We start from the raw sequence: 134,616 nt of genomic DNA, 5'->3' as shown, positions 1-134,616 counted from the left end.
GGGAAGTGTCTCACAGGAGATCCATGAAAGCAGCTCATCTGAGAGGAAAACATTGATGCTGCTGAGAGTTGAAGGAGAAGTATGTTTGGATTAATTTTCTATGGCACCCCCTAAAAGGAGAAGAAAAAGCAGCAGCATGGCATGGTTGCTGGAAGCTGAGGCCCTGTTAGTTGGCCATGAAGACTGTTCCAGCACAGAAGAGCTGGGAAGCTCTGGATGGTTAGAAGGTGATTGTTTGTGACAGGTGCCCAACCAGCCCTAGGAGCCTTTTCAAGTCTGACTTTTCTGACTGATACAACTGGCATCCCAGTATCGACCCCTCTGTCCCATCTGCAAGGTCAAGAGGTAATATTAAAAAACAGCCAACAATGTTTCCTTAAAAAAGGACACAAAAATCTCCCACAAGCCATACAAATTTAACTGAGAGGAAAGGCATTGGGGGGAAAAGAGACTGGGATCCTGCCTTTGCTGGCTGACCCAGGTGGTTCATGTCAGGGAGCCACAGAGAGCCTTAGCTTGGCACTGTCCATAATCACCTGACTGTCAAGGAAAAAGCAATCCTGTGTTTATTTAGGACCAAGTCCCTGGCAAAGGGAGGCACACAAATATGACTTTAGAATACAAGCTTGGAGAAAGCAAATCAATATCTAAGTGTTGAACTGTAACTCCAGGCACCCTACCTCCCTAGGTGTGTATATATATCCAGATGGCTCTTTAAGCACTGGTGAAAGGTGCTTTGCTGAACCATATTTGAAATTTAGAAAGCAGATCCATTGTTATTATCCACTATATTACAGAGAAGCTCCAGCTGTAGTACTCAGGACTCATCCATGTGCTGAGATCCTCCATGTTTTTCTATGCATTCTCAGATTTTTTTGTCTCCCAGTTCTAATGGAGAGTTGCCACTTGTGTTATCACATGGTACTTTAGCATGCTTCAGAGGCAGAAGTATTCCTTAATAAAGAGTTATTTCTATAGTTTAACTCAGACCTTTGTTTTGCTTTCAAGGCTGTAAATAACTGAACTGTGCGCCAAAATTTAAATGCTATGAAGAAGTCAGTCTCACATTGTAACATGGAACCACATTTTCCTTTCACTTAGCTAGGACCCACTCGCCAAGACCCTACTTGGAGTTTAACAACAAACAGTATTCAGGGATGCTACAAGCAGGAGTTTCTCATATCCTTCATGCCATGAACAACCTCACATAAGCACAGGAAGGAGGTCAAGCTGATGCTTATAATCTTCCTGCCATACAGTAAGTGTAAATGGTACCAACCAAATCTATACACTTGATGTGATCTTTAAAGTACAAGAAAATAAGATCAGTTGATTCTTTATCTCCCACATGTGCTTTTAACACATTTTAGTTTAGGTACGTCAGCTCTCTTCATTTCTCCAAGCCCACCAAAATGTCTTCTTGCAGGACAGAAGGAGAGGCATTATGCATATCAGTAGTATTCAATGTGTCCTTCTGCTCATAAGGTTTCAATCAACATCTAGCTAAAAGGGATTTTGTTAGGAAAACCTCAATATTTTCACCCTTAAATCAATATTATATAAGCCCTCCAAATTCATCACAGCATCTATGTTTAAAGCCCTCTAGATTTCTCAGGAATATAGGCATCTGATTAAATCCTTGCCAGATTTGAAGAACTCATGCACGTGCATAAAGCCATACTGAAATGGGGGTTAAATTGCAGAGACCGTTACAAAGCATATGCTCCCCACACACATACTGTCTTTCTCAGTTTCTCAAGTTTGCTGTCTGCAGTGAATTCCACTGTCAATTAACTTTACTATGTTTTCATTTTGCCCCTGGTTTTCTATTCCTCTCAGCTCTCACAGTCACTTTCTCTTCTGCCTATTTCTCTGCTTCCCTGACTCTTTCCTTGTTTGCTACATGACTTTGTTCCCCACTTCTTGATTTTCTAGGCCCAGTGCAAATTTTTCCTTTCTTCCTCTCTCTATAAACAGAAGTCTTTTCTCCTCTTCAAATCTCCACATGGGTTCAAGCTGAGTATTGATTCTAAGTCCTGCTGCCAGAGGACTGGGGAAGTTTGACTGTGCTTACCCTTAACTGTGAGGAATGAGGTTAGCTGGCATCATGATAAACACAAGGGACTGGGGCTAATCACAGCACTTTTTTTCCATCAGCACACAACACATTTATTTGCTCTTCATAATCTCATTTTACTCCCAGATAAAGAAACTAAATTCAGCTCCATAAAACGCTCTCCATTTCTTTTTCTTTTTGGAAAGTTTTATGTGTCTGAAATTAGTGAAATTCAAAACAGCTACTGAGGAGACATCTTCACACACCTCAGTGAAACGCACTTTTTTTCAGCTTTCATACCTGCTGGGAATTCTTTCCAAAACCCTTTGCTAGTCCCTCAGAATGAGAAGGATCATTAACTAAGCAAAAATGGATTCATTACAGTGAGAACAATTTTCAATAGCTATATGTTGTTAACCCAAACCACAGGCTGCTGTGATCTTATGAATACACAGGAGGAAGCTTCCTGTGTATTTGGAGAATTCTCTCACCAAGAAAAAATCCTCAGGTGGTGTCTGTGCTTGAAAGCTTGAAGCCCAAAGAGGTCCAGTGAAACTCCTTGGGAGAGATTTGACAGGGCAGCTCCTTTCCCTCATTAGATTAGAAAGAGAAGAGCAAGTATTCATCCTTAGTGACTATGGAGAAAAACAACTGCAAACCCCAAACGCTGAATACGAGTGCAGGGACATGTCCTGAAACTGATGTCCTTGAAACAACAACACTGGAAAGGTGAGAACTGTCTTTATTTGGTGACTTGTAAAGCACACTCTTGAAGGAACCTGGAAAGGTCATCTTGTTAATTCCCTTCTCCTAAGGCAGCACCAACTCTTCCTAATGTTGAGTGGGCTTGTTCTGAAACTTAATACCCATTTTTATACTGAAATTGCTGTTTGACTGCCTATCAAAACTTTTAAAATAAAATTATGGTGAAAAATGTTAAGAAAATTTACACCTCCTACTTTGGCTGGCATCTTTTTTTAACACTGCTAGTGAGCAGAGCTGGGTAGTTCTGGGAATTTTCCTCCTCATATGACCATAGATTTTCAAAAACAAAGGTTTATTCTATTAAAAACCTCTAATGTTAAAGCTAAAAGGAATTGTACCTGTCAATCAGAGAAGGGGAAGGATATTCTTACCATTTATTTCTGTAAAGTTAGTAGAAATCAGGTTCTTTTATAGGCAGTAGGAAGAAAACAACCTTGTCCTAGGAAAATAAATTCAGTGTATAATATCATGTAAAATGATAGTCTAGAGGGAATGGCAGTCAGAGAAATCAAGTGAATGGGAATAGTGCTCAATGGAGTGTTTTGTATGAGAAATTGAGGGCATTTATTTCATTGTTGTTTCATGCTTTCTCACGTGGAAAACATAAGAAAGGGGGGTTAATTTGCTCCCCATTATGTTTGGACAAGAGAGGAGAGAACTGAGAAGGCTGCTATGAAATTCAGGTTCAGAACAGCAAGGAGAAAGGTTTTTGTCTAAAAAGGCATTTAAGGGAGGGAAGGGAGAGCTTTGGTAGGCCAGAACAGGAGATGCTCTAAGCCAGTGGGCTGGGCACTGTCAGTGGTGGGAGCAGGCAGAGGGAACCTGAATCAAAGCGGCTCAGAAGGGTGAGTGAAACAAACTAGACTGGGGAAATGAGCACCGCTAGGTCTGCTTTGAAGATTCAGTCTTCAAATTTTGTGAATTTGAAAAGGGTTGGTGTAGCAGGAGAGAGACATCACTGTAGCTGCAGCACATTAAGAATCCTCCATAGAATTCCCTCAAAGTTCACAAAAATGGCCACATCTGCAGCATAGATAAAACCTCCATACCCAAAAAACTGATGTTTGTTACCATTAGTGAAAATGGTCAAAGCAAATGTTGGTGTATTTTCAAACATTGGCAGGGATGCTTTTTACAGTATTTCCGTGTTAGCTTCCTAACAGATTTTACGGTAAAATACCAAGAAAATTTGCAGCTATTGCCAATTTTAACAAGAAATGTTTATCACTGGCAAATAATAAATACAGCACTCCTGTAAACTAACTTTTTTGCCATTCCTGACTCCTTGCAGAGTTTAGCAGCAGCATCTTTTAGCCAGGCTTGGTCATAAGCATGCTCAGCTGCCTCTCAGCAGCAGGATAGCCCAGGTTCAGGACATCTCCTAAGAGCTGGCTGCTGTTTTCAACTTGTAGTAGGAGAACAATAAAGGTAGCACTACCCCATGGTCCAATTTAGGAGCAGATATTGCGGGTGTCACCTGCCTGTAATGTCTGACTCACTCCACCATTTTTCTGTTGTTTTCATTTAATATTTAAACCCTGAGATATTCCAGCCAGTTTACGTTTCATCTCCTCAGAAAGAAGCAATGTTTCAGAGGTGTTACCATGGAAACAATGGAGTGAGGAAGGAGCTAAACATAAAAGTAAGTCATCTATCAGTAAAACCAGAGACATGCTTTGGGGTAACTTGAAATTATAAAATGGATAATTAATTGGGCTGTTGCTGAGCATCTGTTTGTCCTTATTGCTTTCTTCTAAGTGAGAACAGTTCATCTTTTTGCAAGTGACAAGAAAATAAAACTTCCCCATACAAACTTTCCAGTAGCTGAAGTCCTTTCTGACACAAGGGATAATACCACCCTTTGGAGATGACCACTGGAGTTACTGTATCAGCAAGGTCAGGCAGCTGAAATGGAATTGCTAAGGGTCAGCAGCACCAGGTTCCTCAAACAAATCAAAACTCCCTCCTGATAGCAGGGTGAGCACTGGAGGGTTGTGATACAAGATGCTTTCAAAGTTTAATCAGACCATGGGAAAAACAAGATTAGTGTTACTGGAAGTGAAAATGCAGCTAGATATGTCAAGACCCTTCCAGTTATGCAAATGAATACACGGAGCAATTCTGCTCAGAAGTGGGTATTAAATTATACTTGTGGATAAATATAAAAGTGTACCTTTGTCCATCTGTCACTATATATTCTGAAACACCATAATTACCTCTCTCAAGCATGGGAAGGAACAACCCATGGCTTTTGCCTGTGCTCACATCATAAAACCTTTCCCTGTGACTTTACTCAGCCTTAGCACTACTGAACTATGTGTTGCCTGTAGTGAAGGTTGCAAAGGAAAATCCAATGTTTCAACTGTGTTCTGGGCAAGAAAACTCAAATAAACCTTTGTAATGAATATAATATTCACTTCAGGCATCAGCAAATTGACCACAGAAACACTTAATATGTTTAAATACTCCATCCAAAATGTTCTGTTCAGAACAGGTTCAGAAACAAAGCATTGGAGACTTGAGTTTTATTTGCTCTTTATAGCATTTTAAACCAGGTTTAAGACCATCAAATTTTCATTTGTGAGTGAAGGAATTGTCCTGGGAGATGTCTAAAACCTCTTCCTAGTGCTAGAAATTGTCTTGATGATTAAAAGAAGAATCATTCCTACCATCAGTGGCCACTAGAAAAATTTTATAATTGCAGACTGTAGAGTGGGATGCACCTCTAGCAAACCACCAGCTCTGGTTTGACTTGCACACTGAGCAGCTGTGTGGTGGTGCCCTAAAGGACCCACTCCAGAGCTGCCTTCCCCAGGAAGGGTGCCAAAACATGCTCAGAATGTCACCTTTGGTGTTGCCTGGGACCGACTGAGGTTTTTGCTGACTTTCAGCTCCTTCAAGGTCCTTCTCCTTGAAACAATGGTTTTCTTCTTCATAGGGGTCCACAAGGAGATAGAAGCATTACTGGTGGAGCTTCTTGCTCGAGATGTGTCAGTATTTTCTGTTCAGGTAAACAGCTGCCACTGCACATTAGGAAAACTTGAGGTGAAGGAAGGCAGAGCAGAACCTACAAGTCTGAAACACTGATTTGACCGTGGAGTATTGAGAGCACCTTTCTCCTGGAGGGTCAGATGGTAAATGAGATCTCCACACAGCCCACAGCCTCAGTCAGCTGTGAGTGGGCCATGGGGGAGCTGCTCTGCTGAGCTTGGAACACTGGTGGGACCTGGCTACCTGCAAACTCCAAGGAACAGATCCTACCCATACCCAGTTGGCTTGGAGGTACAGGGAAGGGAACAGCCAGGCCAATCCACAACTGGCTGGCACAGCACCATGGCATCATATGGCTTGTAATGATCATCATAAAATGATGATTTACACCACAGCTTTTGAAAAAAAATAATTTTATACATTATTTCTATGCACACACATCTTCAATAATAACATAAAAATACAGCTAAATAAATGTTTATCTGGAAAAAAGAGATCTGCTGTCCCTTTGCCAATGGTTTTAAAGAGTTGAATTTAGCCTTGGGACTGATGGAGTCTCACAGAATTGGTTATGCTGTTGGTATTGACTGTGAAAAGAAAAGAGAGGTGGGGTGGAGTTTTATGCAATATTTTGTTCTTGCTGTTGGAAACCTATTGTAATTTTCCTGCCCAAGCTATCAAGATGGTTGATAAGCTGGAAATAAATCAGATCATTGAGGTGAATGTTTCATAGCAAGCTATTGTGTAACTAAACTGTTTCCTATGTCAGACTTCCAAATTCTAATAAATTAAATTTTTTTTAAAAGGCAAGACTTCTGGAAGATTTAACTAACCTGAAAATTTGTTTTCAGTTTTTAAGTTAACCTTAATTAATGAATTTTTAATTATATGCACAGCAAACCCACAAAATCTCCAGAGGCTTAGCCAAGAAAACCAAGTGAAAGGGCGCAGCTTTGTTTTAGTTGTTTTTCCCCCCAGAAGAGATCAGAAACTTCAAGAGCCAGGCTGTCTCCCGCTTTCCTTTTGCTGCACGCCTGGCACAGCCAGCTCTGCCATGCGCCATGGCTGTGTGAGCTGCCATGGCAGACATCCTGCCATGGAGTGCTGCCCTGGAGCTGGGAATGCAGCAAGGAGCAGCTTTTGGGATTTGCTGCACTGCTTGTGGGGGTGAGGGAGCTCAGAAGCACAAACACCACTCTTCCCCTAGTGATGGACCCTGGGCTAAGGCCTAGGAAAAATAACTCTCACAGCTCATTGTCAAAACTCTGAGCAAGCCAGTCATCCAGGAAAAAAATGTGCTTAAAAGTCACACACACAAAATAAAAATCATGCTCAGGGCCTGGTAGTTTTTCCACATTTGAACAGGCAGGTGAACCAATTCATGTGAGCAGAGTTACATGAAACCCAGACCATTTTGCTCTCCCTGACACAGTGCCCCTGACTCAGAGCTTTGTGCAGGCGATCACACTGAGTTGCCTGCAGACACTGAGCATTTGCACGCTCACCAGTGATTTTCAAATGCTAACTTACAGCAGGTAAGTATCCTAACTGCTATTTTTCTTACTTACAACTTTTCTTACTTACAGGCTGTTGAAAATGCCTCAACCAGAAATCATTGTAACAGAATCCAAACCACTGAGAATCTTTTCCTTGCCTTGATAAAATATCTGGCTAGAATGAATAGTCATGATTCCTCTGTTGAACTCAAGGGTACTAAGGCATCCTCACACTTTTAAAAATTTAATGCTATTTAGCAAGTAAAATATTTTACAGTCTCAGACTTCACTGAGAAGCATACTTTGAGGGAGAGAAAATGTTTTAGATCTAACTCAGCAGTACTTTTAAACTTCTCAGTCATATCTCTTTTGCTACCTGGAGAATGTTAAAGAAGTGAAATCAAACGTCTGTCTGATTTTAGGTGATGTGCAATATTTATTCTGAAGGCTCAGGCAGCTTGTTTCACTCTTGAATTATTTACAACATGCACACAGTGTCATGTCTCAATAGATCACTCTATAACTTCATTAAGTAAAATGAGAGCAATTGCACATTTTATATCTGTATGTGTGTGTGTATGTAAAGGCTTAGTAAGAATCAGTATTAATGATCATCCATACACACAAAGGACTAAATAATTTATTGAAGATAGAGAGAGGCTTTGCTGATGAAAACAAATAAAAAAGCCAGCTAGTCCACCATGTATTTTGGGCATCAATTAGTACTGGAGGTTGGAAAACAAGGTTGAAGAGATTAAGTCTCAACAAGACTTGTTTTTAATGCCAGACAGCTGGCAACTAGTTTACTTGGAGGAGTTTGATCTGTCAGTACATTTTGTTTGTTTATGAAAAGAAAGTATGAAGAAACCATTTTACCTTTACTGTAATCTTTTTTCCTTTTGCTGGGCTAGGCCAGTTGTGCTAAAAAAAGGAAAACAAAGAATAGCCTCAAGGCAGATGTATTAGTCTCTGCATCAGTATGTTTCTCTGTTTCTCCAAAAGTGATTTCACAGTAGGAATTCCAGTAGGAATTAAAACACTTTCCTACAAAAGACAAATAGAGAATGAGAGCTATGTGCTGCAGAATGCAGATGGGACTCAGTCCCTAACAAGGCTGATAATTTTCTTTGTCCCATAACATTATGTATACACAACCATAAACCCATAAAAATCTCTCATTAACAGCAAAACATTGAAACTTTGAATAGCTCCCAACCTTATTGTACAAAATTTTTGAAGAACATAAAATCTGAGGATTCACTTGTCAGTTAGTGAACTTACAGCTCTCAGCATTCAAACTGGTTTTGTGTTGTCTAGTGCATTAATTGATGTAATCAGGACCCCAACAAGGTCATGACTAAAACAGGCCACAGCACCCGAATAAGAACCTAGTGAAATCAATGCAAATATTTTTTTCTTCTTTTTACAGGAATCAGATCTTTTCCTTACATCATAGTGAGCCATAGAAAATAGATGACCATGCAGAAAATAATAAGAATAATAAATGAATTCTGCCCAACCATCATTATTCAACTATTCCTTATAGTCATTCCAGCAACAGCTGCTTTGGATCAATTTGGAAACTGCTGTCTCAGGACAAGCTAAGAGAGATGAAAGGAAGGACTCAGCAAACCTCAGTTGATGTTAACTACTGTGATGGATCCAGGCTTCTGTATCACCATCTGATTAGATAAACTTGTGTGCAGAGCAACAGAAAAAATCAAAGATAATATGCCTCACTAAGCCTTCCCAGAGCATTTTTAGGCTTGTATAACAAGACTATTTCAGAGAAGTAGAAATTAAGGAAAATCTTTACGTAGAGCCCTGGGAATACACTTCTGGGCATGTTGGAAAATATGTACCCAGTATTGAAATTTGATTTTTTATTTGGACAAACCCCAGCAAAACCAATAGACTGTTCATGGAGAGAAATTGCAGAGTTTTGTTCTCTTTGTATATCTGAGGAGTTCCCAAAGAGTTTTTTCATGTCTTCATAAGAAGATACTGCTTGTTTATACAATAGGTTTCCCTATGCACCTCTGAAATGCTTGTTTCATACTTTATCTAAGAAAGCAAAAGTTTAATAAAGGTGATATTTCAGAAACAAAGAAACAGAAACCACATTGAGATAAGCTTAGATAAAAAGGAACCAGAACAACTGCTACAGAGCTTACACAGTAGGGATTGAAAGTCATATAATCCTGGCAAGGTTAAATGGAAAAGGTGCTTAAACCAGTGATATCACTGCAGCCACTATTGTGAATGATTTACAAAGTAAATTAAATTTTTTAATGCAAAAAAAAAAAAAAAAAAGAGTGTTAAAAAACAAGCTAGGACACTTGCAACATGAGTCTGTATGTTAGAAGGAGCCTCAAAGGGAATTTAGCAATTGCCCTGAGAACCACACCCCATTTATAGGATGTGCCACCAAGTCAGCAGCTGTGATGCATGAGGGGAACACGACTTTCCCAGTTGTGTATGTATAAGCAGTGAGAGAGAAGGAATTCTCTTTGGAAGGCACATCAGTTTCTGTTTCTCCATTCCAGAAAGAGTTATTAAAAGAGTAAGAGAAAGATATATTTTAAAAGCCTAGAAAATAATCGGCGCACGCCAGTGTGCTCAGCAGTGCAGAAAACACTTGACAATTCTCTAATTACCAGGGCACTCCTAACAGGTTAACCTTTTGTATTCACTTGCTGACTTATCAGGCAGTAGGTAGGTCCATGGAAATATGGGTTGTATGATTACAAAGTGAGAACAGTGTACCATCTGTCTCTCTAATACTATCCATGCAGCAAGCACATCCCTATTTTAAGCCACAAAATTCTCAGTACCGAGGAGGCAAAAGAGAAGTGTTGCCATTACATTGTAGTTATATTTATGATGTGTGTACATTTTGCCTGAGACTGAAAATCCAAGATTAACAACCAGAAATATTTGGAGAGTTATCACAGTACCGGTGCCTTTGACTTTTCACTACACCAGCTGATACTTCATTGTCCCAGAAAGAGCTAAATGGCTAAATTGTTACCTAAAGCTGGCATATTTACAAAATGTAAAATACAGAAAAATTCTTTTCTGTGTCTATGAAGACTGAGTTAAAGAAGGAACACATGTAAGAATAGCCCAGTGGCTAAATGTCCCCTGCATAAGAAGCCAGAAACAAACCCCTATCAGCTGTCCCCAAACCTTATGCTGGGTTGCTAAGAGTATCCAGCACTCAAAAGGTAGAGAAGGAACATCTCCCCATGCTAAAATCAAGAATGGCATTTACTAGAATGTAAACAGCAAAACTAAATCTGAGAATCGTGTCTATGAAAGGAGTTAATCAATTCACACAGCAATCATTCCATGAATGTGCATCATGAGGCATATTCTGTACTCATATATATGTGTATTGCTATGAAAAAAGTAGTGAGCTAACTAAGCCCTGACTTCCCTTAGCAACAGAGAATGTTTTCCTCTTAGTTTAGAACAGTAGCTCTTTCATGCTTTATTACCAGGTAGTTTTCCAGAGAAGTTACTTGTGGCATGAGTGCATGTCACAGGAAATGCAGGACATCCCTGGCAGCTGTTCCTGCCACTGCAGCTCAGGTTGGAGTGCTCCCTCCAACAGCTGTTATTAGATTTGTCTTTTCTAAGAATTGACGCTCAAATCTCAAGATTTGAATATTTCACCATCTTTCATCATTGTGATTTTGCCTCTTGTTTGTACTGACTATACATATTCATGTCCCCATGAAATAAAAGTCTGCCCCCTTTTCCCCCAAACAGTTAGATCCTTATATGACCTCACAGTACTCAGAGTTCTTGAGTTTGCTCATTGGCAAGTGTCTCTCTTCCATTTTTGTGAGCTGGAGTAGTGCTGGCACTGCAATCCCAGCCACAGTATCAGACATTGTTACAGGTTACCTTTACCATTAACTATTCCAAGTATTCTGTCTGGGAACAACTTACTGCCCAATTTCTTTGCTTTTTGCAGACCTCTTTTAAATTCTTAGCAAATTTATCTGTCTGTCAAGCTTTGCCCATTTTTGTAAGGTTTTTTTTTTTTTCTGATTCATCTTATGCAATTAAAGATGCCTTAATATTGTGTCTGATATCCAAAACTAGCTTGTTAGATCTCTGCATGGGTCTGTGATCATCTTATTTCAGTTAAGAACTGCCCTCTTTTTCCAGGTACCATTGTACCAATGTACCTGGAAAACTTATAATCTCATTTTCTAAGTATCAACGTTTGGATGATTTGCAGGTATTTGAAAGAATGACCTGAGTGTGAAGAGTCAGCTGTATTTGTACAGATGTTGTACTTGTCTCACTGGTTCATTGATGTTTCACAGGAAAGGGGGGTCTGTATTGTTTGCATAATTTATTTTCTGTTGTTGCCTTTTTATACTAGAAGTCTGTTTCTAGATTAGGCAACAGTTGTCTGTCTGCCCACCTGTCATCCTCTTTCTTGTAATGCAGAGCAGATTTGCAGTTTACCAAAACTATTTTGGGTTCCTCATAGCAACACTGAAGGGCTTTGAATTTCTCCCCATCCTCAGATTTTTGAATCTAAGTCCTTCCATATCCTTACTGTCCTTACATTATTGTGGGACACCCTCCATTGTGTCAAGGGTGCTTTTATTCTCTTGTCAATAGTGAACCTGGTGTCTACATCTTTCTGCTGAGATCACATGGGATTCTGAGCATTCCTAAGAGATTGCTTTTACTTTATTGTGATGTGAAACCTGCCCATCTTTATTGTGGTTCAAAATCTATCATACTTGGTTCTCTCTATTACATAACCCATTTTGCTGGCTGATCCAGTTTCTCCTCCTGATCATAAAGGAACTGTGCACTCTCTTTTGATGCTACACTACTTGTGTATCCCTATCTGACCTCTGCAGTTAAGTCAGATGTTTGAAAACTATTTAGCTTCTGTCATGTCATAAATATAACCAATCTCACATTTGAATTTTCTGCTTTTTGGTTTAGTATAGTGCTATTTATTTTTCATTTTATTTATTTGCAAACTCTGCAACAACTGTTGCATGTGACCAAAACCACAAAACATTTTCCATTCTCCATCTCTCACCATCATGTCTTCATGTTTTTGTTTATATTCAGTTTGTTGCTTCTGCCATTTGCATTTGCACAGGTATTGGTGTATTTTCTATGCTTTTCATGAGCAAACAAATTACATGAGTCTCTTCACCACTTACATCCTGCATTTTGCAGAAGAATGTGTTCACATGTGCATATCTATGGCTGTTAGTAGCTAATGTCACCTCCTTGAACAGGCTTAGTAAAGCACATTTGTTTTTTCCTATAATTTCTGACACTTCCACATCATTAGAAATGACAGTGTAGGAGCTGACTGTTTTGTGATATGCTGGTTTATAGTCTTTCCAGATCTTTTCTCATGAAGAAATCTTTTATTTATGACATCTTTTTAAAGATTAAATGATTTTTAAAGCATCACTGGGATTTTATGGTTTGTCTTGTTTCAATGCTCCTGCTAACACATGTAGCTGTTTTTACCAGTGCAGCTGATATGGCTGAGTTTACTCTGATTTGCATTCTGTCTATAGACAAGTGCTACTAAACTGATCCTCCCTTAAGTCCAGCATTGCAAGGATAGAAAATGAATACTGTTGCTATAAATATGTTTCTTTAATTTTATTTTTTTCTCCTTTTCCTGTATGCTATTTAGTATTATGAAAGACAAACATCCCACACCACACAACAGGCAAATTCTTTCTCCTGTTACTCTGTCCACTCATCTAGAACTTCCAGACAGTAGAATTACTTGAGCTTTGAGGTATCATCATTCAACAGCTTCCCCTGTATTGAGTAATATCTATTGAAAACCACTGGTCACTACCCTGCTCAGTTCTACACTTCCTGCATGACCTTTGAGGGTTCACTCATCTCGTCTGCCCAAGATGACTAACTATTTAATTGTTGCATTTATGTCAAAAAGGACTGGTCTATAGCAATACAAATGCACAGGGACCATTATGAGGTCAACAAAGTTTGCAGCAGAAAAGTCACCAGTATCTTGCCCCTCAAGCTGAAATAGATCCATTGCAGGACAGGAAAAAAATCTTCCCATTTTTTCCCCTTCTTCCTCCTCAAGGTTACACAGATATCAAGCCAGTTTTGCTCCCTATTATGTTAAAGATATTTTCAAAACAATCCTTTTAAAACTTCAGTCATGCTATGGTGCTATCCCCATGTGGACATACATAAGAATGTTCCATACATATGGGATTGTGTTGGCACATTGTGTGCTCTTACCTGGCTGAAGATGCCAATAGTAGCATTGCAGTCCTTCCCTTCCCCTTCACTAAAAACACTTCTTCCTTGAACTGTAGCCACTCTGAAATAATGACATGATAACAACCTCTCTGTAAACAAGGTATGGGCTCCTGTCATAGATCAATGAAGAATGACCAAGAGAGGTGGCATGTAAAGGTTTGGTCCAGCATCCAGGTTTACACATGAACTGCCTTCCCAAAAGAGAATCAAAAGGATAAAGGGTCACCTATAGCTCTAAGTATCAGACCAGGTTTTGTGGGATGAGCTGTTTATCTGTATTTTAGGCTTAGTTTCATATGAAAGAGCTTGATTTGCCACATTCAAAGAATTTTCCCCTGGCCAGTATTAATTTTCAGGGTTTAAGCCCAAGCAATGCACAAACATCTTGAGCAAAACCATGCACCAATTTGTCCTTGCCAGTCTTTTCAAGTACCAGCAGGGATAAGCAATGTACAAGAGTTTTCCAAGCAGCCAAATACACAAGGAGCTCTCTTTCTCCCAGCAGCCTTACAAATCTAAACTAACTTAAATCTAGTGGAAAATTGACAGGTTTTAGGCACTTGTGTGGGATTTGCAGCAATCTCAGAGAAATCACAACCTGATGGGATGAGGATCAACTCATACTCAGTCAGTCAGATAATCATTACCCACATGGAAAGTCATTTCATTAACCAGCCAAGTAGAAATCAGAATTGTTCTTTTTTTCTCAGAAGGGAAAGCAATTCTGTTTTATATAACATTTTCTTTAATATGCAGGAAAAATTGAAAGGCACTGAAAATGTAGTTTTGGATGACAACTAGCTTGTGGGTCACATTTCATTTTAAAGTGAGTAGCAAACACAATCCTGTCTGCAGATGATGTTAACAGTGTTAACCAGACCCACAATTCTCTATCCTGTTACCTTTAGATTGCCTAAATTCAATCAGAATTTGTGTTTTTATTCACACTCGTATCCAGTTGATTTACTAGATATGAGTTAAATTACCTCCAAGTTTGTATCCAGGGGTTTGCTGGCCCTCAGCCATTAGAGAGAGAAAGCTACCACCCAAATGAAAGGTCAGGTTAGCTCCACTCTGGCAGAAAAACATTGCACAGGTGAAGGATACATGACATTTGTTTGTTCAGTGACACAACAATGACACCAGTATTGCTTAAAGTGCTGGCCTCTGCATCTGGGTATTTGGCTTGGGGATCACATAAGACAGTTAAATTGGGCTGAGAAGAGATGAGGAGTTTTTAGACAGAAGAACAAGACTCAGGTGGCAGGAAAATGGGGCTGTCAGAGCTGCAGAGTGATGAGACCTTCAACTGTACAGACACTCACCAAGAAGCCAAATGAGTGCATCAGAGAGATTATGCACGTGGACAGTGGGGTCACTGTTAGAATAAGAGCTGCAAAATAAAGAGTATGTCACCTTTTCTGAAAGATTTATATTCATGTGGCTCTGTGTAATGGTAATTTGTTACTGACAATAGCTCTTTCATATGTTCCGGAGAGTTGTTTCACTGAGACCATCAGCAGTAAAGAATCTTTGTCCTTCATTAACTTCTCATGCAAGCATTAATTATCCCACAGATTCTAGTAATAATAGGCTTATGAAACTGATATTTGAATGTACCAATAACCTCTCCAGTGAGCTGTCCCATCCATCAGCCATTCCAGAAAAGTAACTGGGAAGGTAATATATTCTTAGAGACTTTCTACAAAGACCCCTTTTCCTCCTTTCAGGACAATTGGAAAATGGAATGAGGAAGCCTGTTTTCATTTTCCAGGTTCATCTTTTCATTCAGTGGCTTCTAATCACTATGAAACTTAGTTTTTTATGTCTCTGAAGTCAGACTCCAGATATTTGGTGTATATTGCTATGCAGTTCTTTTGAAACAGCACCAAGCACAGAAGGTGCTGCTCCCTCGTGCCTGTTTCTGTTATTTCTGTTAATCTGTTGGTAAGACTATGCTGGAACCTGTGGTGTTGGGCACTATTAAACACCAACCACCAAAGCTGCATGCCCCTAGGAGCTGGAGAGGCACACCCAGAGAGCAGAGAACGGTGACCACTGGAGCAGCAGGAGTTGGTATGACAAGCACTGATTGTAGCAGATGAGCAGACCCAACTCCTAGCCTGATTCCTGATGGCCCTGGTCCTTGGAAAGTGCCCTGTATGTGTGGATGCTGCATGTACAAGGTGGCTGCTGAGCCCTTGGGAGCCCTGTGCAGGCACTGTGGTTTTCCCCCAGGGAGCACCTGCCGAGGTCAAGTTGTGTGAATCAGAAAATCTCCCCAGTGTCCCCATGGCCTTTAAGTAGCACATTGTCATGGAGCTAAAGGAGATAGTTCCTTGGGTTGGGAGAGTGCTAAGGGTGCTTATTTTCTGTGATTGCAGCCTTGGGTAGGCCCTCAGGCCCCTGGCCATTCCCCCTGTACTTGGAACACCTCCCATCATGCATGTTCTAGAAAGCAAAGTCCAGCAGAGTGTTCAGCAAATCGTTCCTCCCCACATGTGGGTATTTATTACAGTGGCTGTCAGATGCCATAAGCTGGAAAAAGCAACACCTTACTCTGTGAACCATGGATTAATGCGCCTTTATGCCAGCTGTCCTGTTTCTAAAACTCTCATCACAACATGAGTTAAAAATACCTGAAGTACAGGGCCTGTCTAATTTTCTGTGTGAGAAGTGGGTTCTCTGTCAGCACCACACAACAGTGAAACCTGCATTGCACTTCAGTGTGCTCCTGGCCTTCTGTGCCACAGACAGTAATGAACTGTAACCTGGGAAACCACTGCAAGGCTCTTGGCTTAGTGCATGGCAGAGGTTTGGAGAGATTAAGGTGTCTTTCAGAATGGAAACTGAAGAGATTTTCAGACCCACAACTTTGTGGTCTTCAAAGCTGTTCCTTTAGAGTAGAAAAGTTTCTTGAAACTCCAGAACCCAGTTTTGGTGGGGTTTTTCTTCTACCTGCAATGAAGCAATAGCAGGTGTCTGGAAGTCACCAAAATAACTTGTGAAAGAAAGACTATTTTCTAGATTTATTGGGTAAATAACATTTTGCACTTTGATAACAGAATCATGCAGAGGTTTTTAAGTGCTGTACATGTATCAGTTAAATCTCTTATCATCCAATTAACACTACCCTTGTCTTATACAGGTAGCTGAATGACAGGGAGTGTAGAGGAGGGTAAGACATCTTCTCAAACTCACTATGAACTGGATTTGGACTAAAACTAAGAGTCCTCAACCTCTTCTGGCCCTCTGTCCATAAAAATGCTGCCCTCCCTCAACTGTGCCTGCCTTTCACTTTCATGCAAATCTGTCGGTCTGATAGCTGCTTATACACATGTGATATCTAACACAGAGTCAACAGGGCTACCATCTGTCCCATCATTTCTCCTTTTTTTTGTCCAGCTCCTTTGGGAAACACTGCTAGACTTTCACCCCTGCCATTCTGTGCCTTATCTTTTGTCTCCATGGCCAGGAGACATCTCAGTCTGATAGGTTGCTCTTACCCTGCTATCTATTTGTCTCATTCAAAATTCTTTTAGAAAATTATTTTCCTGTGATGCTATTTGGATCCTTCACTTTTTCCTCTCTTTGCATGGCATTAATGTATTTTCTTTCTCATCTTTTTGCTCCCAGCTCTTCAGATCTCTACCTCTGTCTCGTTCTTGTCTTCTAGTCATTCTCACAGGGATTAAAATATGCTTCTAAACAGACTGTGGCAGAACCCACTCATTTGGAGCCCTAAACTGTCTTCTTTCTTTATCTTCTTTACTTTTCATTACTTTCTTTTATTTTCCTTTACTTTCTTTTACTTTTGTTTACCTTTACTTTCTTTACCTTGCCTTCACACCCCATGAGCGGCCCGTGAAGTTCCATAGATGTGCTTATGTGTATCCTCAAACATTTCTTAAAATCTCTTTACCCATGATGCCACCAAAATGTTACCAGCTAGCCAGGCTGGAGCAACCTGCCTCTGACACTGAGAATAATGTCTCCACTGGATCCCACATATCCCTATTAAGCTGTCTGCACCTTGCTGGGCTGTATCTTATTCTTAGATGGCAGGCGTGGGGTTAGAGGCAGAAATTGCCTTTTGTTCTGTGTTTGCAGAGTACCTACCACACAGGGACCTGAGTCCATCATCCCTGATTCTTTGACATTAATGTGACAAATAAGAAATTACAGTCACAGAATTGTCACAGGCAGCACTGACAACAGAGCAGCAGCATCCTGTCTCCCCTTCTTGCTGTTCATGCCTCACTAATCATTGGAGTACCTCTGTGGTTTTGCACCTGCACATGTGCAGCCACTGCAGCAGTAGGATTTGTCACTATCTCGAAGTCTCCTGCGAATTAGATGAGTAAGATCACATGGCTTTCTGCCAACCAAATAGTTGTAAGCTCTTCATTTACAAGAAGCTTTCACTTGAACTTAGCCGCCACAATCCAATTTGCTCAATTTCAGTAAGGTTTAAATTGTTCTCCCTGCTCTTTCTACACCAGCAGCCCCAGAACAGCATGTAAGAAGATATAGATAACACGTCTGGGAGAGATTTCAATTACATGTGTTAAAGTCTTCCTTTTTTTGCCCCAAAAATGTCCTAGCAAGAGAAACTTACTAGTTGCAGACACGTGTTTCTGTCATATTTATCAGCAACCAAGCTAAGCTGATTTGCAGCCTTGGACACTAACCATCACTCTACTTTCAGGTTGCTGAGGACTTGATTTATAAACATGCCAAAAGCTAGCTTGCTTCCAAAATAGAATATGCTTGAGGATTCAGCATAGTTAAAGCAGAACATTAAGGTGAAAAAGCAAAGAGCTGATCATATTTGGAGTGGAGTGTAACAGCACACTCGAAAGAAAGTCGCCGAAATGTTGTATAAGAGGAGATCACTTGGATTTAGTGAAGATGAGGGGACAGAGGGAGAGGCAGAACAGAGAGTTAACTGGTTGTGTACGGGATAGGAAAAAGAAGTGCATTTTCCCAGCTTGAAGGATGTACCATAGTTGTTAAATGGCCTCTCAAGCCTAAGCAGACTTAACAGTTGATGAATATTTTCTTTTGATGTTTCTTCATGTAGGGCGCTGGCCATGATAAACCTCTTAAATTTCAAGTGCTATTTTTATGGCCTCTGTATGATTGGAGTAACCTCACTTAAAGGATTACAGGGGTTACTTCATGTCTTTGTAGCCAAATGCATTCTGGTAAAGATGAGATTGATCTGAAGTCAGCTGTTATCTTTAGCTTTGATTGTTAATCATTCCCAAGACCTTTGTTCTTTGATTGTCACTAGGGAATCCTAAGTGCAGGGTATGTTAATTAGTACCTGGCTTATCAGCAAATGTGCATCATCAAATACAAGACATATATCCCTGATATTCTTGGAAAAGTATCTGAAAGTAAATTTAAAATAATAGTATTCACCTTATGATTCCCACAATATTTTGCTGGCTTGACTTTAGTGTTTGCAACTGTTTTATAGCTGAGGTATTTAAAAGGGAAGGCAAGCAGTGTGCTCTGTTTTAAAAGGGATGAATGCTCTCTAAGTACAAGATTCACAGACTAGACTGAAACATTTAAACAAACTAAAGTCAAATTAACGGTTTTATTTATTTGTGAGATTATTCAGTGTCAGTCTGTAGTAGAAATTATGTACACACTGCTTTCATATTAAATAGCACATTCCAGCTGATCATCACGAACATCAGAAAACACTATGGTGATTGATTACAGTCTTAATCAATCACTATTGATTAATCTTAATAGAGTTTCTCAATGAAAAATACAACTATACAGAGTGTGCTTTGAAAAGCACAGTCCAAGTGCTGTGTGATGAGACCTTTCATAGTGTAAAGAACAGCTTGGTGTCTGTGTACAGCTCTGCTCTCTCTGAGAATGCCTCACAGCACCTTCTTGTACCTGGGCCTGCCTGCTCACCTGCTGCCTGAGAGTCACCTTTTGCTGAATTGCTTCACACTGTTTACTTTTGAAGAAGGATGCAAGTGCTGTTTTCATGTTGCCCAAACCAAAGGATGTATCCACAGTAAGTTGTGGGTGGCGAAGGAGGAACATGAATGATGTGAAATCTGGCACCCAGATACACTCAGGTTTACCTGCCACATCTATTTTTAGACATTCTTCCTGTGGGTCCTTCCTTTGATCCCAAAGGTCTCAGAGAAAGGATTCCTTTTAATACACTCTAGCTCAAGCTATTTGATTTCAGAAAAGAATTGCACCAAGAAATTGTTCTCATATATTACATTAGCTAGAGCAAAGAAATTCAGTATTAAATTTGAGCGACAAGGTCATCCCCTACATTACAGTCTGTAACAGGGAAAGATCACAGAATGATTGAGGTTGGAAGGCACCTCTGAAGGTCCTCTAGTCCAACCCTCTGCTCAAGGAGGGTCACCTAGGGCAAGTTGCCAAGGACTGAATCCAGAGAACTCTTTAGTATCTCCAAGGATGGTGACTCCACAGTATCTCTGGCCAACCTGTGCCACTATTCTGTCATCCTCACATGGAAAAGTATCTTCTGGTGTTCAGAAGGAACCTTCTGCATTTCAGTTTGTGCCCATCTGCCTTTGGTGGACTGGACACAGTGCTCCAGGTATGGGCTCATCAGTGCTGAGCAGAAGGCCAGGATCAACTTCCTCAACCTGCTGGGAAGGCTTTGCCTAATGGGTCCCAGGATACCATTAGCCCTTCTTTCCAAGGGCACATTGCTGGCTCCTCTTCAGCTTAGCAGATCCACCAGATTGCCCAGATCCTTTTCTTCCAAGTTGCTTTCCAGCTGGGGGATCCCCAGGGTGCAGGATTTTGCTTTTTTTGTTGAACTTGAAGATGTTCCTGTCAGCCTGTTTTTCCAGCCTGTCAAGGTCCCTTCAGATGACAGCATAACCCTCTGTTCTATCAGCCACTCTTCCCAGCTTGCTGAGGGTATACTCTGCTCCATCATCTAGTAATAAAAAGTCAGATGGGACTGGAGGAACGCTGCGTTCCATCTTGAGGATAATGTTAATGCCAGTGCCAGTCATTCCCTTCTTCCCTGGCATTCCAAGTCAGTGGCACAATTTGAAAAGTAAGTTAAGTTGTTAACACCAGGGGCTTTATGTTTTAAAGAGTAAGAGGAATTTCAGAAATGTAGCCCTGGTATGTGAAAGCTGTAGGAAGTAAATGGCCTGAGCATATGCACCAATTTACTGCTTCATTTTGGGCTGGACAGTGGTAAGTGAAAAAAGTAAGAAACTGGTGTGTTCCACACTGGATACCAAGAGCTGGGTAAGTTCTGCTTAAAAGTGAATAAAATTCTGCTTGCCTGCTGTTTATCCTCAGCTCAGGAAAGTCTCCAAGGTGTAATTATTCAAGCCTTTCTCATGTGAGCTGAACAGACTTAAAGCTGCTGGAGCTCCCAGAGTGGGAAAAGCAGGCGCATACCCACAAGACAATGAGACAGGACAGGGACTGGATGGGAGGCTGAGACACGAAGCACAGAGCAGTGCCAGCAACACAGGCTCATAGCCACAGAGATCTGGCTACACCCTCCCTCTTCATTTAGTCAAAGCACTTCCTCTGCTGCTTACTAAACTTGTTATTGATTGCTTTCTAACAAAGTTATTGCTTTGATCTTAGGCTCAATACAAAGGAAATAAAATAGCAAAACAGTTACTATGAGATTAAATAAAAGATTGGAGCATTATGAAAATGTAAAGGTTTCTTTCTCCTTGTGTTTACTTAGGAATTGTGTTTCAAACAGAGGTTCCTACACAAACAGTACATTGAGAGTCAATAAGATACTCATTGTATCTATTTAGATAATGAATTTAAATCATCCTAACTCTGCACTCTCCAGGTACTCAAGCTGTGTTTACAAGGTGTCACTGAAGAGCAGAGAGTGAGGGCTCCTGGTTTCCTGTTGTTACCGGTATGAGAACCAACAATCCCCAACCTCAATTCAAAACCATTAGCTCTGCTGGGTTAGACAGGACTTGGGCACAGCTCTGCTCCCTTTCTCTGCCTCTTATTCACCACACCTTTTCTAGGACAGCCACACTGGAGTTCTCTGCTGCAGGTTTACATCAGTTATTTGGGGTAAAAGCGTTTCCCCAAAATGTGTAATGAGAACTAAATCTCTGACATCCAAGAACATCATCTAAGAACTAATGCTTAAATCAGAAGAAGATTTAATACCCTCTTTTGAGATATAAGTAAAATTAGAAAGTTTATGTACACATATGTAAGGAGTACATGGTTAGATAAGGTGAATAGGATTGCACAGGCTTAATGTTTCAGAGGAAATTCCAATCTCTAGAGGCTCCACTCTGCCATTTGATATATAATTACCATCACAGCCTAAGGCAGTAAACAACATCCACAAGCTTCATGTGGATGTGCCAAAGAAATTTTCAATCTACTAAAGCTTTCAGACCAATAACAGAAGTTTTCAACCAAGCCAGAGATGGAGAGGATGAAAGAGAACTGTTACTATCACTTGAATCAAATTTGTGTTTCTACAAGATAGCTATAACTCTTACTTTTTCAGTATTAACTAAAAATGCAGCAGCTCTAAGTTGCCTTCAAGGAAGGTACAGCCAAACAAAATTCATATAAGCAAAGCATTTCAGCTGTGAAGTTTCAATTCCAGCTTATTTCTGTCTTTCAAGGTAATTCAACTTAAACAAAATTTTAATTCACCAAGTTAATGTCACAGAGGTTTTGGTTTTCTCTGAAATTAGAAGAGATCAGAACTTTGAGCTAACAGTCTGGAAGGGGGGCATTTGCTTATGCAGGAGCACGTGTGCCTGATCAGAGTCAAGGAAAAGAGCACAATGACCTCAGAACAGGCATACAAACCATCAGGACAGTTTAGGATGTAGGAAATATGACTAGATTCATTGGAAAAAAATGCTGAATTGTTCAATATTGTGCATTCCCAGTGAGACAGACTGAAGCCATACTCAAAACCCGAGAATAAAGTTTTCAATAAGATGTAGTACTGCTGAGAAAGAATGACAGCAGAGATGGACCAGCAGTTTGGGCCTATCTGATCTGTCACCAGTGACTGAAAAGTAATGCTGTATTTGCACTGGTTTTCACCCAATGTCTCCAAGTTTATAGGTACAGAGAGCCATTCCTACTGAACCTTTAAAATATATTCTATGACATTTTTTAGTATCTGAATAATTGATCATTTCTAAAATGACAATTTGAAAAATTAATCTGAAGAGGCCATAAGTAGCACCTGTGACTCTGATTATTTTTTTCCAAAAGCATTTCCAGCGGTGCTAGCCGCTTTTCTGTCCAGCTCTTCATGACTCAGAGGAAAGTGACAGAAAATAGACACTTATTACCCCACCTAATGGTCTACAATTAACAACTAAATCAGACTAAGGAACTTGGAACTAAGGCATGAAGGAGTTAAAAAAATCACCCAAAACCCCCAAACAACAAGTCTTCCAGGTAGAACATGAACATATCCTTGCCAGACTTGGCTTCACATCTGATCAAAGATAAAACTGGGATCTAAACAGCCCACACTGTAGAGCTTCACAGAAACTCATGATTTATACCTTCAAAGGGATACTGCTGGGCTTGTCTGTCTGGAGAGGAAAGCAGCCACATATGGGTACTGTGCAGGAAGGACTTGTCCAGTTTAACCCTTCCACACACAATGCAGCCTTTTCCCAGACAAAAAGGGGGAAAGGAAACAGCATATGCTTCTCTATATGCTGTTGTGAGTAAATGCTGTAATACACTGAGCTAATTGAGTAGAGATGTTTCCCATTATAGCCAGGGCAAAAGTAGTTTATTAGCATATTTTGTCTTCAAGGGAAATTTAGACAAGGTTTGGAAGTATTTTTTTACAAGAGGGTGGTCAAACACTGAAACAGACTTCCTAGAGAGGGGTCAATGCCTCCAGTCAGTGTGTCTAAGGAGCATTTGGACAGCTCCATTATTAACATGCCATCAAGTGGTGAAACAGCTGGACTAGATGACCATTGTAGTTCCCTTCCAATTGAAATAATTCTATTCTATATTTTATTTTCCAGTAGTGATGGTAATACAAGAAAAATCTACCTTTTCTCCATGAAAAAACAATTGATCAGATAGTGCCCAGAGTATTGAAATGCAGCAAGGTTAGCAGAGCCTTGTTGGGATTATGAAGAGCACAAGCCTCTTGACTTTTTGAATCAAGGGGTGTTTGGATTAGCAGAGGAAGAGAGGACTCGAGGGAGTAGTAAACACACTGTTAGATCTCTGAAGAAGTTTGTCTCAGATTTGTCTAGCTCAGACATGCAGTCTCCAACCTGCCCCTGTGCAACATGCAAAGTTAGAGGATACAGCACACTAATGTTTAACCTTTCTAGAGACCTTTTTTAAAAATTAGGATCAACCAGAAAGTAGACAAATTCAATACTTTGGCCTGAGAGCTAAATCCAAAGGGGATCTGAGTTTGTCAGAGCCTGAGAGAGCTCACAGGTCTGGGTGGGGTGTTGGGCAATATCCCCAGGCAATGCCACAGGCCAGTAGAAAGGGGAGCTGGTCACTGAACATGGGCACACCAAGCACAGGGCTCCCTGGGCCAAGCCAACAGGAAAGCCACCAAGGAGAGCATGCAGTTGTGTCTGCTTAGAAATGTCAGCTGTGAGCCCATTTCTGAAATTGGCTGTTCAATGCCAGAGAGAAACAGCCAGCTAACTGTTAGATAATTCCAAATCATCATTTTTGGTTGATTTGGAGCAAGGAATTAAACTCTGTGATGCAAGCCTTCATGATCCATTAGAGCTCTGGAGACCTGCTGCATGCCAAAGGTACTTTAGGAAATTCTAGTCCCTAAAAGACAGAGTCCTTTTTCACCAAACAATTTCCATACACTACTGTATGGAAATACTCTCAAACTAAAGACTGACATCCTTGAATCCCCTAGGAACAAAAAGGGAGTGAAGTCTGTGGTCCCCCAGATGCTGATTCCTGCTTCATGGGTTGTTTATACATTTCCTCCAATGACATATGCACATTAAACAATTGGTCAGGACAGTAGCCAGCACCAGCCTTTCAAGTCAGTGCTCTGCTTGCTCTTCCCTACTATCTCTGTTCCAGCCAACACTTCATCTTTTTTTTTTCCAAATCACAGCTATATTAGAGAAGGAAGAAAGCCAGAGAATTACACAGCCAAGAGGGCAGGGTGGTAAAAATTTGACTCCTTTTAAGCAGAGAAAAGGGATGAAAGTGTGTAATAGGCAAGAACTCTTGCCAAACAAGAGCAATCATTTTGGAAGAAACATGTTCTATATTTGTATTTTAAATGTGCTTTAAGGATGCTGCCTCTGGTGGGTTAGCCTTGGCTGACAGACAAACTCCCACCCAGCTGCTCATTCTCTACCCTCACACACCCAATAGCATGGGGTAGAAAACAGGAAAAAAAAACAGGAAGAAAGCTCATTGTTGAGATAAAGACAGGGAGATCACTTACAGCCAAATTGCTGTATTTGGCAAAACAGATTCCACTCTGGGTAGGAGATGGAAGATGGGCACAAAATTGTCAGGAGGCTGAGAGAGCTGGAGTTGTTCAACCTGGAGAGACATTATAGCAGCTTTTTATAAAGAGGGTTTAATCAAGAGATGGAGAAATGCTTTTTACCAGAGCCTGTAGTGACATGATAAGGGGCAACAGTTTTAAATTATAAGAGGTTAGATTTAGATTAGCAATAAGACAAAAAATATCTGTTATGAAGGTGGTGAGACACTGGAACACGTTGCCTGGAGAAATTGCAGAAGCCTCATTCCTGGAGGTGTCCAAGGCCAGTTGGGAAATGGCTTTAAGCAAACTGACCTGGTGGGAAGATGTCCCTGCCCTGCAGGACTCTGTAGATAGAGTGGTTAGACATCAGTGAATGTTTGTCTAAATGCAATAAAACTTCATGCAGTGGCATTTGCTATCACAGCAAAGGTTAGGGCACCTGTTTTTTGCAGGTGAGGCTCAAAAATGGAGGTAGAACTGTGTTGGGAAGGGTAGCTGAGTTTTGCTGAGCCTCATGTAGTGCATCCCACCGTGGTGGAAGCACCCATCAAACTCCCTGTTCCTGCCCAGGGCCTCCACACCCTGCAGTGCTGGACCAGGAGGCTTTGGGACCATGTTTGAGCTACACAAAGACCATGTCTGCATTCCATGCATAACCCAAATGTCCGTGGAAACCTCTGCCTCTCACAGTCCTTTCTGGCTTTTTTCTGAGAGCTTGGAAAGCTTTGTGGCTGTTAGTAAAACCTAGAGAGGAAGGTTGCAAATGTGCAGAAGCCTAACTAAAAATGAAACTTCATCCTTCTTTGTGGATGAAATGGAAAGCTATTACTTTCTGTGCTCCTGGAGGATGCATTTCAGAAAAGATCTGCATTGTCCTAAAGGCTTGCAAATAAATTGCTCTGTTTCAGGTTTTATTATAGTCCTGAGGGTCAGTAGGAAGCTGCTAAAATATTAGAGTAATGCTGATTAAACTTAGTAAGTGAACCTAGAGGAATTGAGTTCAAATGAACATCACATAAATATTACTTTCAATTTCATAAAACAAGCAAAAGAAGGGCACTGGCTTCTGCTTGGACATCATGGTTCAGAGGGAATGAACTGCTGCTGTATCTGGACAATGAGGAATGCTGGGCACACCAGAGTGCCCTGCTGAGCCTGCCACTGTAAACTCTTGCAGAATCACTATCAGAGGATGCTCAGCACAGGAATACAGGTACCATTGAGGCTGTCTCCTACAGCCCCTCCCACTGGGATCCCTTTAAAGGAGCCCCACAGGGGGAGGACAAGCAGGCCATTGCAAAACAAGAACAAAGAAAATGTTTGCTCAGCCTGTGGGCAAACAACATATCCCCAAGTTATAGTCTGGTTCTCCTCATCAGTGGATCTATTCTGCAAACATGATCACCCACTGTCCTACACTGGAGACAAGGACAAGGAGTTGAAAAAGTTTAATTGGTTAAGAAGGACCTTTAGGGCTGCCCTGCATTGCAGTATTAACATGCAGTGAGGTGCTAGCTCTGCATTCATTAGTTGATAACACTCCTCATCATTTCCAGCTGTTAGAACCTACTAACAGCTTACTGAAAATTCCAGCCTCATCCCTCCTAGTGACCCTTAGGAAATGCAGCCACTGGGTTTGGTACAGGTTGTGATGTACAAATGTCACATCTGGCTCACTTGTAACACCTGTCAGCTCAGAATTGCTGTTAACACACTGCAGACACACACCCCCAACTCCTGACAGTATTACAGGTACACCACAGCTCCGTGCATGAGCCTGACTTCAGCAGCTCTTTTTGAAACATTGAAAGTTTGAAGCACTACACTATTTTGTCCCTTCTGCTTTTATTGCACCATTTATATCTATTTCTAAAAATAACAATAGAAAACAGTAATCACTTGTTTCTACTCAGCAACTGCAGTTATAAGGAGCACAAACCACAGAATTTAGAGGACATGTCTGACCAAAAAGTACTTCCCATTTTCTATTTCTGAGGGGAAGAAAACTTGCAGACTTGCATGAAGAAAAACTATCAGAAATAACTCTTTATTTGGGCGGATTTTTTGTTATTCTGATATCTGACAGATAAATTCACATCTGTTATCAAGTTCATTTACTCTAGCTTTGCTCTAGCAGTCAGTGTCAGGCCTCAGAGTGGTGTCAAATGTGCAGAAGCTCCCAGTGAGCACAACTTCTGCATTTAACTCTGCTACCAAATAGCCTTGAGAAGAAAAAAGGGAAAAAAGCCAAAACATGCTCGGTCGGTCAACTTTCCCCAGAAGTCCCAGCCCAAAGGGGAGAGTCATTCATCCATGTGTAGTTATCCACCTGATTTCAGGGTGTGTTTTATTTACTAGGGTTTAAAGATCTTTTAGAAACCTAAAATAGGACACATAAATAATGTGACTTTTGCCCTAGACTATAGGCTGGAGACCTGGACAAACAGCACAGATAAATCCCAACAGAGAGAGGCTGTTTAGACCTTCTTTTCAGGGCAACACTTTTTGGCTGCACTATCAGTTTTCATAAATTCCAAAATTACTTTTGGCCCAAAAAAGAGCCTTTTGCCAGTGCCTCTGTGTTGCAGATCTCTTCCCCATTTTTCCTGAACACCAGGAATGCAGATCTCACCGTCAGCACTCTGTCATTTGCCCTTTCCCCACAGAGGTACCTGGCTCCAGACCTCCAGTCTCTCTGCCTAAATAACAACAGGCTGAGGCAGGGGCCAAGTGAGCCACAGTGGGCCATAGAATCATGGGACAGTTTAGGTTGGAAGGGACCTTAAAGATGATCTCATTCCATCTTTGCTGCCATGGGCCACACCTTTCACTAGGCCAGGTTGCTCAAAGCCCCATCTAACCTGGCCTGGAATGCTTTCAGTGATGGGGCATCCACAGCTTCTCTGGACAACCTGTTCCAGGGCCTCACCACCCTCACAATCAAGAATTTCTTCCTAATATCTAATCCAAACCTACTGCCCTCTAGTCTGAAGCCATTTTCCCCTGTCCTGTTGCTGCATGCCCTTATAAAAAGTCTCTCTCCACCTTTCTTGAGCCCCATTATGTACTGGAAGGTGCCTTCTCCTCTCCAGGCTGAGCAGCCCCAATTCTCTCAGCTTCTCTGTGTAGGAGAAGTGTTTCAGCCTCCTGTTCATCTTCACATCCACACTCCAGATCATAAATGTCCTCTGCAGCTTTGTGTCCTTAAGAACTGGGACTGGGAATGGTGTTTAATTCAAAAGGTCTGAAATAACATGACTTAAACATATTGTGTGATTTCAGCAGAGTGATAATTTTATAGCCAGTGCCAGTGAAGTATCTGTGCCATGCAGCAAGGCATGAGGGCACTCCAGGAGTGCTGGAGGAAGCAAGGCTTGCTGGAGCATGTCAGGGGACAGAGGAGGGGTCAGACACTGCAGTATTTTGCATCCTGCCTGTGAGGGATGGTCTCTGGAGCATCATCTTCCCTCAGCCATGCCAAGTGCCAACTGGCATGGCCCAGCCACAGGCAGCAGTGACCTGCCAGCTAAGTGACATGGATAATTACTGTCCTGGGCTTAAGCTCACCACCAGATGTTGGTTTATTTAGCTGTGTGGACACAGAGTCTTATACCCAAACACCCTGCCAGAAAAGGACTGTAAGTCAGCAAAAGAGGGACTAACTCTAAAGTGCAGATAACCTTTTAACCCCAAGAGCCCAATCTTACAGATATTTTTGCCCTTTCTCCCTCCCTCCCTCAACTTCCTATCAGCAAAAAATGAGTAATAGCAAATCAGGGATGAAGCAATCAATTCACTGCAGTCCACAGAGCATGGAGAGAACAATAAGCACTAAGAAAAAGCCTGTCCAGAAAACACCAGTTCTGCTTTCAGAGAGGACTCAGAGCACACAGGAAATCCTGCTGCAAATCCTACTGTGAATAACAAGAGCAGCCTCCAACACATGAGACTGGGCCTTGTGCTCTGTGATGCTGTTTTTAACTCCACTCCAGATGGACAAAGGGCAGGGGGCAGTAACCTGGATTCATCCCACCACACTTCTGTATTCAGACATGTAACCTAAGCCACGCAATTTAGGAACTCTGCAACCCCTGGGTTCTACTGCTAACAGGGAGAAATGAGATACAATTTTGTAAGATCCCCCTAAAACCTCAGTTAGGTTAGTTACCTACAACGGAGAAGGATGAATCTACAAGTTGATTTTGCAGTGGAAATTATCCCATCAAAATGTTTTTCTGAGGACGACCATAGCTGAATTAAGCAGAGCCAGCAGCATGCTGTACATAAATGCACCAGTGGATATGGCCCTGTAAAGAAATGAGGCCACAGAGAGGCTATTTCAAATGTTTTTGATTTTTTTTTTCCAGGCAAAATTTAAAAGATAATCAGATAAAAGGAAGTGAAAGTTTCTTACACAATCCGATTTTTTGTAATTTCAGAAACTATTAGAGATTGTAGGCAAATAAGGCATTTATAAAACCCAACACTATTTCCTTGATTAAAAAAAAAGTTACTGAATAGCTTTTGCAAAAAGTTTTGAGCAGTCCTTTGCTCAGGAGCACAAAGCAGAGCTAAGTAGGTTGCTCTGTTGCGGGTCGGCACAGATTCCTTCACCTGGTGTCGCCTATAAAAAGACCAAAAGAGGGTACTGGTATTGACAGAGAATAATGCATGTGGATGTTCCTTGTTATCTTTTTGGTACTGTTCATACAAAAGGGTTTCTAGAAAACAACAGAAATCTTTTCAGATGCCATCTCCACTGAACTGGGGCATTGAGGAGCTAATGGCTGTGAGAAAAATCAGGGAGGCAGAGCAGCACTTTGCATGTGAAGGTTTTTTACATTTTTATTTTTCTCCAAATGTTCTCAGCAGATCTGTGATGGATTAAAAAATAATTTACCACAAGATGAAGCGGGAAGAAGAATAAAACAATTACTTCAATTATCATAAACAAACCAACCTTTGTTAGGAAAAATATCTAGCTACTAAATTTGTTTTGAAATATAGGTAAATGTCTTCAGGGTGTTTGTTTGAGTATCTGTTCATCTAGTCAAAGATCAGCTGCAGAAAATGCCCTTGTTTGAGATCAGTGATGCAGGACCCTCATCTCCAGCGACATCACAACTCAACAAAGACAGGATTGTTTGTTGAGATTCCATAAGCTAAATGTGTCCTTTCTCTCTAAGTCACATAATACAAACATTACACAGCTCACTAAAGAGAGGAGCTGACCTCATGGCTCTCTTACTGACTTCCTTTGGACTAGATTAAGGCTGTCAAAACAGTGCCCATGTGCACTCCAGGAACACAGAGATGCCACAAACATGTCCCAAGAAGCAGGTACACATTGTCTCTGCCTGGAGAAATAAATATTCAGGCAGTGTTGAGAAGACAAGACAAACTCTGTGTGCTGTTAATGCCCAGGCTAGAAGCCCTGCAGAGAGAAATTTCCTGCAGAAGGGCCCTGGGGAGATCTAACCAGGTAAACGTGCTGCCAAGCCAAGTAAGGGCTGCTTTAACACTTGCCAGGAGAACATCAACACCCTGGGAATCAATGTGCACTGTGCTGGGCTGGGCTCTCTCTGTGCAGATTAGATTCCTGTACCAAGTACAACACAGCCTGACACCCAGGCTTTAGGGTTTCATCCCCCTGCTTGCCTTTGGAGAGGCAGCCCATACAGCTCCAGCTATATACAGCACAGGAGATGTGCTCTGGTTACATGCAAAGCTGCCTCATGCCAGGAGCAACTAAGTCAAAAATATTCAGTGAAGAAGCAGCAACTTTCAGAAACACTGGAGGAAGAAGGTCATTTGCAGCATGACTACAATCTACATTTCACTTGGTTTGGGGCCACAGACCACCTGCAGTGCTGATTACAAATACTGAGGCTGGACTTACTCAACAGAGAATACATACTTTATATGAAAGATTTATATGATCTAAAGAGAATCTAGAGCATGTTTCAGCCAAATACTTTTCTGTGTACTCTTTTTTAAAAAAATACATTTTTCTTCTGGAAAGAAAAATATTTATAAATTTGGCTAAGGTGAGTTTCCTGGAGTTCATTTGCTAAGAATGGGAAAAATAAACTCACTGATGTTTATTAATTTTATTTTTAATTAGCATTTTCCATGCAGAAAAGGGAAGATTTCACCATGTCTAAGTTGGCATTCGCTTACCCAGCAGCCTTCTGGTCCTGTTCTCCCCAGTATAGCCCTACTTTCTCTTCACATCCACAGCTCAAGTTGTCACATAAATTATAGAGAGTACAGACCAGTAAGAGACTTAAGTGGGGCTTTCCTCTGAGAAGCCATGTGTGACCAAAAGTAATACTGCAGATAATAAGAATAATGGGAAAAGGAGGAAAAGTACTTTGTCCACATCTCTTACACGCCTCTCTGTTGACAAGAATCACCATGCTGAACTTTCCAAGGCCATGTATCTATTTGCAGCTAGAAACATTGCAGCTCCCCAGGTTCCTGGTGCATACATCTAACTTCCATTTCTATAATTACCATTTTCAGGATCTGTGAAGGCATTCTGGCACGGCTTCAGCTCTCAAAAGTGTAAGTACAGGGAACACTTCAAGTTTTTTTTTCAAGGATTCAAACACTGAAAACTATATTAAATAGAAAGGATTTAAAATTCTGCAGCAGTTGAAAATATGCAGAAAATATTAAAGTGTCAATGGGGCTAAATATTATTCAGATGGCAAAACACATGTACAGCAGTTTACCTAATTTCATGAACCATACTCTGATTTTGTAAAATCAATGTGATAACATAAAGCATGACCTCTTTTCATATGTTTCCTTTGGTTGGGCAACAAGATAGCTTTTGAAACACTACACAGATCTCATGATCTTTCAAGTGGTCATTCTTTCAGCAGCATCTGCAGTACCACATCCTGACTGAGGTCAGGTCCCCAGGGACATGCTCTTCCTTGCTCTTTCTTCAGAAAAGCATCTTCCATCTGATACTAAACCATGAAAGGAAAGGTGAGCCCTTTCTCAGTGACATTGGTAAAGAGGAAAATAGCTTGCTCCTGACCTAGGTCTTGAAAAATTAAACCAGATGAATCCTACAAAACAAGTCCTCTCCCTTGGGAGCAGAGTGAAACATGCAGGGTTAAAGTCTGCTCCTACTGCAAGCAGCTTGGGTTAGACCCATGATATTAGATTACCCTTGGGCAGCAATATTGAGGAGGGATAAAGCTCTAAAGCACAGCATCAGAGCAGTAACATTTGGTACTACCTTCCCCACAGAATTCATTACACAGAGCCCAAGAAAAATCTCAGCCCTGGACATATTAATGATCATTTTTTCAACAAGATGTTATTATCCTGATTTTCCAAAGTCTGCATTTTTTTTAGGTCGTGGCTTTCTGTATCATGGAGCAGAGTGAAAAGCAACGCTATCTTTTTCCATCATTTAGAAGATACCTATACCTTTGAAGGTGCTTTCACTTAATTCTCATAAATAGCACTACTAGAAGAATTACCTTGCTATTGGGAAGGTGCGTATCAGACTGCAAAGTGTTATTAAATCCACCATTAGGTGGACAACAGTGGGATGAAACTCATCAGTACTCAATTCACAGCAGCAGAACATCAAATGGAAACCAGCCAGCAAAGATGAAAGCCCATTTAGGGTGATGAGGTTCCAGTTAAAGGATATTGAGGCTCAGCAATGATACGACCTGAAAAGATTTATGCAGCTTCTCAGCATATAACTGCAAAAGGTACACAGCATGCAGGGACTAGCAGGAGCTTTGGGGCACTAAAATAAATTTCCTTTACTTGATCATGTGAGAATCCGGAGACCATCCTGTGACTTGCAAGCTATGACACAGCATTCATCACTGAAAAACAGCAAAAAATAACTCAAAGTAACTAAAATCTGACTGAATCTGAAAGTAATGAAAGAAAGTACATTTGAAAGTAATTGCTCATATGTCAGAGCGCACACACACACACAGAGGACGGCCTTGGAATAGCAAAGGTGAGAAAACCAAAATTGCAAATTGCTATTTATCCCCTAGATTATAGTTTCTCATTTACAAATATTATTGATATATATTTTGACAGTTCATCAGTATAATAGATTTCGAAGGGGAGACAGCAAGTGCCTGTCATAAATATCAGTTCAACCAGAGCTCTCTAACAAGGCAGCAGAGTCAGCAAGTGATACCATAGGAAGTTCATGGGCCAACTTCTGCGCTTTATGACAGCAATAGCAGTGCTGAGAGATTCCAGCAATTAATTTCCACAGCCACAAAATGAGAAGTCCCTCGGAAGATATCTACTGGGAACATTACTCTAACCTTCCTTCCCTTTCTCTTTCTAATGGAGGAAAAATAATGAAAAGAGTTTTAAAAATCAAGCAGATATAACTAGATCCAGAGTGGAGGCTGGCGATGGGAACCTGCCGACAGTGAAGAGATTAAAAGCATCTATTAAACAGAAGAGGAGGATAACAGAGAAGTAAAAAGAAGTTAAAGGTGTGAAAATACTGATGTCTCTACATGTATATAGATGATATTAGTAAGACCTAAAAGGAAAGAGTGGAAGCTGAAAAATCCTGCACCCATTTCAGAATATGGCACATTCCCAAACATGATACTATGTGTGAGGTTTTGACACCTTCAGCATCTTCAGCAGGAAATAAATTTGCCATAAGTAAATTTGCCATCGTTGCTGAAGATCTAGTCAACTGACTAAGAGCAAATAGCAGCTGGTTTTCTTATTAAACATTATGTAAAACATTAACACATAGGTCTGCCATGTCAAATCCTCCCTTGGGGTACTTGGCCTCATGTGTAAGCCTAAAGCAGCTTTTGCTGGAAGCAAATGAAGCAAGCAAATCTATGCTACAACTACGTCTGAAAGCTAAAACACTAATAAGGCTCCAGCAGATGCTGCAATCAGCTACAGCAATCATCTGGCTGCTTGGCCCCTCTTCCACTCAGGATATGTTTTGGATGTATTGAATTTATGGAAAAGGTGGCAGGAAAAGCTCAGGTCCCTTGTCTGGAGCAGCTCAAGTTTTCTGAGGGTCCTGCTGCACTGGGGATTCAGCAAGTGGGGCAGTACTGGGATCCCTCCCACCAGGCACAGGTCTGGAGCTGACAGTGGGCGAAGAAGGAAAAGGAGGAGCAAACTCAGGTGCTCAGGAGGTGAGAACAGTGCAGTGAAAGGGAAGAAGGTGAGAGGAATACCCCAGCTCATGTATGGGAGTAGAAGGAAAATAGAGAGGTTAAAGCCAGGTATTGAGGGAAGGAGCAGCAATGTGGTTTCTACGCCTTCATAGGGATGCCATGATCTCAATCACCTCTGGAGGTACTGGGGAGGAGGGCACAGGTCCCTTCTGGGGAGCACCTTTGTAGAGACAGGTAACCTGTCCCAGAAAACCCACTAGGAGACTCTGGGACTCTCAAAGGACTCTCATTCCTTTGAGAAGGAGAGGGGGTGTTGTCCCTATTCCTCCTTTGCTACAGCAGTGTTTATGCAGGGCCTCAAACCCCAGCAGCACAGGTAGAACAGAGCCTCACTCTCCCATTTGAAACCCCCGTCTTAAACCACAACAGTCAGATTATTAACTTGTACATTTTTTGTCAACACATCTCAAACCATCTATTCTCATTTCAGAGATACAACTATGAGTCGGTTGAGGTATAGAGACTTTCCCAAAGCCAGAGAGGAAGTGAGGAGACTGTGGATGAGCCCTGTTTGGGGACTGCCAGGCTCCTTCCTCTTCAGAAGAAATGAATTCCCTCTCTTCCACTTCTGTTTTCAGGCCAGTGTGCATATCAGAAGCGACCAAATGTGGCAAGAGGAAGCCAAATTAAGCCTGAGTTTGTTTTTATATCAATGATACACCTTTTGCAGTGAACTCATGCTACTGCTTTGCTGATTAAATATTTGAATGGAGAGGAACCAATTGGCAAGTGTCATGTGTTATTTGCAAGTGAATACACTAGATCTTTTACTGCAGTGAGAAAACAAATAATCAGACCCCCAAATTCTTGTACCTTCCCTTTAGCAAGAGCCACATTGTGTTGTTACATCAGCAATTGAAATATGAGAGGGTGCTTGTGTTTATACTCAGAGAAGTCATATACAGATTCCATCTGTTCAACATTTGGAGCAAATTTGCAGTGATTACTCAGGCTGAAAATTGCTTTGGAGTTTTGTCTGTTGTTGCTTGATTTGAAATAAATCAGTGGTGCAGTGCCTCACTTCTGAACACAGACACACATGTCAAAGTGACAGGATAGCAGATGAACTTTGGCTGCTCTGATTTGCAAGGCATTCAGGTGCTGTTGACTCTCACATGGTGGTTTTCTCAAACATACGCTTTGGAGAAATCCAGGAAGAACTAAAGCTGCTGCTGAGGTGAGGAATTAATATCCTGGAGCTTTGCCTCTGCAAACTAAGAGTCATTCCCCCTTGGACAAAGTCCATCCTGTGTCATAGGTTCTGGGACAGAGCCATCAACAGCCAATGTCACATCCCACAGTTGTAGCTGCACTGCTAACAGCAGCTGCCCAGGAGTTTAACAGATGTATCAGTTAAACTGAGGCACAGTTGATTCCCAGCTATTTGAACTCATCAGGTCCAGACTCAGATCCAAGCTTTGAAGCAGCAATCTCTTGCTGAACGGGACAGCCAAGACTCTGGATCTCAGCAATATCAAGAAGAATTAAGAAGTTTGGAGTTTCCTACAGTTTTGCTGATTGGGCTCTAAGAGCATTAGAGAGATGAATTTCAAACTCAATCCTTGATACAACCAAAGAGGAAACCATAAAAGAAAAAAATTAATTTCAGTCATTCAAATGTAGTTGAATATGCTCAGCTGCAACTGGGAAAAATCAGAAGAAGAATTTAGCTGATTGGATTTTGAACCAGAAACAACTCCCACTAAAGTGCCAGATGTTCAACAGTAGTCTCAAATAATAAGGGTTAAGCCCTACATCACCATTATCCAATCCTTCAAAACCCTTGAGTGATGGGAAGCTTTTTACATGAAGGTAGGCTATTCAAGTAGGCTACCTAGCCCTGCCTAGTTTGTGAGACCAAGTGGAGTAAAGCAAAGGGACTGGCTACCCCAGCTAACAAGTTAGTAGGATGGGAGAGTGAAAGCATGTGCTGCTCTGAGAATCAGGCTAACTGTGTGGGTGGCAAAGAGATGGGAAATGGGTTGGAGGGAGTCAGTATGCATTACCAGCCCCTGATCCTCTGAAAAATTTGTTGACAATGGTGCTGCAGCCAGGGAGCTTTGGAAGATGAACAGCTTGGCTGGTGGAAAAACCTGTTCTCTGGCCACCCACACCATGGAAACCAGCAAGCAGTTGGCTTCAGAGGTTATTTCTATGGATGAAACACGCTCAACAATTAAGGGTAAAGTGGCAAAGTTAGGCATTGAGTGAGTCCTAGCTAACACCCAGTGACTGCAGCATGACTTGTGAGACACTGACACCATGACACCATCTGTTTATGATTTATGCTGAGCAGACTGCATATAGAAACAGATGGGAGGTGTCAGGTCTGATCAGAATTGTTGTGCTGGTGATTCCACAGCACATTATATAGCTGACAGCCTTACTTTCCCACATACTTCTATAAAGAGCAAAGTGTTTATGTTCTTGTTACTCAGGGAATCATTCCTGCTGAATCTCCCACTGGACAGAATCCTGAAGTTATACAGCTGGGACAGATCTTTATTATTGTATTGGGTGTCACTTTGTCTTGTTCAATATTCCCAAAATAAGGTTCCAAAGTATCTTTTTCAGGCTAGTTCTCAAGGTAAAGTGGAAACTTGCTGAGACTGCCTTCAAGCTTGCTCTGAAGTGACTCTCAGGCCCTGCTGTTCTTTAGCACTGCCATCCCTGCTATTTCAAGTCTCAGCTTTAGAAGGTTTCCTTTATGCTTTCATGACTTCATGGAGTTGTAAAAGTTGAGTTTTCATGACCATGGAAAAAGATGATAAATGTAATTCAGGTTCAAAATAACAGAAATCTCCATTGGAAGGAGACTCCTGGACTGTCTAATCACTTGAAGGAAGACCATTTCCAACACTGGAACAGGTCAACCATGGCTTTGCTGTACTGGACCTTAAAAACCTCCACCTTAAAAGACTGTACAGCTTCACTGGGCAGCATGTTCAGAAGTCAAAATCCAGATATAAAAAACTTAAACTCTGTATTCTCCAAGATTGATTTATGATTTTAACACAAACACCTGGCAAGGATACCTCCAAGATGACTTCTCTAATATAGATAATACACCATAAAGCACATTTTCTTCATTATCTCTATCTGTGGACTTCCCTCAGGTATTAGGAGATTCAAATCAATGCATATTAGATCAAAATAGCAAAAAAAAAATAAATTCTACAGGTGAAGGCAACGGTTAAAAATGAAACAGACTCAAAAGTTACATTTTGTAGGAGTGCAGAGGCTTTCAAATATTTCCAGTTAGCTAAACTGGAGAGATATGGTTATGAGAGATTTTCTATCAGTGTTCAGAAGATTTTTTTTACCTGATTATCCAGAGGGGTTTTCTCATCTCATTCAGAGGTGTATTCTCATCTAATTTCAAATAATAGCAACAGCAATAATAGCAGTAATAATAATAATAATTAATTAACAAGCCCCTGAAATGACCAGGCTGCAAGACTACAGTGAGAAACCACACCAATGAGCAGTGTGGTACCATGCATGTTCTGCCATTGCTTTCCCAGATTCTGATCTGGGTACAAATGTCACTGAGTGATGTGGCAGAACATCAGTCCCCATGTCCACTGTCACACACAAATCTGGGGTAGTCCTACCCCAACCAGAGGCACTCTATTTACATTAAATGGGCACAAGGGTGAGTCAAGGCCTCTCATCTCACTTCCACTGATCACTGAGGATGTAAAATGTCTGTGGCTATCAACATCTTAAACTCTAATGCACCTTTTTGGCAGTGAGAATAAAACAGCTTTCCCAGATTCCAAGGGACTCAAGCCGACTGACAGCAGGGTACTGTTCACTAGGATTTGAAGCATGACTGTATGTGCCTTACCCTCAAAGCACAGATCAGTGAAATGACACAGAGATGGATTGTATAGCACAGAGAAAGCTGGCCACCTTTCCCTGGAAGGAAGGGGATCCTGCCAATGCTGCTCCAGGGCACAGGACTGCTGGTGTTCAGCTGCAGGTCCCACTGCTACTGTGAAAGCAGGCACCTGAGCTGCTGGCTAGCTGAGTGGCACCCAAGAATAAAAAGCAGCAGATGGCACAGCAAGTCGTTATAGAAACAAACCAAAAAACTTTTTTATTTCTTCCTTAAACTAATCAGGTTTTCAGAAACTATAGCAAAATGGAGTATTGCAGCACTCCGAGCTGGCACCTCCTGGATATTGTGCCTTGGGCAGTGCTGCAGTAGGAGTCATCAGTGCTGCACATAGCAGCCACTGCACTTCCAGGACACCAGAGGGATTGTTTTAGGGATTGTTTGTCATTGGTATATAGATAAGAAAGAGTGGATTAAGAAGCAGCCACGTTTAGGCTGAAGGAGTTTTTCACAATTTTCCTCAGGCCCCAAAGAAAAAGCCCAGTGTAATTCCCACATATGTGGGACTGTGTGGCTTCTCTCAGTGTGTCCTGCCTTACCTACCTGGCATTATGGGAACTGACTCTGAGAATCACCTGCCAGATCAATCGCATTAACTTCCCAGGGCAAGATCCAATTTTGCACGGTAAAGATGCAGAACCCAGCTGGCCGGAAGGCAGACAGATATGATAGAAGCACGGGGTCTGGCAAGGAGGACACTCAATAAACTCTCTAGAAGCTGCTTCCTCATTAGTCAGTGACTGGTTTGCAGCTAGGGACAGAGCCATGGGAAGAAACTACCAGCAGAGAGAGTTTCCCCATGTGTTTAGGGCAGAGAAGGGAGGCTGTGACCTTTGGAAAGATGTCCTCCCTCTGTCCTGCTTCTGTGCTTGGTGCTGCTGCTCAATTGATTCCCTTCTGCTCAGCCACAAGACTCCATGTGCTGGTGGGCTTAGCATAGTGTTCCGTGCTCCCACTGGACAGAGCTGGGGTGGTTATGGTAGCACACCCAGCCTGTGGTTCAGGGAGCAAAGCAAGCTGCCCTTCCTCCAGCATCATCCAGTTCCCCCAGCTCAGCTTTGCAGGGCCTATACTCAGGCATACAGGCACAGCACATATCCCTGACACAAGGATAGCCAGCATTACACTGCAAGAACTCTCCCCAGCCTCATCTACACTTGTCAGGCATCTTGCAGGCAGGCCAGCAGAGCAGGAACCCGACTAGGAAGGATTTCAGCCTTGGCCAAGTGTTCAAGTGGAGGGGAAATGCTTTCATTTCTTAACTTTCCCTTAAAATAATGCGCACGATCTGTTCTGGGAACACCCACCCAGTGAAAATCCCTCTGGAGACTGCCTGCCAAAGCCTGTGAAAATCCCTTCTGGGAGCCCTGTCTGCTATTTCAGACACAGCCTGCTCATAGGAACATAAATCTGCTGTCCTCACTGGTGAAGATTATTTGAGCTGGATTTAATGTGCCTAGGCACATCTTTCTTAACTTAGCTCAGATAACCACCTGCTACTTCACGTGCATTTGTTGCTCAGTGCAGATCTCTAACAGAGTCCCCCCCTGCTGCTGACAGCTGCCCTGGGCTGCACACTCACCTTTTCCCCACCATCTGGCACAGTCTCAGCATAACTGGTGCTAGGGAGGAAGCCACTGATCTCTGCTCTGCCCAAATATTTTACTTTGGGATTCTTTTCTATTGCAGCATTTTGCCACCTTGTTGAATCTGGAGCAGAGAGTATCTGTTGTTTAGGAAAGAAAGTAATAGAATATAGCACAACTCCCTAAAACCATCATAGAGATGACACTTATGGAAACTTATCAACATCTCTAAAAAGTTCCCTATCTATATGGTTTACAAGAGAATGTGTTTCTTTGCTGAACCTGTGACTGGAAGACCATATGGGAACTGTTTTGCCACTAAAGTTTCATTTGGGGGTCAAAACCACCGAAGCAGGATTCTGAATTGTATGGGTGATCTCTCTCTATTACAGTAATTCCTATAGTAAAGCAGGGAGGTGGGGAGAGCAGGAATAAACCACATATGTTAGCACTTTTGCTGGCAACTTGGTGGATTGTTTAAAATCAAAGGAATCCCCACACTTTTTGGGACATGAGAACATTGGCACACAAAGACCTTTTTAAGATTTGGCATAAGACACCACTGTTTTTACCCACAAGTAGCTCGTGCTGCCAGCCACTCCAAACACACTCCCATCTCAACATGCTGCTGGCACCAACTCCACCTGCTGGAAACAGCCTCATGTCCCAGCTGGATTCAAGTTCTTTGAGTGCAATTGTTAGATTTGAGAACTTGACTCTGCTAACATCATTGGTGATTTCTCAGGATTAAAACCCCCAGAACCAACAAATGCTTGGTGCTTTCACATCTTTCTGAATTAACTGATCAGAAGTTCATCCTCATTCTAATGTAAGGGTTTAATGCTGTCCATGTTCTTTAGAATTCACCCCTTTATCCATGTATATCAGAAAATTAAATGCAAGAAGCAAAATTTATCCTGTGCTTTCATTTTATAGACAATTTACATGTAATCAATTCAAGCTGATTTAGTTTATCTAGTATGATATAAAGTAGATGATATAATCACAATGAAAGATTATTTGGGTCTCTTAGCCAAGGCTCCTGGAACACATTACGAGCATTATGCATCAGATTTTATGTTCACAGCTCCCCCCTAAAGAATGATCAGATACCCACCAACATCTTACGAACACATACTCAGAACAGAGGCTTTCACATGGCTGGTCCAGTTCTGAATTCACTATTCATAAGACTCAAAACTTTGAGCTAAAGAAAGGCTTCATAAGACTTCCACCCTCAAACTGAAATTCTACCCAGTGGGGAAACTACCCTGTCAGCAGCTGTTGCACTGAGTGTTAATTACCTTCACTGTTAATGCTTTGCTTCATGCCTCCTGTGTCCTTTCATTTCCAAGAGATGATGGGCTTTTTATCATCCCTTCAGCTGCCAAGCAAAGCACACTCTATTAGTATAAGTGTCACAATGTGGATGTTTATCAGCTGAATAAATTATTGCTTAACCTTTCCTTTAAGCCAGCCATGTTTTTATTACTCTTACATTCCTATTTTCCAGTTGATAAAGAGGAAAGAGGAATATAGCTGATATCTACACAAGGCAAAGTCAAGCATACCTTGCAGGATCTTGATACTCAAACCTCTGTCCCTGATGCTTTCCTCAAACTCACATTTCTGCTTCTCTCCTAATACCATTTAACAGCAACACAAACCAGCATGTGCTGGGAAATCCAAGCATCCAGATTGCAAGGTGGTAGAATACGTGCATTACTAAAACAGTATTTTAAAGAGCTAAAGATCTATTCACTCAGACGAACTAATACAAATACTGTGATTCAAGGGACAGGAAACTGTCATTATGAGTTTTACTAAATATTATGGTCAAGTCAAAATTAATTATTTGCAAAAAATTTTGATTCATTTAATCTGGGAATCAGCAGTAATACCAGGATTTTTAAAAATCACCTTGTGTGCTAAATCCACAATTTTCTAGGTTTCCTACACGTTTGCTGAAATCAAACACATTCAATTCTTGAATTTGGAAAATACCTGACTTTATTTTTTTGTTCAGAGTTTTTCAAAATAATCTAAATGAATACCCAGATATGCTTAGATATGCACAGATATCAACAGTCACAGGAAAGTTCATGTAATGCTGTGTTTGTGAGTTCATGAGATTGTTGGCATTTTTCCCAGTAATTCAGTGATTTTATTGTCCTAGTATGCTTGTTTTTTGAAATAGGCAGATTAAACTCATACTTTGTGAAGGTACATCAAAACACCTTCATTAGAATTCTGTATGATTCAAATTTTTTCTCATGAGTATAAATCAGTAGTAGCTATGATGGTCTAATAACACCAGAGATAAAATTTGTTGGCAAAACCAGAATTTGTTATTAGGGAAAAAAAAGTGTTTATGAAAATATTTATATTTTCAAAATATATCACCTAATCTAAAAAAATATTTGCTTTCTTTCTACCAAATTTTCAAAATGTCTTGAGTCATTTTTGGATTGTTCAAATATCACAGATTTTATTTTTTTGCAGTAGCAAAACAAAAAGGAAGTTGCAAACATAGTCCTCAGAACATTTTTACTTCTGTTTACATCAAACATTGCCTTCAAAATTACATGGAAGTTCCTCTAATTTTATACTGTTCTCAGTGTAAGATTTCCTAGAAGACAGAGGCTGTAAACTTGACATGATACTAGGAATGATTATCTCCCGTTGTAGTGTTCTTTCATCAACATCCATTTACTATGTGAGTGGAACAGCTAGCTTTTTATTTAAAAATAAACAACAAGAAAAACAACAACCCCCCCACAAAGAAACAAAAAATAAACAAAAAAGAAAGAACAAAAAAAAAAAATCCCAAAACACCCCAATCAGAAATCTTCTCAAGAAGAGTTTTAAAAAATCTATTTCCTTTTGATTTGTCTCTCACTTCTGGAAAGGCATTTAATCATTATCAAAGGGTGTCAAGTGATAATCTCAGATGTGGCAATCAAGTGCAGGCACAGCTTTGATGCAACACCTCACATGCACAGCAAAACACCTTTCTGGAGTTTGTCCCACCAATTAAAACCTTCAGCCTTTTGCAGGAGCTGAGCTGCTGTGTAAGCTCAGAAGGACCCAAAGACTCAGCTGGAAATGCACACGAGCTCTTCAGTGAGCTTCCTCGGGTTTCACACCAAGTCAGGATGTCCAGCCTGTGGTTTTGGTGAGAGCTGCACCCACACAGAGCCTCTGTCACTGCTTCTGTCTCAGACTGGGCATGAAATAATGCTTCAGACTGACTGCTGGGTCTACTCCCATCTCTGGGGTCCTATCAATACTGAGAAAATGTTGACAATTTGATAATGAACCATTATCATTTGGGAAAAATGAGAGAGAAATTGAAAACAAACATCTGATAAATACAATTAAATATATTCTCTTATCACATATTAGACATGCTCAAATAATAGAGTATCTGCTGGAGGTCTGCTGCTCAGCATACATGTTTACATCAAGGATTACAAAACTTTTCTCTCCTTTTATATCAGCATTTAGTCTGATGCAACTCTGATAACTACTCCAAAATCACTTGCTTACCAGCCACTGCAATACTGCATCATGACCATGTAAAAACCCCAACATCCTATGGCACTGGACGCCTTCATATTTTTTAACCTTAAAATCCTTCCCCCTCCCTGCAGTGCTCACCTAGCAACTTTTGTTTACAACTCCAGCATCAACTCCTCCCCCTAGGCAGACCAAGATCTTGAGCATTATGAGCTTCCTGACTGTGGAAATTCTGTCATCTTATTCCTACCACACCTACTAAAACTGGTCTTCAACAATGTATGAGGACACAAGAATAGGCATTTGTTGAAAAGACTTTTAAGACTATTTTTGCACCTGAACATCACATCAAATTCTTCCCTACCAAGACTAGTTCTTGTAGTCTTTTTCTAAATTATGTAACCAACATTATCTGCTAGCTAAGTAGAAGAGGGCTATGTAATTTTTCTAACAGTTGTTTTTTTGCCAAGCAATATATTTGGTGAGCTTTGGTTCATTTATTTATAGAAGTATCATGAAGTATCCACTCGCTACTTAAAGAAATCCTTAAAAATCCCTCAAACAAAAAACAAATAAAAGAAAGAAGAAAATTTACATTTCTTTGCCTTCCTTTTATTCCAGAGGTAACCTACCTGATAATAAGCTTCCGTTAAATGTTAATAAAACAAAGGTTACATAATTCACTATCCAGCAAGGACTAAGCAGGATAAATCCAGATACTAATGATGGTTTGTTTGGGATTAATGGTAAGCGTTGGATTAGTTGAGGGCTTCTTGGTATTTGCATTTCCCAGCTCACAACAAAAATTCCAACAGCAAAAGGCTAGTGCCACCTTTGGATGAAAACTCAGATCCCTCTGTCAATCTGATTTTCTGTGCTGCTACTTGTCGTGCTTTCAGAAAGTTAAGTAAGATTTAATCAGAAAGTTGTTTTTTCCTTCTCACACCTCCTTTTTTCCTTTCTTCTCCCACTCAACTCTAATTTTTAAGTAATAGAGAAAGAGTTCTTCCCTCTTCTCAGTGCTCAAACTCTTTAGAGTTTATTCTTGGAAATGTATAAGAAGGTCTATTAATTGTCATGATACTTGATTAAAGTCCATTTGTAAGATATTTCCACAAATTGTTAAGCATTTGAGGGAGACAAAAAAAAAAATCAGTGAAACTTTTAACCTAAGTTTAGGTAAAGGTTTATGTAACTTTGATTCTTATTTTCGTACTTCACACATTTCCAGACTTGTCCTTATTTTACCTTGCTTCAGATAGCCAGAAATATCCTCATCAGTCATCAGACCTGCAGCACCTCATTCATCTAAGAAAGGACTTCTTCATTTTGAAAGGCTGTATCCAAATGTGGGATACAGCCACTGGCTGAAATGGAGTTCACTTTCTTCACAGGGATCCTGCCCTGCTGTGTTCTGAGTTTGTGACTAGAACAGTGTTACTTAACACCCCAGTGGTTTTGGCTACTGCTGAGCAGCACTTGCACAACATCAAAGCTTTCCTGTTTGTCACTCTGAGGGTGGGCGAGGATTTGGGAGGGAACAGAGGCGGGACAGCTGACACAAACCAGCTGAAGGGACATCCCATACTGTGCATCTTCATGCTCAGAGATAAAAATCTTGGGGTAGAACACCTTCTAGCATAGCCACTGCTCAGAGTCTGGCTGGACATGGCTCTGCTCAGGAAAGATGAAGAGAGCAGCACCTTCCCTCGACCCTCCTTCCTTCACTTTTGAAATGTCTTTACCTTGACCCAGGCATTTTCTTGCTTTTATTCTTCCTGTTGTGTCCCCCACCCCACTGCAGGAGGTGTGAACAAGCAGCTGTGTGGGTGCTTAACTGCCGGGTGAGCCCACACCAGGATTTGTAAAACTTGTGTCTCCACAACATAGGAAGACCCAGCATCTTATTCCTTAAGGCAAATTAGTGTAACATTAATGACAACCAAATCTGCAGTCATCCTTGGTACTAATAAAAGTGGAGACAGTAAGCAAAAATCCCAGAGAGGCCAATGATACCATTTGCTAATTGGCTTTGGTTTTCCATCTGTGTGTGTGGGTTTTATAATTACATGTGTGCTTTATTTGATTTCAAGGGCTCTGCATTTATTTCTAATAGTAGTACTTTCCAGTCTTTATTGGATGATCCCCTGGAAACCTTGTACTAAGAAAAGAATGTGATCAACCACAACATTTACTTCCTGTATTCAGACATACCTCTACAGCAACATGAAACAGATACCATTTCATCTACCATACACAGGCAAGTGACAACTTGAGAAAGACAGTCTGGAGTGAGTCAAATCAAAAGAAGGGACTTTTCTTGATGATTTCCCAGTGCAACCAATTAAGTCCACTCCCTGCACACCATGTGGCCTTGTTTTTCAATTTTTCATGATTTCTTTTTCCTTAACAATTCCCCTTATCCCCTTAGGGGTGAAAGGACAAGTGTTTTCTTTCAACTGAGGAAATGCTCTGATATCAATGCCCCTCTACTGCCACCCTATTTCTAAAGCTTCTGATTGTAAAGCTGACCAAAATTTGGCCAGCTGACGACTTCTGCTCTCTGCAAGTACCTCCTACACTTGAGGATAAAAGTCAGGATCATCTGAAAAAAAGGTTCACATACCACACATCAACACATAACTGAAGTGATATCACCATTACCATGTGAGCCCTAACACAACCATTTATTGGAGAAAAGGCTCATGTTTCCAGTCTTTTCATATGCCCCTACCACTAATGCCTGAGTGCTTCAACTCACCGCTTGAGTCAAGGTCAGGTGAATATGAAAATGGTGTAGGTCAGAAGATTCCTGAACTCCTGACATGTTGGGAAGTGTATAAAGAGTATCTAAAAATCGTATCTTGCATAATAGCATTTCTTATAAATGTTTTAAGTGACAGTCAGTCAATGAAGTAAAGTGCACATGCAAATCTACGACCAACTCTTACTTCCTCACATTTTTATCCAAATGAATTTAGTATATATCCTAAAGGGAACTCTGGAGATGTCAGCATGTCTGTGTACATTTATTAAAATGAAAATAAACCAAAGTAGATAAAACCTACCAAAGAGTAAATGCTGCTCTTTTCTCAGCTCAAGCTATGTTTCTTGGCCCATCTGGCACTCAAAGCCACCTTTAGGCTTCCATGAACCCAAGGCCATATGAAAAAAATTATATCCCAAGATAAAAACACATATCTCCAGACCGTGAAAGCTAGATTAAACCATTTGACATGTATTTCATCCCTGTCCTGCCAACATAAAATGCAGCAGCAAGCAGGCCCTTTCTGCCAGTACAACCCTGTTCTGTTTATTCTATTTATTCAACCCACCACACACCTGCAGCCCCTGCCCAGGTTGCTTACATATGGGCTGGCATTCACTCAGACCTTGACCATACTCAGCTTTAACATCATGGTGGGACACACTCAGAAACTGAGAGCTGACCATTTTAGTATTCACAGACTGTGGACCATCACCAGGTTTTACTTTTATGACTGCAGCCAACTAGTTTTAAAAGCAGTTACCTCATACCCAAGTCAGGATTTTAATACAGAACATAAATCCCAGCAGATGCTGGAAAAATGCATCCAAAAAGCTGGGTAAATATTTGGCCAGAGGATCCAGCCTCCAGTCTGGCTAGTTTAGAACATCAGCTGCAGCAAGAGAAAAATAATTTGCAGACTCTCATGAAGCAATTCATCAGAGCATGTATCTTACAAATAACAAGCAACACTCTGCTAGACTTACAGTACCTCCAGCCTAAGCACAGGATTCCAAACAATGAATTGTGACCTTATCACATGATCTACATTTCTGTACTACCTTGCCCACAAAGTCTGGCTCCACCACCCCTAACCAAGATGCTAACATGGGCAGAAGCCAACAGGCTGACAGTGAGTTTTGCCCCTCTTTTCTTTCCCTGACCAGATGGGAGTCTTCCCTTTCTCCAGCAAGCAGCTAGAACTGATGTGACTGCCCTGATCTGAGAAAAAGTAAAGAAGAAATTCTGTTCAGGCCAGGGGTGTGGGGGAGACTAAGAGTCAGCACCATCTCAATTTACAGTCTCCCTGTGGCAGGCTCTGGCTTTCCTGCTACCAGATTGCTATCTCCTAACCCACATTAACCTACACATTCTCTCATCCACCACTCCTGAAAATTATTAGGCTGTTATCCAACACATTTAAAAGTGGTACAGCCCCAAAGGGTTACAATAATACCAAAGAGAAACATCAGTATTGTGAAAGATACAAGTGATTGTAGATAAATGTGTTCCAAAATTTAACAACCTGGTAGGCAGCACAACTCTAAATAGGCAGTTAAGATAAACTGTAATATAAATGTAGGGATACAGAAATGCAAGTGCACTCCTTATGTGTGAGGCTGTAAGTACCAGCTGAAACAAAAAAAGAAGACCATTCTCTTGCAATGCTAGCAGAAATCCCATGTTGCCCAAAACTTCAGCACTAATCCCTGACTTTCAGTGCTCTGCTGTAACAGCTTATGCAGCCAGGCCCTCCCCATGTGCCTCCCGCAGAGCAGACAGTGCCTCACAGTGCTCAGCTCAACAAGAGCAACAAGAGAGTCACGCCTGACACCATAAAGATGTTTGTTCCACATATGGTTGCAGCTCACACTTCATTAGTGCCTGTTCCTAAATGACAAGTTTATCTGCTGCTTTGACGGTAGCTGGCTCATGCCTGCCTAACCATATTGCAGGCAACACGACTAACCCAAGAGCATTTTGGTTCCAAGAAATTCCATGAAATTTACTTATCTGGTGAAAAATCACACACTAGCAAAACTCTTTCAAAGGCAGACATAGCAAATATCTCATTAAGCCTGTAACATTGTTAATCAAGCACTAGTGGCACTACTGGATGTTTACACAGCCTGGATCCACTGTTCGAACAGTGGGCCCAAAAGGACACTCTCAGGGTGGGCAGTCACAGGCTTCCCACAGGCAGAACACCCCAGGAACTTGGGTATTTCTGTCCCACTTTAATTTATGGCCAGTTAACACCAACTTCTGATTGCTCATCTGAGTGCTGGGGGGTGGGAGGGAAACCACAAACACCCATGGGCAGCTTTCCTGCCCCTCTCTAACCTCAGCTTCTCATGGGTCACAGCCCAGTTACAGCCAGCCTGTCCCACTGCCCTGCTGAGGCAGTGCCTGGGGCAGCATGGTAACAGTCCCACCTGCTGCTCTCCTTTTCTACTGTTTTCCCATTGCCACTCCATGCCTTTGTTTCCAGCTCAGTGTGCCCACTTGGATGGGGTGAGGTGCCCACAGACCCCCTCCCTCAAAGGACCCCTCCTCTGGTGTGGGTCACATCCCAGAGGTGACCCTCACATTGTGGTGCCTCTGGCCCCTCTCAGCTGCCATTCCTGCTCAAAGGCATCAGCACTGCTGGCCATGGGCTGCCCACACGACGGGGCAGGCCATGGCTCCGTGCCAGGCAGGGCAGTCCCACTGCCCACAGTCACACACGGCTGTGCAGCGCCCTGCTCTGCACCACACAGCTTAAAAGTGCAGAGACAAACAATTTGGGGGGGGAAAAAAAAGCAATCTCAGTCTACCCTTGGTCTTACAGCACTAGATAATTCAAAACATTGAAATAATATTAAAGTAGAACAGCACTAATACTTCTGCGGTCTTTGACATGAAATTGTGGAAAATCCTCTCATGATTTACTTTGGATTTGTTTATCTGTTCTAGATTTGGGGTATTTTTCCCTCTGCAGATTTCCATTTGTTTCAGCATATATACCAACTACTGCTATGCAAATTCTTTTATTCAGATTTCTTTTCATAGTAGCGTTTGTTTCAAAGGCTTGCATAACTTGCTAAGGAACTTGCACTTTAAAAATATACATACTGAAAACAAATTAACATTTTCTGCAGGAGGTTTCAAATAACTTTACAAAGGGGAGCTAAAAAGGAAAAAAAAATCAATTATCCTTTTAAGTGGGATATCAGAAATGAGACTTTTTAAATTACTTGAAAGTTATTTATATGGATGAGTTTGTTCAGACACAGAATGTAATTTCAAACACCATGCCATTTCAGAAGGAAGTCTCCTGGTTTCCAATAAAGTACTTTCCTCAAAAGGGACTTTATTTGGACCAGATACACACAAACATCCTGCTTTTCCAAAGAAACTTCCTTAATGCCCACAGTGAACTGCATTATCAATATCTTTGGTCTTCAAAGCTCCAGCCTCAGACTACCCTGAGACACAAGCTGTGCCCTGCAGGCACAAATGCAGACTTTGGGTGATGGTGCTGCAAGTTCTAGAGCACAGAACTCAGAACTGGGCAGGTGAACATGGCAGCAAGACATCACATAAACACACAGCCTAGACACATCAGCTGGGATTCTACACAAAAGACTGGTCTTCACTAATACCAGCCATACCAGTTTTGATTTCTAGCCAGCTTGTTATCACAAACTTTGCCTTTTCTTCTTTTTTGGTGTGGTTTTTCAACCATCAAAATGACTTGCAGTGGCATCTATATTGGCACAGGGAAAGTGTTTGCACTGAAATGCTTTGCTTATTTTCATCTGACCATTGCAGGAGAATGTACTTTTCACCTCTGAACTGCAATGTGTTCTACCATGTTCTTTTAATGATGTAGCTAGTAGTTACCAGCCAAGAGGACTCTAAAATTAGTTATTTCTACAGCTTCTGGATGTGATGAAAAGCACTCAAAAATATCTAGAACCTCCTTCATATTTTACCATTCAAGACAGCATTATTATCTTCAGGAATACAATATTCTGAAAAGACAGTTCTGCCCATCAAGTGTCACTAAAAGTCATGGAAAATTAGACATGTTTTTTATTCCCAGAAGAATAGAACCAAGGAAAAAACTTCATGCTTCAAACAGTGCCTGACAGTCTTTGTAACTTCTACACATTTTGTGACTGTATTATTGAGATGGTTATTCCATTAATTGCATTAGCTTAATCAGACAGTAAAGTTAAAGAAGGAGCAGCAATACAGGGGCAGACAATTTCTATTCTATTCTATCTAATATCCCATTTATGGACTGAAGCATTCAAACCAAAGACCGACTTGCCTCATACAGGCATCCATGCATCCCCAAAGAACAGCAACTCCTCTCTCAATGAGCACTCAATACTCCACAAGTGTTATGAGATAACCCCCAAGCTTTCTGAGCTACTGAGACTCTACATCCTCATTTTGGCTCAATTTCAGGACTGCCGCTGGCACCAGCTGAAAAGACTGGAAAAGCAGACACAACAAAGCATTGAGTTTGTTTCTTAAAAGAGTTCACAGAAAAAAACCAAACAAGCAGAGCTGCTGAGTGTCCCAAGTGAACCAACGAGGTGTCTGAAAGAGCCAGAATGTATGAAACTGTAAGCTAGAGTAAGAAATTCAAGGATGCTGTTTTAATGTACTCCTCTCTTGAGCTTAGTCTCCCTAATTAAAAAATAAAACAGCAAACAAAGGGCATTTCAGACAACCATCCATCCACCGTATCCATGGATAAACAGAGACTCCTAAGGGGAAGAAATGCACAGAGACCCCTGGAGCTGTGGTGCAGAAACCCAGATAATACCAAGGGAAGATCTCAGCTTCTCATGTTCCGGATCACATCCTCCGCTTTCCATAATCAGCAAGGGAGCTCCAGGCTTCTATTCACCTACATGATGTACCTGGTGTTAGTATAAGAGTAAGTGCTCTTCTATCCACACACCACAGCAGATTATGGAGTAGAACATTCCTACCCACCCAACTAAGAGAAAAAAGCCCAGAGGAGGTAGTTATGCTAAAGCAGAGTATTAAAAACATACATCACAAATAGGCTGAAGCTGATGATCCAGAAAGTAATTCTGAAGTATTTGCCATGGGAATATAATTAGACAGCCAAGTAAGAATCTGCCTGTCTTCCCCACTTCCAGCTTTCCCCTGTGTCTTCCCTAAAGCATACCATTTTTTTAGCATAGATAGATGACCAATCAGACTAGATATTAAAGGTGCCTTGCTACTAAATTTCAGCTGCTTGCATAGCGACACAAGCTACTTACCAAGTCCAGGGCAACAGATTTGCTGGACAATCGAAAAAATAAACCTTGGGAGTCAAAACAAAGCAGCTGACTTGACAATTTTCAAAATACACTAAATAATGCTATATTTCAGCAGTTTTCATCAATCACATGAAAGAAGCTGAGGTTCTGTACAATAAGCAGTGTGTGGCACTGCTAGGAGAGAGATTTTACACTTGTACCTACATCAGCAGGCAGCAGACTTTCAAGGTGTAATGCCCTATTCAAAGATTTCCCTGCATCTAGAGCCACAATACAGAGAAGACATGGCAGACCACTTGCAATCAGAAATCAAGGCTTACAGAAGTATATGCTTAGGAAATTAGCACTGTTTTAAACACTATTTCAGAATGTTAATGGAATTAAGAAAAGGGCAACATCATAATGAAAAGCCCTTTAACACAAGGAAGATTTTTCAGTATTGAACGGCCCAATAAAAATTCCCTCTAGGACTGATTTCATACAATTACATTGCATATGATTGAACTATCTAATGAATAATTAAGTGGCAGAATGGTACAATCAATATAATGAAATAAAAAGCAGAAGTAAATATCAGTTAATCCAATACAAAGCTGTGTATTCAAAACCATACAGACCAACACCTTGACCAGTGACAGTGCAGCACTGAATTTATTAAAACTTTATGAATAGACAAGAAATAAAGAGTCTCGTAACTTGTTGTTGGTGTCAACCCATTATCAGTTGATAAGGTGGAAGTTTCCAAGAAAACCCATGATTTGCCTTTAGTGCTCTTATGCTTCTATATTAAGCCTCATTTCTTCTTTTCTCCCCATAAGACTGCACAAAAATTCCATTTATAACCTGGTGCCCCTAACCCTGCCCTTAGCCATAACCTGAAGTATGAACCAAATAAATCACCCAGCACAGAACTTCAAGTTGCTTCATAAGCAACTTGCAGCCATGAAACCTAGACCTGCAGACTCTGCTGTGTGATCAATGAATTTAATTCTTTATGATGCCGTTCATAATCCTAACATAAACTCATCCTGGAAAAAAACCACACATCATTATCTTCTTCTGACGTGACATGCTTGCAGAAGCTGAAAAATTAGCCACTAAAACTTTCCAAAGCTTAAACTCATGCTTAATTCTATGGGGAATAATTGACAAGACAATCTCTCAAGCAAAGCAGAACACCATCTCCCTAGAAAAGTCATCACAATTAGGTAATTTCTCCTTCCTTCCACGTTGCCTAAAGCTCTTTCTTCACTCCATCCACACTGTATTTCCAAACCAAGAATACCAAGGCATATATGTCTTTTCCCAGTCTCAAAGTCCTCAACTTTGCAGAAAGCATACTGCCCCCTGACTAGATGAGCTATTTTAGAAGCACTTCAGCACTGTTAGAGCCTATGTTCTGACAAGCAAAGGAAAATTCCGTTCACAGACCAAAAAATAACTGTATAATTTGGAAGCTATTGGTTTCTTAGTAAACAATCAGCGGAACAGTCCTGCCAATGTAGGAGTAAAATTACCAGAAGCACTCAAGTGCTGTACTCAGGTATGTAACAATTGACTTGTATGTACAGCTCACACAATGCAGTCTCTAGCTGGTTTTGAGATCACGTACACATGCATCAGAAATACAATCTCCAATTTTGTGTTTAAATAATGCAAATTACCCATTTCCATACATGAGTTTAAAGGCACTCATTTTTATATGTAAATAGCAGCAAGGCCACCACTCAGATGTTCAAAATGTTCAGTCTTTCCAGGGGGCTCCTTGAACACAGAGCTATGATTTCCTTCACTGGATATTCTAATACCTCCACACCAGTAGTTGTTTTTTTTTAGATGGTTTTTTGCATCAAGTAGTCAGCTACCACATAAAAATCCTGTACATGTGAAATCAGGACCACACACTGTAACTGGCCAAAGACAGTGCACAATGTTGCAGGAAATAAAATCAGTCACATATTATGGCATGACTTTGTTACTTTTTCATAATAATTAAGTTATTCAAACAGTTAGACCAGACTACACAGAATGGACATTAGGTGCAGTTTTATAGGATGAGACCGCCATGCAGGCACTTTACAGCTATTCAGCTTGGAAGGTATGGACTATATACATGCTATCCAACTTCTTTCAGTTCAACATTCATTTCTCTTTTTTCCTCTCCATACCAGAATCAGAAGGATTTTACATAAGGAAAAATATTAACTTCTTAATTAAGTTCTGTCCTTCCAAACAATGGAGCAGTAACCTATAGGTTACTCAAATCACTTTTTAAAAATTCAAGAATTAAAAAAAAAAACCAAAACCAATGCCCAGAAGTAAATTAAATAATATTCCACACAACAAAAGTAGTATTTTGGCACTCCTGGAAAAGAAATCAGAAAATGAAAAGTCACACTGAATTTCTACAATAAACATAGTGTTAGTTCTCTTCCTAGTCATTAGTGCACAGAAACACAAAAGCTGTGCTGAAAAACTGTTACCATCGACTCCAAAAGGAAGCAGATTAGGATCATGGTTTGCAATATCAGAGTGTTTTTTGACTGCAACAGAAACTAAATTTAGACCCAGTTACATAAAAAATACTAATAGCCTTAACACTTTTAATCAGCATAAGAGGTTTAAAGATACACGAATGATTTAAAGTCTGTTGACTAGTTTTATACTGCTTTTGCAATATTGTGCATTAGTAAAATCAGGGAGATTATGAAAGAAATACTAAAGCATAATAAAATTACATAAAACATGAAAAACAGGCTATGCAGAGTGACTCCAAAAACTGACATTAAGAGAAATTTTACTAGAGTATGTCAAAACCAGAAGTTCTCTATAGATTCCTGCAGCATGGAGGTCAATCTAATCAGGTAATGCAACCCAAGTACCTGGTAGGTTCAGAAAATAGGTTGGACTCTTTGTAAATGCAGTATTAACTTGTGTGATCCTCCAGAGGGCAAAGAATAAAAGGCTTACTCCCCTCATAGTGCTGCAAAGTGCTGATCCATGACTCGCACCAAGCACAGAGCAGTCTGGCAGCCTTTCAAATGCCAGGGCTGGCACGGGGACGGGCAATATGCTCCACCAGCTGTGCAACTCCTTCAGGAGCTGCAACACAGCAGAAAAAGCAATTCCCTGATGATTTTCCACAGAAGTTCATTACTATGTCTTGCAGAGCACCTGCCAATAATTTAGGAAGTATTGATTCAATCATGCTCAGAGTTTTTTCCTCCATGAAAGTTAAATAAGTTCTCTGAAAACAAACGAAGGTACAATATTGCCCTAGCAGAAATAATTACTTGGGTATGCTATACCTGTTGCCTCAGATATGTAGTAAAATTACAAAATTACAAAATGAGTGGCATTGTTATCACATGCAATATCACAATTTTTTGTATGTAATCCACACCATGAAAACATTTTCAGATTCATATATAGAAGCATATGCAACAGGTTAGTTAGGTAAATGTGGGTAACTTTTTTTTTGCTGATTTTTTTTTTGACAGTTCACTACAGTGGCATCAGAAAGCATTCCTGAGATGCCTGTTCCCATCGTTGTGTCCTAGCTAGATACAGAAGTTAAATGGCTGACAGTCCTACTAAGTTTCAGTGATGATTAAGTTCTAACTATATCCCATTTTTTCCTTTCAAGAATCTTTCAAAATCTCTTGTACAACCTTACTACACAATTTGAGTGTTACTGCTGATAAAAACATATTACCTACCCGCCTCAGGATTATTTCTAAGAAACCTTGGTAATAACAGCTGAGATGAGTACACTATAAAACTTACACAGATGGACTTAAGACTAAAAACCCCACAGTTTGAAGCAACTACAATGGAAAAAAAAACTATAAAATAAAGTATACTGGAAAATAAGGTATAATACCTGTCAGTCGCATTTTTGCTCTTTCTACAAAAATATAAACAGCTGGAGAGGAAGCAGTTCTCTGGATTAGATTAACTGCAATGGTTTTAACATAAAACTATAACCTTAAACACCAATAAAAGGTAATCTTCAAAGCTCTAAGCTATTAATGATCTCCTTTCTTTGCTAGAACTCAGCAATCTAAACTGTCTCACTCCAAATTAGAGTTCTTGTTCCTTTTTACAGAGCCGTAAAGCACTTGAGTAAATGACTGTGCTGTGTATCACAACATGGTTCAGAACTGGTAAGGAAACTAAACAAGACTTGAAGGCACCTGAATTAAGTGACAACTTTAAGAAGGTATCAGTAAAACCACCACTTGAGGAATCAATCACTCCAAGAGCTGTTGCTTAACAACTGTGTTGCCAAGAGTGCATTCTTCACACCTATATATATCCCCATAAACTAATTAGTCATAAACAAAGGAAAAAATAATTTTGGTTGCATGTAAAGATAAGAACCTTTGACATTTTGAAGATGGAATTTTTATTTACTTGCAAAAGTTCTGACATTGTTATTGACATTAAATGTTATGCTCTATTTTCTACATCTCAAATACCAGCAAGGGCATTGGTAGCCAATACTACACAACATGATGAACACTCTCCACTGGCTTCCCATGTAATTTTCCAGTCAGTTTTACAAAAACTGGTATCAACCTTGGGCCAAGTTCAACACAAAGCCTGTGGTTTGGGTTGTATAATTTTTTAATTGAAATGAGCACCACTGCAAATTTCTTCAGAATCATTTGTCAAAAATAGCTTTTAGAGAAGTTTTTATCCCTTCCAAAAAGCTGCACGGAAAATTAAAAATATTTAAGAAAAGCCTGCAGAACTGAAGTAATGTATTTGTTCATTACCAACATCAGTGACTGCCAGACTGCAGTTACAAACTATACTTTTTGGCAGATGCTCAGCTCATTATCATACAGCTGTTGAATCACAGATCCAGCTTGCATCACCTAAGAGGATTATACAACAACAGGCAGGTTTTTACTGCTTAAAGCTCATAGAGCAAACTTGTTTCTTCTGACCTTAAGAGTTTGTATGGATCCTTCTCTCCCAGGAAAACAGTTACAGGGCTTACTGGAAGTTCTACTAAAAAATGCAGGAGTGGGGTTGTCTTTTTGATTTTTCACTTCTTATCACAGTAGTAATACATAACCTATCAAAGACAGTAAAACTTGAAGTTCACTGTATGAAACAATCTTGTTCTCCCAAATACTCATAACTATATTCCTGTTCTACCACTGTGAGGAAGTTAGAGCTGAAAGGAAGAATCAGTTCACTTACCGCTGAACTGCAACTGTTCTGTACTTGCAGGAAAAAAACCATGCAACAAGACTCCTAAAATAAATGCAGGTGGTGCAGGATGGACATGATCTGGCAATGTGCTCTTGCAGCTCAGAAAGCCAATTGTATCCTGGACTGCATCAAAGCAGCATGAGCAGCAGAGGAAAGGAGAGGATCTGCTCTCAACTCCACTCTGGTGAGACTCCACCTGCAGTGCTGCATCCAGCTCTGGGGTGCCAGCACAGGAAGGACCTGGACCTGTTGGAGCAACTGCAGAGGATGGCCAGAAAGATGATCAGAGGGCTGGAGCACCTCTCTCATGAAGGCAGGCTGAGAGAGTTGGGGTGGTCTAGCCTGGAAAAGAGAAAGCTCTGGGGAAACCTTAGAGCACCTTCCAGTACTTAAAGGGGTCCTACAGGAGAGCTGGAGAGAGACTTTTTATAAGGGCATGTAGTGACAGGACAAGGGGAAATGGCTTTAAATTGAACAAGAGCAAGTTTAGATTAGGTACTAGGAAGAAATTCTTCTCTGTGAGTGGGAGTGACATACTGGCACCAGTTGCCCAGAGAAGCTGTGGATGGCTCAGCTCTCTAAGTGTTCAAGACCAGGTTGGAGAGGGCTTTGAGCAACCTGGTCTAGTGAAAGGTGTCCCTGCCCATGGCAGAGCACTGAAACCAGATGATCTTTAAGGCCCCTTCCAAATCAAACCATTCTATGATTCTATGCGATTTTGATCTTTGTATTATATCTCTTACCCAATCAAAATGGGTCTCAAGAGAAGGTAAGATATTGTTTAATACTGTTTCAAGTATTTTTAAAAATAAATGCCAACAGGCAATTTTATAGAATCTTTTGATCTAGTTTCATTATCCCATTTTGAACTAGCATTGATGACTTACAGAGTTTTCAGACCAAGAACTACAATTCTGGTTACTAGATACATTTCTTTATCAGATTTGACTGTGAGATCATCTTCCCCAGCACTTCCTTTTCAAAACTACGAAAACATCTCTAAAAGCCATGAAACAGAATATCATGCAACATTCAAATCCTTAAAGTAAGACTACTTTTGGCAAAGACTCAAAAAATTTTAGTAGTTTTCATGGTTTAGGAATGGTTAGTGCTCCTTCCAAAACACTCCAAACCATGTGGCTGCCACTTGTTCACTTCTCCCTTCCCCTCTCCTTCCCTTCTTGGGGCTGAAGAGAAGAATTGGAGTCACAAAAAGTGAAGACTATGGGTTGAGATAAGAACAATTTACCAGAAACAGCAATGAAGTAAGAAAACGAACAGTGACAGCAGCAACATTAAAAACAGAAGTGTACAAGGGAAGTGAGCAATTCCCATATGAATACTCACCTCTGCTCCAAAGGGAGCCCAACAATACCACTGCCAGGAAGGGACCCCTTACCCATTCTTGGAAAATGACCTGAGGTGGCATGGAATAACCCATGGAATAACCTCTGGGTTATTCCTGGCTGCTGCAAAAATCAACCCTGTCCTGGCCAGAACCAAGTTTAAGTGTTTTCCCCAGGCAATACACTCTCCTTTACTACCTCAAGTAGTAATACATGTCATGCCTTAGCAAAGAAATCTTGATTCTGTACAAAACAAGTGTTTTAGGATACAACCATCTATAACAATTATTTAGATTGGGGAAGAAGCATGTCTCTGCTTATTAATTCCTAATGACTAGCATTTGACTCCAATTAAAAACTAGTAGATATGGGAAAATCCCTACATTTCCAAGCAAGTTGTAGCAGCAAGTACATCTCAAATGCTCTCTCAAGACTGTTACTCTGACAGAATGCTGGGCATCCTACCCTTCCATTAACAAGGTATTTTGAGAATTTGATCTGGTTACATCTAAATATTGTTGAAGAATGGAGAAGATTGTCACCTCCTCCTCCAGCCCATAGTGTCAAAGTAAAATGATTAAAAATGAAACTGTCACAAACAATGTTATTTAACTCAGGGTAAGACTATGTTTTGAAAATAGGAACGGCAAAATAACTAATACTAGAATTATATTTTTATCATTATAGACCTTTCCTCTGTCTCCACATAACCTTGGCTCTTCTTATGTGAGGAATCTGAACTATCCAGGAGCACAGGAAGGAAATATTTTTAATTGGTGAACACCAAAACTAGGTTTGAAGTTAATGTTCTTACCCTCAGGAACAACAGAGGGCAGAATAAGAAATGGCACTCTTTGTCACATTTTTACTGTTAATGAAAAATGTAGAAGCCTGAAAACACAACTTAGGGATCACAACAGTACTGACATTGTGTGGAGGTAAGGGGAAAGCAATCTTTTAGTGCAGATACAAACTAGAACCAGACTAGTAACTCTGAAAATCACACACAGAAGTTCAATTACTGTCTAAAGCAAATCATATTTAAGAACATATCAGGGAACTGACAGCAGAATAGGCCAAATGAATGAGCACTGGCTTCAGGTGCAAACTGCTTTACAAGCCCTGAATGCCCAGCTGAGGAGCACACCTGCCCCACAGCACCAGTGCAGCCTGCGATGCATTCTCTAGAGACCTCCAGAGCTGCAGTCCCAGCTCTCAGCTGACCACCTGCACCTTGCATGTCAGCTTTCTAGGTCTGATTTCACACTTCAGCCACACTCATGCTGAACAGACTAAAATAAGAAGCTGTTTTGCTTATACTTGAGCCTTTTTCTCAGTGATAGCACTAATTTGGGATGTCAGCACACACTAGAATTTACAGACTGATAACACTAAAATTTTGTGATCTTAGCTGAATTTGTATCAGTAGGTCAGAAAAACAAACAAAACTGATAGAAAGGTTTATGATCACACTGTGCTGTCTTTATCCTTTTTTCAAAAGCAGCACTATTTTGACTTCCTAAGGGTTTTTTTTCTTTATTAGCATATTCCATGCAGGGGTATGTGATCCCTTCCCATCCTTAGCCCTCAAGGTTAAAGTCCTACAGCCAATATGATTATGTACAAAGTAACTCACTTTATAAAAGTTCACTAGTATAAACAACAGTAGTAATACAATAGTATTCAGCAACAAGTATGCAGCATCATATAGATTTACATAGCATTGCTACAAAACCAGAGCATTTGTATGAAGTTCTGGATGTCAATATTTTTCTAGATTGTTAAGAAAAAAACCCCAGATTTTGTGTAAGAAAATACATTCTCACTCAGTATTGTATTTTCAAGTTTTTTACATTTCTAGTATACAGTTCCATTAACTGCTTAATACAGTCTTCACTTTTAATCTACTATTTTAAACAGAATAGTCTGTAGATCAGACAAAAATTTTTTTGTTGAGAATGAACTGCAAAGTAAATTATCTTTCCATTGACAGCCCACAGGGCTATTTTTTGCCACTTTTTCAGAAGGTTTTATTTAAGCACACACACAAAGAGCATATATTACATTGTTTTATGTAAAAAGCAAACAACCCTCCACTGCCAAAGCTGGTGTTGCACACACGGATAGGGGGAAAAAAGGATTAAATAAACTTGAGAGGCCATTTGTTTTCATAACTTAATTTTTGAGAAATTAATGAACTCAATGATGTGTTTATCCTTACCTAAAAGGTAAGGTAAATACCTAGCATCAGCAGCTACAATAAGTCTTACTGTCATCTAGAACAGAACATGGTACAAAATCATTAAATACATTACATGAACAGATTTCAAGAGAAAAGATCTTCCTGAACGTGGCTCATGGCACTCTGAACAAACAGCAGTGCATGGATAAAGGCTTTAGACTTTGAAAAGTATTAAAATCAGAACTTAGAAAAGTTTTTATAATTGGCATAATTTTGCAAGAGCTAGGAGTTACGAATTCTGTAATTTTGCACAGAAGTTACTCTGAAGCATAATTACGGCATTTTAAACTACCTGAAAATATAATCCAATCTTCTTAGAGTAATTGCCCAAGTAATTTTTTTATCCTGCAGATTACAATATGAAATGCTGTTTCAGAACAAATCAATAAGATGGAAGACATACAGCATTAAGATGCAGCCAGATTAACACTGGGGTAACTTTAAGTAGGCTAGCTTTAAGTGGGCTGTTAATAATGTACTTCAATTAAACCCAATTTAAAAACAAAAGAGGGAGATGCTTGAGACTGTTCCCTAAATCAAACTTACTAAAAAAAAACCCCAAGCAACCGAAACCAAAAACAAAAAACAACCTCACAGAAACTGAACAAAACCAAAGAAACCAAAGCTCTTTATCCAATCTTATTTTAGAACAAAAGAATGACTTTCACATGTTTCATACTCTTTGACAGGAAATCTGTGAAACCAAAACATGCCCTGACAAATTGAACCTCTCCTGAGAAGCATTCATAGTCATAAACTCATTTATAATGTGTTATGTGGGAGATGCCAAGTTGTAACAGTTTAAGAGTCAACTACATGGAATGTACCAACAGATTTATGAACAACAGTAGCAGTTACTCACATGTTCATGGCAGCTAACTGATCTTTGTGAATTAGGTTTCCCTGTATAAATTAGAAAACTACAAAAAGTCAGAACTGGGAGAAACCTCCTTTGTCTGTAGAAGTTCAAGTGAAAACACCTTTGCAGCACTTTTCTTAGACAATAGCATATTGCTCATATAAAAGGTCTCTTATCCTGTAGAAGTCCTGGCAGAGGCAGCCTTCCAATCCAATACGCCCTGTTTCAGTCTGAAACAAAAGACATGTTTCAATTTATTATCTTTACATTAATTAGAAAGTTCTTTTATTACTAAAATAATATTTTATTTATTACTAAAATAATATATAGTATTTCATAATCTTATTTTCCAAAGAGATGAAAACACAGGACACCTACCCTGCGGACAGCCACCAGGTTGTTGCACACAAGCACTCCTCCAACAAACTCAGCTTGTATACCTTCCCTCAAGAGAACCTGCTTGAAGTCAGACAGTCTTGGCTCATTCATAAACACAGACTGATGCCCAAGAACCTTCAAAACAACACACATAATTTTACTGCTGCTATTTAACACCTTCCGTTTTTTCCAAAGATCTCATTACTGCGTTGGCAGCAGTGAGGCCAAGACTACAGGACTCTAAATTGGTTCTATTTCTGTTCACCTGCAGCAATACACCTTCAGGACAGAAAAGCCTTAGAAGTTGCCCATCACACAAAGCAAAAGGTTTTTCTTTGCTCCCATATTGAAGACAAACACAAACCCACAATGAAGATCCCTCTTCCAAGCCATGCTATGCCAGGGTCCAAGTTGCAGTGAGCTGCACTGCTGATGAGTACAGTGTGCTATGATGTTTGCCATGAATCTGAACAGACCTGGGAGTTGTCTCCACAATTCTCTAGCTCCCAGAACAGACTACATTTAGGACTGTGAAACAGATAATCTTAAAAAGCATCTCTAGGATTAAAACATACTGGAATAATTAGACAGAAAGATAAAATACTTATCTCCTAAAATGCAAAGTATTTCAAGAGCTATGGTAAATTTATAAAAAAGATAAACTTAATAAATTCTCAAATCACTAGTATAGAAGCAGATGTATGAACGTCAAAGATCTGTATCTCAAGCATATGAAGTATCTTCCATGGCATCAACAAAACGTAATAAAATCCTGACGTGACTAACACCAACTGATTTCTCTATCTGCATGTACTAATTACAGATACGACACACATTAACTAAAATCTTATTTCATAAATATATGGCACTGTTAATGGATGCAAAAGATCATCCTCACTGAAAAGCACAAAAGCTGAACAAAAACAGCATCAGGTTTAACAAAGAGAAACCTAAACATGAAAATCCAGTTTCAGTTAGGCTTTCATTTCAGTAAGATCACAGTATCAATCTCTAAGCCCTAGAAAAAGACAAATTAATACAGAGGTCTTAACAAAAGAAATCCAGAGCGGCATCATTTCTGTACCTCATGAGGTGGCAGAGGTTCCAAAGTAGGAATGATCTCACTCTCCTCGCACATCTCCTTGTCATCGTCACCAAAGAGGCTTTTCATGGCCTTCTGTTGTGCAATCACACTTGAGTCTGAAGAAGCCACATCCACTTGCATCTCTAAGTCTTCATCTTCCCTCAACTCTCCCTCTTCCAAAATAACTCCAGTATCCACCTTTGAAACCCTCATGTCCAGAACACCATCTATCCAAGCCAGCTCAGCATCCTTGGCTTTACAGAACTGAAGAGAGCTGACAAGAGAATCTTTCAACCTGACCTGGGTTGCCCAAAAATAAAAGTACTGTTAGTTTCATGGAAAATACAGAGGTCTTACTTCAAGTTTTTAAATACCAGCAAGTTTCTCTTCACCATCTTTCCAGTTGGTTTGATTCATGCACTCTTAAGGGAGAGAAAGGATGGAACTGGTATCACTAAGACAAGATACTTTAAAATTTAATATATGTAACACTCATATCACAACTTAAAAAGCAGCAGAGATCAACACCTTTCTCATCTTGGCTCAAATTAAAAAAGAACCTATTGAACTGCAAACTTGACTTAAATTTACAGCAAGAGCAATAATTTCCTTTTAAAAACCAGAAACCTTTTTTGCAGCCAAGTTGTTCCTCAGTTGGTCTAGGCAAATTCAGAGGAAGTTTCTATAGATACATTTAGGTTACTGACAAATAGTTCAAAATTTCAACTCTCAAGAAAATTGTAATTTCTATTTTATTGTAAGAAAAAATGTTGTAAATATGAGGATTTTAAGTGCCCTTATCCTGATTCCTCTGGTGTACTGTGGGACTTTAATCCTTTAAATAAAGCTCTACTCTCAGAGATTGTTATCCACATTAGGAGGTCCATGATTCCCACAGTGCAATCAAGGCTGCAGCCATGTGAAAGAACCACCAGCTACCCACCCTTGTTCAGCACAGCCCACTCAAATGACACTGTGACACTGACACTTCACTCACATCTATTATTTTCAAATTCAACATTGCCACTGCACTGCTCCTGGGTCATTTCTTACACACTAGCAACTCTCATAGCCTTAAAAAACAAACAAAAACATCCCAACAACCAACAAACCCCATGCACAAAACATGCTGTTTTAAGGCTGCCATAACTAGATGGTTTTTAATAACTGGAATTTTCTACTTTCTATAGGATAACAGATTTTTCTCTAGAAAGAAACAGAAGTACCTCTTTCAACAATTCTACCAATGTTTTTCTATTAACTTTAAAAGAACAAAGGAATAAAGGACTACTGCAAAAAGTGTTTGTGAGACAATTCTCTCTAAACAGCTTTCTTATTTAGAACTTAATATATTGCATTTAATTTTCATGGCTAACACACAGCAATACATGATCATAACCTTACTTTCCAAGAATCAGCACATTAAGTTTTTGGGGGTATGGGCATCTAATTTGTTTTTATCATTAACTTGCTCCTAATTTTACATGTTCACTCTTAATTACTATTTAAGTATGAAGCATTTTTTTATTCTAGCTCTTTAAGGCTCCATTTGAGATTCCAAAGAGAATCCTGAATTGCAGTTAGTATGCAAGGGTATTCTAAATATAGGCATTATAAACTTGTAAATACTTCAATAAAGCAAACTGATGCCCCCATGGACACAAACATGCAAAATTGCCTTTTGCACTTCAGGTAAAAAACCCACTGATATTCCATTCAAGCTTTCTAATGCTTATGAATAATAAGCCTCAGCAGAATGCTTATCTAAACACAGAAAAATACAACTAATGCCTTGATTACACAAAACTAATTGAACTCACAGGTGGTATCACTTCTCTCCCAAGAACAGAGGGCAAATTACATTCTGCTCATACAGCTCTACTACAGTCCACAGTAGTTACACAACTAAAAAATTCCAGTGTCTTACCTGGTAAATGTGTGTTTCACTTGTAGCATCTACAGTTTCATGAAGTTTGGGCATGTAAACTTTAATATCTTTTCCACCAAATGCTCTGCAACATTCTGCAAGGTCCTGACTGGCCTCAGGTGGGCCATGGACAATCACCAGTTGTCTTGGTTTCATTTGGTTAATAATTTTTTTAATTGAGTCCCCATCTGAACGCCCTTCATAGTCAATGTATGTAACTCTGGCTCTAGTTTGAATTAAAAACCCAAGAATAGTATGTTTTAGTTTAAAAGATTAAACCTTTGAGTGTTCCAAAATACTTCATTAAGATATTTTTTAATTATTGTACATCAACAAAAGCTGTCAGCACAAGGTATATTATGGATCATCAAATATTGGCATGTGTGTATTTAACACTACATATTCACAAAGTTCACTTACATAGTTATCAAAAAAATAAGTTATCCATGAAATAAGCATACTTGAATATGTTATCCTTTTAACAAAACATACTTAAGCATCTATGTTAACATACTATTGTATCATTTCTTCTATTTCTCCCAGTTGTCTCCATAAGATAGGAAACAAACCAAACTTTTTAAGAGTGGGGAACCATAAGACTGTTCTATGCTCCCAGAAAAACTAGTAAAATATAACTTAGCCTGGGGGAAAAAATAAACAAAAATCAAGTCCTTTCCCACTTTCTTAAATCCAAGCTAGGCTTTTGCCCAATTTGCACGATACCCATGCCACTGTTCCAGTAGAACTGAGAAAAACAAAGTCACTCACTTAATTTCCATGGATTCTGTTGCAGAAATACACTTGGTAGGAACATCTGATAAATCCTGGTCCATAGGCTCCTCTCCATTTGTCAAGCCAGACTCTAATTTGCTTTTTTCTTCTTCTGTTGCTTGAAGCTCTGGAACTAGAAAATCCTCAGGTCTAAAGAATGAAAGGTATTTTGCTTTTTAGAGTGAAACCAAAGCACTATCAAATATAAAAACAAACAGTGCTGATTATTACTACTAAGATTTTTTTGTAACTGCTATTGCCAGCAACAACTACACCTGCCAAATATTTCTGTACTTGAACAGAGCTGATTTGGAAAATATGACCTTCCTATCTTAAAAAAGAACTTGAATAACTTAGAAAATACTAGCAAATTGGGGAATTCTAGCAAGTATTCCTTATGCAAAGGTGACAAATATCACTGAATTTTGTTAGGATGAATAGTGTTTTCTCACCTCGCAAATTTAACATTAAGCGAAATTTAAAGCAGAAGAAAGTCAGGTTAAAATAATTTAAAATCTTCTATCTCAAAATATTTTAAAAAAAGCCTGGAGAGAAAATACATCCTGAGAGGTGTGAACACAGGTCAAAGATCAGCACTCTGCAGCTTCAATCCTTAACATAAGCTTTCTCTAAGACTAAGCAGTTTGAAGAGCATATAGCAATGCTGCAAAAGAGACAGAATGGTGAATTTAATTCCTTCTAGGTTTTGATTATTTCATAGCTACTATGTTAGTATACATTACCACCACATACTTGATAATTTCACCATATTCATCCCATTTAATTCTTTCTTCAGGAGCTGGAAACATTGGATAAGATTTTTTTGCCTGTTTGAAGAAGCTTCCTTTCCGGCTACCTTCACCTTTCATCATCAAATCATGTTTGGTCTTATGTAAAGTTGGCTGGTCAATATCCTCTTCAGCATCACTCTCATCACTGGAATCAATATCTGCCCTGAAATGACATTCCAAAAACACCTAGCACTTCTTTTTTTTTTTCTTCAGGTTTCATATTACATAAACACACTGACTAGAAAATAACAGTTGACATAACAGTAACCAAGGCCAAGGGCAGTATCTGAGAAAGAGCTCAGTTAAATGGCAGATGAAACTGGGTCTATCAGGACAACAGATTAAAGACAACCCCTCCTGATTGCTCAGGGCCCTCAGACAAGGCCACTGAAACTCTAACTCTCATTTAGGCCTGAAAAGAGTTGAAGGAGCAGAATAATCACACAGAAATCCCAACTCTGATCATAACAGCAGTATGAGCAACATACTTACTCTTTAGACTGCTCTAACTTCTTAGCTGCCTCTTTCTTTAGTTTTTCCTTTTCCAGGTATTCCTCTAGTTCTTTTCCTTCCAACTTGACACGTTTTCTCAACTGCAGATGGAATTAAAATTAATGTTATTGTGAGTAGCTGGCACAACTTTAATACTTCTCCTATATGCTGCTGACAAGAATATTTGTCCTTGGGCACCAAGGGCAAGTATAAATTGTATGTCACATTTTTATGGCAAAAATGTGGTACCTTGACATCATGATAGTGTCAACTTGTACAGTTTACTTTAAATGAAAGCATTTCTAAAAATAATAAAATCAATTAAGCTTTCCAAAAATAAGTGAAGGCAAATACTCTTAGATGAGCAGTGGTTTTTTTGTTTTTCTATTATTAACATCAAACCAGAAGAAGCTAGCAAAGTCATACTAGCTGGCCAAACAATGGTAGATTTTGTTTCTTGTCTTCTGAGTACAGTTCACTTTGAATAAATTGTATTCTAGTAATAATCTAACACTATAATTCAATTATTTCAATCCAATCTAAAACCAAAAAAATGCTGCATCATCAGTGCTGAAATTATCACTGCAATCACAAGGGACTTCCATAAATTAACAATGTGCACCAGAAAGAAGTAGACACAGGTGCGCAGATTATTGAAAACAATCTGAAAGCATGAATAGCAATTAATTATTTCCTAATTTCCAGCATTTGCTTATCCTTCTAATCCTGTTGGGATATATTATACTAATTTGACTTGATTCTCCTCTCATCCAAACCAGGAGAATTTTCCAGCAGGACTAACCCATCACATGTAGTGATCTGCATGTCAGCTGCAAGCAGACTTTTTTCTGTGCTTGTATTATTGTAGAAACACAAAGGAATGAGTTGTCTAAGAAGAAATATTTAAAAGGAATTTCACGCTCAGCTCTAATAATTTTGCCATGCCGTGAAAAGAATTTGCAGTTCTCAGTAGGAGACCTATTTTTATGCAAATTTACCCACAATCTGATAAATATGCAACATACTGATTTCAGGTTTTTCTCCACCACTAGAAGCATTTCCAGAAGATCAAAAGGGAAACCATGTTCAGTTTTGCCCACAGTAAGAACCTGGAGCTACAGAGACAACTCTTACCTCAATATCTATAACTTTTTCAGACGGGTTATCAATCAGGAATCGTGCCAATGTTCCAGGTGTAGTGCGATAAGTTAAAATGATAGAGTTTTTGGAATCCTGGCACCACTGAATGAAAAGATCTCTAGAAAACCCACACTCCAAGTCAGGCTGACTGGCAAGAACAACTTTAGGGCTAGGCACGCGAGCCAGATCAGACAGACTGTGACATAAGGAGAGATGGCGGAACTGGAAAGGGTTGTTTCTCTTGTCTTCAAAGCACCTCATCAACTTGTCACTCATCCATTCCACCTAAAATACATATTAGAGAAACTTATCTATACAATTACAGGTTGTTCAACAGCACAAGCTTCATATGAAGTACAGGATGCAACAGGCCCAGGATTACTTCAGTATTTCTCAGCAGGTGTAGAAATAATGTTGAGCATAACCAACACTGAAACAAGTACTTTAAGTTCTCTTTTTTAACAACTACAAACTATGCTAACAAGTCTTATCAAAAAGACAGACATTAGTATCAAGAAACATGCCCACTGTCACAACTGGACACTTTGTTACTTGATCAAAAGAGCTGAGACACAAACATGCACTACAGAATAAGGACATTCACCCAGTATTTTGCCAATTTTTACCATTAAAAAGAAAAGCTTTTGCATAAATGTTCCTTTGCTCTTCATTATTGGATTTTAAAATCAAAACAAACCTGTGATTTAGAGAACTCCACTACATTGTAGCTGACATTATTCAAAAGTGCAAGAGAGTAGACTCCCAATCCTGCATCTTTTGTTCTCCAGATCTGATCAAGAAGCTGAGCAAGTTCCAGAACTCTGCCTGCTGTATCCACAGCTATTAACACATTTCCATCACCTCGTAATGTCTCCAAAACATTAGCTAGGAAGAATTAAAAACAAAACAAAAACCTACTTACACTTTGAACCAAAGTTAGAAGGTTTATGCTGTGGCTGGAATTTATTTTTTGTTATGTCACACTAGCAATCATATCCAAAAGTATACTGAACACAGAAACAAATGAAACTTCAAAAGAGATACAAATCCACACTTCCACCAAAATTAAAGGGAGCTGGAGTTTTCTCAGTAGCTCTGAAGAGCTCTCTGCCTGGGTATTTTTTTTATTTTGTTTGTTTGTTTTTGGGGTTTTTTTAAATTAAAAATCAACAGAAAACTGAGTTTAAAAAAAGAAAGTGCTGAGGAAGGTAATTTAGAAATCTTTGAAGAGATTTAAGGATACTGGGTAAAATACAATGTTTCCAAATACAGTTCATTGTTGTTAGGAAAACATTTAACTCACAAGATCAGTATCATCAGAAAAGAGTAATTCAAAACTTGTTACATTTTAATAAGCGTTCTTAAGTTTAAATGCTAATGAATTTCTCATAGAAAAATAATTTATAGTGGCTAATAAATCACATTACTGATATTTTTGAAGCCCAAACAATACATACTCAGCAGCTGTTCATCCCTTTGCTTCCTCCTGGGTTGCACATAAGTAGCATTAAATGAATCTGTAATAAGCAATGAAGGCCTGCTCAACATTTCCAAGGAACATCCATTCAGATGGCTGAGGAAAAAAAGAAAAACCTCACTTTTTTGCATTTCTATTTAATAAGGAAAAAAAAGGCAGCTAGATTCCAGATATTTGCATATACAGAAACAAAACTCCTCAGCTGCTGAATGCTTCCTGCTTCACATTTACAAATAAATAAAACAAATGGAATAAAGAAACCCAGAGCTAATGCTTGCTTCCAACTGATTAATCTGGATGCAAATGAAATTAGTGATCTTATTAGAACTGGAAATGCACTTCTGCTTCCACACCTCTTTATCACCCACTAAAAGATGCACAGCTAACAGCTAAGAACTGTACATTTCCATGTTGAACTTACATCTCCCTCTTGTGGTTGAAATCAACGGCATAAACAATTTCTTCCTCCCCATCCTTGACAATCTTCCAAATTGTGCCTCCTATCATGTGACCAGCTGGCAATGGTGTGATTGACAAACCATGTCCTTTACCTACAAAGGTTTTCAGTATTTTAGGTAGATTGCACATATTAAAATCCATTACTCTAGGCAAGACATAGTAACTTTAAACAACTGAGTACCCAAATTACTACTGAGAGAAAAAGTCAAATGAAGTATGAAAAAGCAGTAATATCTGTCCTTCCCATCTATGCAGTAATGTCAAAATATTTTGCAATTCACTTGTATCTTTCCTCCAGAATAAAGAAACTAAAGCAAAGATCACTTCTTCCCTCCACTTCCCACTGACACTCAGAGCTGCTGTAACTATGGACATAAACAACAGTAAATTATATAAAAAACATATCACAATGATGAAAGCCAGGATCCTCTCTGGGGCAACACTTAATGTTTACTATAGCATTCACTTTTGAGGTACTTAGGAAAACTTATATAAATTACACAATCTGGAAGCTTTCCAGAATGACAAACACACAAGTTAAACACAGCAGAAAAGGTGTTCATGTGCTGCAGTCAGGGATGACAGAACTTTTCAGCACCTGATGCATTTCTCAAATGCACTGTTGCTCCCTGTATATACATCAGATTAAAATGAGATTACCCACAACTATCACTCACTGACTCTGCTGCATTAAATGCACAGTAATAATTAATAATTAAACATATATTATCTTCTTAAAAGCCCCCATCGAGTCTTTTCGAATCACCTCCATTAAATATAAAAGAAGTTGGTTGGTTTGAAAAAGTTGTATGATAAAATTGCTCTTTAGATGTAAGAATTGCCAGGGCAGACATAGCCTTGCTGCAACTATCTTGAAAAGGGACCAACAGTCTTTCAAGGCCAACATCCTCTTTCTGTTTTCCAAATAAGAAGTCTTTTGGCAGCACTATTCATGAATCTGTAAAATACTGCACTTCAGAGACAAACTGCTGGTGGTCAGCCTGTACATGTCTCTGTTCAAGACGAGAGTTTTATTTTATTCTGATCTTTGCATTCAACATGAGTGGAAAGCTGCTGATTGTCACAGGTCCCAGCAATACACTACACTGAGTGTGATGTGAGTCACTGAAGATCTCCCCATTAAATCCTGCACATGCTGAAACTTCATCTCTGCTCTGCAAAGCTTTCCCTTGTGCTACTGCTTATGGAGAGCTCTGAGTATCTGCTGCAAGAGGTAAATACATTTAATAGACATCAGTAAGTTCCAAGAGAAGTTACAAAAACACAAAAGAGAAAAATATCTAGACACTGTTTGGCATGACCTCCTCCTCATTAAGTGAAAATTCTATCCATGTCTAGATACAATTGCAATTGATACAGACTGACATGAAGCTTATGAATTCAGCACTGCAAAACACACAGCATTTCAGAACTCAGTCCCTTTACAAAAGTTGCTTTAACTTGTAACTGCTCTGTTGCCTTTCACTGAAAGTAATTTCTTGAGGTTTTGGTGACAACTTTACCTTTTAAGTTCACAATCTGAGAAAACTTCAGCTGTTGTATCTTATCAAAGGCTGCATCTACATCATCCAATGTAAAGAGTGTGAAATCTTCAGTGTTGTGGCGGGACTAAAACAAACAAAGAGGTACAGAGAATTCAAACACTCCACCATCAAAGATGTTGTGTATGAAAGCATCAACTTGAACATACCTGGTAGAGATCATACATAAACATCTGTCCCATTTTATATACAGGAATAGTTGCATAAATGGCACAATTCAATCCCATTTTTCCAACTGCATATGGAAGTGCACCAAGGTGTAGAGGGTCAGGGTGGGAAAGGAGAACAGCATCAACCTGGTGTACATGCCTGTAAAAAGAGGGCCAACAAAAGCCATTGAAAGGAGTTCTGTATGGTTTTGTGTATCCCCTGCTAGGGCTGTTTTGAGAATACATACACAGTCTGAATGCCAAACAATGAAACTTAAACTCTTCAAGAACTGGAACAGTTTTAAAAACCACAATTAAAACTTACAGGTGTTTCCTAATGTTCAAGTACTTAAAAACACAAGTGATTTCAGAAAGCATTACTTTAAGATCTGAAGACATTTTCACATCAAACTCCTGATGAAAAAGACCTTAGTATGTAAGTGGCCACCAGAAAGTAAATTAACTGAGGGACCAAAAATATTATCAGTACAGATTTGCTACAAATTGGTTATACACCCCAAAACAGACAACTTTTCTTCTGATGAGCTCAACCAAGTAAAAGAACCAAAGATACAACAATCCTTCAACTGATAAAGATAAAGCAAAATATATTTCAACATTTTCTGATCAAATCAAAATATATATCTTAAATACAGAAAATAGCAAACATATCGTTTAAGAAAAGTAGCACATGAGTTTGGGGGATTTCATTACTCTTAAAACCATTTTTTTTTTTCCTTACAAAGTGTTGCATAAAATTAGAAATCAGATTAAAACCTTTCTACATATCATAACTGAAAAGCTTGAGGGCTTTTTGTTGCATAAAACACATGCAACAAATGAAAATACAAGCTGGACTGACAGTTTTTTGTTCCCATACATATTAAGTGGAACACACACATTCTTCTCAATGGCTGTTATGAAAAAGGAAATTTTATCTAATCACTTTGAGATAAGACACTTGAAAAATGTTATAAATTATCCTCAGTACCTAACAGTCCTCACTTAAAAGATTTTAAACACTGCAAGTGTGTCAATGCTACAAAACTAGTATCAAAAAGCTCAGTTTCTTTCCCAAATTTCCATGTTTCAGTCCTAACTTGGCAATCAGCACTGCTCCTTGCTGTACACCTGAAGAAGTTCAATATTGAACTCTAGACAGATTTTGGTTTGGAGGGTTTTTTCCCTTTGCAGGGCTGGTGTCCTGACAGAAGATGTTTTCCTGACATTCTATTCAACTTGAAACAAGAGCCAAGAGTTGAACTGCTTTGTATTCAGCCTGCATGCAGGAAGGCTTCCTCTCCTATTTAAAACTTAGTTAACTGTTCTAAATTAGCTGAGACTCAAGGTCAGTCTCCCCTAAACTGTATCACATTTATGACAATAAAAAACAAACAAATCATCCAAGCCAAAACAAAAACTGAACAGTTTGAGAATTACAGTTACAAGACACAACTCACTGGACTGACAAGGAAAAAATCCCAAATTTTTGCGGGAAATGTTTCAGCAGTGTGATTCCCTTCATGTAAAATATACACTAAACAAAACCAAAAAAAAGAACAATTTTTCATTTAGCAACACCATATATTATACCACTGCATAGAATTTTGAAAGCTTTCAAGACAGAGCAAGCCCTATTTTAAAAATACCTGTATGAACTGAACTACTTACTTCCTCAGAGAGTCAATTATATCCATAGAAAAGTTTTCATCCCAGCCACAGTCCAAAAGAAAACGAAACTCATCTACTTGCAAAAGATAGCAGAGGGCAGATTCCTCCTGCACCCCCGAGAGGGTAGTCAACTTGATAATCGATGTCATTTTCCTCTCCAACTGTTTAATCTCCAAAAGAACTCATCTGAATGGGGGACAAAATGTTTTGTTGACTGACCCAAAGAAAAATTTCACTTACTTAGATCTAGCTTCACATATTCCTGAAACTATGCAGGCTAACGGTGTTAATACTGTTCAATGTAGCTGCTCGATGCCAATTAAGTCTCAGATATTAACATTCTACTCTTGCAGGTCTTATTAGAAAGAGGTGGGGTTAATTTTCTACAATATACATTAAGAATAATTTACAAGAGGATCCCTAGGAGCAGCGCAGTTAGCAGCTCTAAGGAGCGGGATGGGGGCACCCAGAGATGGCACATCCAGGGCCGCGACCCCTCAGAGCCAGGGCCTGCCCGAGCAGGGACCCAGCGCGGGCCGGGCCGGGCCGGGCCGGGGGCTCCGGGGCTCCAGCGCCCCGCCGGGCCCCGGCGCCCGGGCCTGCGCTAGGGCCTGGTCTCTCGCCGGGCGGGGACGGGGTGACGGGGGCGAGACCTGCGGCCACTCCAGTCCGAGCCGAGGAGAACGAGGGGCAGAGGAGGATGGTGTGAAAGAGCCGATACCTGCCGCCCTCAACCACCCCCAGCCCGCGCCGCGCTCGCCGCCATCTTGCGGGCGGCGGGGAGGCGGGGCAGCCGGCGGAAAGGGCAGCGGGCGGCACCACCGCCAGCCCGCCGGGGGGAGCGCGCTCCTCCCCCGCCCCTGCGCAGCCCGTGGTCTCGCCCGGCCCGCCGTTCCCGGTGCCCTTGGCGCGGCCGCTGCGGCTCCCGGTGCTGAGCAGCGGTAATGGCGGGGTCGCGGCGGGGCGGGAGCGGCGCTGGGGGTGGGAGCGCTGTCGGAGCTCTCTGGCAGCGCCTCGCTCCGTCTCCTACCCCTTCGGCCGGGACACGGCGGGTGGGAGCGCTTCTCAGCGTAGGGCTTCATGGCGCTGTTGCCCCTGGAGGGGCGGTCGGGGTCCCGGGCAGGCCGGGGCGGCTCGGCCGTGTCGCGATGGGGCCGTGTCGCGAGTCAGCGGCCGTGTCGCGAGTCAGCGGCCGGGGCCGGGCCGGGGGGTCCCGCCGGGGATGCGTGAGGGGCCGCCCCACAGCGGCCGCGGCGGAACGGCGGCGGTGCTCGCCCTCAGGGCCCGGCCGGAGCTCCGGGCCCGCTCCTGTGGGTGACAGACTGCGCTGGGATCGCGTGTAATTCCCTGGTCCGGAAGGGTTTGGTTGGGTCGGAAAGGTTTGCTGGGCCTCGTTAGTCTGGAGGAGAGAGCACTGCGAGGGGATTTTATTAATGTCTGTAAATATCTCAGAGGCGGGTGCCAGACTCTTTTCATTGGTGCCCAGCAACGCGGCAAGGAGCAATGGCCATAAACTAAAACACAAGAAGTTCTGCCTCAAGACGAGGATGAACTTCTAGAATTTGAGGGTGACAGAGTGCTGGAACAGCTGCCCAGAGAGGTCATGGAGTCTCCTTCTCCTCTCACATTCAGAAACCCCCTGGATGTGTTCCTGTGTCATCTCCTGCAGGTGATTCTGCCTTGGCAGAGAGGTTTGACTGGATGATCTCCAGAGATCCATTCCAGCTGTAATAATTCTGTCATTCTGTGATTTTAGAAATGTTCTTCCTTATTTCAGAAATGTCCTTTCTTATCTGGCAGCTCCCCACTAAATATACAACTTGTCTTTGAGGCTTGATACAGATAATAAAGTGTCCTTCTACAGGAATTGAGATTATGAAAGTGTTTCTAATGTTCTACAGAGCAGCAAACTTCTATAGAGTTGCTTTACTGAGTAAATTAAAGAGATGTTCTATTTCTCTCCTGTTTTAGGATGAAATCCTTTTTCCCAGGCTCAGCAGTTATCTTTATTTCTAAGAAACCCAGGTATGGGTTTGAGAACAGTATGTGTCTCCTAGGAAGTTTTTGATATTCCTCATGTGTATTATGTCATTGTAGAATCCTAATAAGTGAGAGTAAAGGTGCCAAGCATGCAACAGTTTCCAAGTGCAGATTTATTAGCACCTCTTACCCGTTCCACTTTTCTTTCCAGCAGTCATGGTGAATTTCGCCCAAGCTGTGCGTGAACACTGGGTTCACATCCTTGTTCCCTTAGGATTTGTGATTGGATGCTATTTGGACAGATGGAATGATGAAAGATTGTCTGCCTTCAGAAACAAGAGCTGCTTATATAAAAGGTCTGCTTTATGATGCTTCTTATATACATATATACTTATTTTTCAAAGTGTTTCTCAGTTCTTTTTTAGTTATGAATGTAACCAAAAAAAGGAAAGAAAGGCCTAAAAATATCAAGCATTCATGAAGTGTTTTAGGTCAGTAATACCTTCTGAAAATGGAATCTTTAGGAGCTACCTTCATGAAAGAAAGGATCATTAGGTGCTGTTAATGACTGTAAATCTCTTGGTCATGAGATATGGAAACCATGATTTTGACTTTATAACTTCAGCAAGAAACACAGTGCTTGAGTTTTAATCTTCTCTCTTAAATTTAAAATTATCACAGCACTTTTCAACCAAATTCTTTTATAATAATAGTGTGTTACTTCAAAATAATCACAAAGTTCTTGAAAATTAACATACATGCTGCTATATCTTCCCTGAATTATGTGATTTTATGCACTGATCAGTTTGGGTTTTCTGGCTGTGACTCCTCAGAAAACTTTCTGATTTCCATCAGAAAACTTCAGACACTGATTCATCTGTGTCAGTTTAATTCTGTATTAGATTATCAGGTAACAAAAGAAGAGGGGAGAAAAGTCATATTGCATAAAATGATAGTAGTAGTGCTATCAGTTTGTGTGCCAGTGGATTTTTTTTTCCAACTCTGGCCTCACCTAAATTAATTTTGAGTAAGAAAGAAAGCTTTTGACATAATCTACCCCCCTGGTATATTAGCACTTTTCTTAATGTATTTGTTAGTGAAGTTGGGCTGCTGTGTCAGCGTCTTGTAAAAATTCCTTCTTCTTTCACACCTCTCTTTCCCCTAAAGTAATAAATAATTATATTTCAAAGAGTTAGTATTTTTCATTTTGGATCCAGCTAAAAGTCTCCTAACTCCTTAGAAGTCAGGTGATCTGTGCTTCCAATTAAATGAATGGAAATCAGAGGACTCAATGCATTGAAGCTTTTGAAAGAAAGGAGGAAGTTTATCACTATGGAAAGATGTTTAACTGACAGCAATTGCAAGGAAAGTTAAATTTTTACATAAATCTCAAAATGAAGGTATTGTTGAATATAAACTAACACAAATAAGCACTTACATTTATTAATAATTATTCTAAAAAGAAAGATACTAATTTTAGTCTCTTCTGTCTTGTTTTTTTTTTCTACACAGGGAGTTGAAGCCTGGTGAAGAGGTGACATGGAGATAAAAGCTGATGATGAAAGGGAAGACATTTTTGTTTGATTCATCATCTTCCCTCACATATTGAAAGAACAGGAATATGGTTTTCACCCTGAGAGGATACTACAGTAAAGGACATCTGCAATTTATGTGCTAGTTTAATTTCTGGTGTTACTTTTTGAAGTTGATTTAATTACATAATTAATATGTGTTCAGGAATTCCATTAGTCCATAAGCGTTGAAAAAATTTTCTTCCCTACTCTGGAAAGGAGAGGAAGAAATATAGAATAAACTATGCAAAAATCATTTATGTTGAATATGGTGGTGTTCACAGGGGTCCCAGGACAAGGGAAGAGATGAGAACCTTGACTCCATGTTTCAGAAGGCTGATTTATTGTTTGGTGATATATATTATATTAAAAGAAAATTATATACTGAAGCTTACTAAAAGAAGAAAGGATTTCATCAGAAGGCTTGAAAGGAATAGAAAGGAATGAATAATAAAATCTTGTGGCTGACCAGAGAGTCCAAGACAGCTGGACTGTGATTGGCCATTAATTAAAAACAACCACATGAGACCAATTAAAGATGCACCTCTTGCATTCCACAGCAGCAGATAATTATTGTTTTTCTTTTCCTCTGAGGCTTCTCAGGAGAAAAATCCTGGCAAAGGGATTTTTCAGAAAATATCATGGCCACAGTTGTTATTGTTGTGTGTGGTGTGGAATGCATGTATTTATAGCTATTTCATGAGCTAGCCTTTAAGGGAACACTTCTATAATCCCAGAATGTGCTTGACAGCTACCGAACCTGGTTAAGTTTCTTTCTGGGTTTCTTCTGTAGGCTTGTTTGGAGTAGTGGTAAGCAGTTACTGCAGCTTTGTGAGCGGACCAGGAGGGTGCAAGGGGCTGGTGAGCAGGAGGAGCGGTGTCGGGCGCTGCTCCGCTCAGTGCGGGGTGAGCAGTACCGGGCCGGTGCGGGGAGGAGCGGCACCGGGGCCAGTGCGGGGTGAGCAGTACCGGGCCGGTGCGGGGAGGAGCGGCACCGGGGTCGGTGCGGGGCTCTCCGGCGGAGGAGCGGTGCCGGGAGAAGCGGTACCGGGGCCGGGGCCGGGATGAGCGAAGCGGCACCGGGGCCTGTGCGGGGCTCTCCGGCGGAGGAGCGGGCCGGCTCGTGTCGCTGCCGCGCGGGGGCGCTGGCGGACAGCAGCGGCGGCTCAGCCCGCCGGCCTCCTCCCCGGCAGGGGGCGCCAGCGCGGCGGCCGGGCCGGGCCGGGCGCAGCCAGCGAGGCCTGCCCTGCGCGGCAGGGCGGCGGTGGGCGCTGCGATTGGCCGGGCGGGTCACGTGCGGTGGGGGCTGCGGCCGCCACAGTAAACATGGAGTCGATCTTCCACGAGCGGGTGAGTGAGGGAGCGAGGGAGAGAGTGCGGGGGGACCGGGCGGGTCCCGCTGCCCGCCCGCCTTGGCTGTAGCGCCGTCGGTTGTGGCCGTCCGGGCCGCCGAGACGGGGGAGGCGCGCGAGCGCTCTCTGAGGAGCTGCTGGGGCGGTGCCCGGGCCTCCCGTCCCTGCGCTGAGCGCGGGGCAGTCCCCGGAGCCCCCGGGGTGCGCTCGGCCGGTGTCGGGCCGGGCCCCGCTGGCCCTCCCTGGCATCTCGAACCTTCGGCAGTGGCTTGTCCTCTGCCCCGGGGGAGAGCCGAGGCCTTCGCTCCACGGTGCCTGTGGCCCGTCCCGGCTGGACGCTGCCAGCCCTACAGGGAAAGGAGAGCTCGGACGTCCTCTTTAGCACGGGGTCTGCGTTCTGGGGAGTGCAGAAACAGCCCCAGGTGTGGGGAGGTGTGGGCTGCAGCTCGCATGGCAGAGAAATGAGTCCGAGGATAAGCAGGGGCGGGCAGGGCTGCCCGTGTGCTCTCAGAGCCGTCTCGTCACCCAGCCTGGCTTGGCTGTGCCTGTGTAATGAGCAGGGAGGGGGAGAGCCGCTGGAGAAATCGCAGTTTATATAGTGTGCTTCTGTGTGCCTCCTGTTTTGGAGAACAAATGCTGCTGTGAAATGCTGTGATTTATCCAGATTCGCAAATATGACCTATTTCTGTTCTAATGCTGTTCAAATTGTAATTGGATTTGTCCTTGCACTTTGCCAGTGTCTCTTCAACTTTGTTGTGTTAATCTTACTACTAGTTCTGTTACTTTGTTTTGTTATGTGGGATTGGTTTCCTTAAGAAGTCAAGTAAAATAGCTGTGTACTTTCCTTTAAAAAATTGCTGTTCTGAAATCCATAAAACCTGGGGAGCAGGTTTGGGTTTCAAAATTTGGTAAGTGTTGTGATGTTAAGTAGCTGCTGTTCAGAGGGTGAGTGTTGGATTTCAGCCGTGATGGCCTCTGCTTCAGTGACCTTCAGTGTGGCTTTGAAACCAGTTTAACAAAATGTACTCTTTTCTTACATGGCCTAGCTTATCACAGTACAAATTAACTTTTTATTGCTAAAATGTTTCCTTTTAGAGAAATTACTATGTAAGCATGTAATACAACTAATTTTCAGTGGTATTTTACTATCTCTCTGTTTCGAAACCAGTTTCATATTATTCTGGTGGGGAAGCCTGTGATTGTTGAGCAGGTTCTTCTGTCACAGTTTTGTCCAGCAGTAGGGATGTGCTCCCAGAGGGACAGAAGCTGCTGTTTGCTCATGAGTTCCTTGCTGCAGGGAGGGCATGAGCTGGAGGAGGAAGCCTGGCTGGACAGCCAGCGTAGCTTTGGTAACTCATTGCTCAACAGAGCGGTGAAGCCATAGGAAGGTTCTGGAGTAAAGGGAACTTTCGAGGTTTCAGCTGTAAGGGAGATCATGGGGGAGTTCTGCATATGATTTGTTTGATGCTTTTATGGAATTTTAAACAATATTCTTCAAAGGCAGATTTTTTTATTCTTAGTTTCTGTGGGTGTGGTTTGAGGGAGGCCTTGTCTGTTTGGTTTTTAACGAAGAGCATGTGCAGGAGAGTTCTTAATGTAAATAAAATGAAGACTGATTAAAACAGAGAAAAGCAGCATTTTAAAACTGATGTTACTTGTCTTGCACATGGAGTTGCTGTTATTTGTAGAAAAAGGTTGCTTTTCATGGGAAGCTGCTTTGGTTGGTTTACGTTGTGGTTTTTTTAACGAGGCTGTATTTTATCTCATATGTGAAAATGATGGAGCCTATCATGCATTCATTCAGATCAGAGATTTTTAAAATTTTTACTACAAAACCATGGCTGACATTGTTAATTATCTCTTTTAAAATTTGTGCTGATGTTTTAAAAATCTTACACTATGGTTCTGTTACCTGTAATGTGCTGGATATGTAACAAAATATCTGAAATGGTTTTTTATTTGAATCAATATCAATTGGTCTATCAATAAAAAAAAATCATTGTTTAATATGCTGAATGTAATATTTTGTTTCCCCATCATTCTTTTCAAGATTTTCAGACTAGTGGTATGACCTTAATTTATCTACTTCCTATATGTAAATTTCAAGTGGAAAAGGAGCTTTATTGTTAGTCCAGCACCTAATCACTTTCTCAGCAATAACGTGGAGAGCAGATTGTCAATAGCCACCCCTGGAAGAGAACAATAGTTAAAAAATATTGAGTGTCTGTTATAGCAAATGTTTGTTCTAGGAAGTAGGGATCTAAACTGTTTGATTTTCATGTATTGATGTTTGGGAAGAAGATAGAATTCATTGTTCTGATGGTTGTAGAGTCTCTGTGTGATTTGTTGGGTCATTAGGAATATTAATGGTGTTTTCAAAAGCAATTTTTACATGAAATTTATTTCCCTTAAAGAAATAAGGTAGTATGGATGTTGGCTTTTCTCCCATCAAGTTGATGGGAGGATTGTATTCTATAGCTTGCAGTGTAATACATTAAAAGAATGTCTGGTGTTCTGCAGGAGTGGGGAGGGCAGAAGTTTGCCAGAGTGAAACAGGTGAGTCTTTTTACAGAGTTTGCATCAGTCTGGGGTGATTTTTTTTTTTTCTTTTTCTATTGTTTTTTTTCTCTTTCATTATTAGCAAGAAGGCTCGTTGTGTGCTCAGCATTGTCTGAATAATTTGCTGCAAGGTGAATACTTTAGTCCTGTTGAGTTATCCTCTATTGCACAGCAATTGGATGAGGAAGAAAGGATGAGAATGGCAGAGGGAGGAGTATCTAGTGAAGAATACAGAACATTTTTACAGGTAAAATTATGTTCTTTTTAGGTTGCTTGATATTGCCGGAAATGAAATATTGTCTGGCACAGACCTATTCTTGCATAGCTAGACAAGGTTAATTTTCTAGTGCTGAAGCTTTTTAAATTTATAGGCCTTTTCATTCATGCATCTTAGATATGTCATTTTCAAATGTTACTAGTACAGCTTTACAATAATTTTACAAAAAGCTACATTACCTTCATCTTACAAGTAGGAAGATCAGGCGTGATGAGGAGGATCAATAATTTGCCTTTTGTTTTTGTAAGCCAGTATCAGATAGGAACAGAAATTCCCATGTCTGTCTGCCCTTTAAGCACCGAACATCTCTAAAGGTTTGAGTTTTAAATTAAAATGCCTATTTGGGGCATTGTAATCAGTCTTACAGATGAGGACATAAATCATTGCTTTAAGAATCTGCAGTTACATTTATCTTCACAGCTCAATTATTTTTGACCTTTTATGCTTATACCATTTTTCCCTTTTCTCCTTCCAACTTCACATCGAGCAGCAGCCTTCAGTAAATATGGATGATAGTGGATTCTTCTCGATTCAAGTAAGCACAGCTCTCTTCTGACACCATTTTCTGTTTATGCAATATATGTTCTTTTATGTAATTTAAACGGCATTGAGCTTTTCCATCCAGTTACCACTTTATGGCCTTAATGGGATTAAGTGCTGGAGTTCCAAATGTTCAGAGTGTTTTCCTTTAAGAACAGTGGCTTGCAGTTCTTCAGTTCATGGGCCTCAAATCCATGGGAGAAACATGGATTCAGGAACTGTGAAATTGCACCTGCTGGCAATAAGCTTGAGTTCTAAGCTGTTTCTTGTGGGCACTTCAGGTGTAGACCTTGGCTCCCAGGTGAAAAAGCATAATTCAGATTGCTTTCTCAAATTATAGATTGGAAAGCCCTTGGCAATGGTTACAGGGTTATCACAGTGATCTGAAGATTTTTCTTGGGTGTTTTTGGGTTTTTTAAGGCCATAGGGGAAGAGTAATTAATAATAAATACTTAAACCAGACCAACAGCAAAAAAAGTTTTGAACACCAAATTGGGGGTTTTGTCTAGATTAGAGCTCTAGGCATCTTTGGCTGTCTCCCAAGCTTTCAGTGGTACTTGTCAATGCTCCAGACTCCCTCAAGAGCTTCACTTCCTTACAGCCAAATGGGCTGGTTTTGTTTTTAACAAGAAACCATTAACAGTTTGGCTTTCCTGCTGTCTTTGGGCTGCTTCAGTAGCTGAAAAAAATGCTTCCTTGTTCTACTTTTTTGTCCTGTCATTGCTTTGTCATTTGAGGCACAGTTGGCTTGCTGAAAGGAATTAAAATCGTTAAAAGTTCTTACAGCCTTATTTCTTGTAGCTTTAAAGAGTTATTGTAAAAGAGTTGGTGCTCAGATCAATAAACTGACTGATCCTGTGATAATCCAGTGGTACAAAATTCCCAACAGTTACTGTGAAGAAAGATTGAGATTGTTTTGTGGGGAGGGGGAAGTAAGGGCAGAGCAGTGCATTGCAAGTAGAGAGATGATAACTACCAAAGTGTCTGTGGAAGGTGGAATGGCAGCTTTGTTTGGAGGAGTATGCTCGTTAACCAGCTGAATTAAATCCTAGTTTTGTTCCTTCTCCTTAGATAAGATGTGAGTGTTATGCTTGCACGGGGATTCATGACAGCTGCATTTTGAGTAATGTGATTCCTAGGTTTCCTGGCAATGTTTGAAATTAATTTTTATAAAAACAGTACAATTGTTTAGCACAGCTAAGATGCTTGCATTGCTTGAATTTAGATTTGAACTAGTCTGACTCATGAAAAGTGTTCTTTTTTGACAGGTTATAAGCAATGCCTTGAAAGTCTGGGGTTTAGAACTAATCCTCTTCAACAGCCCAGAGTACCAGAGGCTTGGGATTGATCCTATGTAAGACTCTTTTAGCACCTTGCTTTTATTTTACTGTACAAAATACTTTTTGTATTTTACATTTTAAATCTTTCTTTTAAATGGCTGTTTTATGCTCTGTTGCATTTTGATGTTTGTATTGCCCCTGGCTTTGATTCCTTTTCCTTTTTTTTTTCTTTTTGGGGGTGCATGAGAACATCTGTCCTCTGTGCCTTCATGGTATTTTAGTATCTGTGGCATCACAGATATATGGAGATTTCAGTGATATTGGCAACTTCCTGAATGTTATAAAAGCAGTATGAGTATTCTGTAATGTAGCATCAATAGTTGTATTACTGAAACTTTATTGTATTTAAGTTTGAATTAGTGATAGCAAAGATCTTAAACATTATTATGTACTCTGATTTTAGAGTATTTAATTTTATTTATATCTTTTGTTTTTCTTTTTACAGAAATGAAAAATCATTTATTTGTAATTATAAGGAACACTGGTTTACAGTTCGAAAGTTAGGAAAACAGGTGACACTGTCTTTTTTTATTTTAAAATTTACTTCAGAAATGGGTGTGGAGAAGTGGTTGCAAGTAGATTGTGCTTCCCTTTTGCAAGCTTTTGCTGCAGTTTGGTTTAATAGTATCCCATATTACAAAAAAAAAGGTAAATGTTTGTTTTATCACAAAAATGCCAGGCAGGTCATTGTAAATATTAGCCTGGGAAAAGACTGTAGGATCAGTTCCCTAGTGAATGTCCATTGGGGAGCTACAGCTCTGGTAGGGTCTTAGGTGACTTCTTAAGCTATTTCATATAAAAGCTTATGAGCTTTTATACAACATGAGCAGATTTGGTGTTTGGTTTTTTCAGGGTTTTTTTCAGAGAAAACATTCATGGAAAACAGGTTTAAGAGTCTATAATAGTGGGACAGGAATCTGTTTGCCCATTTGGTTCCATTTTGCAAGTTCTGTCTACTTATGTTGTCATCCAGATTTAAAAAATAAAGAAAAATTGCTTGTTAGTGAGAAAACTAAACTGTACTGTTTGGCTTTAGTTTAAAAGTATGGCTAATGTTTACAGGCACTTTTTGTTTATTTGATATCAAAAAGGTTGTCTTTAAATTATGCTTATTATGCAATGCAGCCATGATGGGGTGGAATTTTATGAGGGCATTCTAACCCAAGACATCCTAAGTTGGAGAGGGAATGCTTTTGTCCTCTTTTACCTGTGGCTTGAAACCACGTGAAGACAGTACTAGGTGTCTGTTATCTAGAGAGTAATGAGAAAATTTGACAAAATAGGTTGCTTCTCTTCTGTTACAGTTAAAGCAAAATTAGTTTAACAAAATTTTCTCCTCCATAATGTCTTTTAAAAGTTGCTATAGTCTGTCCATCAAATTTTTCACAGAACTTTTTATTCCCCTGCTCTTCTACACTGTTTGTCTTTTTACCCTTTGCTAGTGGCAAGGAGTGTTTTTGGCAAATGAAGATTGCATGACAGGGTGGTAGATAGTCACTTATATTGTTGTATGGGCCTGGCTGCAGGTGTGTGGATGCATATATGAAAGTTTGGGTAGATCAGTGCATTTCTGTGAGAATGGAGATAAAATTCTCCTTCCACTAAGTCAAATGGTGCTTTCTGGTTAAAACTGTATAATACTGAATGAGTAGGTCTCAAAAAAGTTCTTTAGCTACATTGGAATTATATATGGAGGCTTAAAGGTAGAGTATTTTGTTTCACATTGAATATATTTTCTCTCTAGAAGTTTGATGTAAATTTTATGTAAGTAAGTAATACTGTTTCTCTTTAGAAGTATTATAAATTACTAGTTATGGTCTTTGGGTAACTAGAAATGAATTGTGTATGTTTATGTGAAGGTGTTCCCTGTTGTAATACAGTGCTGTATTCTCAGAACACTAAATTTGAGTAATTTTTTTGTTAATTTAAGTTTAAAAATTATCTGAGAGAAGGGTAAACACTACTTTTAAGCATCACTAGCTATTGAAGGTGTAATGTTCCATGAAAGTATTTAATTGAAATAATAGAATGTCTGTTTTCTGTGTCTATTTCTTAACACATAGCATTAATTGATGAAGGGTTTCTTACTGCATTAGTCTCAGGTTTAAAACTAGGATTAAGCAGAATTTTAGAATGATATCTGAAATAAAACAAAATACAGTAGTTAAAGATTACCTGGTTTAATGTGTTTCCCTGGTACCAGTGTTCAATAATGTGAGAGAGCATGCAGTAATTTCCACACTTCAGATGTCCTGTTAGAGTATTTGAAGGATAATGTTTAGCAGTAAAGGTATTATGCTTCAAAACACTTAAATTTGATAATTTATTTTACTATATTTATTTGGATATTCCATAATAAAAAATTACCATAATGTACAGGAATGGATTACCAAGGAATCTTCATGCTAATTTGTTCTCTCAACCTTTTTTTTTCTTAATTACAGTGGTTTAACTTGAACTCTCTCTTGATGGGTCCAGAACTAATATCAGATACATATCTTGCACTTTTCTTGGCTCAATTACAACAGGAAGGTAATAGTAACTTGCAGATGTTAAATCTCATTAATTAAAAGTAGGTAATAATCATTATTTCTTACAGCTTACATATTCAGTTAACTACCCTTAATTTTATGATTGAAAGAGTGAAATAACCCAAGTCCTTATAATAAAAGGTAGAGTCTTACATCTTAAATTGCACATGATTGTATTCCATATAGTGTGCATTTTAAAGTGCTTGTATATGAACTTTAATGCTTTAGACTTACAATTTCTTTTTCTCAGGTTATTCCATATTTGTAGTGAAAGGTGACCTGCCAGACTGTGAGGCTGATCAGCTGCTGCAGATGATTCGGGTACAGCAGATGCAGCGACCAAAACTGATTGGAGAAGAGGCAGCACAGTCAAGAGATCAGAGGTAAGGTAAATAAAGATTTTATTTTAATCATGTTCAGTGTGATTGGTTTGTAATTTGGAAGTAACAAGAAGTACCTTTAGTTCAATGTGCACTGCTGTTGCACACATGAAAAGCAATTTGATGGGCAGCAAATGGTGTATTTTTAAGTGGACAAAAGCTGGCTTGATGGGCATTGAGTCTTTCCATGTGCATAAGCATATCATAGTGCAGATTTTTGACTTAGGGAGGAAAATGGTGTAGCAAATCTTATAAACTATGGTTAATAGTAATTCTTTTATAATTAAGACTGGTTTGTGCATTCTGTCATAAGTAGAAAAGAATGAGAAACTGGTATTTGAATTCCGCATCATATAAATCATACAGCATTCCCTTTTGGAATAATTTTGCTGTAACATTGTGGTGCTGCTCATTTTTGATGCGTTCTGCTAATATAAAACATGCTTTAAAGCATATAAAATTAGTACTTGATGCACTTCTGCAGTCATTTCACTGAATTTTCATAGTGAACAAATTGCATACTGATAAAAAGGCTTTAGGCTTCTCAGAAGAATTCATTACTTTTTTCCCCTTTGTAAAGTTGAACTGCTGTTGTAAATTGATGGAATAATTAGCAGTAACATGGAAAGTGTGTACAGTTTACATGGGTTCTGTTGCTTTAGTGTGGCCTTCAAGGCCTCCTTGAAGGTCTCCTGAGAAGGAGACCGTATGCACTCTTTTCTGCTTGTGTCACTGTTTAAATAGCAGTAGGTTGGAATAACATGTATCATGGCTTTTTGTGGGCTTATCATTTTTGAAAATTTACTATCTTAACAGCTTCTTGTCAACATGTGCATTGCTTTAGAGGTCAATGTGTGGCAAATATATGTTATTTTGTGACTTTTCGTTTTTCAGGAAAATACTTGTTTATGTAACGGACTTTCACAAGAAAAATGTTTTTCCCAAAGTTAAACCTAGAGTTAAATTGGTAGAATGTACTAATTTAAACCTCATGATAAAATGTAATATAATTTCTGTCTGAATTTTGCTATGAATGTATGAATTTCACAGGCTATCCCGAGGTGATGTGGACCAAGCAATAGAAGTTAACCATCCTTTTGATGGAACAGGCATGTTAGATGAAGATGAAGAGAATTTTCAGAGAGCCCTGGCTCTAAGCAGGCAGGAAATTGATATGGAGGATGAAGAGGCTGATCTTCGCAGAGCCATCCAGCTCAGCATGCAAGGTGCAGTGCTCATCTCAATTTCTTACAGTGCTTTAAGCAGCTCCTGGAGTCAGTTTGTCAGGCAATTTTTCCAGCATGTGTCACCATCTCTGGAAAGACTGGTTTGAGGCATGGAAGGACAATCCAGGATTGCATGTAACTATCTCCCTCCTGCTTTTTAAAAAGTTGTAACTTGGATGTTGTCATTGATTGTTAGGAAGGAAGAACAAATTGACAAAGGGTAGGAGGAAAGGGAAACAGTCCTAAGGTGAGGTGAAGAGAAATTATCAAGCAAAGTCCTTCTAGGTGCTTAGATCTCAAAAAAGTCTTTCTTCTTCTCAAGTTTGAGGACATTTTTTAAGTTATATTTTATTTACTAACTTCATTTTACTATAATTAGTAGGATCTGGCATGTTCTGCTTTCAGGCAGCCGTCGAAGTGAGCTCTCAGGCTCATCACCACAGAATGTGCCTCAGCCATCTCACAGCAGTCAGACAGAGTCCCTTTCCTCAGAAGAGCTGCGAAGGAGAAGACAAGCATATTTTGAAAAGTAAAGTAGCTGATAGAAAACTGCATGTGGAAGTACATGTATTTTTCAGTGCTTTTGGGGTGTGGATGTGTTTCTTACTGAGGTCCAGCTCAAATTTTCTGTCTTAATATGATTTCCTAACAGTACCTGTATTTTACTATTCTCAGGTGGTTCCTACAGAGAAACCTTTAGTAAGAGTGTTTGTTAATAATGCAGTAGTCTTGTTATTACTGCAAGTCTTGTGAAGAAAGAAAAGAAAACGTTATAGGAGTATTTTAAATGAAATCCTGTACATTTCTGCAACTACCTTCTCAAAAAAAAGTATTATTTCTGTAAGACTCTGCTTTGGGTAATGATGCATGTGCATCACATAAAAACATTGTACATATTTTATGTTACTGTTCTGGTGTATCTTCTTACTAGATAGTTGAGCTATTGTAGCTTTTCCTTATCTCTGTCTTACAGTAATAGAGGAAATAAAGACCAGGGAGAAATGCTATGGATGGGAGGAGTTAGACTGCACATGGTAGGATAAGAATGCAGAGCTACCAAATCCTGGGAAAATAGTCTTGTGGCTTGGAATATAATACTGGGAAGATTATATCTGAAGGTTAGCAGGGTGAAATGATGAAAGAGATTTTGGGCACAGGGGTGTTATTGTGTACCAAACAGCTTCTACTTCTGACTTGACTCACGTCTCATACTGATGTTAATCTTATTCTCTTACAAATATATGACACTTTCAGACAGCAACAACAGCTACAGCAGCAAAATCAGACTCCAAACCTACAGGACAAAGCAACTCTTAGTTCAAGCACTCCAGAATCTGGCCCAGGTATTGTTTTTTAACCTTGGATTCAACACTGAAATGTGTCTTCTTCATCTTTGTGTTGTTTGTTAATTTTCCTTCCCTGCCTGCTTTGCACTTGAGCAGCCATTCAGATTGTGTATTAGAGCCATTACTGTATTGGCAGTGAAGGAAAGAATCAGTTTCCTGAAAAGCCTGTTTCCATTTGAATGTCAATATCCCATTTCAAATTTAGACCATTGCTATTACCCCAACTGTTTGTTTTCTAAATTTATTTTAAAGTTGTGGAACAACTTGCAATAGTATCTGACAAAATTACTGGAACCAGTTTAGAGAAGACCATGTGTAGACCTTACCAGTGGCAGGTATTGGTGATCCAAAACCGGTGTATATTGTTACAAACTGACTTTTGGTGAAAAACTGTTTGCAAAATGTTCAGTGACTTTGAAAACAAAACCAGTTTTGTCAGTGGGGTAGGAAAAGGTGGGTGTGGACGAAAACAACAAAAGCATTTAACTATAATTAAGAACTGTGAATTTATTACAGCTTGTATGCATGTATTGTCTTTAGGAGGAGATATGAGTGAAGAAGACATGCTTCAAGCAGCCATGAATATGTCTCTGGAGTCTGTCAGAAACCACTTGAATTCAGAAGAGGAGAAATAACCTCATTTTTTCCCTCTTATTGACAAAACGCTAAGTCTCCATTAAAATTCTACTGTGTGGATGTTGCACAAGCAGGGTTCATTTCAGAGTTCTGGAAGCAGGAATGAAAGGGGGGCTGCTGGAGGTCAGTTTAGAGAGGATCTGCAAATACAAAAAAGATTGCACTAATTTAGAGAACTGTAGCACTCCTACAAAACATCTGCTCGCAAGAGTAGCGGTGTTAAAATTACTGGAACCATTCACACAAAGTTAGACAAGGGTAGCAGCTGTAACTTCAAAAAGTAAAGCTTTTAAAGCTTGCATTAAAAAAGCAAGTTTAAATTGTTTTGAAGAATTCTATAGAAGATACAAATGGTGCTGAAAACAGCATCAAATTATTTTCTTCAGTACTAATGGAAAAACAGATACCAGTAATAAGTTATGCTCATAAATTATTTTTAATAGATCACTCTAAAATGGAGAGAGTAATTAAATTCCAGTTATCTTAAATAATTTATTTTGTGATTGTTTATTATGAACGACTTAATGTCAACTTTTTGATCCTGCTGTCCACTTTTGAAATGATCCATTCTGCAGGAGAAACAAAAACTCATAAATTTCATACTTTTCAATTCAAGACAAAATTGTATTGTTGACTATAATGTTATTTCTGAGTCTTTCAGTGATTTCTGACTTTGTAACAATTCTTGGTTTAACCTTCAATTCCAATTGTAAATTTTAGGTCTGTGTTTAACATACTGTCTTTTAGCAGATAACTTGCCTTATTTGGCTTGGGGTTTTGTTGTTCTTGTTTGTTTTTAATTATTGTTTTCTTATGTTCTTTCTCGTTAAAGCCACTTTCTTTTTACTTCAAAAGCAGCATATACTCAATTGGGTTTAGCAGGTTTTCTTTTCTACCTCTTCCAGAGAATTTTCCTCTTCAAGCTCAACCCTTTATTCTGGCCTTTCAGTATGAAAGAGCTGTAACTGAGTCTAGGAGAAAATAGGAGGGGGTTTAGGTGCCATAAAGTCAGTGCCACACACAAAGATGCACTCCTGCAATCTGAAATGACCCCTGTTCAAGTAGCTCTTTTAAGAATGAATATTTATGCCTGTGTGGATGTTCTTTCTGAAATGCTTTCCATGAGTGTCTGTCAGAATGTTGCAGTTTTTTCAGGAATGGCCTTTATTCACGCACCTTACAATTTTTTATTACGTTGTTTCTGATCCTGAGAAAAATTGGGAAGCAAAGTATGTGAGATGGCTTATGCTACTGGTTGTAAGACATTTGCTTTGATATCCAGGATGAATGTGTAACAGGATGACCAAACCTGACCTTGAACTTCAGTGCAACAAAAGAGAGATGTTTCATTTTCTTAAATGGTGCTTGAAATACAAATTCTGTTTACATATAAATGATATGGAAATATGTTGTAGATAGAGTATATAAGCTGTAGTCCAGTTAAAGCATTAACAGTTAGCACAGGCATTCTAAGAATCTTTCAAAGATAACCCCAAATTTCTTTATCAAAAAATTCTCAAGTTACATCTTTGCACAATAGTAACACTTAATAAAATTAGTAGGAAATGAATGCTAGCTAGATGGATATACACATTCAGCATCAAGTAGTACTGTACATGAAAGGGCTCTTACCTCTCAGTAAAGATTTGTTTACAGCAATGGTTTCCTGATAGCTTGGGATATTAATATAGTATGCATAGTTGAGCTAAATTCTGTTTTTCTTATCTATGTGCTGGATTTTCACCAATGTCACCAGAACCACTGGTATGTGTTACACAGTTTGGATTTTGACATGAGACAGCACTACTTTTTAAAAACTGATTTTTGTATTTTTAAAATAATCCTGTCATCCACATTACAATTATTTGTGATGTCTCAAATTAATATAGCTAAACAATTACTTTAAATGTCCATGTATGCATATGCCATTTTGAAATGCTGTATTTTTCAGGGTGTGATTTTTTGCTTTCAGTTTGAAATTTCTGTGAAACTGAAAGCAAGAAAGGTGTCTAAAGCACTGATTTTTTTTTTCTCATCTGTCAATTAACCACAGCTTAATTTTCCTTTCTTGGTTGTGCCATAAACTAATTCTGAAATAAGACTCATTTTTATAAATAGATTGGCAAGCTGATGCCAGTATTTGGAACTCGGACCTTTTATTCTCTCTTATAAGAACATAATAAAAATATTATTTCTAGCTCTAGCAGCCCTATATTAAAAAAACCCCAAAAACTCAGCCCCTTAAATCTCACTGACCCTAACCCAGGCCAACTACATGATTTTATAATCACTAAAACATGGAGGTTTGCCTTTGAACTTTCATGTCACATCATAAATCACTTCATCACCCCAGTATTTTAATATGGAAGAAATAAAATGTCAGTGCCTGAAAGGCACAGCTGAGTCAGTGATCACAGGGCCAACTGTTTTCCTTTCTATGGAGAAATGCTGTCAGTCAGCAAATACCAGTTTGATTTTTAGAGAAATGTCAAGTTGAATGATGTAGGCATATCAATTAGACAAGCAGTTACCAGAGAGCAATTTAAGCTATGTCTGTTAATTAATGTGATTTTGTCACTGAAAAAGACCTAAACCAGCCAGTCCACCACTAACTGTAATGTTTCCAAGCACCACAGCTGCACCTCTTTTAAATAGCTTCAGGGAGGGGGCTCAACCACTTGCCTGGGCAGCCTGTTCCAATGGTGGACAACCTTTTCAGGGAAGAAACACTTCCTGGTACCCAAACTGAACCTCCCCTGGTGCAAACTGAGGCCATTTCCTCTCACCTTGTCACTTGTTACCTGGGAGATGAGGCTGACCCCCACCACACTACAACCTCCTTTCAGGGCTTGTAGGGAGTGACAGGGCCTCTGTTTGAACTGTACCCAAGGAAAAACTCATACTAATTGCTGACAGTACATTTTTTATAACCCAGGTCTCAAGTTCAAAATGTCTGGGCCTGCCAAGAAGCTGTCAATAAACTGCTGTCATTTTTTGGTGTTCATTCTTTCAGTGGTAAACAGTTATCAGTGTGATTTAACTATGCTTTTAATTTACTAATTTAGAGTGTACTTCTGGTGTTACCTACCCTGTCAAGCTGAAGGGTTGGGTTTTTTCCCATGTTATAGCTTTAGGCCAAAGTCCATTGTAAGGGAGCAGACATTGGTTTTTGTTGGTGGGTTGTTGTTTTTTTTTTAATTATAGAATTATATTTGATGGAATTTTAGGCTTCATTCATTCAACAGACTTTACTGTTTTCCAGTGAATGGTCCATGTGACATAAGTTATGGTTTTGTGCCAGTAAAAATAAAAGGGGCAGGAGTAATACAATAAATGTCTTTCATAATTGCTTCTCTGAGTATAATTCTACAAACTGCTTTCATGGTGTTACAGTGAAGGCAGGAGGAACAAGAGCTGTAATGCAGTCATGCTTGCATGCAGTTCTTGTTAGGCACAGCAAGTACAAATATGGGCTGTTTAAATGCTTACATTTTTCTAGACCTGAAACTAACACATGATATGATATGATGCTGGCTTACTTTAGCATTTGGGCTTCCTATGTCCTTCAAAGAACTGAAGCAAATTTAAGTGTAGTTTTCAGCTAAGGTACTTTTCTGACTTGTCATACTTCATTACTTTGCAGACTACTTCAAAATAACCAATACAAATGTAAATCTATGATGTGTTTTAGTGTTGGACTACTGCTTCTGTTACAAACTTACAGAATGGGGGGGATTAAAATTGCTTCTGCAGGTGTCTAGTAGACAAATAAAATTTGCAGGCTAGTTTGTCTTATTAGGAAACTGACTGGCTTAAAAATTAACATGTTACAGTTCTAAAATGTGACATTTTCTAGTATTAATTGGTTCAAACAATAATAAAAACATAAAATGGTGGCCTTGTACAGAAAAATACAGTATAGGGGAATAGGATCAGAGAATTAGAATTCAGGCTTACAAAGTAGTATTCTGCAGTTCACGTTACCAGCACTTCACTTTTAAAGGGATTGAAATAAGAATCCAAGGAAGAGAATAACTGATGTGGAAGCTTTTTTTAAGGGCTTAGGTAGAAAATTATGTTGTTTGCTTGGTAAGCCATTACTGTCTTGCATAGAACAAACTTAAGTCCTGGAAAATCTTGATAATTATTTACAAATCATTAAAAAAAAAAAAAAAAGAGAAAATATGTCCAATATGTAATAAATACATACCTATTCCATATACACAATCACTTGGTCAAGTGAGAACAATACTTAATACATTCAAACTGCCTGGGTCCAAATACTTACTTCTTCAGTTTAGAATTGGTAGCTTTGTCTTGTGTCTATGTTTTCATCTTAAAAGCATGAGCTCTTCTGCAATAAATTGTTTTAATCCTCATACACACATTTTGCCTTATTTGCATTTCAGAGATGGAGGGAATGCTGGAGTATTTAACCTGCCATACTCACCTTCTTCCCCAGTTACAGTTCTTCAGACAGTTAGTACCTGTGACTTTTCAACTGCTTTCATCAAATCAAAATACTTATATATTATTTTCTTTGTTAAGAAAAATAATTATAACTACAATTTTCTTTTAATCTCCCCCCATCCTCAGTGCAGCCACTGTTTGAATTCAGGAGGGAACTTCAGGAGGGAAAAAAGGGATGTAATACTTAAATGCCACTGTGCAAAAGCAAAATGAAAAAAAAAAAAAAAGAAGATAAAACCTTGATTTTGTCTTTAAAGCATGTAAGCTTTGATAAAATGTTACTTTTTGCTACATGAAACCCCCTGTGTACAAATCACTGTAGAGTTACGATTTTGTAAGGGAATAATTTTTCATCTCTTAACCTAATAGTTGTGTATTTTAGAAATAATTTTCAGTAACATTTTTTTGTCAAGACTGTTTTCATATCACATCTCTGGCTCTGGATTCCTGTATAATTTTGCCTATTTTGTGTATATAAAGCATAGAATACTGAAAAGATTTAAAAAGGGAAAGCTGAAATGCTTTGTCATTGTTTTGACTGGAAAATGGCAGCACTGTTCGATATTTTGAAAATGCTCTCCAAACAGGCATGAATATATATGGTTGTATTTGATATCACTTTTTTAAATAAATATGATTATAGCTTCTAATGTTTCTCTCAAGTATTTGCATATATGCTTTCCCTTACATGTGGATTGGACACAGAATCATCAAACATTGAACTCCTATCCCTGGTATCAGTGGGCTTTGCACCAGAGGTGTTTAGACACAGCAGTGGGATAGTTTTCTGTTGCTGACATTTCATCAACTCTGAGTCTTTGCATCTGTTGGTACTCCAAAAGTTGGGTAAAGATACTCCTGTTGAGGAAGGAAGTTGGTGCCAATTGTAGTTATGTTACATCTTTTTAAATTGTATGCTTTCTAATTTTTAAAGCTACAGTTTCCTGCTTTGCTGCCAGAATACTCATTCTTTTTGTGACACAATGCATTGCTCTTGTAGCTTAGTCAAAACAGAGTATACTGGATGATTTCCCTTACTAACAGTGGATGAAGTCAGCTAAAAAAAATTACTTGCAATGCTAAATAGTTTCTAGTTTGCAAGATTACTAATTAAAACGAGCAGTACTAAAAGTCTTCTGTGCTACTTTATTGACTACATCCCTTACTTGGCATTACAAAATTTACCACCATAAAAGACATTTTTATCATCGCTAAATATTTAAATGTCTGCAGGACATCTGTGATCTTAGTTGAAAAAATGCTGTTTTCCCATAAAAACTCTTTAGCCAAACTAAATGACACATCTTTACTGTCATGAGGACCCATATGGGCTTTGTTAAACCAATGATAAGGGGTATTTTGAGTATTGTAACTTTTCATCTCCGTTAAACCCAAAAGTGCAAATTAATAAAACTGATAAAGGTACATGCCTATATTTCATGCTATATCACAGCACTAGCACTTCCTACAATTCTGATGCCTTTTTTTTTAAGCCAGAAACAGATTTGAAGTGGTGCGTGATTGGTTTTACTGTGGATAATCGTAAGGGGGACAAGTATGCCATTAGATTAATATACTGGTGAAATCAGTTATAAACCTGATAGAAAAACTGTTCCATGAAGAGGGACAAGTCTTTATTAGAGAAGTTTTAACTTCTAAACTTCTGGAGCACTTACCATGCCCAGCCTTAGCATTGCCTGTGCATGGCAGAGGGCAGTAAAAGGTGATAGAGCATTGCAGGCCAGCCCTGAACCCTTCACCAAGCTCTGCAAAATCCTGTTTGGGGAGCAACAAGCAGGTTCTTCCATGTCTGTCTGGTAATGTTTGCCAGCTTGTAACTCCAGAGCCTGTGTTTTGTGCCTGCTGCATTCTCAGACTTCTAGAAAAGATTTCACCTGTGAAATGCTCTTCTCAGCTTCATTTTGCTGTTGATGTGGTGCTTTAATTACACCTCTTTTTATGTAGTTATCAATTTGAAACGGGCAGTGATCCAGCTGCTCTGTATTTTAAGTCCAGCATTATGTATATGTATAAACATATATGTAAATGTATAAATACATTTCCCTGTATTTATATCAGCATTTTTATAACTATCATTCTGAGGGATACAAAACTGCTTTTTGTGTAACAGTGCAGTACTCTTTGTAGTCCAAGTTTAAATACTTCGCTTGATAAAAAAACAGAAAGAACTTTGAATTGGAGCAGTTTTGGGGTTCTGGCTGGAAATACTACCAAGAATCACAGAATGGGTCAGGTTAGAAGGGACCACAGTGGGTGATCTGCTCCAACCTCCCTGCTCAAGCAGGGTCATCCTAGAGCAATGGCACCGAATTCAGATAAATCCCGAGTATCTCCAGGGAGGGAGCCTCCACAGCCGCTCTGGGCAACCCGTTCCAGTGAGCAGTCACTGCACAGTAAACAAGTCTTTCCTGATATTCAGATGGATCTTCCTGTGCATCAGCTTCTGCCCGCTGCAGAAACCTCGTCCTGTTGCTGGGCACCAGCGGGAAGAGCCCGGACGCGGCCCCTCGGCCCCTGTCCCTGAGATTCTGATAGACACCGACAGGGTCCCCTCAGTCTTCCCATTCCATTGCACTCCACGTACATCCAAAGCAGCCGGGGCTTCAAGATCTCGTGTGTGTTGTGGGAACAAACACAAACCGTGCCTCATCTCGTGCACAGCACACTGTTTTGCTCATGGCCCAGATCCACCCGATCGGGCGAGTTCCCGATAATCACACGGCGCTCCACGCCGCCATCCCGGCATCCCCTGCTCCCACCCACGCCATATCCGCCTCCGAGGCGGCGCTCTGGCCGGGCCGCCGCTCTCGATGGTGTATGGGAGGGGTGTCATGGCGGCCGTTGAGGTGGCAGCAGCTGGAGCCGCCGGGAGGAGTCGCTGAGCCAGGACGGGATCAGACAAGACAAGCCAAGCCGGGAGAAGCTGCTGAGCCGGAGGAGGCGGCAGGATGTGCGCGGCTTTGACGCACGAGTTGCCGAGCCCGGTGTGCTGAGCTCGGAGCAGGAGCCGCGACCCGCAGTAGCGAGGAGCAGGGAGGCGGAGGTGGCTCCTTGGCCCCCGGGCAGCGGCTGCAGGGGCCGCCCGGCAGAGCCGAGCGAGGCCCGGAGTCCCCGGAGCCGCGATGGCGTCGTGGCTGGGCGGGCTGGGCTCGGGGCTGGGCCAGTCCCTGGGGCAGGTGGGCGACAGCCTGTCCTCGCTCACCGGGCAGATCTCCAGCTTCACCAAGGACATCCTTCTGGAAGGCGCGGAGGAAGTGGGCGGTAAGGGGGGCTCGGGATGGGCCTGGTTCCATGAGGGAGCTCTTCCTCTCCTCCTCCTCCGGCCGCCGGTCCCCTCCGCACCGACCGCGGCGGGGCCTGCGCTGCCCGCGCCGGCCCGCAGGGAGCCACTCGCGGCTTGGTGCCTTTCGCGAATGCTGCTGCCTTTGCTGCCTTTGTTATTGTTTTTATTCCGCTGTTGTGATCTCAGGATCTGGAGAATACACAAATATAGTCCCAGGCTCTAATAGCAGATGTGAACCCGCTTTAGGCTTATTATTGAGAGGTTTCTGAATTGCGTGAAGTGTTACGTTGCTCCAGAATGACAGCACTCAAACAACACTCTGTTTCCTTTCTGTTTGCTTAGTTTAGATAAACTCTCAGTTAATTAGCTGCCTTTACAGCGGTTCCATAAAACTGCAGAGTTGTAGTACAGAGGTTGTTTTGCCACTGGTGTGATCTAAGTGTGACGTGTCACAGAGGCAGAGGTTCAATGTTTGTCAGCGTTTTGTTTATATTTCAGTTGTGCCCAGAGAAACCTGTCGGGTTCTACAATTCCCCTATAGCCAAGTAGGAGAACCTTGCTTTGTAAGGATTAGAGGCTACAACGATTTATCTTTAAAATAGAAATTTAGAGGGGGAAAAAAAACAAAATCAAACAAACAAAACAAAACAAAAATCCCCAGAGACATCAGAGTAAGATATACTATAAACCAATAGTGAATCTGTTCTGGAATAGAATATTTTCTTCATATTTTTTTGTAATGACTTCTGTTTTTTTTGAAAAAAATTTAATATATCACTAGTATTACTATCGTATAACTATAAATTATTTTAAAAGTTAATTTTCTCAAAACGGTGTTAAGAATAGAAACTACAACAGCTAAGACTTCTGCATAGTTATTTTAAATGTGAAATTAAACAATTCTACTTAGTTTACCGTCTCTCATCTATGAAGCATTGTAAAAAAATATTTTGCTGAGCTATGCAGTCATCTAGAGTGTTTGTTTTGCTTTTTGAAGGATAAATTGTGAATTCACATTGGTGTATGAGTTTGTGTAAAAGAGATGTACAGATGTTTAGTAGTTAGTTCCAGGTGTGCTTCCCTGCTGGATACTGCTGTGAACAACTTCAGTCTCCTAAAAATTTCAGGGTAGTACATTCATATGGGTGACTGGACTCCAGGGTGTAAAAAATCTAGTGCCATCCAAGTACTCTTCTGTAAAAACCTTTAAATAATATGTGGCCTTAACAACACTTTTCAAGTAGCTCCTTACAGTCTGGGGTTTTTTAATTTCTTAATTGGTCAAAATTTGCTAGGTTTTAATATTATCCTTTACATTCAGTGTTCTGACTCCCATCAGTTGTTTGTGGATTATGGACTTGCACATCTTCATTTCACAGTTTTCATGTGTAGTTTGTTTCCTCTGCAGTGCTTGAGCTGTCTCAGTTTTAAACAGCACATGAGAAATCATGAAATTCAGTATTTACTTGGAAATTAGTACAATTTCAGATTTTGAAATATTGTCAAGGTTGCTTTATAGTCAATTCAGGATGATTTCTCATTGCTAAAAGGAAATGTGGTGTTTCTGTCCATTAAAGGTGGGACATAGGAGGAGTAAACATAGTCAATTTAAGGAAGATTGATCATTAAGATGTATCTGGAATTACATGCTTTTTCTGTTGGATAAACTGGGATGGTAGATGTATCCCCTTTTTAGAGACAATGAGTCTTATCGGGTTGATGTTTTGTTGGGTGTGGGTGGTTTGATTTTTCTTCTGAAAGTTCAGTCACTTACGTGCATTTAATGGAATTAATACTTGTTTTGAAATTTTGCATGGCATTACAGAGAAACACAGCTCTTAGGTCAGGAACAAGTCTGAAATGAGAAACAGGTTTAGGGACACAAGATAGTCAGGTAAAACACTTTTATCTCCCTTACATTAAACCTTAAATTCATACTAATCTGTTAGGATTTTGATTTGATTTAAAGCCTAAGTATGAATGAACTAAATTAGATGCAGAAAGTGTCTGAAAAATAATTCTTACAGTGTTCTGATAAAAAACAGCTTTTGATATTTACCTAGGAATGAACATAAAAGTAGTCTGAAGTAAGATCTGTATTAATAACTGGTCTTAAAAGATTGAAAGGATTGTGATTAAAATGAAAATTTTCACTTTCTTTCAGATGCAGCAACAGAACTCCATGTGTCCAATTCTAGACTCAGAGAAATAGAAAGTATTAATGCAGCACAAAAGCTTGAAGTAAGAAATTTTAGATCATTATTTTGTAATTAAATGCAGTCATTATGATTTTTTTTTGCATGAAGTTGAAATATTGCACTGAAATTCTTTGTCCCTGGGTAAATCCAGAAACAAGGGTGACAGTGGTGTTAGAATGTGACTCTGGTTTTGTGCCAAACTGCCATCACAGTTAGGAACACACATTTTATTTAGGGACAGACCTGTTTATTGGGCTATGCATGTGCTGCAAGTTTTCATCTTTTGCTGACTGTGACTGTTCCTGCCCTGTCAGGAGGACTTGGACTGCAGCAGTAGGCTTGGCTGTGAAAAATGTGGGCATTTTCCCTGGTCCTGTTCTCTCTCTGTTGTCCTGCTGTTTGGTCATTCTCACATAGGCTGCTCGTGCCTCTCCAAAACCACTTCAAAATCTCATGTACCCTCATGGAAAGTGACTTTCTGTGCTCTTGAATAGGACTTGTTGGTCTTGTGACTTTCTTTATGTCTCTAAATAAACAACTTTCATGTGTGCCTTCAGGCCTCAAGAGGATTATGAAGTTAAGGTACTATTTTGGGGACATAACTGTTCCTGCTTGTCCTCTTTCTAGTTTCTTGCCATCTGCTCTTGCCTGAGGTCAGAGAGAAAACACTGGATACTAGCTCCACTTTGTGCTTTGTGACTGTTCTTAAATTCTACCTGTGGATCTTGCTAAGATGTGACTCAGCCCGGACTTTTTTTAATTCTTGGCATTTGTCTCTGGTCATGGCAGCCCTTTTTTCTGGAAGTGAGCTGGAGTCCATGCCATATAAAAATGGAAAGCTTGGACATAACCGTGATTTGGGGCCCACACATTGGTGTTACTGTGTGTTTTGAATGAAGTAGCATGAGAACCAATTTAACTTCTTTGCTGTCCAGTAGCTTTGTGCTTTTCTGATTCTTTAAGGACTGCTCTAAGTTTACCAACATTAATTTCTCATTTTTGCTAGAATGATAGACTGAAAAAAGTCTGTAGTGACTTAGAAGAAAAGCATGAAGCAGCAGAGCTGCAAATAAAGCAGTTGTCTATTGAATACCGCAATCAGCTTCAACAGAAGGAGGTAAGACAGAGTAAAATTTCTCAGTATGTCCAATAAACTTACCTGTTGTGCTGTTTAATGCCTTTGTTCTAGTGTCTGTTCTCTTCCAGGGGAAATACTGGTCACAGCTATGGCTTCTTGGTTTGTTAATGTAGACTAAGACATATTTAATCAAATCCTGTAATGTAAGCCAAGCTGCCAGGAGATAATTTGAGACAAGAGAAAACACTCTGGGAATGTCATGCAGCTGTCAGAATTTCTGTTGTTTCTGGGATCACTGTGAGAATAGACACTCTACTGCTTTCTATTTCTGATTCAGTTACTTTAAAAGAAGGCAACAGGAACAAATTCCCATTTGAAACAATTGTTTTGTCTTTAGGTATCATTATTTATCTTAACAATTATTTATTGGGCATCATTGTTTATCTTAACATATACAATTAAAGAGAACAGAGCTGGCTTTCAAAATTCATGAAATGTCCCTTTGTGATGGAAGCATCAGCTTTATAGCCTATTGTATGAGATTTCCTAGGCCTAAATGAAGAAAGTTGCCAGTATGCTGAAATTTACACAAAAAGGAGTTTCATTTCTCATTTGTTCACAAATTCATGGGGGAACTAGAGGAAGCAGAACTATGACATGTATGAAATTCTGCTTGTTAAATACAGTAACAGAGTTGTTACAAGAAAATTACATGAAGCTAATTTCTCTTTATTGTAAGAAAGTAAGTTTTCACTACATTGAGTTGTTAAGCATAAAAGAAATCACATGTAATAAAAATAACTAGAAATCATCAAATATTGCTTAACTTTCATATCTGAATACTCTCTTTTTATATTTAATTTTTTTGGTATAACTGGTTAGCCTGGATATTGCTGTACTGCTTGTATACCTTGGCTGCTAAAAAACCCATGTCTTTGTTTGAGGTACTTCATAACACTTGAGCTAAGGATGTTTTCTTTTTCTCCATTATGAAAATTTTTGGTGTTTTTTTTTCTTTTTTTTAGTGAAAGTGATCAGTTATTTGTGCCGGGGGTGTTGTTTAGTTCACATTTCATAAGGCCGCAAAGGATAGAGTGTATTTTGATATTCTTCTTATTCAAATAATGCATTTTATCTTGTATATCCAGGTGGAAATCAGCCATCTAAAAGCCAGACAGAATGCACTACAGGAACAACTTCAGAAAGTACAGACAGCTGCTCAGACTGCTCAGCTGGGAGCTGGTGTTTTGCCAGCAGCCACTGCATCAGCCTCCTATGTTCCAGAGGTCAGACATTCCTCAGGTTTTGAAGGAGATGACATGGATTTTGGAGATATAATCTGGTCACAGCAAGAAATAAACAGATTGTCCAATGAAGTTTCCAGGCTGGAATCTGAGGTTGACCACTGGAAACAGATTGCAGTGGTGAGTGGTTGTCTCTTCCACACTGCCTTTCTCTCTCCACTCCAGATTATTGTTTGCATTGCACTTGGTGGATTTTTGCAAGTTCACGCTGAAAAATTTCTAGAAGCAACATGTTGTGATGGTAAAGCTGAAACCTTTTTTGCTGTCACATCACTAAGAACACATTCAGTGACTAACTTCCAAATGCTTTTTTGCTATGCTTTTATGCATGATTTGTCAAGTTCGGTAAAGGATTTCATGAACATTCACCTAGAATGGGTCTTCAGGGTTTCATTGTTGTTCAGCCTTTCAAAAAATACTTCCCTTCCTCTTGGCTATGTTAATAATTTCTATTGCTAGCACAGTACTGTTCAAAGTAGTGGTTGGATAATTGGATGCTTTTATACTTTCTCTTCTCCCAGTCCTTGATATGTCAGTTATAATTCATGGTCTGTTGAGACAAAAATAAATATAATCTTTCAAGCTGATGCTGCTGTGACTTACCATTTTTCAGGTATAGCCTGATTTCAGAGATATACTTTTCCCATGTGAAAATACTCAAAACTAAGCAACCCTGTTGTCTTACTATGAGCAATAACACCCCCACTCAAAATTTTTACCCATTATATGTAGTAATGTAATAATAAAAATCCATGAAAAATTAAAATGTTTCCATTAAAATGTATTTTTTTTAAAAATCAGAATTACAGTGGATTTTTATTTTGCTGCATGTTAGCTTTGTTGTTTTCTACTTTTGAGTATCAATAGAGGAACCACTTTGATACAAAAATACATGTATTTATCATATTTTTCATATGGATATATGGTTTGGGTTTTTTTAGTCTTCCAAAGTGCAAGGCACAAATGATGCTGAACAAAGTGAAATATGCAAACTACAAAATGTTGTTAAGGTAAGATGACAAACTTGTGCTTTAATTCATGGTTGTGTAAATGGTGTATGGTGTATGGTTTTGCACATGACTTGTAAATATTTTCACTAACACTATTATAACATCATTAAAAATGCATGGGGGCATGTAGTAGCATAGCAACCCTTCAGTCAGCAGTGCAATATTTTAAAACAGTTACTCTGAGAAAGGGTGTTTGTATGATTTGATAATTACAGTATGTTAGCTTGAAACAGTGACATTAGTATTTACAAGGGCAAATCACTTGTGAAGCTGTTGATCAGTTATGAAACTGTATTTTAGATATACAGAATATTTTCTCCCTTCTCAGAAACGTTGCCTTTTTTTGTTGAAGGTGTAAAATATAGCTTTTACATGTCATCCTAGAAAGTTACTAAAAATGCATTCTAGTGTATCCAGTTTGTATGTAAGACTTGTATTTGATTTACATTAGTTTAGTATTTGCTCTTGTGGAGAGCATACTATTTGTGTAAACATATTTTTAAAAGGAATTTCTTTCCACGTGTTTAAAAAATCCCAATCAACAAAGATCAAATAACCTGACTTCTGTGAGAAATCCTTCAATAAATCCTTGAATTAGACTGGGGAAAACTTCTTTCTTTTGTATTGTATTATTTCTTACATAAGAAGACACTGTGCTGTATTTTGCCATTTTGTTTCTCTAATGATATTTTTAGGAGCTGAAACAGAATTTAAGTCAAGAAATAGATGAACATCAGCATGAGCTGTCAGTACTGCAGGATGCCCACAGACAGAAGTTAGTAGAGTTAAGTCGTCGACACCGAGAAGAGCTGCGCGAATATGAGGAGCGAATTGAGGAACTTGAGAATCGGTTACAGCAAGGTCTCTGTTACCACATGCTTTCTGTTTAATTTTATGTGGGGTGAATTTGGGTTAAAATGCTGAATATGCATGTGCCAGTACAATATATATCAAATACATGATGTTTAGAATTTAAATTTAAATTTGAATTTCAGTTCAGCTTCATGTTTAAGACACGTGTCCCGTATCTTTTATTCACTCTGGTTGGCTTGAGCACTGGAACGATAGCATTTAATCTATGGAATGTATCAATCTGAAGGGTCATTTTGCATACATACCAATTGTTGTGCTCTAAATTTTGCACTTTCTGCGTTGTTTTTTTAACTTAAACTGATTATAGGTAAGGATAAGACATACTGAATCGAAGATAACAAAGTAACAGGACAAAAAAATAACTTTTGGGAGAATTGGAGAGCTATGTGCCAGTTGGGTTACTTGACAAAACTTCAAAGCTTGGGTGGTGAGACACGGGAACAAGTTGCCTAGAGAAGTTGTGGATGCCCCATTTCTGGAAATGTTTGTGGCCAGATTGGAGAGGACCTTGAACAACCTGATCTAGGGGGTGGCATTGCTGCCCATGATGTTCAGGTGTTGAAACGAGATGTTCTAAAGGCCCTTCCAACCCATCTGTGCTGTGATTCTATGATTGCTGTAAGGACCACACCTTAGTGTGTGGCATGACTATAAAGCAGAAGCTGAGGAGTTCCTACAAATAACTTTGTTGCCCTGTAAGTATTTCATCCAACTTAAATATAGTCATGCCATTTGGGTTTCCTCAAGAGGCTTCTCTGCACAAATACATAAGTTTTGCCTGTAAACCTCTATATTTACCTGGTAAAACTTGGACTTCTAGAGAGTATATACTCTCCTTTTGGAACAAGAGATCTATAGGGAATTTATTCCTTAAAATCAGATGCCTGTTAAGATGTAATAGGTTTTTTCACTTCACATACATACACCACCAGCAGGACTAATATAAGGAAGTTGAAGGCAGAAGTCCCTTATCTTTTACATCACCACTTATCTGCAAAATAAATACTGTTAGTGGCTTTTGAAGAACTAGAATATTTTATATTTTTATTTTGGTCATTCTGTCTGACAACATAATAGGGACTAGGGCAGGGTCAGGTGTTTGAGCTGGCACAAAAGTGAATTCACAAGTAGTGTGCTTTCATTTAACTTTTTTTCTGCACTCTTCTGATGATGCCTTTTTGTACTGTCTGACATATCTGGAAATTATAGAAGATTGTACAGAAATATGAATGTCAGTATAGTATGAGAGTATGATGGATCTGTAAAAAGGTTAGTTCTGAAAAATGTTTTTCTTCAGTTGAAAACCTTTGTGCATCATTTAGCAAATTATTTGGGGGGAATTTTTCTCTGTAACAACTATTTGGCAAACCTTTGAAATGTAATTAATTAAATTATAAATGGATTTTGCATCAATCTGAATTAGATGGGATTTGATAAATTATTCTTAGAAAATTGAGAGATTCCAAATCCTGATAAATTAGATTGTCATCTCCTCACCAAGAGGGGATCAAGTATACTCTAAATTGCAGACTAAATATATATGTGTCTTGCAACACTTACATTTAAAATTGTCTTGAGCCATGCATGTGAAAGTATTCAGTAAGCTCCTTGTCCTACCAGTAATGTGTACAGCACAGCTCCAAATGTTAAACCTATTTAACCAAACTTTCTGTTAATGATGACCTGTCTTTGTTTTAGTCTATCTCCCTCTGTCAGGAGAAGAGGTGAAAGAAGAGAAGCAAAAGATGTAGAGTGATGGTTTTGGTTAATATTGCAAATAATCTCTTTTGTCTTTTAGATGGTGTGAGCACTGATGCCGTGGATGACCCTAAAATTACTGAACAGAAAAAAAAAGCTCAGAGTCCAGATGGAGGACAGGTGGAAGAGTTGCAGGTTGTAAAGGACCTAGAGGATGAAATAAGAAAATTAAATCACCAATTATCTTCTGCCAAAGCAGAAAACAAAAATCTTCTGAAAGAGCAAGAATTTGCAAAGCTAGAAAAAATCCAAATAGCACAAGATTATGAAAAGCTTAAATCTGACTTTGATGCACTTCAAAGGTCTGTGGCAGAGCAAGATGCTCTCCTGAAAGAACAGAAGCAGCCCCAGTCAAAGACATCACTACCACAAGATGTTGTCAGCCTACAGCAAGCATTGTTAGGTACTAAGACTATGATTTTTTTACTATTATTTTTTATTTTTAGTATATTTTCAGAAGTTTTCACTTCTAAAACTCAAAATTTATTTTATGAATTTAAAACTGAATATGAGAATATGTACCTTTAAAGTATTGCTGTTCTAGAAAAGCATTGTCCATTGAAGTAAGATGAAACAGAAAAGAGAATCCTGTTAGGACTACTGTGGTTGTCATAGGGGCTTCTGACTAGGGAAGTAATCATGTCTGCCAACTCTTTGGGAGGGATTTTTGTCTTTAAAAGTAAGTAAACCTCAATAGAAGTTGTTTGTTTAAATTCAAAAAGTACATTTTGTGTGTGTGTGTATAAATACACTCAGTTGCTAATATCTTCTCCTTAAGGAAACACTAATATACCTGTTTAAGAAACATATCTGTAGGTTGAAAATGTTGTAATATTTCATAACTGATGAACTCTAGTGCCAAAGTCCCCCTAATGTGGGATGAGTTGTGAAAGTAATAATCTGCTTTGAGGTGGTGACTGATGGCATGTTTGAGTGTTTTATGGCACTCATGTTTGTCATCACAAAATGCTGTGAAACTATCCACTTTGAGCAGCAGAGTTCTGTTTCAGCAAGGTGGGAGAATGTTTTTGTTTTATTGTTGTTTGAAAAATAGTAAATTATCTATTTGATTTCATTTTCCTTTATAGAAGCAGAAAATGAAATAGCAAGACTTTCCAGTTTAAATCAGGTAAAGCAATTTCTAAATTGGTTTTTTCTTTTTTTTTTTAACATTTGCATTTCTACATAAATAACAATGTAATATAAAAGGAAGTAATTGTAGTTTAGTTCTGTAATTGTTTGTGGAATTTATAGAAACAATACATCTTTGCTTGTGAAACTCCACAGTGTATTCTATCAGAAAACCATTCAAGTTCTGCCCATGTCATTATTGCCTATAAACCTGTAACATACATTTTCAAAGTACTAATAGTACATTCTGTAAAATATGTCATTTTTCACTTCTGCTTTAGCATGTTTCAGTTTTGGCTCTTACCAGTTGTGAAATATTTCTCTTCTGTGTAGTACTCATAATAATGCATTTCATCTTACTGATGAAGTGAAGCAGTGGAACATATCACACCTTTAGTTCTTGGTGGTGTTGTCTTGGTCCTTTATGAACTCTTAGACTTGAGAGATTTGGTTTGTTTTACTTTGTATCCAGTAACATTTTTCAACTGAGTTTTTCTGTGTTTTGCATGCATTCAAGAGTTCCTGTAGCATTGTTCATAATGATGTTGTTTAGATGCCCTTGATTAAAACTTGTGTCTCACCATGCAGCCTGGCTGTGTTTAGGGTGGCTCTTGCAATTATAATAATTTATCCCAGCTGTCAATTCATACCTCAGAGATGGATGTAACTTCTTACCATACCATGGCTTTTTTGCAGAAGTTTATGCACTTAAACCAAATGATGAAGAAATAAATATGTATGTGTGAATGGTAGAGAGAAACACTTCCCAGCAAAAAATTTTTAACTGGGGTAGTGTTTATTCAGGCTTAGAGTTCTAATGTAATTTCAGCAAGATAAAGTCTGATATTTACTTTTCTTTTTTTTGAGGGACTTGAGAAGGAACTGACAAGTGCACAACATAAACATGAGAATATTCTTTCTTCGAATACAGAGGATCAGAATTCAGAAATAAATCAGTTAAGACAAGATTTGGAAAGGAAAGAACATGAATTAGATGAAAGTATTGCTGAAAGAGAAACATTAATAGCAGAGTTGGAAGAACTAGACAAGCAGAATCAAGAAGCTACTCAGGTAATAAATACTACAACTAATTATTGAACTGCTGAATAAATGTTTTGAGTTCTGTGTATGTATGTTTGTCTTTTAAGTTGATCTTTGATCATAGATTGCAGGGAAATATAAGTTATCTTTTGAGGTCTAAAAACAAATACTTGGGGCCAGTATTTCTCTCTATCTACCATCTCAATGTGAAATTCAGAAGTGCAAGTAAAACCCACTTGTTATAGACCAAGATGAAATAACAGCATGTCAGCTGTCCATAAGAGATGTTACTTCACAAAGTCCAGTTAAATAGTCCCTGATTTTTCATTGCAACATTTCTGATTAAATTTATCCTGATAATATTCTGATCTGTCTTAATGATAGTATGCATTACAATGATTTTTGAAATTCTTTCCTTTATAATTTTTAATTATGTTGAATATTTAAGTTACTTTATTGCAAGTTCTTTATAATATGAGCATTTGTGAAATAAAAAAGTCACCAATTATATATAATTATACCTCTTTGTCAGAGTTCCAGTATATTTGACCTGTAATTTAAGCTGCAAGCCATGTGTTTTCAATTTTATTGATTTACCAATGAATCACCTATGAAATGAATCCAAAGTTGAAACAAAAAGTTGAAAATAGAATATACAGATAACTTAAATGTAATGCTACCCTTTTTTTTTAGCAATGGATGTTTGCTGAATTCCAAATGTCTTGACAAATTCTGACAATTCTTTTTTTTTAAACAAGTCTTTTTTTATTTCTTCATTTAGGCAGTTATGGTTCTTTTAGGGGTGGTGTTGTTTTTTTTTCTTTTTTTTGTTAGTGTAATGTAATCTGTTCTTTTTTGACTTGGTTTTAATTAATTTAGCATTGACTAGTTGATCCTACTTATGTTGGCAACTAAGAAACATTGTTTTCCTCTTAATTTTTTTTTTTTGTTTAGAGGATAGAAGTGAATGAAATTCATAGTTCAGCTGTTTTTGCTACCCTAATGAATTCTGTTTTGTGTTCATTTCTAGCATATGATTACATTGAAAGAGCAGCTGTCGAAGCAACACACAGAAACTGATAGTATCATCAAACAGCTGAAACTTGACATAGATTGTGAAAGAAAGAAGGTATCAGAATTAGAAACTGAGAAGATGAAAGCTATTAAAGAGTTAGATAGTCAGAAAGAAAAACTAAGCCACTGTTCATATGCACTTAATGATTTGCATATAACTAAGCAGCAGCTACAAGACAATATTAAAGATCTTCAGGAACAATTAAGGAAAGCCCATGAGTGTAATTCACAGAGTAAAAAAGAGATTGAAGAGTTGCAGCAGAGACTAAAAGAAAGAGAGGAGGAATTTCATGTATCCTTGAGCAAGTTAACAGAAAAAAGTAATGAGGAATCTAACCACACTTGTCAAGATCTGATTCTGAAAGACAGAGAAGTAGAAATTGCAAAACTACAGAATGTTGTTTCAGAAAACAAACGAATAAATGAAGATCTACAGAAATCTCTGTCTAATCTCAGAATAGAAAATGGAAAGCTGATGGCAACCATTGAAGAACTAAAACAGGAGTTAAGTGATGCCATTTCTGAGAAAAAGAAAGTTCATTTGGAAAAAGACACTCTTGTGGAGGCTTTGAAAATGGAGAAAAGGCAGTTAGAGAGTGAATTAAACGAGACAGAGAAGAGGCTTTTGGAACAAGCACGTAATTATGAGAAAACTATTGAGGATCTGTCAAAGGCGCGTAGTATGGACACCAGTGCCCTGCAGCTCGAGCATGAGCGCCTGGTGAAGCTTCACCAAGAGAAAGACTTTAAGCTTGCTGAGCTTAAAAAGACCATTGAGCAGATGGAACTTGACCATCAAGAAACAAAGGAGATGTTGACTACTAGCTTAGGAGGACAAAAGCAGTTGACAGATCTCATAAAAGAGAAAGAGGTATTCATTGAAAAATACAAAAATCAAGCCTTACAAGCGAAGCAGGAACTTGAGGAATATATGAAAGTTTCAAAAAAGCAGGATGTCTTAAAACAGAACTTGGAGGAAAAAGACAGAAGTCTTGCAGTCATGAAAGAAGAAAATAATCATTTGAAAGAAGAAATTGAACGGCTTAAGGATCAGCAAAGTAGATCTACACCTGTGGTTGAGCCTAAAACTTTAGATATTATTATTGAACTTGAAAGTGAGGTAACACAATTAAAAGTGATAAAGAGTAATCTTGAAGAAGAAATAAAAGTTCTCAAAAAAACAATAGAAGATCAGAATCAAGCAACAGTGAAGCTTCAGCAGTCACTGCAGGAGCAGCGAAAGGAAATAGATGAGTCCAAATTGCAGTGTCAGCAAATGAATGTCACACACGAAAGACTCTTTTTAGAAAAAGATGAGGAAATCAAAAATTTGCAGAAAACAATTGAACAAATTAAAACTCAGCTGCACAAAGAGAGACAGATTATTCAGACTGATGCTTCTGATCTTTTTCAGGAAACCAAGGTTCAGACTCTTAATGGAGAAAATGGAAATGAAAAGCATGACTTATCTAAAGCTGAAATCGAAAGACTGGTCAAAGGTATCAAGGAAAGGGAGATGGAGATTAAGCTGTTAAATGAAAAGAATGTTTCTCTAAGTCAGCAAATTGATCAGCTGTCTAAGGATGAAGTTGGTAAACTTAATCGAATCATTCAAGAGAAAGATTTAGAAATACAAGCTCTTAATGCTAGAGTTTCCTCAGCTTCCTACAGACAGGATGTTCTTTCCCTTCAGCAGCAGCTGCAAGCTTATGTTCTGGAAAGAGAACAAGTACTAGCAGTTCTAAGTGAAAAAACAAGGGAGAACAGTCAGTTAAAAACAGAGTATCGTAATATCATGGACATGGTCGCTGCTAAAGAAGCAGCTCTGGTGAGGTTGCAGGAGGAGAACCGAAGGTTATCCAATAGATCTGAAAACAGCAGTCAAGAAATGTCTAGAGAAACTATTCAGAATCTATCCCGTATCATTCGAGAAAAAGACATTGAAATAGATGCCCTAAGTCAAAAATGCCAAACCTTATTGACTGTCTTGCAGACATCCAGTACAGGTGCTGATAATGGGGCAGGGGGTGTGAACAGTAACCAGTTTGAGGAACTTCTGCAAGAACGTGATAAACTGAAACAGCAAGTAAAGAAAATGGAGGAGTGGAAACAACAGGTAATAACCACGGTCCAGAACATGCAGCATGAGTCAGCTCACCTCCAGGAAGAGTTGCACAGGCTGCAAGCACAAATTTCAGTTGAAAGTGATAGTACTTCAAGGCTGCAGGTAGATTATAATGGCTTGATTCAGAGTTATGAACAGAATGAGAAAAAGCTGAAAAGTTTTAGCCAGGAATTAGCACAAGTTCAACACAGCATAGGACAGCTTTATAGCACTAAGGATCTTCTCCTGAGCAAACTGGATTTGGTAACACCATCTGTGGCAACAGCTGCCACCGTTTCACAGCTTTCAGGTGTTCAATGCAGTCCTCCTGAAGCACTTAGTGAGGAATCTAAACTCCTTCAAAATGAGTTGGAACAACTGAAAAAAAAGTTACAAGAAAAAGATTCAACTATCAGGATTCTTCAGGAAAACAATCAGCGATTATCTGATTCTGTTGCTACAGCATCAGAGATTGAAAGAAAGAGTCAAGAAGGAACTGAATCAGAGATGAGACAGATCAAAGAAAAACATGATGTGTTACAGAAGTCACTAAGAGAAAAAGATATATTAATTAAATCTAAAAGTGATCAGTTACTTTCTGTGAGTGAAAATCTTAGTAACAAAGAAAATGAAAATGAGCTTTTGAAGCAAGCTGTAACTAATCTAAAAGAAAGAAATTTAATTTTAGAAATGGATATTCGGAAACTGAAAGAAGAAAATGAAAAAATAGTTGCAAGGTGCAGGGAAAAGGAAACAGAATTCCGTGCACTTCAGGAGACTAATATGCAATTTTCAATGATGCTCAAAGAGAAAGAGTTTGAGTCTCACTCAATGAAGGAAAAAGCTCTTGCTTTTGAGAAGCTGTTGAAAGACAAAGAACAGGTATGTACGTTGATACTTATGACTATCTCTTCAAAGTAGATGGATTCAAAGTAATATGCTTCCTGGATATTTTTCTGTGTTGCAAGGCCATAGATGTCCTGCCCTGTTCCTTGTTAGATTAGTTGTATCTTTACACTCTTCCTGGCAAAGACTATGCCTCAGGTAAAATTGTTGGCCATGTTTGAAATATTTGTTTGTGTCTTCAACAGGGCAAGACAGGAGAATTGAATCAGCTGTTAAATGAAGTTAAATCAATGCAGGAAAAGGCTGTTACTTTTCAGCAGGAGAGAGACCAAGTGATGGTAGCACTGAAACAGAAGCAAATGGAGAGCAGTGCCTTGCAGAGTGAGGTACCACCAAATCATTTATAGTTGCAAGAAATAAACGAAAAACAAATACGAAATTGCATCTGTAATATTTTTTTGATTATTTTAGTAGCAGTCACTTGTTAAAAGCATTTAAAATTAATACACTTGCAGTGTGCTTAATGGATATGCGTTACATTTTTTACTTAATTTTTTTTTATATGAAGTGGCAGTCCAAGCAACTTAAGGTATGTTTGTTCTACACAGGTGCAGCATTTGCATGAGAAGGAGCAGCGCCTAAATCAGGAACTGGAGAGGCTGAGGAATCACCTTTTGGAAATGGAAGACTCATACACCAGAGAGGCTTTAGCTGCAGAAGACAGAGAGGTCAAGCTAAGAAAAAAGGTTTTGATTTTGGAAGAAAAACTTGCATCCTCATCTACTGCAGTGGAGAATGCCAGGTAGTCCTAAATATCACGGTTAACTAAACTGATGCTCATGCCTCTATTATACTGAGCTGCTATCCTGTAGCATACTAGGCACTTGAAAAAACAAAAAGATAGGAACATTTGTTACTCAGAATCATGAGGGTGATTTGAAATATACTTGACTACTGTCAAGAATTTAATGTATTTCTCCTTTCAGTAACAAGTATTGAAACCTTACATCATCAACAGTGCTTAGAACTAGACAAAAATCCTTAACCCATCAATTTAGCTGTATGTTAAAGTTTGAAAGAGTCTTATTTTATATTCTTCAGTACACAAGCGTGCGTTGTCTGTGACTGTCATGACTTGTGAATTGCTTTAGAGACACTTACACATTAGTACTTTGTCCCTGATACCATGGAACGTATACACTGCTGAGAAGTTCCTTCTTCATAGCGTAAACATATAGAGCAAGATGCACTGAATTTCTCATGAGTAGCAGAATCTGGGAGGCTAGAATATTTTAGCACAATGGGAAATCAAGTGGAGCATTCAGTCATTAGTAAGTAGGAAGATGTACTGAGTTCTTGGAGACTGGGGTTAAAAGTAAAACCTGGTAGAAAGACCTATTCATTCATAGTAATTGAAGCAGACAACTAGGAAGATACAGATTTTTTTTTTATAAAGATGCTGCTGTAATAATGAACAAAAAATAGGATTTTTTCTAATGCATTTCAACCAAAAGACGTTAATTGGTGGTTTTTTTCTTTGATTGTCAAAATTTTGTTGGCAGACTTCTGTTAAATCTCTTTTTAGGTTGGTTTTGTTTGTTTGTTTTTAAAGAGGAATTGGGGGGAAAATACCATAATTTTTGTAAATTGAGCTCAAAAATTTTGGTAAGAATTTTTTTTGTGGGATTTAATTTTCACTGTGGTAAGTTCTGTTATTTAAGTAATTTATCTTGTTTTCATTAAGCCATCAGGCTAGTCTGCAGGTTGAATCTTTGCAAGAGCAGTTAAACCTAGTGTCCAAGCAGAGGGATGAAACCATGCTGCAGCTGACCATCTCCCAGGACCAAGTGAAGCAGTATGCACTGTCTCTGGCCAACCTGCAGATGGTACTAGAGCAGTTCCAACAGGGTAAGGTTTGTCCAAAAGTAGCAAAGATTGCAACAAGCATTTTTGCAGCTGGATAGTTACCATATTTTGGTGCTTTTGAAGTCCTAATTACCTCGTTTCCTTTTTGATAGCCTGAATTTCAAAATCTGTTCTCTATTAAAAACTTGAAAAAAACTATTCTGTGAAAACTGTTGATCAATATCACATTTATGGAATTTGAATTCCACCTCTATCTCATGAAGACCAGATATGATAATGCTGAGGTTTTGCAATTGCATATCCCAAGAAGAGTTACATGTTGTAAATTAAGATAGTTCTGTCTCTTATTTTTAATTCTTTAGAAGAAAAAGCTATGTATTCAGCAGAGCTGGAGAGACACCAAAAACAGAGTGCAGAATGGAAGAAGAAAGCAGAAAACCTAGAAGAAAAAGTTGTATCACTGCAGGTGGGCTGAACAATAAAATTGAGCCTTGTGAAACTAAATTGTAATTCTTCACTGAGCAAGCAAAATAGCATTTTTCTGCTGACACTATTTTCTGAGGGTGTTTACAATCCAGTTATTTGAAATAACAAGTAATTGCAGTCTCTTCATCTGTTGTGCATGATGTCTGTGGTATTAGGGTAATGTGATATTGATCTCCCTGCTTCTTTTTTTTTTTCCTTCCCTCTATTTAGGAGAGTTTAGAAGAGGCAAATGCTGCTCTGGATGCAGCATCCAGGCTTACTGAGCAGCTTGACATCAAAGAAGAGCAGATTGAAGAACTTAAGAAAGAAGGTAACTACCTTGTTTTTGTATTTCTGCTTAAAATATTTCAACAGCTGAGGAGATAATGTAATATTCCTAGTAACTTACCAAAATTCATATCCTATGAGGGACTAATTCTGTGCCACATTTTGATGACTTCCTTGTTTATAAAGCAAGTATGAAAAAGTATATTTACCTTCTGTTAGACGTCTTTCTCAAAAGAAAGCCCTGTAGAAGTTTTTTTGGATTTTGGGGGTTTTTCCCTGTAAATACCAAGAGATTTGAATTAGCTCTGTGTCTATTTTAAAAGTTGGTGAAATGCCAAATGTTGTCAGATTTTCCAAAGTAGCTACCATATTTGACATAGATACAGAGCACAGTGAGGTAAAGTTGTGCAGTGGCTACAAGACATAGAGGCAGCAGCTCTGGCACAGATGTGACTGCCATCTCTGCTGGGTGCAGTGGTAACTCATGCTTTGGACATATGCAACTAATTATTGCTATACCTTTTTGAATGATCATAAGTCTTACTCTTGTAATAAGTGGTTTTCTTGAAGCATTCTTGCTTATGACAGATAGGTGGTGTGAGATCTCATTTGAAAATCTTCAAGATTCCAGCAAGAGCTCTACAAAAAACAGTCTATTGCTTTTCTGCTACATATTTGAATGTGTACTTACTTAAATTTACTTCTCTCCAAGTGCAATTTGGCATCCAAGTGGGCATCATAGATGTGCTTCCTGAGTTCACATATGAATTTTATAAGCTCAGTTAAATTTCAAACTGCTACATAATGTACAATGACCAATCTGTTTTTGAATTGACTGATCTGTATACCTATGTCTCACTACAGACATTCACAGCAAAAGTTCACAAATCCTGCCTTGAAATTAATTTTGGCATAGGCAAATACTGCTCTTAAATGGGAAGTTCTTCATTACTGTTTATTTTGTTGTTAAAACCTTGCTTAAGAAAGCAGGCGGGATTTAAACTCACAGAGAAAACTGAGTATCAAGCAGTGTTGTATTGGCAAGCAATGAACTTGATAAAAAAATTGACATGGAATTGCTGCATAAAGGAAACAGCACTTTAATGTTGTTGTAGGGTAAATAATGACTTTTATAGAAGGAAAAAATAACACTTCGTACTCTCTATTTATACAAGAAAACATAAAATGTCTTATTGCAAATTGGCCAAATACATTCCCAGACACAGTTTTGTTAGCCAAATCTTTTGAAGGATTTCTTCATGGAATTTTTGGCAGAAGAAGTGATTTTAATGGAAAAGTATAAGATGTACCAGATGCGGTTTTCTGGATTGCCATAAATGGTTAACAAATTATTGGACACTGTAAATGTCTGGTTTACAGCAGTCCATGCTGAGTTTTGGCTCAGGATGTTTTTGTTACTTAGTCTTTTCATACACCCCAAGTACATGTTTAAGTCCTTTTCAGCTGTAGGATTCTATTTTAGAGGGAAATGTTCCATTTAAAAAATATGTTTAAGATAAAGTTGCATAATCACTGTGTAGTGGTCCTGAAAAGTTGATCCTCTTTGATATCAATTTTCATTTAAATTATTAACGCTTTTAATTTTTTTTTAATTATTAATACTTTTGTTTTAAGATCCATCATAAAGGAATACATGAAATTAATAAAAATCAATAAAGCAACTCAAAATTGTCTTGCTTTGTAGAGAAATAGCAACAGTGTAAAATTTAATTGAAATTTGTGTTCAAATGCTGCTTGTTTGTTTTTGTGGCATTGGTAGTATGACTCTCTATTCCCTTCTGTTCTGTGGACATGCAAATAACATCTCACCTATGCGTGCTCCTGCAGCTGTATCATTCTATAATCATGTTGCCTATGTTTTCCTTCAAGTATTGGTGTCCTATTTAACCATATTTACAAAATAGCATAATTTTAAGTAAATGTAAACTTTGAAACCATTGATTAATTCTCCTGTGCCTCACCCTGGTGTGTTGAGAGAGAAGTGCTGAAGAGCAGTCACATTATTGGAATGGAATTTAATGCATATGGATGTAGTTGTTGCAAGATAGATTGTTGTATAATACAGGTTTTCCTTTCATTTTAACTTGCTTTGAATGAGGAGCTTACTCTTGAATAAGAGCTTTCCCAGCATGACATTAGGTTGTTCTATTCTGTACTCCTTAAAATTCATATTTGTGAAGTAAAATGTTTGCATAAAGATGTGGAGTACAGGAGAACAGGGCATAGTAGGTTGCATCCATTTCACAGACTGGCTCTTTGATGTGTATATATATGAAATCTGTGTGAATTCTCATGGAGTTAATTAATTAGTGTTAATTGAGAACCATATTTTGTCAACATAGTTGTGCCGTGTACTTTTTAAAGATTGAAAGTTTTGGAAATTAGTGGAATCCATTTCCATGCACCACAGATTATTTGAAGGTTGCAAAAATTCATAGAAGTCATTTTTCTTACAAAGATGTTGAGGCTTTTTAGAAATTAACTATAAGATAGATGAAACAAAAGTGTATCTTTTGTGGCTTTTTAATGAAGAATTTTTAACTAACATGAGCCCAAAAACTGTTAAAAACTAAGTTGACCAGCAGTTTTTCTAAAGGATTTGGAGGTAAGCATCACACCTCATAGGGAGAGAGGAGAGAAAGTTCATCCCATCTGCTTATATCTGAATTAGAGTTGGTCTTCACACAGACAGTCCATTTTACAGTATATTTGTAAGGTTTTTGTGTTTGAATAAGGCTCAATTGTACTTTTATTAGGCTTCAGAGGTAGTATGTTGCAGAACCCCAGTCTGGTGAGAAATGACACTTTTGCTGTTTTTCTGGTCTTAGGCCACCTCACATTCATTGACTTATAATTCTGGCCTACTTACTCAGCTTGCAGGCCATGATGCCTGACTGAAGTGTTTGCCATTTTTCTCTCAGTCTTGTTTTTGGTTCATGGTAGCTGTGGCATTTCATCTCTTCCATTCATGTTTTTGTTCCCAAAAGTAGGGGTAATCTTGCACATGTCTGCTTCTCTTGCTAGTATACTGAATTTTGAAGCACGACACTGTTTGTATGGTGCATTCGTGTGTCCCAGCATGCTGTTCCCAGGGCTTGCATGAGTCACAGGAGTGGGAAGGGTCCAAAGAGAACAGACCCTCAACAAGCTCCTGATGTTGCTCTGCTAGCAAATAATGCATCTAGGAAACTGAAGAACTCCTTGGTGCTTCAAAGGAGCAACTTAATGGCAGGGTACACAGAATACCTGGGCTTGGATAATATTGGAGATTATGGGCAGAGATCAAAAAGATCTGATGCCACCATGGAATTTGGTCATTCTGAAGAAGATTGCCACCACAGGACTACAGACCTTGCTGAAGAGTTTCTTTCTAGTTCTGTATTATTTAGATAGAAAAGAGCAGTTCATCAACCTTCTGCAATGTATTTATTTAATGTGTGGTCCTGTGCTGTAACTTTGAGTATCATTCCTGAGATTTCAGCTTGTGGTTTCAAATAGCAATGACTTACTAAGTTGACACCTTTTTTTAAAAAATCACATCAATTTTTTGGTTTTGTTTTTTATTTAAAAGCACCATAGCAATATTTATGAAGGTATATATTACTGATCGATTTTGCAACAATGTTTCAAAGGTTTTGTTTCTTTTGTTGTGACATTACGTTTATAGGTGAGGTCAGAAGAGAAATGTTAGAAGATATGCAAAATAAATTAATGAACCTTATGAACAGCACAGAAGGAAAAGTGGACAAGTAAGTCTTTAATGAAAGATTTGGTCTAAGTTTTTGGGTTTATTCCTCTCAATGTACAGATGTGGCACTCGCAGTTGCAGGTGTAGTAGAAGATTGTACTTCTGTATGTTGTCTTGTAATTACACTTCTATTATTTTGACATTTTTCAATTGCTTGGTGGTTGTAAATAGTCATTTTGATTAGTAAAACAAATAGATATGTGGCTTAGGCTCACTAATTTGTTTCTTATGCAGAAGTGCACTTCTGTAGCATCAGTTCTGCAAATGGAGATAAGAGTTCTTAATAATCATATTTTATAATGTTCAGGGTGTGAACAGCAAGTCTTTTCATGTGTCTGTCTGCATCACCTGGATGTCATGTAAATCTCTTCCTTGGTGCTTTTTTTTTCTTTTCTACCCAGCAGAACAGGAACAGGGATAGGCAGATGGGCTCCCCTGCCCCTTCATTGTGTCTTGGTTTGGGACTACACAGAGCTTTCTTTTTAAATGCTCTGCTGAATCAAGATCTTAGAACAAACATTCTCCCTGACTGTAGTGTGTACATCCCAGTAGCTCATATTACCATTCAGTTTCACCTCACTGCATACAATATTGCTAATACTGTCCAAATCCACACTGTGTAAGAAATAACTTAGAGGAAATTGGTGAGGTACCCTTTAGTTATTTGTATTTGGTGTGTTTATTTATATTACTGTAAATTAGGGAAGAGTATGAGGAATAAATGCACCAATATTATAGTGTCAGCTGTTACACAATAGCAGCTTGTATAACTACCTTCTTTTATTCTGCAGACTGTTGATGAGAAATCTCTTCATTGGACATTTTCATACTCCAAAAAATAAACGTCTTGAAGTGTTAAGGTTAATGGGAAGTATTTTGGGACTGAAAAAGGAGGAACTTGATCAGGTAATACTTTGCAGAAAACGAGGCACTTTTTTTTTCTTTTCCTTTTTTCTTTTCTCTTTTTCCTTTTTTTCTTTTCTTTTTTTTTTTTTCCAGTGTCCTTGTCTGAAAGTAGAATGACTTGCTGCTGAGGTAAATGTCCCTGCACATTTTGTAGGGAAAGTGTTTTTTCTTCTTTTGTCTCACCTTTTTTTATATGGGACTTTTTAATGTTTTTTATATTATGATCTTCATCTTTTAATAATGTTGTTTTAATAGGGTAGATTTCATTTTGCTGAGGAATGCTGATGCAGAAAGGAAAGCATTTTGTGCTGTTGTGTAGAGTAGCTGTAATATATCAGTTACAGAAAAGTAAGCCTGTTATATATGTACCAGTAGTTATTGTGGAAAATGTGAGGCTTATGTTTTTAAATAAAGAGGCAAGTTTTTAGACTGCCATCTCTTTGGGAGGTGGAGAATATGGTTTTGACAACAATAAAAATTTGTATTTATCTTCAAGAGTGACACGTTATGTGGAATTGCAGCTTGTATTTATTCACTTTCTTTTATGTGCTGCTTTATTTTTGTTGTTTCCTAACTTTGTTTTCCTTAAATACTTCTCTAGTTACTATCTGAAGAGCAAAGAGGAGTTACAAGATGGGTGACTGGCTGGCTTGGTGGAGGAGCTGGGTCAAAGAGTGTTCCTAGTACACCTTTGAGACCAACTCATCAGAACATTTTTAATAGTGTAAGAATTAGTGATTCATTCTCTTGGTTTGAGTGGAAAAATGGGGAAGTTGCATATTAATGCCATGTTTGGCTCATCAGTATATTGAGCTACATTTACTGGTGCTACTGTATCTTGCCTTAATTGTTTTGTGCAACTGCTTTGGCGAAAGGTTTTTTCCTGCACTAAGGAAATATTAGACATTGAAAATTACACAGTGATAAATCTTGTCTTCTAATACAGAAGACAATTACTGTTCCACTGGTTCCTGGCATCACTCTCTTACAGTATGGACTTCATCTTGCAAACTATGAATGCTGGAAGTTAAATGTATGTGAGAGTGTGGAATTACACAATTCTCAACAGTATAGAATATGATGACATTGTATTTTGGTGATTGTGTTCCCATATGTCCTTTAAATTTAAATTGAGAAGCTTTTTCAGCTGCTGCAGTTAGTGCCTCTTATGTACAGTATATAAAACTTAAAATATAAGTTTTCAAATAGTTTAAAATAACAGATCTCATAGCATGATCCACAGGAGCAGTTTATCTATGGAACTTTCCATTTTGCAGGCCAGTAAATAATATACTCAAGGACCAAGCACTGAGGGATTGGAGTTTTTGGATTGACTGGTTTTTTGCTCAGTTGAGCTAAAAATATTGAGAATGGATCTCTGTAAATAATCTTCAACTGTAGGGATTGGTTTTTTCTCCCTAAAATAGTGCAGGCACATAGGCCACTAAAGGACTGTGGTCTGATTAACTGTAGAAGTAAAAGAGAAAAATTAATGCTTCTGTATGAATAGGACAGACTTTACTAAGCCAAATTTTATCTTGTCATACTACCAACATCTTAATCATTCTATGCTTCATTTATTTGAGATTCTTTATGAAATAAAGCATGCAGGGCCTTTAAGAGAAAAGATTGGGTTTTATGTGTTTCTGAGGGAGAGAGATTGGTTGAGTAAAGACTAAGGAAGTACTGTAATGTCAGTAATAGCATAGAATTCTTGAAATAACTGGCTTAAATCAATAATGGAACCATGGTAGAAGTATGTTTGTTATCTTTAGAGTTTATCAATTTTATATAAATGCCTCTTAGTGAGACAACAACAAAGAGTGTATTTTGAAAATAAATTTGTCTCTCACTGAGGACTGCTTAGTACTAAGTACAAGTAAAAAATTGATTGCAGGACACTTGACAGCTTTTTATTTTATGTATATATGTATTTTTGACTTAGTGCTTTTCACCAGAGCATCAGTGAAATACAATAACTAGTAGCTTCTTATAGTCTTTTTCAGAACTGTTTGTGAAATTCCTTGAAACTGAATCTTCCCCAAGCCTTCCCCCACCCAAGCTCTCTGTTCATCACATGAAACCTTTAGGAGCAGCAGGAACTGGTAAAACTAGCAGTACTCCACCCAACAGTCAAATGCAAGGTAACATTCTAATCTTTACACAGAACATAACTAAGGGTAGAATTTTCAAGAGGATTTTAATGCTTCTGTGCTTCCTCACTTGTAAATTAAGAACTTGATTTCTTCTCCCCAACCATGTCCTACTTTTGTCTTTTTTTTTTTATTCTTCTCCTGTCTCTCCTTCCCATTGCATCTGTACCTCACTTTCTAAACTCTCAATACAGAAGATTAGAGGAACCAAATTCTCTTTGATACAGGAAGGATTTAACAGCACCTGTTAGAGTCAAACAGTTGCTGTGTAGACAGCTTCATACTGTGTAGCAGTGAACCCAGTCTTGATTTTCAGCATCCCTGTTGATCAGCTTGTGTTGAAGTGAGTGAAGAATGCAAGTAATACAACTTTGCAGCGTCTCTCTGGTGTGTGTAGAACCTGGTTGCTCAGAGAGAACCAAAACAAAATCAGTTAAGTGTATGGCCTGGTATGAAATCTCTGTAAGCTGTGCAGAAGTGTTGACTTTTTCTAAGACAGAGAACAGTTCAGCTTATATTATACATGTTAAATTAATGAACTTTTGTCTTAAATGATTTAAAATTCAAATCTTCAATTTAGCTAGTCCAGTTTGGACCTAACTTTTTACAAATGTTTAGGACTTCACCTTAATATAGGCCTGCTGGTTTGCAGAAGCTTGCTTTGTTTGAAACTTAGCTGTAAACTCAAAAGAAAATTAAAACAAAAAGCCCAGAACACCAAACCCCTAGATATTATATGTATGTACAGAGATAGCAAGAGATGCTAAAAAACCCTCTTTCAATTCAACTAAAGTAGTTGATTGTTACAAAGTGCTGTTTATTTATGGGGGTTTTCATGGGGCTGACCCTGGGGAATCTGTGCCATGTGTTGGGAAACCTTCCTGTGCTCTGCATTGTAGTGCATGTGCCCTTACACCTCTGCACAGTGCTGGAGTTAGTGTGACAGATACTTCATGTCTGCCACTGCAAAGGTGAAGTGAAATGCAAAGGGTGTTCATGTTGCTGTCAGATGTACACATTTTCCTGGGTAGCTTGAGCTGTTACAGAGTTTTGGTGGTGGACTTGGCATTGCTGGATTAACAGTTGGACTTGATTTTAAGAGTCTTCTCCAACCTAAAGGATTCTATGGTTCTATGAGAGTAGCCAGAGACAATAAGAGTCTTTGAAGATGTCTACAGTCCATGGCTAGGAGATTTTCAAGGACTTACATGTTGCAGAAGTAATAGGCAGTTTTAGAACGTGTCTCTGAACAAATGCTGAAAAATTGGATAGATTTAGGAATGCTTTTTAACAATGTTTTCATTGTTGGTTTGGGTTTTTCTACATTCCAGATTCTCCAGTCTCAGGAATGGGTAGAAGACCAGATGCAAATCCATTTTTAGCACCTCGATCTGCAGCAGTGCCTCTCATAACACCAGCTAGTAGTTCTGGACATCTGCTTATGAAACCTATTTCTGATGCATTGCCTACTTTTACACCACTGCCAGTGTCCTCTGATGCCAGTGCTGGTGCTGTTTTAAAAGACCTCCTAAAACAATAGATGACCTTGTATCAGTACGATGATAGCACTTTAAGGAAAGTGAGAACACTATGTTGTATATAATTTACCACAATGAGGCCTTCTGTAAAAAGTCGTGTATTTGATTGCAATTGTACCTTGCTTTTCTTGTACTTACAAACTTATCAGTGCTTCAGAAGTTCTAATGGTGGAATGAATAATTGCCTTCTGTATAGCAGGCATTCATTTTGGGTGTGGGTTAAATATTTAACTGAGAAAAAAATCTGTCTTGTTGCTAGATTGTCACAAGACAAATTAAAGGATTTTTAAACCTTAGGTATACTTGGTTAGTTCAGATATGCATAGACAGCATTAACTCTTTGGTGTTGAAATTTGTTTTTCCATTAAAATGATCTGCCATCTATGTTCAAGAACCAGACTAAAAAAATAAATTAAACACCCAATTAATGGTGTTTATTTAATGTACTTTTGGACATGTATTTCTTATTTACAAGTTTGATTGCATTTGGGGGCAATTTGAGGCACATTAATCTCTTTGCACAATGATTTGGTTTGCCCCCCCCAGACTAAGCGCTGTTTTCAGCAGTCAAACCCATCAGCACCAAGAAGTTAACTGTGGAAGTGAGGCTTCACATCCATGTGAAGAATGGGTAATTTAGCAGATGATACATTCACATATATATAAAAACACTGTGCTCTAATGGTCCAAGGTGTATATATGAGAGAATTTTTATCTTGCAAGATTTTGTAGATCCAAATATAGACTTAAAGCTTGAACACATGTATAGAATTAAAAGGGAGGAAGGTGCTTGCTTATTTCAAATGTGTAAATAGGTCTTTGTACAACCAAGGCCAAAGTCAATTATTCTGTAAATTTTGCTGTGATAACTTGTACACTTTGTTTAACAGGTAAAGAATGAAGTTGCATACTAAAGAATAAGAGTCATCCTCATAGTGAATCTGAGATAAAACATCTTCAGTTTAAAATATGTCATTTCTATGTCTTTTTATATGCCTCTCCTTGTTAAGTCAGTGTTAAGATAACTGTTGTGCAAGTTCTATATTAGAACTGTCGACCTTCTTCATTTTCATTAAGGTTCTGGATAAAATTGTTGTAAGAGTTATATTTAAATAAAACTAATTAGTGAACTTGTACAGAATCAACCAAAATAATGCAAGAATTCTTTGCATTTATTTATATAGAGGTCATATAGTGAATTTCATTGATTGCCTTGAAACCTAGCAAAGGTTTTTTATTTGCTGTACTTACTTTAAGAGCTGTTTGAATCCCTTTTCTCCAGTATAGTAGCATTTCATGGAAAACTTAGCAAATTTGTAACTGGATTGACCTACCATATTGGATTTTGATTTTAAATTTTTTACCCAATTATGGACAGTTTGGCAGTTTGATTTCTGAAAAGACAGCAGCCACATATTTACCAAAGTAAATTTTGTGTTATGTAGTAAATGTAATGAGAATGTCAAATTACCTCAGCTGAGAATATTGCAGTTAGATACTTCAAATGTACATCTTCATTTAAACTGGACTGGAACAGCTACTTTTTTTCTATATAGCAATTATAAAGAAAAGTGAAATCAGATGGCTTCTGTGCAATCTCTCTTGGTCTTGTAGTCATGTCTGTTTAATGATATATAGCTGCTTCGCAATAAAATTGCCTTTTGGTGAGCCAAAGCAGAAGGAAATGGTTAGTTTTTAAAAATTATGTGACTTATGTGTTGTAAATTACAAATGGAGTCATGCTGCTCACAATTCTCTGAAGATACTAACTGTGCAGTTCTTAACTTTTTTAACGCATTATTTTCTTCTTTAACTGCAGAGAACTTCATATGTACACATTTCTCTTTCAGGGAGCTTTCTAAATTGCAATAAAGAAAACATAGTAAGACCAATTATTTCTGCATGCTGTAAATCAGTTCTGTTTATACACTAAGCTATGAGTTTGAAGAGGGAAATCTAATACCAAGCAGAGCTACTGAAGAGCTTCAGAGTTCCTCATTAAGCTCCTTGATGGAGACAAAAATCTTCTACAGCAGAGATACAAAGTGCTTAAGTCCTAGAAGGTGAGCTCTGTTGAACAAGACTTGGAGGTTTCTTTTCTAGGGCTTACTCCACAGGTACATTGGTGAGATTTGATGCTGTGTTAGAAATCAACTGGGCTCTGTGTTCCAGGCAGTACTTTCGTGCAGAAAAGTATAGAACAACTTCATTACTTTGTTTCTTTCTTCCTTCTTTGAATGTTTCACAGACCATTACAAACATTCAAGCTTTGTTTTCATTGAATGATTAGTAGATATATTTTTTCCTCTAATTTTTCTTCTGTGTTTACATTGTTCTTGATAACTGTTCCATATATAGTTGCCTTACCAATTTCCCACATGAACATATGTGACTCATGTAGTCTGTCCTGTTGATTGTGTGGGTTTTTCACACAGCAGCACGAGGAAAAAAATCTTTGGAATTTGTGAACAAGGTGCAGCAGCTGAAATTTTTCGTTCTTTCATTTAACGTAATTGTTTTCTATGGCTTTTGCAAGGAGAAAGGTGTCTGATTCTCCTAGTTTTGGTCTAACAAGCTGTCAGTTATCTTTAGTTGTAAGGTTACAGAATTCTAGTAACAGATTCATTTTGCAAGCTTGATGTAAGGGGGGAAAATGAAGGCTAGGGTTTTCTGTTCTTCTCCTTAGACTTACTGATTTTTTTGCTGTTCTTTGCTTATCCTGCATTCCATGCACAGAGAAGGAAGTAACTGCTTGATCTTTCTAGTTGCCACTGTAAAGGAATGCACAGTGTGGGGTTTGGGGGTTTTTAAACTTTCCTGCATTACACCAGCTAGTCACTGCAATATAAATTCACACATTGTAAGGACCAGTGTAGGAATAACTGGGTTTTTTACCAAGTGCCAGTCCCCTGCATTTTATTATTGTTTCTTTTTGTCATTCTTGACTCATTTGCATAAGTAGTTACCAATAAGGCAGTCACTCTGGACTACATGTTGGAGTGACTGATGGCTAAAGCAGAAGAGACAGAATGGAAGATGCTTGCCTTGTAAGTATTTCACATTATTACATATCTCATGAAGACTTTTTAGTTCCTTAAGGTCTTATTGTGTTGATATACTGCTGGGGTTTTGGTATTTTCATAGAATCATGAAATGGCCTGGTTTGGGAGGGACCTTCAAGATCATCCAGTTCCAACTCCCCTGTCCCCTTTCACTAGACCAGGTTTTTCAAAGCCCCATCCAGCCTGGCCTTGAGCACTTCAGTGAGGGAATCCACAGTTTCTCTGAATAACCTGTTCCAATGTCTCACCACCTGCACATGGAAGAGTTTATTTTTAGTATATAATCAAACCCTACCCTCTTTCAATCTACAATCTGTGGGAAAAGTGAAAAAATATTATATTTGAATTATAGTCAACTATTATTAGAAGTTTTTGCCAGTTATTGATAGAAGAGAGCTTAGAAGCCGTGTGACGTGGCATTTCAACAAGCACTGACGGGCCACAGACCAATGGTATCAGGGAAACAATTTATACCCATGTTTTGTGTTTGTTAACAAAATGATTGAGCTGACCCTTGTACCAACAAACTGGAATGTTCTCTCTCCCTTAGTGTAAAGGACACTCTTCAGAGAGCTGCCTGGATACTGTTTGAATATCAGCCACATTTGAATATTACCACAAAGGTAAAGGGAATCTTGGCAGTACCGAGTGGTTTACCCCAAGATTTTCATTTTTGACATCAGATGCTGCCTGCATTTCCCCCCAGTGAATTTCCAGATGGTCATGCAAGGTGGATTGAATTGCAGCATGATCACATATGGGAGTACAGACCAAGGAGGTTTTACAGATTTGAGGCAGCTAGGAATTATTTATTTCATGTCACTTATGAAATACTAGCTATCAGCCAGCACTATAGTAACGCCACTTAGTATCTAATTTTTGTTGGAATAGTCCAAGGGGTTAGGAAAAAGAAGTGTTTAATGTCCTCCAAGTGGTGCATATTTTGTCATTTGGCAGCTTTCTGCTGAGGCTCTCCTACAAGGTGAGCAAAGTCAGATGGTTGATTTTTAGGTAGTAATAACTGACCAGTGGCATCTCCTGACTCCCTAGAATGGAAGCACTGTTAAACAACCCTCTGAGAACAGAATGCCCAAGAGTTATAACACTTCAAATCTAACTTTTTGTAAATTAGGGGGTAGGGAGCTAAGGCTGTTTTAAAGTTTTGAAAATTATTTTGACCTTTCAAGGCTGCAGAGAAAGACAGAAGCCCACATTAAGTTTGTTGGAGGCAGCTGGATTTTTAGAACAAAATAAAGCTACCCTCAGGATTACTCAGGCTGCTTAGGTAGCCTGAATCCATGAGTTTCCTGAACAGGTAGTGTAGTATGACCAAAAAAATATATTTAGCCTAAGCCACAAAGGGGCAACTGGATGTAAATAGAGCAACAGTTACAGGTAGTAGCAGTTTGAGTAAAATCAGGGATAAGAATATTAGTTCCTAAATGGGAACAAGTATGAGAGATGCAAGCTGCAAATATTATTTCACAGAATCCATTAGGTTGAAAAAGGCTTCTGAGATCATTGAGTCCAAGCTTTGACCAAACACATCTTGTCAGCTAGACCATGGCACAGTGTCATTGCTGGACTGCCCTTTCTGTGAAGAAATTCCTCCTGATGTCCATCTTGAACCTTCCCTGGGGCAGCTTGAGGCTGCTGTCCTCGCATCTGGTTGCCTGGAAGAAGAGATGCCAACTCCCAGCTGGCTACATCCTCCTTTCAGGTAATTGTAGAGAGTGATAAGGAGAATTGAGATCATGAGAGTGGTTCCAGACACTGTTTGGGGGCAGGTGTCCAAGAAGCTGCATAGAGAAAGGGAAATAAAGGATTCAGGTTTCAACTAGTCATGGAGAAAGCCAACCACAGATTGTAAAATTAACCTTTATGTAAAACTTGTTTCCTTATCTCCTGCAGTACTTTTCCATATTTTTATAAGATGTTACAGTATTTAAGTCATGCTTTTGCTTGTAATAAAAGGGTATTTTTCAGAATTGCAAGCAAATTACTGAGTTGATTCTGGTTCACCTATGTGTTTTGGTTTACATGCCATAGCATGGATACAATGCTAAATTGTAGCAGGAGTAAAACTATAGTAAGGAAAGTGGTTTGAATGGTAGACTGGAGCATTGAAAAATAGTAATTAAAACTGAAACTTTTTCTGGAAATAGATTTGGAAAATATTTAGACTGCACTTCGCTCTACTCTTAAGTAGTGGGTGCCAATAAAAATGAAGGCAAACAGAACACTGCCTTATTTTTGACAATAGGAGCAGTAACAGATGTAACAGTTTTCAGCTAACTTAGAGAAGGCTTATTATAAGACTACAAAAAATTGAGGAGTACAGGATTCTAAAGAAAATGAATGAGTCATAACTAGGATTGCCAGATCTGTCTGGACCCAGCTGCAGACTGAATAGCACATAGTCTGCAGAGTGCTCTGGATGAAGGACCTGCAGAGTGCCACTGCAGGAAGAAGGGATGCAGGTGGTACCTCTGTCCTTTCTGACTCTGAACAGAGTGTGCTTCCCAGAACCTGCCAAGTAGGCAGGGCTGGAGATTCCAGGAGCCTGCTGCACTCTGATGTTCTCCCCTGAACTGAATCAGTGGTTCCAACTGCCTTGTACAGATACTTAAATAGCCTGATGCTTTGCTGGCAACCTGAAGCCTTCACTGCCCTGGCCAAATGGGGCTAGGCAATCTAGTTCATAAAAGGAAAGATTTTCACTGGAAACTCAAATGGAGTTGGCTAAAGCCAACTCATTTCAAATGCATGGAGCTAGAGTAAATGCAAAAATAAATCTCTACACCTCTATATGGAGCAGAGCTATGTTTCTGAGATAGGTAGTTCTTAAGGATTTTCTCCAAGAAAATCTGTGCCTATAAAATCACCAAATCATTAAGGTTGGAAAAGACCCTTAAGACCATCGAGTCCAACCTTTGATGGATCATCACCACATCAACTAGACCATAGCACTAATGACACATCCAGTCATTTCTTAAACACCTCCAGGGATGGTGACTCCATCATCTCCCTGGGCAGTCCATTCCAATGCTTAATAACCTTTTCCATGAGGAAATTCTTCCTGAATTTCACTGTCTCCTGTGCTGTGCTACTGATCTCCAGATATTTTGGGCTTAATGTTCTGTGGTTTTTTAACCATTATACATAAACCAATGAAATACAGGATTGTATTTGGTACTTTCACTTCTTCTAGCACCAAGGCACTTTTGTGAAATTGCAATTCAGATAAACAATTCAGCTGTTGCAAATGGTCATATTTAGTTCAGTCAAAGATACTTAATTTCTAAATGTCAGGTGAGTTCTGATGAATGGTTTTTCTTCATTTTCTTGATTTGTTCTACAACCTCTCCTCCTGGCATTTCAATTCAGACATATCCTCCCAAACTGGATTTGTTTTTACTTCTTTTTCTTTTTTTCCATTTTTCCTTTTTTTTTTTTCCTTTTATTCCACTATGGTAATCTCTTGAAGTTTCTCTAGCAATTGCAGATAAAGAAGAAACATTTCATTTTCTACAGTGATTTTATCTTTTCTAAGCACTATTTTTATACCTTGTTCATCAGGCTTTGCAGACTGTTTGGCAGTTTTCCTGCTCTTGGTGTGTCTGAAAAAGAATTTATTATTAGCTTTTATGCTTCTTATGATTTGTTTCTCAAACCTTCTTGGCCTGACTTTCTGTTTTTCACATTTAACCTGTCAGAATTTTTGGGTTTTTTTATTTTCTTTATCTGGCACAATTCCACTTCTTGAGTTTTGTTATGGATCTGTCGACAAAATGGGGACTGATTGATTTATCAGGCTCTGGCGATGGACTCCATTTGCAGTGCAAGTGCCTCTGTTGGAAGATGGGTCTAGTTCCACTGACTTCACATGGCTGCTTGAGGTTCTGGTACCCCACAATTCCTGAATGGATGGGGCCAGGCTGCTTCTGAACGGGGAACTCCTGGTGCTGCTCATCTCCTTCTGCTGGGCCAACCAGTGCAACTGAGGGCAAAAGCCAGCAGATTAAAAGAAAAAAAAAAAACAAACAAAAAAAAAAAAAAACCAAAACAACAAAAAAAAGACTGTGTTAGAAACTGCATCCTGTTTCAAGACTTTGTAAGCTCTGTAGCACATATAGCACAACTAGGAAAATGTGAGTACCTCTCTGTTCAGTGGGATTTCTGCATTCAGCATGTTAAATTGCTGCCTTACAGCAGCTCTTGTTGCTGCAGAGCAGTGAATAATAAGTCTGAAAACAAACAGGCAACACGCATCATGTTTGCCACCCAGTTTCCCAGCCAATTCTTATGAATGGCATGGTTAGGTCACAAAAGTAAGCAGGTAATTTGTGAAATGGTGTCATGCCTGCTGTGGGAATAAGTAAATTAAATATAGGAGTTCTTAAAGAAAAGTTTATAAATGTATTCTGGGGTTAGGAAAGCAGTTGAGAAAGTATAAAACAGTCAAAATTATTTCCTTATAGGGAAACTTTCTGTTACTCCTGTGTTTGACTAACATATAACCTCAAAGATCTTAAGATAAGGAAAAGACCCAAAAATGTGCCAAGTGTCTTATTGGAAAAAGAAGCCAGGAGTCTTATATTGTATTCATTCACCTATGAGAGTGAAGCAGGTTTAAAAAGGGAATGTTTTCCACCACTTGGAAGAAGAGAAGCTCTGGAAGAAAGGGTTGATGTCAAATATTTTCTACTCTGGCTCCATCACCAGGGTTCTGGCAGGTGCCCTTACAAAAATAGTGCACATACTTGTGAACATTCAAACACCCCTGTTGAGAGATGCCATTTCCACAGACTTGTTTGGGTTTATTCAGAACCTGAAGTGTTTTAATGGAAAACACAGAATATGCTCAATGCTACTGTGGCTGATCTTTTGCTCTGGATCAAAACAAAGTGAATTGCCAAAGCAGAATGAAAAGGAGAAAGGATGCCCAACTAAATCTGATTTTAAAAAAACCAACCCAGAACACAAAACCCACTTAAAATATAAGTTCCAGGTGGTGGAATAAAGTACCTGGGAGCTGAGGAAGCCCAGAGGAAGCTGATGTTTTACTGGCACTGATGCCCAGCAGCCAGGAAAAGCTGCCAGGTTAACCTGTAAAGGTGAAGCACTGTCTCCAGGCAGCTGCTCTAAGGTGCCCCTGATCCTGCCAGATGTGCCCAGTGTGGTGCTTGTGTTAGTAAAGGGCTTGGGAAACTGCAAAAGACTCAGCAGTCCTGAGGCATTTTAGCATAAAATAAATCAGTCCTGAATATTTCTAAGGAGGGTTTTAGTACATACTTGTAACTGTCTGGTCGTAATTGGAGCCCAATGGTTTATGTATCCCAGGCACTTGTGAAGACTGAATGTTGGCTTGCTGCAACAGTGAAACAGACTTTAGTCTTGGTCCAGAAGTATTAAGAGTTTTAGGTCTTTATTTATGGAAGGTCATTATTAGCTGAAATGGGCCATAAAGAATTTATGCTTGCTGTTAAAAGGAGCTGGTAAACATTTTGTCACAAGATTAAAGAGCATTGTTTTCAACCACATTGTCTAGACCGTTTGACAAAAATGCAGAGAAGGCTACAGCCCAGTTTATGTACATGTCAATCTTATAAAATAAACAAAAACAAACTAAAATATCTGTCTAGTTTCAGGCAAAATGTGAACTGCAGTTACCAGAGCTATCCTGAGATTCAACAGAAAAAGAAGTAAAATATGAACAGTGGGCTGGGGCACCTTGTTCTTGGATACTCAGAGCAACTAAGGGGGAGATGGGAGTTCTCAAGTGCATCTTTTGTCTTTAGGTAGAGGATGATGTTCCGTATACTTTTTACACAAAAATATTTTAAAAGTACAAATGTCAGTCATGTAAGGATTGAAAACTCAAGAAGAATGTTGCAGGCTGTTGCAGACTACTGCCATGAATAATTATTACTCTCTGCTGAGAGTTGCCACATACACCAAAAAATGCTGTGAAAGGCTCTGATTTTTTCCTGGGAAAGGTACAGTAATAATTTAGTTTGCTTGCTTACCTTACTTTTATTGGGTTAAAAAACCCTGAACAATATTGAAGAATTCTTCCAAGAATATTACTCTTTTTTGCCTCAGGCATCTTCTTAGACTGTCCTAGAAAGTACTACAGCTAAACAGATGGTCATGAACAACAAATCTGATCTCATTAAAGGGAATATTCCTGAAATGGCTCTGTCTTACAGTAGATGCAGTTCACTGGGCTGTTTTAAACTGTTTGGGTTTTGATATGTACCTGCTATCAAAACCTGTACCTGACATATGTACCTCCTTATCCAAAGGGACAAGTAATGTTTTCAAAGCAGTAAAGTGAAGTCAGATATTAGTCCATGTTTAGAGTAGCTGCATTTCAGAATGGGTACAGTGATGCCTGGGCTTTCCACTGGTGATTTCTATCCTGAAAGAAGCTGGCTGTTAGAAACTGGTATCAGCATGACCACAGACCTCTAAAGAGAGTACAGCTTTGGACTGGTGTTGTTTAACCCCTGCTGAAGCCAGGACAAAGATGCAGAGTTAGAGTAAACCAAGGATTTTAAGGGTTTATTCCAGTGCTTGGGCACTGTGAGACCACCTGGTACAACACTGCAGGGGGCTCAGCCCGCTGCTCTTTGGAAGCAATGATATTAGCAGTGTGCTGTGCCCAAAGGAACATGTGCCTCAGACAGGTGACATCCCTGCACAGGAGAAAGGAGGGGTGCTGTATTGGCTCTGTTTTGGATATCTCATGCAGGTGGGAAGTGTTGAGGCAGCTGAGCCCCAAGAGATGGCAGCACAACAGGAACTGTTACATTTTCTCCTTCCTAAAAGTTGTACTGTGAGCTGCAGATCAACTCATCACATCTCAGGGATCCTACATTCCCAGTACATTTTAATTAGCACTACTGATATCTTTACAATTGCATTCTATGTTAATTTTCACTGTTAATTCTAGCTTGTGTTATGTTTGGTTAGGAAAGGAAAATATGTGTAGCGCTGTGCTTTTGAGCTTCTGGCCTGAGCCATCTGGAACAGGTTATTTCATCAGCCATGTTATGAGATGGCAATTATAATTCAGACAGTGAGCAAAGCAGAACTCAGCTGATAATCTAAGGTAGTCTTTGAAAAATTATAGGCAACCCTCCCCAAACACCTGAAGTTTGCAACTGAGGTTCTTTCCTGGGAGGTGAAAGAAATGAGCCCTACTCTTCCTCAGGCAGAATTAGGGTTTGAGGCCATGTTTCCTGTGTGGTGCTATTCAAGGGGCAGTAGGGTGAAATGTGTGTGTCAAATCACTGCCTGTGTTGAAACACCAACATGTGACAATATCAAAAGCTGGCTTACTTGGCAGTCTCCAGGAACACTTAGATCAATCTCCACATCAGGCAAAAGCTCAACTTGTGAATCTCATGAAGCTTAGATGCTGTCAAGTTCTGCAAGTGCCAATAAGTTTTGCTGTTTTACCATTTTTGCTGGCAAAAACATTTGGTTCCATAAGATATGGTAGGAGCAAAATGAATGGTTTTAGCATCTAAAGCTTGGACATGTAGGGCCTAAAGTGTCAGTTATTGGAAAATTCCTTTAATGAATTCAGGTCTGTGAGGCTGGGTAAAAGATGTCTATGACTTGGCATGTTGAATGACTTCGGGCTCACAGATCTACCACCATACAGACTTGTATGCTTTGACTCTTCTCACAGTTTGAAAATTTTCTTGAAAATGTTCAGAGTGGGGGAATTTTAAAAAATGACGACAACATCCAAGAAGGGTGTTTGACAGATGTGGTTTTGGAGAAATGTAAGAACAAAATCAGAGTTAAAAAGGGAGATGAAATGTTGTGAAACTTAGAGGAAGACTTGTTTCTGCAAGGAAGATTTTCTGTTCAGGATGTTTAGTGTAATTAACTATTTTTAAGTTCCCTGACCTATTTACAGCTTTTGTCTCAGCATTTATAATCAGTCAGATTATGTTTCCAGTGCTGAGGGCTCCTGTTCATCCAATGCTGTGCTTTATCTGCAGGAGCATAGCTCAATTCACATGTGCAGTTGTCTCACCCAAAGAGAGTAAAGTTATACAACACTTTTTATGTCCCCCTTATTATATATTACACAATTTTCAAAATCCAAGTCTTAATTGGAGATATGGTTTCAACCCTAGCTATGCACAAAGCAAACTTTGAGAACATAGTTATTTAAGAGAGCCCCATTTTAAAATGGGGACAGTTCTGCACCTCCTCATGAAGACAAAGACAATGTCAAGGTAATCTAAATAAGTAATGGATTTTATAACTCAGGGGGATATTTGAGACCGTTGAAGTGAGAGCACCACTACACATGAAGTTTAGCCAACATCTTAAGCATAAATGCTGAAGGTGTCAGCACAGGGTGTTGAAAGGTGCATCAAATTGCTCATTTTATAGGATGAACAAAAGGAGGCTTATGTGCCACAAAATCCTTCCTTTATACAACCCTTCATACCAAACAGAGTTATGAAAAGGCTGTGGCTGCATCTGATTGTTTTGTGACTGATGGTAGTTACAGAAAGGTACTGAAGAAATTCCACTTAGCCACAACATCAAATCCTTTTATTTTGGAAAAATAACAGTCACCAAGCTGTAAACTAGCCCAGGTTGTGGTTTGGTACACTTTTTAATACTCTGGTTTTTATCCACTCCAGCTGTCAGATGGAGACAGGAAAAATCAAAACATTTGTACAGTATTTCTTCTTAAGGGAGCCCCTTAGGTGGTGAGATCTGGATTCACCTCCCGTCTCCAGGGCTGGAGCACCTCTGCCAGTTGGCTGATGGATCAGAACTCTGAGGCAACTATTTGGGAGCAGACTGGTGCTGCACTCATACAGTGATTCTGGCATGCATGCAATGATTTTACCATGTGATTGTAGAAAAATTCAGTGGATTAGCAAGTGAAGTATTATCAGATGAAGCAAGTTCTTTGTCCACACAGCTGGATGCACAGAGCATTTTCTTTCCTATAAAGCAGTTTCTCATTGCTTCAGTAGATTTTTCACACTTCTAACATACAGTAAGCACTGCTACTCTTAGATCTGTTAGCTCTCCAGGTTATTGAGTGTATTGAGAAACTCTGGTGGTATGGAGCAGTGAGAATACTCACTGTTAAACATTTGCCACAATGAAAATTGTCCTGGTCTTTGCTTTCTAGCCTCTCTTGCCTGTTTTCTGATCCATGAAAAACTTCACAATGTGCCCTGCAGCTTCTTCAGAAGTCCCTTGTGCAAGTTTTTGTTAGGCTTTTGGGAACTTTATCAAAAGTAAGTAAATTGGTTCTTGTTTATCTGCCAATGTATAGACACTGTTTGAATGATTCCAGGTGAGTGTTTAATTTTCCATGCAGTGCAAGTGATGCAAGCAATTCACTGAGAGATAAACTGTCAGAAATGGCCTGGAGCCTCTGGTGTTGTCATTTTTGAAAAGTAATTTGGACCATTACAGCCTGATTGATAACAAGATACGGAGGTCTCGAGCTTCCCTTTGGCTTCAGTACAACTTGTGAGGCCTCAGCACCTCTAAAGCAGCTCAGTCCTGGTATCTCAAGTTAGATTTAGAGGCTTAGAAGCAACTTTTATTATTATCTGTTATATCAACTGTAATTCTGTTTCTCAATCTG

General features: G+C 39.1%; 4 protein-coding genes across 6 annotated transcripts; 3 read left to right on the top strand and 1 right to left on the bottom strand.

Moving 5' to 3' along the window:
• Positions 1-59,775: 59,775 nt before the first annotated feature.
• On the bottom strand, positions 59,776-73,775 carry CPSF2 (cleavage and polyadenylation specific factor 2). The gene is made up of 15 exons (XM_058807214.1): positions 73,716-73,775; positions 72,995-73,180; positions 71,324-71,483; positions 71,136-71,241; positions 69,575-69,704; positions 69,134-69,249; positions 68,374-68,561; positions 67,671-67,961; positions 66,537-66,637; positions 66,007-66,207; positions 65,251-65,403; positions 64,483-64,708; positions 62,556-62,855; positions 61,472-61,606; positions 59,776-61,323 (listed from the first exon to the last, which is right to left on the bottom strand). The coding sequence occupies exons 2-15, from the start codon at positions 73,141-73,143 to the stop codon at positions 61,231-61,233; spliced, it is 2,349 nt and encodes a 782-aa protein (XP_058663197.1). The 5' UTR covers positions 73,144-73,180; positions 73,716-73,775; the 3' UTR covers positions 59,776-61,230.
• Positions 73,776-73,864: 89 nt separating this feature from the next.
• NDUFB1 (NADH:ubiquinone oxidoreductase subunit B1) lies at positions 73,865-76,801 on the top strand. Of its 2 annotated transcripts, none has more exons than XM_058807434.1 (3): positions 73,865-73,935; positions 75,186-75,330; positions 76,487-76,801. In XM_058807434.1, the coding sequence occupies exons 2-3, from the start codon at positions 75,191-75,193 to the stop codon at positions 76,521-76,523; spliced, it is 177 nt and encodes a 58-aa protein (XP_058663417.1). In that variant the 5' UTR covers positions 73,865-73,935; positions 75,186-75,190; the 3' UTR covers positions 76,524-76,801. The 2 variants fall into 2 exon arrangements, with proteins under 2 accessions (XP_058663417.1, XP_058663418.1); XM_058807435.1 differs by having other exon boundaries at positions 73,871-73,935; positions 75,189-75,330.
• Positions 76,802-77,787: 986 nt separating this feature from the next.
• Positions 77,788-94,400, top strand: ATXN3 (ataxin 3). Its single transcript, XM_058806444.1, has 11 exons — positions 77,788-77,895; positions 80,539-80,703; positions 81,224-81,268; positions 82,542-82,627; positions 83,059-83,125; positions 85,058-85,145; positions 85,395-85,527; positions 86,575-86,750; positions 87,156-87,279; positions 88,005-88,093; positions 88,637-94,400. The coding sequence occupies exons 1-11, from the start codon at positions 77,872-77,874 to the stop codon at positions 88,729-88,731; spliced, it is 1,092 nt and encodes a 363-aa protein (XP_058662427.1). The 5' UTR covers positions 77,788-77,871; the 3' UTR covers positions 88,732-94,400.
• A 1,854-nt stretch (positions 94,401-96,254) lies between these two features.
• Positions 96,255-123,776, top strand: TRIP11 (thyroid hormone receptor interactor 11). Of its 2 annotated transcripts, none has more exons than XM_058806387.1 (20): positions 96,255-96,484; positions 98,671-98,747; positions 99,711-99,821; positions 100,931-101,206; positions 102,028-102,096; positions 102,792-102,957; positions 104,768-105,130; positions 105,816-105,856; positions 106,738-106,929; positions 107,930-110,959; positions 111,169-111,309; positions 111,532-111,725; positions 112,668-112,831; positions 113,152-113,255; positions 113,486-113,585; positions 117,231-117,312; positions 118,103-118,217; positions 118,819-118,941; positions 120,214-120,361; positions 121,702-123,776. In XM_058806387.1, exons 1-20 carry the CDS (start codon positions 96,346-96,348, stop codon positions 121,908-121,910), a joined length of 5,844 nt encoding a protein of 1,947 aa, XP_058662370.1. In that variant the 5' UTR covers positions 96,255-96,345; the 3' UTR covers positions 121,911-123,776. The 2 variants fall into 2 exon arrangements, with proteins under 2 accessions (XP_058662370.1, XP_058662369.1); XM_058806386.1 differs by having other exon boundaries at positions 106,726-106,929.
• Positions 123,777-134,616: the final 10,840 nt, after the last annotated feature.

This window comes from Ammospiza caudacuta, chromosome 6 (assembly GCF_027887145.1).
Source record: "Ammospiza caudacuta isolate bAmmCau1 chromosome 6, bAmmCau1.pri, whole genome shotgun sequence".
Taxonomy (NCBI): domain Eukaryota; kingdom Metazoa; phylum Chordata; class Aves; order Passeriformes; family Passerellidae; genus Ammospiza; species Ammospiza caudacuta.
Note: the sequence above shows the minus strand (reverse complement) of the source record. Positions and strands in the feature narration are given on the sequence as shown.

What these genes read in the sequence shown, in the direction of transcription:
- ATXN3 (XM_058806444.1), top strand. Translation starts at nt 77,872, where the DNA reads ATGGAGTCGATCTTCCACGAGCGG. An exon ending in GCACAGTCAAGAGATCAGAG is followed by an intron (nt 85,528 to 86,574) that starts GTAAGGTAAATA and finishes TGAATTTCACAG; the next exon opens with GCTATCCCGAGGTGATGTGG. An exon ending in AGACAAGCATATTTTGAAAA is followed by an intron (nt 87,280 to 88,004) that starts GTAAAGTAGCTG and finishes TGACACTTTCAG; the next exon opens with ACAGCAACAACAGCTACAGC.
- NDUFB1 (XM_058807434.1), top strand. Translation starts at nt 75,191, where the DNA reads ATGGTGAATTTCGCCCAAGCTGTGCGTGAACACTGGGTTCACATCCTT. An exon ending in AAGAGCTGCTTATATAAAAG is followed by an intron (nt 75,331 to 76,486) that starts GTCTGCTTTATG and finishes TTTTCTACACAG; the next exon opens with GGAGTTGAAGCCTGGTGAAG.
- CPSF2 (XM_058807214.1), bottom strand. Translation starts at nt 73,143, where the DNA reads ATGACATCGATTATCAAGTTGACTACCCTCTCGGGGGTGCAGGAGGAA. An exon ending in GAATATGGTGAAATTATCAA is followed by an intron (nt 65,404 to 66,006) that starts GTATGTGGTGGT and finishes TTCATTCTTTAG; the next exon opens with ACCTGAGGATTTTCTAGTTC. An exon ending in AACCTCTGCCACCTCATGAG is followed by an intron (nt 61,607 to 62,555) that starts GTACAGAAATGA and finishes GTTGTTTTGAAG; the next exon opens with GTTCTTGGGCATCAGTCTGT.
- TRIP11 (XM_058806386.1), top strand. Translation starts at nt 96,346, where the DNA reads ATGGCGTCGTGGCTGGGCGGGCTGGGCTCGGGGCTGGGCCAGTCCCTG. An exon ending in AACTACAAAATGTTGTTAAG is followed by an intron (nt 102,097 to 102,791) that starts GTAAGATGACAA and finishes TGATATTTTTAG; the next exon opens with GAGCTGAAACAGAATTTAAG. An exon ending in ACAGAAGGAAAAGTGGACAA is followed by an intron (nt 117,313 to 118,102) that starts GTAAGTCTTTAA and finishes TTTATTCTGCAG; the next exon opens with ACTGTTGATGAGAAATCTCT.